The 110,010-nt window shown below is 36.1% G+C and overlaps 5 protein-coding genes across 16 annotated transcripts; 2 read left to right on the forward strand and 3 right to left on the reverse strand.

Annotated features, from left to right (window-relative positions):
• The first annotated feature begins 339 nt into the window (after positions 1-339).
• On the forward strand, positions 340-14,643 carry ovch2 (ovochymase 2). Its single transcript, XM_088935114.1, has 24 exons — positions 340-424; positions 830-927; positions 1,300-1,397; positions 1,573-1,745; positions 2,171-2,266; positions 3,118-3,269; positions 3,844-4,039; positions 4,383-4,412; positions 4,636-4,726; positions 5,156-5,289; positions 5,370-5,510; positions 6,820-6,950; positions 7,371-7,464; positions 7,813-7,944; positions 8,352-8,432; positions 9,134-9,317; positions 9,820-9,895; positions 9,994-10,186; positions 11,191-11,333; positions 11,984-12,149; positions 12,439-12,543; positions 13,481-13,580; positions 13,860-13,999; positions 14,504-14,643. Exons 1-24 carry the CDS (start codon positions 340-342, stop codon positions 14,641-14,643), a joined length of 2,979 nt encoding a protein of 992 aa, XP_088791240.1.
• A 717-nt stretch (positions 14,644-15,360) lies between these two features.
• cyb5r2 (cytochrome b5 reductase 2) lies at positions 15,361-20,943 on the forward strand. The gene is made up of 9 exons (XM_088934992.1): positions 15,361-15,375; positions 16,562-16,720; positions 16,952-17,024; positions 17,469-17,575; positions 17,720-17,849; positions 18,664-18,747; positions 19,000-19,085; positions 19,720-19,819; positions 20,669-20,943. The coding sequence occupies exons 1-9, from the start codon at positions 15,361-15,363 to the stop codon at positions 20,839-20,841; spliced, it is 927 nt and encodes a 308-aa protein (XP_088791118.1). The 3' UTR covers positions 20,842-20,943.
• A 414-nt stretch (positions 20,944-21,357) lies between these two features.
• On the reverse strand, positions 21,358-24,033 carry rep15 (RAB15 effector protein). Its single transcript, XM_088935101.1, has 2 exons — positions 23,896-24,033; positions 21,358-23,148 (listed from the first exon to the last, which is right to left on the reverse strand). Exon 2 carries the CDS (start codon positions 23,109-23,111, stop codon positions 22,347-22,349), a length of 765 nt encoding a protein of 254 aa, XP_088791227.1. The 5' UTR covers positions 23,112-23,148; positions 23,896-24,033; the 3' UTR covers positions 21,358-22,346.
• Positions 24,034-24,594: 561 nt separating this feature from the next.
• Positions 24,595-85,687, reverse strand: ppfibp2b (PPFIA binding protein 2b). 12 transcript variants are annotated; one of them, XM_088934874.1, is made up of 29 exons: positions 72,588-72,669; positions 67,100-67,305; positions 56,777-56,863; positions 55,644-55,757; positions 51,192-51,323; positions 47,068-47,259; positions 45,047-45,139; positions 44,611-44,739; positions 43,128-43,239; positions 42,378-42,410; positions 41,443-41,504; positions 39,099-39,174; positions 38,676-38,782; positions 38,501-38,568; positions 37,254-37,319; positions 36,331-36,391; positions 35,598-35,639; positions 35,103-35,247; positions 33,279-33,414; positions 32,140-32,268; positions 31,122-31,272; positions 30,643-30,754; positions 30,418-30,506; positions 30,156-30,278; positions 28,999-29,151; positions 28,317-28,505; positions 27,930-28,115; positions 25,791-25,856; positions 24,595-24,715 (listed from the first exon to the last, which is right to left on the reverse strand). In XM_088934874.1, exons 1-29 carry the CDS (start codon positions 72,649-72,651, stop codon positions 24,653-24,655), a joined length of 3,186 nt encoding a protein of 1,061 aa, XP_088791000.1. In that variant the 5' UTR covers positions 72,652-72,669; the 3' UTR covers positions 24,595-24,652. The 12 variants fall into 12 exon arrangements, with proteins under 12 accessions (XP_088791000.1, XP_088790991.1, XP_088790992.1 ...); XM_088934865.1 differs by lacking the exons at positions 24,595-24,715; positions 25,791-25,856; positions 44,611-44,739 and adding an exon at positions 85,472-85,687 and having other exon boundaries at positions 27,243-28,115; positions 72,588-72,692; XM_088934866.1 differs by lacking the exons at positions 24,595-24,715; positions 25,791-25,856; positions 44,611-44,739 and having other exon boundaries at positions 27,243-28,115; positions 28,999-29,124.
• A 2,296-nt stretch (positions 85,688-87,983) lies between these two features.
• On the reverse strand, positions 87,984-91,141 carry olfml1 (olfactomedin-like 1). Its single transcript, XM_088934918.1, has 3 exons — positions 90,649-91,141; positions 89,778-90,063; positions 87,984-89,502 (listed from the first exon to the last, which is right to left on the reverse strand). Exons 1-3 carry the CDS (start codon positions 90,772-90,774, stop codon positions 88,703-88,705), a joined length of 1,212 nt encoding a protein of 403 aa, XP_088791044.1. The 5' UTR covers positions 90,775-91,141; the 3' UTR covers positions 87,984-88,702.
• Positions 91,142-110,010: the final 18,869 nt, after the last annotated feature.

Here is a 110,010-nt window from a genome sequence, read left to right on the forward strand (position 1 = left end):
TGAATCACTATAGTGTGCATCTTAGCACTGTCCTCTGACATGCTTCATTTTCTAGAAATTCCAGATGTTTTTATAGATCCTCTGAAAATCAGCCATATCATTTCCCTCAGCTGATGACAATAGCTGAATTGGAATGCCTCATATAAGGAGCCTTGGGTGGCGTTCTGCTTGACTGAAGTTATAGCACCTCACTGTGCTCTGTTTAATGCCCCGTGTCCTGGTTAACAAATAACTTCCCCTCCTAATTAAATGATGCCTGCTCTCCTGCTGGGAGAAGTATCCTGTCTTCCCCTATAAATGCACAGCCTTTTTTCTAATTGGGTTCAGCACAGAAGCAGGATGGATGGTGCTTTAGTGATCTACTGTGTTCTTCTCTCATTGTTCTGTCCAAAGACTTTTACAGCCTTCCTGCCCTCTGAAGAAGGTAAGCTCAGGTTTAAAAACTCAGAAAAACCCTGTATCAAATTGCTTGAATTCTCAGGGTTTTATGATGGAGAAAATCAACTGTGAGATATACATATAAAAGTTTTAAAATTTTTGTACAGGCAGCACAGCAAAAATATTTGCTTTCATAAGCATATCAACTTTCATAAGCATATCAACTAATTTATACTTACAAATACTTTGAGATCTGTCTTTGACATCAAATCCAGTTTCGCATTACACGGTACTTGTATAGATCATTTTCATTCCCTCTTTTTGACCTATTGCTAATGCTAACCCTGTCTGAAGAAGGGTGGTTGTAGAATCCATGTCTTGCTCACGACTTGCTGGGTGGAAATCTAGCTGAAACTAATACCTGTGGTGGCTGGCTGTGTTGTTTTTCCAGGTTCTAAATGTGGGTTTTCTAAAGTGAACCAGCTCTTGGACCAGTCATCAAGGATTGTTGGTGGGAATCAGTCCCAGTATGGTGCACACCCATGGCTGGTATGTTTCAAACACCATGAATATCACCAACGTTTATAGACCGGTGTTACGTTACCAGCTTTGACAAATGTACAGGATGTTTAATCATTTATTGAACATGTTTAATACACATAAAACAGAATTAGGAGTCTTTTTAGATGGTTATGTCTTCTAGAATTTTAAAATTTTCTGAGTTCATTAATATTCATATATAATATGAATGCTTGCCCTTCAAAACATAATAAACAAGAAAGGTGTACACTATGAAATAATGTGTTTCATTTCTCTTACGAATTTACCAAATTGTAATCATAACAGAATCTTAAGAATGATAATGTTACAGTGGTAGGGCTGATGCAATACTAATGCTACAAATTTAGAATTTTTTCTTAGGTTTCCATGAAATATAAAGGGTCTCACTTTTGTGGGGCAACAATACTCACTGATCAATGGCTAGTGTCTGCAGCCCACTGTTTTCCCACAGCAAGAAAGTAAGTAAACGTTTGCTTGCAACCTCTATTGATATTCTCCTGGTGTTAGTAGACTGATTTAGATATGATAATAATACGACCTAAAGTTGTAATCATCTCTTACATTACATTGCCTTATATTGAATTTATGATTTGTGATTTCAAAAGTTATTCTATAAAATCATTATTTCTTTAGAGATTTTTTAAAGAATATAAGAGTTGTTGCTGGAGAACATGATCAGACATCACTGGATGCTGAAGAGCAGAGTCTAATGGTGAAGACTGCTATAATCCATGAATATTACAAGCACTCCAATCCCATGAGCTATGATATAGCTCTTGTGGAGGTAGATGGCAAGATTACATTTGGTAAGACCTTTTTTCTTTCATTGAAATGCAGGGTGCCCAAAAAGTTGTGTAGTAAGAGTCAGGGGGAAATCGACAAGAACATGATGTAATTTTCTTTCGAATTAGAATTCATTGCTATTGAGATCTTTTTAATTACATCATAATGGCGTACCAGTAATCTACCAGTAGATTGACCATGCTTTCCATTAATACCCTGTTAGAAAGTTATTGCAGTACAGCTGAAGCCTTTTTTTGGAGATAGTGTGCCTTTGACCACAAAATCACCATGATACTCAGATGATTTGAACAAAGCAAGAACAATATCGGCAGTGAGATTTCTTGAGTTATTGTGACAGACACATTTAAACCAAGAGTAATTGCAGACTGCAGAATGTTAAGTTCTATTAAAAGGACTGGAGTGTTTTGGTGACATTATCTTTTTTCAGGTGCACATGTACAGCCAATATGTCTGCCCCTTCCCAGTGAACTTTTCACACCTGGAACCAGCTGCCTTGTGAGTGGATGGGGACGACTGAGAGAACGTAAGGAATTCTACAAAACCATGTGATGTCCTTTTTATAATAACTGCTTAATAGTTTTAGAAAATAATGGTTGTTCAAGACAGTAAGCCAAAGAATATAATATCTTACATAAGAATAATGCAACACCACTGAGGAAAAAGCTTTCAACATCATTCATAAAGATGTAGATAATCTTATAAATCAATCGGCAGTTTGAGGACTGTGTTCAGAGAGGGCTTCTCAAAAACCAAGCTGCTGTTTTTCCCAAAGGACTGAATGAAGAAGGGTGAATAGTGAAACTGCTGCACTCTCTGTGACTGCAATTTAACTCCAGGTATCAAGGTTCTGAAAGTTAAGACGGTTTTACCTTGTCTTGCATTAGCGAAACCTTCCCAGTGTGCATACTTATCTTAAATTATCCATGTTTGACTGTGAAGGATGTGTCTTACAATAACAGGCTAAAGTTTTCTATACAAATGTCTTGGTTCTCTATAAACTTATAGGTTATGTGACGGTTATTTTTGTGTTGGATGTCATGTGACAGTACTTAAGTTTTTCAAAATCTGCAATTGCTGTTGTTACATACAGCTCAGAAGTTGACACACATAACGAAAAACTTTCCTGATAGTAAAATGTTATAATGGGGACACAAATACTAAATGACCAAATTTACCTTCAAATCAAATTTTTCATCTGAACTGACCTTCTGATTTGATCATTTTCAAATCAGATCATTTTCATTTGAAATAACCTTCAAATGCAAAAGAGTGTAATCTGTATTAGTGTCAACAGATTTGAATATGTATTTTACTTACATAGTAAGAACCATGTAAAAACAGAGGAATAAATATTTACCATCTTCTTTCATTCAGGTGGCCCCCTACCTACTGTAGTCCATGAGGTAGAGCTGGACCTTGTTGAGCAGGACAAATGTAGGTTTGTCATCAGAACAGTAAGGCCCAGGCAGAAGGAGTTCACGGTCATATGTGCTGGGCCAGAGAAAGGAGGCAAAGATGCATGCCAGGCAAGAAACCTTGATTCTACTGTGCTACTGCTGACAGAATCTCCAGAATGTTAGACTGTGCACTCAAAATCAATATACTTCAATTATTTTTTATTTAAATTGTGGGTATTATAGTAAAGGATTGTCATTTTTTTTTCAGATTTGTGTCACATTTATAGTTAAATATGTTTCCACACACAATCAATAAAACTTTGTGCACTTTATATGATTGTTGATATATTAAAGGTCTATACTCTGCCCTCAGTATTGTATATTAAAGCTTTTGTTGTATGACATGAAAGTATACATTAGATTAGTACTTTTCAGTTTACATGGGTTGTATTTTTTTTACATTTACCTTATATGTACTGTATTTTAGCTATGGAAATAAGATTCAATTTATGAGGAAGGCAGCTAAATGCCACAATCCAAACACTCTGTCCAGCATGTCCAGCACGTAGTCCGATTTGTGTAAGTCTACAGTATGCTTCACACCAGACACAGTATATTGAAAATGGTGATTAATTGACACAGTTTCTAATTTACCAATGCCTTTTGTCTGCATCTCTTCCTGCTTCCTCTCTCTCTGCTCCAGGGAGATTCGGGGGGTCCTCTCGTGTGCCCCAGGAATAATGGTCAGTGGGCCCTGATTGGGGTGACATCATGGGGCAGAGGCTGTGGCCGTAGTTGGGATGATAACACAATGAAACCCATGACCAAAAGAGGATCTCCTGGAGTCTTCACAGATGTAGTCCAATTTCTGCCTTGGCTAAAGAAGCAGCTAAATGAAAGTAATCAAAATATTATTTTTCATCATGTGTTATTAGACTATTATTTCTTAAGGCACTAAAATAATCTCTTACGAGAGAAGGCCTCAGCTGTCAAGTGCACCAGAAAACACAGGTTCTTGCCAGTGAAATGTTAGATGATTTTTGATAGACGTTCAAACAAACAACATAGTATCAGACACATCACAATTTTAAGAAGACTTACAATAAAGATTTACTCTGCTTTCAGCTGATAAATCCAATTATTTTTAAAAATGAAGACTAGCTAAAACTGCATTAATAAAATTTTCTAAAAGCTACACAAAAGTTTTTAGTTAAGCACTTTCTGTTTTCTTCTTCTTTTCAGGGATACAGCCAAACAAAAAATCCACAACAAGTAAGTTAATTAATGTAATTTAGCTAAAAGTGTGTTTTGTAACAATGCAGTCATGTAAACCAGTGACCATGGATGAGCACATGCAAAAATTTAAAATATTAATATCATTTGTTGCAAAAGCTTCATTTTCTGCATTATTGAAAATCTAAACTTTTAAATGTTTTTCTTTTCACCACATTAGTGGTGTTTCCTTGCTCTTTTACTGATTTCTCTTCTCTTCAAGAGCTATGCAGCTCAACAGATGGTATCCTGACAAGTGTGGAAGGTCAGATACACAATCCAGAAAAGCCCAATCGCTTCTATGAGAACAATCAGTAAGTAATGTGCGCAGCTCTATCTCTGTGTACAGTCTCCTTTTATTTAAAAATGTCTCTATTAGAAACTACATCTACTCAGAATTTCACAGCCTCAGAATGCTCCAGCATGCTCTCATTTATTTTCAGGCAAAGTGCACATCACTATTTTGCAGCTGCTTTGTGGTTAACACTGAGTTCATATGTCTTTTCAAATTAAGAAAGACAAAGTCACTCTCCATGACGTCACCGCTTGAAAATCCCATAATGAAAAGGCTGATATTCTGAGATAAATCATACTGAACCCAATGATTCTTCTGTCAGGTATTCCTCTTAGCCTGCAGATGCTTGTTTAAAAATGTAGATACTGTATATCTACAGTATATAATGTACAGTAAAATTTAAAGTATTCTAATTACATTCCTTAAATCAACATATATTCTTCTGCAGACTTTGTTTCTGGTCTGTACAAGTTCCAGCTGGGAAGTACATACTGCTGGAGTTTTCCAAGTTTGATGTGGAAAATGATACTCTTTGCAGCAGTGACCAGTTGGCAGTATTTGCTGGGACAGACAAACTTATAGGTGAGTATGAAGCAGTGCCAGCCGTTAGAATATCTCTCCTCCTCCTTCTGCTGGTTGATAATATTGTGATCTCTATTCAGGGAAATTCTGTGGTAGCGAACTGCCTACTCCCATCCTAATCAGCTCCAGCAGTGCTACACTCAAGTTCACGTCCGATTTCACCGGCTCAGCAGCAGGTTTTTCTGTGACATACAAAGCAATTGACCCGGATCCTCTTTTAGGTGAGTCTGCAACAAGAAACATGCAAACCTGTGAATTGAAGATGTCCAGACTCAGAAAATGTAAGAGAAAGCAGCTTTTGTCAAATTAACATGATACTATTGTAACAGCATGATTTAGTAGAATTCTGTTGCCTGTTAATTGTAGCACACATTGTGTGAATGCTGCACATTTACCATATTCTAAACAATAGATGGACCTCATTAGTAAGGCTTATTTTATTCCCTCACAATCCAAATGACTTAGGACCTTCTAAATAACTTTTCTGGGGTGTTGTTTTAGCTAGGGAGAATACATCAAGAGAACTCCACTTAAGCACCTGGGATCTGTCATGAACTAAATTCCTCAAGTGTATTCTCTGGAAAACATGAGCCCTTGGAGTGCTGCAGTGCGATCTCCCAGCAGAGGAAGACACTATGGTTACACATCACAGTAGAGCCCATGCACCTTTACTCTGCCTCCCTGTTGTGTTTCCTAGGAACCCATAAAACTGGAGTGCACCTGAAAGCAAAACAAATCAAAGACAAAGCTGAATAGCAATAAAATGGGCCTTCAGCTTGTACTTGAGTTTCAGTTTTATGCTACAAGGTGTCTGAGGGTATTGCTTTGCCCAAGAGTAGTATTTTAAGTATCAGTCATTTTCTTGACTATTAATATTATACAACAAATATGATCTAACAATTGAAGGGATACATGAAGTCACTGTGCAGTTCTGTGGGGTTTTGAAATATGTTTATTATAAAAGGCCCTCCAGAGAGACGATCAGGGGTACTGCATTGTTCTCTCCTTCCTCAGATGTAGAGATCAGGTGTTTCTTGGTGCTTTTCATACCTACATCCAAAATGAGCAGCCACGTGTGCTGCCATTAAAGTTGTGTTAGAAAAAGGGACTTATTTGGAGAGGTGTACGTTTAAAAGCCAGCACAGAAAGAACATTTCTGACTCCCAGAAATGCTAGCATTACACTGTGTTATGTTATCGCATACTGAATCATAATCTCAGTAGGTTCAAGCATAGACCTCTTTGCTACTGCACCACATGACAATTGTCCCGGTTTTAAACATGTCAGAAAACCTGCCTCTGCATCACCAATCAAAATTAACTTAATTTAATAGAAAATAATGCTAAGCTACCAGTGTCTGATATAGTCATTATCCATGTGTGGTACCAGAAATACTGTATACAGAATTTGTTTTTAAATGATGGTCCCATTGTCGACAATGTACTGTATGTCTGATGTTTTTAAATGCACTAGTTACAGTACATCTTATCTCGTATCATTCTTTAAAAGCTCTCCTTTGTGTAATTGTAGCCTCGGGCTGTGGAACAGTGGCAGTGCTCCAAGCGGAAGGTATTGTTCAGAGTCTGCACTACCCAGACCTCTATAACAACAATGCAGACTGCCACTGGATAATCTATGCCCCTGAGAACCATGTTGTTAAGGTAACATTACAGTAATTTAGTTTGTTCTTTGTTTGAGTTCTGTGTTAAAATTGCTGGGAATAGGTTAGCCAGCATCACCCCATCATCTTGATGGTTATTATCTTCTCTCTGAAAGTGGAGGAAAACAGATAATGCTTTGTATGTGAAGTGAATTTTAATCTTTCCTTGGACTGTGTGTGTTCTTCTCTTTAAGAAAAGCTAGTGTTTTCGTCTACTAGTACTTTAATAATCAGATTAGAATTATTGACGAACAAAATGTAAATGATTAAAGGATAGATTGTTTTACAATTTTATTAAATTAAAGTTTTTTGGCTGAATACTTACTAAAAAGGCACCCGTGTTGCTAATTTATTGGCGAAACAAGGAGAAAAAAATAATGTTAATTACTGGCTTAATGTAAATTAATGTCTTGTCTTTCAGCTGGAGTTTCAAGATTTTGAGGTGGAGCTGTCCAAAGAATGTGTGTATGATTCGCTGAGAGTGTTTGGAGATTTGGGAGGAAGAGAAGAAATAGGTACTAACATGGACTACAAAAAGCTGTGCATGCATGAATGATGAAGGACTTGGGATTTTTTAGTTTTTAAGAAAACACCAATATTTGGTAGTAATGAATAAAAATAACCCAAACAACAAAACACTTCTTGAATATCATTATACCGATACTTTTACGATATTATAAATGTACTAAAATGAAATTTGCTCCCCCGAATGAATACTTTGTTGCTCCCCCCACACACATTCTTTACAGACGTAAAAAATTATTCAGCATGGAATGTTTTCAGTGGGATGCAATTCTTACTACTTTGTATAACATGCAGATACAGTATTATACACTACAATGCTTTTAATGTTCTTTTTGAAGCAATATTGTGTGGAACAAGCATGCCGCCCCCTGTGTTAAGCTATGAAAATGTGATGGTAGTTCAGTTTGCCACTGATGACAGTAATTCCTATAGAGGGTTCCGTGCCACCTTATCCTTCATTAATGTGAAAGGTAAGTTTGACTACAAAGCTTAGTATCGATTGTTCTTATAACTGTTTATAACTACACCATGAATATTTTCGTAGCACATTGATATTGACATTTCCTTGATTCTATTTATGACTATATGATATTTATAAATAAAGGAAAATTATTTTAATTTTTAAATAAATTTCTTTTTTTTTTAATGAATACATTATCTTCTACCCTATATCTGTTTTTGTTTTTTGATTATTAAGTGTCAATAATCACCAATTACATATTATGCTATTGGGAAAAATATGCTATCATATAGAAAATGTCACGCAAATCTCACTTAATTCTGCACATATATAGCTCAAAAACATTAACATTTAAATAATAATATTTCAACGGATTCGTGAATGATTTATTTTACACCTTTTTAATAAAATCAACAGATTTGCATGGAGGAAGCCTCTCAGAATCAGAAGAGAAATTGACTGAAGACTATGACATTTCATTCCCAGATATACCCTTTGGTTTGTTCGTTTATCCTTTATATATTTCTAGATATACACTTGTACTGTATATACAGGTTTGGAAGAAGTTATCCACATTACTTTTCTTAATCGGTTTGTTGTGTGCCTTGTGGAAGCGCTGTTGTACATTTAAAAGCTATTCAGATCCTATATTCCTAGTAGCTTTTCTTGTAAATGTAGATGAAATTTGTAAAAGTAAATTTAAAAGATTCATACAGTACACAGTTAAAACAAGTATTTTGTAAAAATGCATTTGGGAATACTTTACTTGAATGTAATTTACTTATTCACCTCAAAGTATATAAAGATATATAAAATGCATCCTTCATTTTTCAGGTAAAATTTGATACATGACCTAAATTTATAAAAAGAAAGAAAAAATTCACAAAGAAGTCAAGCCCTTTTATGAAATTTCTTAAATATGAGTGTTTATAAAATGTTACTTGTACAGTCAATACTATGCTTGGCGAATTTCTTTATTTAACTCGGAGTTAATGTTTCAGTCCCGACAGGGACATTTTTCAAATCGAATGTTGGCTTTCTTACGTTGCTTGTGGGTACATACAAAGGGAGGGGTGGGAGGCAGCAGGGACCGTGCAAAAAACAGTTTTCTCTATACATAACTCTAATTTCCTTTAGTGTAAACTGTCTCAGCGCTCGGGGTGTGCCGAGCACTGGTGTAACGCTCGTGTCCTCTTCAGATGCGTGTGGAATTCCTCACGTCCCTGCCAGGTTTGTGTTCAGCCGAGTTATAGGTGGGGAAGAGGCCGTCCCTCACTCCTGGCCCTGGCAAGTCCATCTTAGCCTTCTCGATGAGCACATCTGTGGAGGAGCCATCATCCAGCCAGACTGGGTCCTCACTGCTGCCCACTGTGTGTATGGCATGTAAGCATGTGCATCTTGTCTGTTGCAGGTTGTGTGCGGGCTGATGTGTAGCGTTATTGCGTGGGAAAACAGAGTGCACTGTGACAGTTACTTCCATGAACACGTCCATTGTTTGGTTTTTTTTACTCCTAGACATAATTGACAAACTAACCTGCTATTTGGACATTTGAATATTTTAGGCGAAGCAGTGCTAAAAGGGTCTCAGTGTAATTTCTCAGATATGGCTCTATTCTTTTGAATAAAGATATGGTCAAGCTAGTTTTTTGCAACATTGGTTTCCTCCAAACAGTTCCATCAACCCTTTTGGTCTCTACAAGTAAAATTGCCTCAGTTTCAGAAGACAAACATAGCTGTACAGGGAAAGTGGCCTGCCATGGATAGCAACATTTCATATTTGTTTAGTTTTATATAAAACAACTCTGAAGGCATACATTGATTTTTTTTTGTTAAAAGCGACATCAAGCAGCCCTGGTTTTAACAATGTACTTTGTCTTTCTTTCAGTGAGAAGAAATACTCACACTTGCTTGTTGTTGTTGCTGGAGACCATGACATTTCAACTACAAATCCTGAAGAGCAGGTGAGGGGGCAATATGAATTATATATTTGACTTTTTTCTGTCTTACTGTACTTATATCTTATGCCGAATTAATTGCTGAATCGTATCTTTTTTCCCAGAAAAGACGTGTGAAAAGGATCATTCTTCACCCAAGCTACAATGACTCTTCGTTAGACTATGATGTTGCCTTGCTGCAGCTGGCCTCTTCACTTGTGTATAATAACTATGTCCGCCCAGTCTGTCTTCCAAACAAGACCCTGGAAGTAAAGCCCTCTGCCTTTTGCACTGTCTCAGGGTGGGGAGGTAAAATAGGTACAGAGCACTTCCATCCATCGTCTAACTGCTTCTTCCAGTTCAGGGTTGTATGGGGGGCAGAACTTACTCTGACAAGCAAGGCTGCAAGGCAGGCTACATCCTGCATGGGACACCAGTCCATCACAGGGTTGACACACTACAGTACTTACCGTCTGAGAGCTAGCTAAATAGCTAAATACCTGTATATGAGTATAATGACAATAAACTTGAACTTGAACACAGACACACACATAGTTATGGAGTGTGGCAGGAAACCCACATGAGGATATACAAGATTCATGCAGATAGCACCCTAGGTCTGGAACTGAACCCAGGGCCCTGCATTGCAAGGCAATGATGATAACCACTGTATCACTATGCCACTCCATTCTTAGAGTTAGGGCTAATGCTGCACAACATTTGTTTTGAAGAGATCAACAACAGAGAGTAAAACAGCTTTATTGGTGTCTATTTGATTTGCACCACTATAGAAAGTCATAGATTTATTATCTTCAGGTTTACTTTTGATGGAAATGTACAATAATGCAGTTAAAGGCACCATCTTTCAAGATAAAATGTGTAGAATATTACATTATGGGAGAACAAAAATGAAATTATTAACAAGACCCTTATTTTGAGGAACAGAGCAGGAGGGTGATTTGATTTTCTACTTTCAGCAAGGTGTTATTTTCTTGTTCAAATACAGCTGTTCAACTGGTGAATTAATTGGATATGGCCTCTTAGTTTTAAGAGCAGCAGTGAAGAACCAAGTATTAATAATTCAATAGTATGGTTATCGAGCAGTGACTATAAAGACCTTCAGAAAGAAACATAATACATAGATATTTTTCTTTAACTTACTTGGTTATGTAACGGGATATCTTTGCTCTGTTATTTAATTTATTTACCAGAATATATATTTCATTTAACCAGAATAGCAAAAACTGTAATCTGTATGAAACTAAATTTCCTATGAGGCATAATCCTATGAGACATTTACACAAGAATCTTCTCATAATGAGGTGGGCAATGGAACAGTACTCTGCAGCAGCTGGAGGTCCCACTTCTTGATGCCAGTGACTGTGAGCTCCTATACTCTGGCAGAATCACAGAGAGGATGTTCTGTGCTGGTTTTCCACATGAGGAGGGACATGACACCTGCCTTGTAAGCATGCCTCAAAATGTTGTTTTAGAAATGCATGAGAAATATTGATAGTATTTAGAAAAAATACATTTTTATTGTAGGTCTAGTTCAGGACTGGGCAAACCTCGTCCTACAGGTCCGGTGTATCTGCAGGTTTTTCTAGGTCTCTTTAAAGCAGTAGTGCAAGAGGAACAGGGAGAGTTTATTAAATGTTAATAAGAAGCTGATTCTTCTTATTAAGAGTTGGAATGAATGCCTACAGACACAAGCCCTCCAAGACCCATATTGATTCAACTGGGTTTGTTTTTAAACGTTTGTATTATGTTCTGCTTTAAAATATAGAGCCATCTGCTGTAGGCATCTGGGATTACACCTAACTAACAGGATACATACTGTAGTGTTGACTAGAGGCCCGTCCCTGTTGACATCTGTGGCGTATGAGAAGAATTTCATTTATCATTGCAATAGGGTGGCTCTGATTAGTTTGGGTTCTGCTTAAAAATATTTACTCTTCCTTTAAAATATTGGTTTTACATGAAACTGGAAACATTAAAATCTGTTATTCTTCCAAAAATGAAGATAAAACTGGAAATAAGAAGATATTACTAACAGTTTTTGACAGAAAAATGAAAATGGAAAGAATATCAAGCTTCATCAACATGCTTTGATAGGGTGATTCTGGAGGGCCACTAGTCTGCCATTCGGAGCAGTCTCTGCAACCCAGTTATTTCATTTATGGAATCACCAGCTGGGCCTTTGGTTGTGGAAAACTGCGCAAACCAGGAGTCTACACTTCAGTGCAGGTCCTCAGAGAATGGATTCTTCAACAGCTCAGTGGTGAGTTTAAAGTATCAGACACACTCTTCTTTTCTCATCTCTAAAAAAGAATACATGGTTTTTACTCAGTTTCAGTTTCCTTACGTGGTTAGTTATTGGATTAAATGCTGAGTGTATTTGTCTTATGTGGTCAATAAAATTGTATACATTTTAATGATTGTTATCTTGTTGTTGGTTTTGCCTAGAGAAAATACAGAATCTGTCATTTACTTGAGGTATCTCGTGATGCAGACAGCATGTACTGTATCAAACTGTCATCCTTACACTTTTTATTGTGTTTCTCATAAAGCCAATATGGAGTCAACAATCAGAACAGAAACTGAACCTAAGACTGAATTATCAAAGAAGAAGGCATATCTTGAAACCAATACGACACCAGAATTTTCTGGAGAAGGTATGCTTTATTTTGGTCCTGGAATTACTGTCATAAAGTCATCTCCCAATCTCTGTTATCTTTTTCATCTCTTTATAGAGTGCAGACTTTTTTGACAATGCGTTCTGTAGGATTGCCACATGTGTTAATCATGTTACTTATTCACTTAATACCAACACATCTGTCAAAAGTACATGATGAATGTGCATCATTCATACATTCACTTTTTGGACTTAGAACAAACTATACTGACACATTGTTAAAGCAGATATCATTGCATCTTTATAAGAAACAGCTGGAACAGATCGTCAAGTCCATTAGGCTACCAGCAAACTCCTGTGCTACAATACAGTAAATGGCCATATGTTTCACTTGTGTTTCTTATGTCATAAGAAATGTAATGTCCACTGCCTTCCCTGGTCATTACTGGAGTAAGCTTTACTGCTGTGATTATTATTTACAAGAAGAATGCTTCCCTATAAAGGTTCATATATTGCAGTTCTTCTTCCCTCTATCTTAAGACTGAAAATAAAAAAGACTGCTTCCAATAACTGAACTGCAAGGACTTTGTTTATTTAAAATGTACTCTGTTGTTGACCCATATATTTCATAGTCCTAATGTGCCTGTATAGAAGACTTTGACTGGAGGAATTAGCATGGACTGAGTCATCCCCCTCAATCTCACTCCCAGTCAACCTTGCACTGTTGCTTGGGGAATCTAGAGTCTCACTGACTAATAATGTGCTCCAGGAGAACAGCTGATCTGATGAGCTATAGGAATCTGCCTTTTCTCCAAATATATGATTTTTAAAATAATAAAAATCAACAAGGAACTCAAATTGTTCTCTTTTAAGAAGGGTATTTCTCATGCACCGCATAAAATCCAGTTGACCTAAATGCTGTTTTTTTATGCAGTTCAGTTACACTTGCAGCATCTTGACATTTTCAATGTTTTCAGATGTTCATTTCTCTTCAGGGTGTCAGGATATCATTTTAACAGAAAGTGAAGGAGAAATACAATCTCCAAACTACCCAAACAACTATCCCAATGACCTGAGGTAAGACACACTCACACTCAGTGCTCAGTGCAATGTTTTTTTCGTTACGCCAGCTGTTTCATTTAAATATTTTTTTTATTTTTGCAGATTTGAAAATTTAATGTTTGATTTAAATGAAGCTAAATATTTTTTAAATTTTGACAGTAATAGCATTTTTCCTTTTCCAGTTGTATTTTTTAGTTGAATGTGTTTAAAATGTTTACCTAAAGTATATATTTATTACATTTAAACTTTTTTGCAAGTCCTTCATTAAAAAATATTCTTCAATTTTCATTTTAGCTGCCAATGGCGAATACTTGTCCCCCAAAATCACTTTGTCAAAGTGGAATTCATAGAGTTTAATCTGAGTACCGATGGCAGGAGATGCGCTGATTTCATTACTGTGTATGATGGAATGGACCAAGATAAGAATTTTGAAGGTGGTGTTGAGTTTCTTCTAAAGCTTATGTGTATTTCAGCTAACCCCTTGATGAAAAATTAAGATAAATCTAGTTCAGTGTATTATTTTCTCCTGATTTCTTATTAACTGCTTTTTTAACATGCTGATGAAAAAGTGTCTTGACAAATGTTTTATTGGAATCAGAGAGGTGTAATTAAAAATAAACTATTTTACCTAATACAACTTTTATTTCAGCCAAAAGTTACTTCTCAAGAGAAAAATGTTGTAAAACAGCAGTGGAGATTATTTCATTGATAACTTCTTTGACCCTATCTCAAAGACTTAAATGCTTTCTTTTGTTGATAGAGAGGAAATATATCTAGTTTAATCAGCTTTCTGTAATATTATCTTCACACAAGTTTGCTTATCCTCCCTGTGGCGTAAGCTGTATTGAATCATTTTTTAGTCATTTTCATGCCAGTAACACATGACCTGTGACTTGAGTTTAATGCAGCTGTTTATTTACCCTTTCTTCTTCCTACAGCCAAATTCTGTGGAGGTATCATGCCACATCCAGTGCAGTCCAGTAGCACAGCTCTTACTGTGCACTTCCATACTAACTCCATTGGAACTGCAAGTGGGTTTAAACTGGAATACAGACTCTATGATTTAAGTCAGGGTTGACATTCTTTGTTTTCCTGTGAATGTTAAGTTAGAATCTGAAATACTAATTATAACCTAAAAATATATTCTCGGAACTTGATATTGATCAATATCTCCATGATAATATCTGATATGATTTAAAATAATCTTTGTTGCTCTTTTGATTGTGATTTTCTTTCCTAATAAAATAAAAAAACATGATTTTACAAACAAAACACGGATACTATAATTTAATATTCACTGTAATACCAGATACATTTATAATGCCTGTGTCATACTCTGCAAGATTCAGATTTAGACTAAATAAACCATTTTACAATGGCTTCATTATTTTCGATGTGTGTCTCCATTGTGTGTTTCTTATTAAATTATTTTTGGGAGATTGGTACAGGTACTTGAGCAGTATTCTGAAAGTGGATTGTTTTTTTCACACACAAAACTCTCTTACACTTTGTCAATGGTGTGATCTGTTGCCTTGTGAGAGGCATGCATGGTTATGGATCTCTGATACATTTGAAATGCTGAATCATGCTCTCACCATGAAAAAGGCAGGACTTCAGTCTCTGGGACAGAGCTCTTGGTGACAAATCACATATGTACGGTATGGTTTCCTACAGACACGTTTCTCTCACTGTGACCTTGTACAGATCAGGTTCACAGATTGTATAGGAAACTCTCCACCCACAACAGAATGGACTCTGACCACTGTGTACTGCAGTCTGGGACAGCTCAGGCAAGATGGAACAGAGTTTGGTAAGGCTATTGAATTTGTTTTTAGATACTGCTCCCAAAAATTAAATAGCACCCTTATTTTTGCTTTCGCACAATGATTTTGTGACATACAGTACATGGCATACATGTGGGAGTGTTCCATCAAATGTTTGCAAAATTGTTTGCATTTAATAAAACTGGAAAGTCTACATATCTCCATTTCTGCAGGATTATGCAAAATTTGCAGTTATATCCTTTCATGCATCTGAAGTAAATGCAAAGTAAATCAATCATTCTGATTCTTAATGTGCAGTAGGCTTATATGACTACAGCTCTTCTGTCTGTGTTGGGAGGAGGAATTTGCCACACATATTTTAACAATGTATGCATTTATTTCTTTGGAAGAGTAATGCGTCTGAACTTTTTATGCTCCAAAGACACGTTTGCATTTAATGACGAGCACAATAATCAGCTTTTTTCAATAAAGGTCTTGGCAACTGCATTATGCCAGGAATAACCTACTCATAATTACACAGAAGAGGAGTCTGAACTCTTTCACTGTTGAAGAGCAGTGCCAAAAAGCAAAGCACAATTCGAGAAGGTTTTGTTTGGGGGTGTTTCTGGGGTTTGAATTTCTTAAAGACATAGGCTTTAATAATTTACAGGATGTCATTATTTCTACATTGTGATAATTGCTAAGTGTATGTTACAGCTCTTCTCTTAATGAAAAATATATTTTAAATATACTTAGAACTAACGCCTTTAGTCCTATAGGGCTTGTTGTAGAGATGGTATTATTCTGAGATGCAAACTTTTTTTGAGCATGTGAGATGTCAGTTTTTATAGTACATTGGAATGTGATTTTTAGAGAATGAATGTGCAATTTCTTCTCTTCATATAAAAGAAAATTCAAATTTATAACAGGGCTGCAAGTGTTTTAAGACCTTGGGATAAATTCATTCTAATTTTGAACTGAGACAAATTTACCATCAGGGTCTGCAGCAGACCATTTCATGTTACCGGGACTCAACGGAAAGCTTACGATATGCGTTCACGGAAGACAGAATTTAGAGGTCATTTTAAAAATTAGTGGAACAAGTGTCTGGGTTTGAATATAACCAAGGATTTTACGTTATAATTTTGTTATGAGCCCTTTTTAAAATATTTTCTTTCTTACATTTTGATGGCCTATATTTTTCAAAGTACATCTGCATCCTTGTGTTTCCAGCTGTTACCGGTTGTGATTGGGGCGGCTGTTGTTGCTTTCACCGTGCTGTACTTGTTCTTCCGATCAGTGAGCTCAAACCATAAAAAGAGAGGAAAGAAATCACCCGTTACATTACAGGATCCCTCTGCAAAATATGCATTGCCTTTAATAGATAAAAAGGTAAGATTCCTTCTGGGGACCTTTGGGACATAATGTTTAATTTTGCTGTTTGCAACATGTGACTCAGTTGAGACTAGTCAGAAAAAAATGACTACTAATTAACAAAGAGAATCTCTTATGCTCAGTTATATGCATTGTAAAGATTCTTTCATGCTGCATTTAGTTTAGTAATTGTATTTTGTCTTATAAAACCGTTTATGTCAAAATGTCTCTCACTTGGTCACTTGACAGGAAATTAATCACGATACCAAGAAGTTCACATTTGGCCTCCCATCTCCAGATCATATCCTTGGCCTGCCTATAGGTAATTTAAATATACATACAGTATGGAGAAGCGCAATATTTTATGACTATTGATGTGAAGAAATTACTTCAATGTGCTTTCATACGGTATGATAACAGACAAATCTGAATAACTCATCATACCAAACACAATGTTTGCTATAATGGATACTACACAAGGGTTGTGTTAGTGAAGTTGTATTTGACCTGACCCTAGATTTTTTCACAATAGTTTGGCCATGTTTCTTTCGTTTTACTTTATTTGAATTGTTGTGCAGTGCTTTGTGAAGGTTGATTCCATTGGATTGTTATAATAAATTGATAATGATATTGCATGTAAATCCAGAAATAATGAGAAAGACCAAAAATAGATATGCATAGCATCTGTTCTCTTATATGGATGCACCTTAGTATCTCAGTATTAATCATTAATTACCTAAGAATTAACCATTTGTTTGTTTTTGAGGACAACATGTGTATCTGTCTGCTAAAGTGAATGGAAATCTGGTAGTCCGAGCCTACACACCAGTCTCAAGCGATGAAGACAAGGGTTTTGTGGATCTGGTCGTAAAGGTATTTTTATTATTGTAACACTACATTTTTGTTGATGATGGGCTTTTATGGAATCGTGATTATAAGTGCTGGAATGGTACTGTAAATACAAACTCACATATGATCTTTCCAAACTTTCACATTTGTTCTTTAACGGTCATCCAGGTGTACTACAAAAACATGCACAAAGATTACCCTCAAGGAGGAAAAATGTCCCAATATCTGGACAACATGAACATTGGAGATACAGTGGATTTCAGAGGCCCTAATGGACTACTTGTATATAAAGGAAAAGGTAATGAAAGGACTTTTCTCTGTTGAATTGAAACTGCAGCCAACCTGCGATGGATGTCACTTTCTGTTCAGTCTAAGTCTTTCTGCCCAGCAGGAATATCCTGCCATCAACTGAGAAATTGCAGCTTGCCAGTTAGTGGAAGAGCCCATGTTTTTCTTAAAACGGGCCTGGTAAGGCATTGTCTGCAAAAACCTGTAAAGATTTAAAGGACACTGTCAACGTCTCCTTACTTTGATTGGTTCAAAGCAAAATTTATATAAACCATAGATAAACCAAGATTAGAGACAGATTTCTGAAGAGGATGGTGCAATTTACTTTATTTTTAAATTCTATAAACGAAATACAAAGACCACATATGGAGCTTATTCATTTAAACAACTTTTTAAATTAATTTTATTTGTTCTGTGTACTACAGTGAGAGTTAGCAAGTCCTGTAGACGGGTTTGGTAAACCTATAAGTTTTGGCCAGTAGAGGGCAACATTTGCCAACTGTTGTAGCAAGATCTTTAAAAACGATACCTCTGCCAAAGAATTGTATTTATTAATTATGTATCCAATTTATCTTTGCTTTGAAAATTTGAGGTTTTCTTATTGGAACATAAAGTAAGTTTATAATTTTTTTATAACTAGTTAACTAGACAGAAAATGATTTAAAAAGTGGAATGTTACAGAAGTGAACAAACCGGTTTCTGGACAGTCACAATCCAGAAGATTTATAGGCCTCACCTTAACTCATCAACTTCAATACATTTGGAAGAATTTTATTTTGTTCAGTTTTGAAGTTTGGAAATCATTTATTCTTTTGTTCATTCAGGGAAGTTTGAAATCCGTCCAGACAAAAAGTCAGAGGCGAAAGTGAAGCACATTAAGAATCTTGGAATGATAGCTGGAGGAACAGGTAAGTCCCTTTATTAAATTTAATACATACTGTACCTCATTAAAACATTCCTAGACAAGAATCGTCCTGTTATTATGCATTCTACTATTTCAATAATCATTTTTTTTTAATTAATATAATCTGTCCACTGAAGGAATTGCTATCAGATATCCCAACATTGTTCAGAAGTTTTTAGAATGAGGTGGTAATATCAGTTAGAAGCCTGACAGTATAGGAATAATTTTGTATTTCTTTGCACTGTTTCCCATGCAGGAATTACTCCAATGTTGCAGCTAATCCATCAAATAACAGCTGATCCTGAAGACAAAACAAAGTGCTATCTACTTTTTGCTAATCAGGTCAGGACATAATTGAAAATCGGTGCTTTTAAAATGTAAATGTTATAACGATGGTCATATTTAACTTAACTTATGGATATATTTTGCAAGGACAAGAACTTGTTTTTTGTTTTACTTTCCTTATTGTATGTACTGTAAAATTGAGATACCTGTATACTGTAGCTGTGGACTGTATAGCAGTACACAGCAGTTTTAGAAATTCAAAAGGGGACTTTAAAAGATCTACTGTATGGTTATCCTGCATTAATTTGGCTGGCTACACCCTATAGTTCAATCACATTACAGATTGAAAAGCAAATGGAAATAATCCCTCAGTTTTCTGATTGTATTAATATTTAATGATGCAAACCTACAGCAATATGAGTAGAAAACAGTAGTAAAGTATACACAGATATGCTGATCAGAAACCATGGTAAATGTTTTAAATAAATAAACTTGGTAAAAGTATGATACAGATGTAGTAACATCTGCAAGATCATTAGCTTAAGATAGAACTCCTGATTATTGCTAATGTCATAATAATAAAATAGAATAATAATTATCATTACTCAATATCATTTTCATAAAATAAGTTAAGGAAAATATTGCTAAATTCCATTGAGATTCTAAGAACAAAGGCTTTTTATGTGCATAGAGTGAAAAGGACATCCTCCTGAGAGCAGAGCTGGAAGACGTGGCTCGGGATCACCCTGATCAGATCAAGCTGTGGTACACCCTGGACAGAGCCCCGCAGGGTAAGAGATTCAGCACACCAGACACTCACGTCAGCTGCTGCTTGGCTTTGTCATGAATGCATGATAGTCATGCTGATCAAGCTGTCTGATTTCTGTGATAAATGTAAGGCATGAAAACACTGATGATGCTGTCTGATTTTTGTGAAAAATGTAAGACGTGAAAACCCTTTTTTGCACAGCAAATATGTTGATATAGATACTTTATTGATCCCGTGAGGGAAATTGCAGTGCAACAACAGCTTAGCACAGTCAACACAGCAGAGTGTAACGAAATGATATAATAATACAAAAATACATACAATACTGTCGGTACAGACAGTGAGAAGAGCAGTAAAAAGTAAAAAATGGATTACACAGAGTTGATTGCAGTGAACCCATTTATATATGTTAATTGCAATGAAGCCAATCAGTAAACTAATAAGTTGCATACCTGAGTGCCATTAATTTGTGTGATAGCATACAGAATTAGGTTTGGTTATGGGAGCAGAATTATGCTGAATAAATGATTGAAATCAAAACTAAGTAATTGAATAGTTATATTTGAAATACTTATTGTGTATACTAGCTTATGACCAATCTTTATAGTTTAAACTCAAGCCTCTCTCTGCATATACATTTATCTTCAAGGACAATGATAATGAGGTTTTTCAACCTGTTTATTGAAAATTTAGCAAGGCTGGACCTAGTCTCATGCTTTTACTGTAGCTTTAAATGGTCAGTAACGCCCCAGGTTCTTTGGGGTGGAGCTAATGCCAATGTCCCAGAGTAGTAAAAACAGTATTCAAATAGAAGACAAATTCATGCTTCTAAATTGTAAAGCTTGAGTTAAGCTTGTGTTTTGTTTCGCAGGTTGGAACTATAGCACTGGATTCATTAATGCTGAAATGATTAAAAATCATCTGCCTCCTCCAGCAAATGATGTTCTAGTTGTAATGTGTGGTCCACTACCCATGATTCAGTGTGCATGCCAACCCAATCTGACAAAACTGGGATACAAGATGGAGGACACATTTACTTACTGAGAAGCAGCCTTGATCTCATTAAGGAAAGTGTATGACACTTATCCTATTTCACTGTGAAGCTGAGTACTTTTTATAAGACAAATTATAAGAAATGTGAAATGACTTTCCTCACTCTTGAAGACAGTTATTGCTTTCTCTTCATGGACTTATATATGTTAAAATATAGGAATCTGTGTTTGTAATAACTTTTTAAGAAAACAATACCAATAAAGCTTAATTAAAGAGTAACTGAAAACAGTTGATCCAATCTCATTTTATTACATCAAAAATATTTAATACTGTTAATGTAACATGAAAATATGCAGACACAGGAATGAAATAGCTGTTGGGAACAAATATCTGTATATTTGAAATACTTTAATATTTAATCTCCTAGTTCCCAGTTAGATACAGCATGAAAACAACAATATTAAATATGATTAAAAGAGAAAAAAAGCTCTAATAAGCATGCATTTTTTACTTTATTAAACTGAAATGTAGAATATTTAGACAAGATATTAGAAGTGCTACTTTACAAGGATTGAGCAATAATTATAGGTGTTCAAACAATGCATTTAATATAATAATGAATAGCGATTTGATAGTAAGAGCAGATTTAGAACCATTTTAGTTAAAACCCATCTGCTTTAGACCCTCCAATCTAATGTTGCATTTTATAATGATATTTTGTGTTACAGGTACAGAAATGTAGTGCGCAATATAATTTGGAAATCCTAAAAAACATGATGCCTGTTTAATAATGTTCATGGTCAATGTTTTTTTAATTACAGGAGGTGCGTAATTAACAGCTGTGTATATGAAAGTCCCACTCCCAGGTGTGCAATAGGGTGTCTCTTTTAATTCATTACCTTAAGAAATTTCACACGGTCATCACGCACTGTTTCCCTGTTACTTATTAACTCCACACATGACCTGTAGAAAATGTAGGTAAACATGATTTTATTTATCTTATTACCATAAAATTATAAATCTTTAATAGGTCACAACAAGTGTCTTCTTCAAATCTCTTCTTTTCTCTCTTTTGATGACAGTTGGCAACTCCAGAAACAATTAGCGGGTGACTTATTTTAAGTGAAGTGAGGTGAAAATTTTTCCTCTTACACCTCAGAAGGAATCTCAGGAGGGTTCAAAGGTATTAATAGTGCAGTGAATCGTCATGAGTTCTATAAAGGAAAATGTTGTTTTGGGGTAGTTTCAATGTTTTCCATGAATATTGTAAAAAGAATTGGTGTGTCTTAAAAAATGTGGACAGGCTTATGGCTTAAAAGCCTTGTAGCTGGACTGCACATGTGACTGAGGTCCTGTGTCCTGGAAGTTATATACTATAAATTACATATGGAATTGCACACAATCTTTGGACTAAAAATTCAGATAGCAGTTGGTTGAAAATCAGAAACCAGAAACAGATCAAGTTCAAACAGTACAGGGAGAGACGTGTAAAATAAGTTGGAAATCTTCGATTAGCGGGTTGTTGCTTGTTATAAAAGGGTTTCCAATCCAGGCACTTAGGTAAACTTGATGACCATCGTTAGGGGTTCGTCGTGCTTCTTTTCTTTTTGAGCAATGGTCTGCAACATCTTTGCTGGGGTTACAAAGGTTTTTGATCCTTTGAAAAAATTCTCAACGAAAGCTTGGTCGATTTTAGCACCTTTGCCAAAAGCAGCCTGGAAGTTATTGCTTAGCACACCATAAATGTTGCCTGGATCATTTTGACGACCAAAGAAAAGGAAGAGAGCATAACAGTCCTTGCCAATTGAGGAGCAGAATTCAATCATCTTCTCTGGCTTTGATTTATCAGCCGACTCCATCTTGGCGATTTCCATACTCTCAGTTAACATTTCAACCTGGTCTCCTTTAGCAGGCTTGCCCTCTTCTTCTGACAGGTGAAAGACCTGGACTGCGATCTGGACTTTGGGATTCTTGCTTGGTGCATCAATGAGCGCCCAAACCCAGTCGGCACCCAGTAGAATCTCCTGCTCTTTGGTCATTGTAGTACAATTGAAGGTTTCTGTCAGCTGAAGGTAGACACTTTGGTTGATGTATGTCATGAGAAAGACTTCATTGAGGGTAGCAGCACTGGGGTGAAATGTGTTTTCAGGATCCTGAAATAGAAGGTATTCTTTGGTTCTGTTTGAGGCATACTTGACACTCTCTCCAAAGTTTTGTGTGAAGTCGGCTTGGCTTGTTTTCTTCATGATCCCCTTGAATTCATTCGTGATGAACTCATTCATGAGGGCTTTGACTTCAGGTGTTGCCTGTGTTTGACCCATCACTGAAGAATGCTTAGATTGTTGTCTCCTTTATACACTGAAATCAAATGTTCAGATAAATATTTAATGTATTGATTTTTATCATTTGCATAATATGCCTACATCAACAATAATATGATCATACAACACAATGATATTGCTGTGAAAACTTTGGATGTAAAAACAATATAATACTTCATATGCATGGATCCATTCCTGAGACATTTGGTAGGTTAGTAGCTATTAATTGATCTTCTATGTTTTGGAATACTGCTGCTTTTCTTGATATAACCTTTAAATTATATGGGGTAACATATGGATAAGGATGAAGAAATTATTCAGTGCTTTTATACTTAAAAATATTTGCCATACTTCGTATATTTCTAATAATCATATTCCAGAATTTATTTTCATAATATTATTTTTTAGATTAGACATCTACGATCTACCATGATCATATTGAACGTCATAATAAAATACAGGAAGAAAAGTCCCACCAAAGAAGATTGATACAAGCCCTCTTAAATTACTAATCTTTCATTCGCTAATCTTCTACAGAATCTGCCATGAAATTGCAGTAACCCAGTATCCCCAGTATTGTAAACCCATTATAGAATTCTGCTTTTAAATTATAATATGTAACAATAGGTTCATCCTTTGCTTCCCAATATACATTTGATTCCATTTGGCATTACGCTGAGATTCTCCTTTATGAAATATACATTATACTCTATTCTGTGAAGAGAAAGAAAACTATTTCAAATGTTTTTTTTCCTCCTTAAAATCATTGAGAGAGGATACTTACCAATTCTCCTATACTCTGTGCGTTATCCTGAGTGAAGAGCACACAGCTAGCATCAAAGTCCTTTCTGAATACCTGGCGAAAAACGCGTTCAGGCTTGAAGCAAAGGCACAAACTGGAAACTCAGTGGGTATGTCTAATACACATCTTCACCTTGCTTTGACTTTCAAATGGTGTGCTTTTCTAATTGCGTGAATGTCCGCCCAGGGCTTGGGCATTCACTCTGCTAAAAAAGCTGAGCATTTAGTCTTTGAAGATTGCAGTTCCCTTTGCAAATACATGACAAGCCAATTTTCAATGTAAATCCCCAAATGGGAGTAAAACCTGTTTCTAGTTTCCCAGGATAAACAGACATTTAACCATCCTAGTTAATCACAGGGTGTGTCTGCTAGTAATTTTATATTGTATTCAATATCAAATAATGGGGAAAAAAATACATCTGAAATGCCTATTGTATACAATTATATTTATTTTTGTTTTATAACATAATATAAAGCTTGTGTTACAAATAAATAAGAAGGAAATACTGGAGATGCAGAACTTAACATTTGCCAAGTTCCCAAGTTTAGAACAAAACTTAACTTCAAAACTTATGTAGTAACCGTTATCCAATGTGAACTTAAATGATACAAATAAATACATGATGTCGGAAGATGTTAAAGCAGGTGATTTACAAAAGCTGCTGGTCTTAGTTTCTCAGTATAGTTGAGGTATTGATGTTTTCCCTGGTCAAGCTGCATGTTAGTCTGGCACTTTCTTCTCAGAGTGTTGCTGTTTGTCCCCATCTGCAGTCCTGCAGCAGGTCGTCGTGGCTTAGCAAATACTGAAAGCAAGAAGTGTCAGGTGTTTGTGTTAGCTTGAAGCATGGCATGATTGAATTGTCATTTATGTCTCCTGAGAACCTTAGAAACTCCTATTCACAAAATACATTTGTTCCAAAAGTTTTGTAAATTATACATTAATCATGGAATTTAAGGACCTTAAGTGCTTCATTTGGAACAAAATGATGAAAAAGTGGTTAGCCCACTTACTCAACTTACATTATAGAGACAGGTGAGCAATGCTCTAACTCTGTTTTGCAGACTTCTGCTGTCAATAACTGAATACAGACGTGGTTAGGAATGTATTTTACTCTCTAATTGTGATCTTGTTGGTTTTATAATTGTAGTTATATAGCATTGTACTGTATACTGAAGTCCAAAGCTCTCCATTTTATGTTTCACGTTAGCAGGATTAAATATGCATTTTACTTATGATAGCCATCACTTGATTACTTGGTTAATTATTAATACATTAATGACAAAACTATAATTATTTTAATATATATATACAGTGAATATATTACATACTAAGCTTCAAAAGAAACATACTGTCACATACTGTATAACTACAACAAATTCACAAAGTTAATATCTAGCTAATGGCAAAATCTATTTTGTAATGGGTACACTGACATTCATGATTCTGATTAACTCTCATCATCAAGAGGCCCACAAGAAGAGCAGAAGTGAGGTCACAGCCTTTGATCAAAGTAATACCTTCGGTTGCAATCAGTTGCTAGAATTGGATTATATAGTGACTAGACACTTCTGACTAGTCCTTCACAGTTGGACCTCCCCATCAACTGGCCTGTTATTCACATTAATTAGCATACAATTCTGCACACATGTGCCATACTCACTGACATTCATCAAGGTGGTTTAGCAATGACTACACAAATGCTTAAGTCATTGCTAAAACATACTGGGCACCACAACTGGCAAGACCACCTGAGCTAGGGGTTCCCAATGGGAGATAATTATTCAAGCTGCATACTGTACATGTTTATATAGGGTGAGTTTCTTTAGATGCTCAGTATATATATCTTTCTGTGCATATATTTGTCAGGGGGTACTTACTGTAAGGTTATTTATGCCTGCTGAGAAAGCCCCTATCTGCTGTACTGTTCCTTCTGTAACCTCCATCTGTAAAATCAGGCAGCAACTGCATCAAACCATAACCAAGTCTGTTTTTATAACTTATTTCATGCACTTGGCAGGACACTGACCTATTACACAATGAAGAATGTTTGAGGTGAGCATAACACAAAAGGATTCTAGATAGGTTGTCTTTACAGTTTTGTTTTAAAAAGACAGAAAACAGACAACACGTATATTGTAGGGCTTTTCAGTAATGGATTATCTGCATTTTGTTCCCCATGCTTACAAAACTAGTTTAGCAACGTTTTGGATTATTAATTTTATTGTTAGCACATTTCTTGCTTGTCCTAAAGAAAACCCGGAGAGCGTGCTCTTATCCTGTTCTGTTTGAGTTGAAAAAGAATACTCAGTCTGAGCTAAGGAATTGGCCCCAGATCATTTTTTGAGATATAAATCAAAACAGTACTGTTTAAGATACACAATTATCATAATAATTAAATGTGTTTATTTTACTTAATCCTGTTATTTGTTTCTGATCAGGATTTATAAGAACGTGAATATTTTTTTTATGAGCTAGCCAAAACTAGCTTCATGCTAATTGTAATCCTTTAGGTATTGGCAGGATACTACAGTGATTCACTTTTAGATCAGGGGGCAATCATAAATGTTTTGATTATATGATTGAAATTGAAGAGAGCTGTGATCAGACACCAGATGAACTCATTTCAGCACAACACTGAACAAAACACTGCAGAATGAAAAGTCAACAACATGGAACTGGTGCAAAATGTAACAAAAATTGCTATAGCTCATACCTTTCAATGAGCCCCTTTAAGATGATGGCGGTGTTTTCCTTTCCCAGCATGCACTTAGTCATCTTGCATAAAATGGGCAACTCAAGTTTGACAAAAGCAGGTTAGAAATTGATGATTTTTTGTTAATCGTGCACTTTAGAATAGGAATGTTACCCTGGTGTCCTAGATAAATTCCTCTCTGGGTTTGCACAATCTGGTCTCTCTAAATTTCTCCCTTCATCTGACTGCTTATGCACTTTCTCACTTTCCCACGTGCACAGCTGTACAGTTGGACTGTTGGTACATAACTGCTATCCCAGATCACCCGTGTAGTGGATGACGTTTGTTCACTCCTGTATGTAAAGCATTCTGGCATCCTTTGGGAAAATATAATGCAATCTATACATTACTTTTATAATCCCACATTCTTGTTAAAAACCTTATAGTAGTATTGATACAACATTTAGCAGAAGGAGCTCAAAGAAAGATGCATAAAGGTAGAATACATTTCTGCTAGATAATATAATTTTTTGGATTTTCATTTTTTAAAGCTTTGTTAATTATGCACAGAGTACAAAACTACAGTGTACTGTTGTAGGATCCATGTACGTTTTGAAAAAACAACTTTCCAACACGAACGCTCAAAGACATTCTTTTATTATTTTATTCCAATCATTTTTTAAGTAAAATATACATAGGAGACGTATGCTTAATTACCATAGCAAACCTTAGTTTGCTACAAAAATATTTTAGGTTATATATAGGATATATTGTAACAAATAAACAGAGCATAAAATAGTGACAATGTATTTTCTCTTAAAAGGTACATAGCCACAGGATGGTTTAGCGTTTATGTGCTCATATAATACAATTAACCAACATAAATAATAAATACGTTCCCCAAAGTGCAAATATTGCACAGTGTTTATTATAAAAGAACTGTTTGTGAAACAGCTGGTTTGGAATTTTAAAATTTTAAATTTTTGAAGTCTCATAATACAATTCTAATACTTTCGGACTTATGTGCGAAATAAAATATTTATCATCTTAATATGCACAAAGCAATGAGCACATCAAGTGAATTATAAACATCAATGCACTGTATTAAAGTAATAAGAAACAATTTCATACTAAAATGCTGAACACATTTTCAGACTGATTTAGGAAATGACAAAAATTCTTCCAGTGAATATCCGTTTTAGTTTGTCCTGAATAGTATACATGCCCATGGTTCAGGAGTCTAGGTGTTAAGTGATGGCACGGGGTTATTGTTGGCAAGCAATGAATCTTGACTGGATGGATGACATCAGCTTTTTTGTCCCACCTGCTCCGGTCTCTCCATGTCCCTGTCAAAGATTGGGCTCAGTCCCCTGGTTCTTCCAAAACCCCTGTGACCTCCATTTGAGGCAGGCAACTGCTGGGCTGTGTCCACTGGGCAAATATAATCTGAGGAGTCATCAAGCTTCTTTTTTCTTAAGTGCCCAAAATTTGAAAATCCAAGTTTCTTTGGCTAAAATGAAAAGGCAAAATACAGTCCGATTGATCAAACAAAAGATGTCCAAGTGTCCTCTTTTTTTCTGGTCTTTCCTGTTATTGTAATTACTTAAACTGATATATAGTGACTCACAGGCACTTTTTAATTTAAAAATATCTATTACAAATGAGATTAAACAAATCTAAATGTGATTTTCCAATGAATGAAAGTTCCTACCCTGACTTTTGCAGTGGTGGTAAGGGGCGTGTAGCTGGAGGACTCCATAAATTCTCGCTTCTCTTGCTGTGCCTCTGACCCTATCAGCATGTTGAAGTTTGTTGCCAGGTGTCTCCTCAGAAGAGTTTTTTGAGGTGGGATATTCAGCAGCATTGCTAAGGTGTCGGAATTAAATCGAGGCTCTAGAATCTACAAAAAAAGGAGGTAGAGTGGAGGTAAGGATAACTGTATAAAATTCTTTTTCACATTGACATTAATTCAAAACATCTTCTCTGGCCGAAGGCTCTCAGACTGCATTCCAGAAAAAAGAATATTACCTTTTTCCTGAAGAAATAAAGACACCATGCTACCCTCCTCATATTAGATATAATATGTAATTGTATTTGGTGATTAAAAATGATCAATTTAACAAAGAATCTGAACTAAAACTAATAATAAATTTGAGAAACTTGTCAAATGAATGGTAGATTGACTTCCATTTTCTGGTGTTTCTGAAAATTGACCTTTCTCTCTGTTATTGTAACAGGGAAAGAAATTTTAAAAAGGCACATAAAACAGCAGATTGCATTAAATCAGAAAAGGGACTGTCTTGAGAGGTGTGGGTTGCATTCACACTTGTACATGGCATTCTTGCCATGTAATGCATCTGTAATGTTTTTTAACAAAGTATTGTTATACTCACAATCAGGCCCCCGTGAACTCCACTGCCTCTCAGATTGGGCGCATACTCTGCCAGGTCCACTGAGCGCAGCCACTCCATCACCCGATGGTTTGACCACTGCATCACTTCCAAGGGAGAGCTCTTGTTCTGTGCCATACACACACACACTTTATTCTAAGGAGATAGTAAATTAACTCAATTTCAAACTGATCTTCAGCTCTTCAGCTCTTAGCATTGAGACTGACACCAATTCCCTTGGCAATGCTGCAGTGTAAAGGCTGTCTCACTGTCACTTTCACACTGTTTACATTTCTTTGTAATATGCTGTAGTTTTCATTGTTAAGGTCAGCTTGTTCTTAATCATATTATCCCATGTAAAGGAGAACTGCAGTCCCAATTTCCCAGACTGGTTATTAAATCTCCATAACAAAATTAATTGACGGTCTAGAAAAGTTTTACTAATCCCAAATTAAATGTAACATTGTGATCAACGTGAAAGTACTGAGTCACAAACTTGCCATAGGCAAGACTGAGAGTTTGCACAAATTCCGTTGTGAAGTGGCCCTTCCTGCTCACTAGTAACCATTATGACTAATGTAATGTCATGCACGAGCAAATAAGTACAGGTTGTGCAGCAGATATTTCACTGCAGAAATGTTCCTATGTGATCTGCATGCAGAGTTAACAAGTAGTATTTGTCGGTAAAACCTCTGGTTAGCAAAAAAGTGGAGAGCAATATTTCTGTTAGATTAAAGGAGATGTTTATTCACAGCCTGCCTGTTTGCAATTTAATAGGGCCTGAATGTTTTGCTGCCTCATTCTGAATCAGACAATGACAGCAATATCGTTTCAGAGATTTTACAGGTTACTGTGTACATTTTACATTTTTCTGGTTTGAAATGATAATTCTTTCTCACCCTGCCTTCTGAATCACATAATATTGCATTGCAGACACCTGTAAATGTAATCTATTTTGAGATGTACAGTACAAGTTGTTGTGTATATTTTACTTTAATTGTGGTTTGAAATGCACTCATCAATGCTAATTCTTTCTAACCCCAAATAAAAAAAACAGTGTTGCTGTTCCCCTTTAATACAGTAGATACTGTAGGGGAAATTAGAAGTCAGCCAAAAACAAGCTGCACAGAACAAGCACTGTGCAAGTCTGTTCTGCTTACCTCATCTGCAGGCCTGCGTCTCAGGCAGTTAGCGTTGAAATTGTTGACATGCAGGATGTGAATGGCACATTTGATGCTGTGATGATGGAGCTGGCTTGTGACTTTAAGAAACAGGAGGTCATTCTGTGAAATTAAAATAAAATTGTATCTTGATGTTCCACATTATTTTCTACAGAACCCAACCATGCACTCTGCACCCAGCATTGCCAGCAGGTACTGTACAGTATGTTGATTTTCTCACCAGTGAAACATGAGCACCTACCACTGTCAGGTACTGTAGCATCCTGCCATCCACCCTTGCTTCGTTGAACTGATCTTTGTACTGTGGCAAGCCTATGTCATCTAGCCAACCTGCAGACAGTAATTAGGATATGTCCATTTTTTTTTGGAAAATAAAACTTCAAAAATGTTTAGCTCATGCAATTAACAGACAGGAAGAAACACGACAGATTATTCCCATATGAAGTCAGTTTAATCTATAACTTACGTGTTACCCAGATGTGGTCCAGTTCAGATGATTTCTCGGTCTGTTTTGTGCTGAAGGATCTGAGAGCCAGTAGGCACTTCTTTCTGTGCAGGGGATGCTTTATTCCCATTTCCTGGAATTTGTTCCACACTGAATATTACCTGGAGGCTTCATGTTACATACAGTACAATTCACTCCTTTGTGGTTTTTAGATACAGTGTATTGCTCTATTATGTGCTGAAGACATGGTGTAAACAGCAGTAGTGTAAATATTAATGGTATTAATGTATTCTATTACTAGAATTACTTAACTCTTTCATATAAAGAAAACGGTTTTAAAATGCATCTAGAGAGGATTCCTTACAATTTGCTAAACAAGAGTGTGTAATTCTTTATTTCTGCTACATTCATAAATGGGAAAATTAAAATAATTGCCTGATAGGGAGTATTATGTATCAGGAGTTGCAGGCACTTATTTTTGAGCAAAAGATTCCTTGTACCTTTTCAAGCTCCTGGGGTGTTGCAGCTAAGAGGGTTTGCCCATTGTTGACCCATTGCCTGGCCAGGCTCACATACTGTCCCAGACCAAAGTCCTCCAGCCAGGTGCACACCTGCTCTGTTGTCCACTTCGAGAAGGGAGTATTCAGGTCACTACAGGACAGAGTCAATGACAAGATGTATAACCTTTTAAACTTCACCTTTGAGTGATATGTAAATAGGTCAATTGTAGCACCATTCAAACACATTATGGTTATAGAAACTGAACAGACAAAAGCAGAAGCCTCATGTACTGGACACCCATGGACTATAAATGTCATTTTCATTATCCAGTTTAAATGAAACAAATAATAAAACATTTAAGGGAAATCAGCACCCTCCCCATGATGAAAAACTCTAAGGTTTATCCAGTGTGTTACTTGCAGTTAATCATATCATAGGTTTTGTTTAACAAATTTCTTTTGTGCCACCCTTACAGCCTTGATAAACTGGAAAAACATTTGAATGGTAGGAGCCTACAAACAGCAATTCTGAGAGGTATTCTGAAATTTGAAAACAAAGGCGCTAAAGAAATGAATACATTTATGAATTAAAAATAAAGTAACACATATAAAAAAGAAGCTATTTGTATAGACTTACATCTACAGTATGTCAGAATGCTATCATTTATGACCACCTTTCCAGGATAATTCTACTGTCATTTTGGCTCACTGAGTTTCTGCTGCTGTTGGGTGTGTACAACAGTGTTATCTTCACTGCTGTTGTCTCTACATCAGTAGAAACTCTACAGCAAATTAAATTGATCTTATCTTCATCTTATTTTAACTCAGACAAACACATAACATTGATAAAAGGGATACAATTTGTATTACACATCTAGTCAGTCATCATAGTGTAAAACAATGGAAGTCTGGAAGAATGTAGGAGCCATTGGCAGCTTAGCTGTTTTAATACTTTCTTGTCAATTGGATCGATTTTGGCAGCTTTACTTTAGCTCAGTGGAGTCCCACTACAGCGTACCAGAATGCGCTGCTGGTTTCTTTAGTCCTGGCTAGCCGAGGCCCAGCTGTAGCCCGTAGCCCCCCTCTTCGGAACTCAGACGGCTCCAAGTCATCTGCCTGCAGAGTGCCAGACTGGGTTCTTCTGATCCTGGGCCATAAATGGAGATTTTAATGACAATTCAGAAGGGATGACAGCAACCAAGGTCTCCCTCATCTCTATTACTCAAACTCATAATTTTCCGTGACATAACGTTCTAAAAAAAACTATAAATACCATTGTAAGCCTCTCTTTCCCTCTTGCTTCATCTTTCTGCTTCCCTCCTCCACCCAATTTCCATCTTTGCAGCTCCCCCTTGGTTATCATCTGCCTTTTATTTGGGGGTCCTGACTTCCTCATCCTATGGCTAAGTGGTCAGCCATCAGCCGAGTGGGTTAAGGCAAAGCTTCGTACAGCCTAACTCCACGATAAACAATAAACATTCTTACACACAATTTCTTACTGGGTGAAGTTATTCTTCGCCAAGGGGAAAACAGCAAACAATTGACAGACATGCAGTTTACAACTACTGTATATATTTCTTTCAATTTCAGATGTAAAGTAAAACCATTTGGCCCCCACCATCTCCCATTATCTCTCACCCCCTCCACAGATCTCTGCTTACGAATGTGTAAAATAAGAAATAAGAAAGCCCCTGCAGTCCCCAGCAATGCCACGAGAGGGAATGTGGAGGCTCCCAGTGCTCTGCTAGCAACATTTGAGCTGCCTGCAGACCAGCCAACCAGGTTCATTTCTGCTGCTGCAAAGAGGCCCCAGTAAGAATCTACATCTAGCAAAACTACCGTGTGAGGTCAGGCAATATCCCCATTTAGAATAATGGACAAAGAAGACAAAAACATTTCTACAGCTTAACCCCTTTTAAAAAAGAAAAGGTGTTTTTTAAAAGAACAAAATGTTTGCTATACCTTTAAACTTTGGCTAACAAAATATTTGCCATAAAGTAATGTAGAACTTATTAAAAAATGTCAAAACATAGAACAGTAATCCTCTACTTAGTTGTCAAAACAAATAACAAACCTCCCACAAGTATGCACGCCTGCTGTACATTTATGTACTTGCTTAATTCATTTTGTGATGTATATGTGGTCATCCAAACTCACTTTCCCCAGAATTTCTTGATGCCTTTTGGATTTTTCTTGCTATCTGGGGAAACAGGAGACTGTTCTCCAGAGTCGACGCCAGATGACAGAGGTGAAAGATCAGACAAGGCCGTGTCCTCGGTTTTCTCTGTCTTTCCTTAGAAATAAAAAGAAATGTGTTCGTTTTCCATTTCTTTATCCAGACCACTCTACCCTTCAACACGTACACACACACACATAGGGACAATGTAGAATGCTGACCTAATCAGCACATCACTGAAAGGTGGAATCAACTGGTGAAACACATTTTGCTATCCTTTCAGTAAAATAAAAAGTACACCATTTTAAAACAAATTTACTAATCCAAAAAGGCACACACAACTTGACTATTAACCCACCACTTCCAAAAAGATCTTGTTTCCCACGAGATCCTGGACATGGGTAGGCAATGAATGAAGCATACAGAGAAAATATTCAGTTACTGTTCAGTCATGTCAATATGTTCTTAGGCACACAAAATAGGTACAATTATGCAAGAAGCAGAGCTCATTCATTAAAGGTTTTCAGCTACCTTATGATTCAGAGTTAGTTAACAAAAAACAGTCATAAGAATGCCTTCATTTGTTACAAGTTACACATTAAAAAACAGCAATTAGTGTGTTCATTTGAATTTCTTTTAAAGGCTTGGGTGGGTGAGTGCTATGCTTATGCAAATGAATCTATTATAATCCCTGCACCCTCCTTTGGCTTTCCTGTGTTGATATGAATCAGGTCTGTTTTAGAGTTACAGTAGATGTCTTAAGTCTTTAATACACAATATTGATCCTCTGTACAAAGCCATAGCTGCAAAGTACAATACCTAAAGCTGGAGCACTGGCACTCCTGCTGCGATCTTCAGCCATTCCATTAAGCAGAAAGCACCACAAAAAGCAAAGAAGAAACACTAGCAAATTAAGGAGTAATGGAAAGCAAATATTGAGAACAAAGACCCATGCAAATCCCTGGCAAGAGAAAGACTCGGAATAAAATTACAGTAGTTTATAAGACAGGTCAAAAGATTTCAGCAATTTCACGGCCTGTTTTAATTTAAATTTACACACAGTTTTGAATGTAGGTCATAATCTTTGGTTCTGTATTTAGAAGTCAAATTCTGTAATTTAGAACAATGTTTAAAATAGAAATGTGATGATGTACTGCACTTTATGTGTCAGAATTACTTACATGATGACATTTTCTAAAGGATATAAATATATAGTATATATTCACATTGTGATCACGCACAAAATAGTTTTTCTAGCAAAAAGGTGAAAAAGCTGACACACGATAATGCCATTAACACATGAAATTGGAAGAAAAGTTTAAAAGAAAATACTTGAGTCCGCATAGGACAGCAATGTGTTCTTTTAATGTAAAATCAAAGCTTAATTTGCTTTTTGAAAATGTTAATGTAGTTAAATCAGCCTTATTATTTATGGAAGCACGGCTCCTTAAATTTTATGTCCTTATAAAATACATCTGTGATTGAAGCACACACATATGATTCTGAACATTGTGCTGGACAGTGATTAAGGCTCTGGCCTCAGATAAGCCTATATTGGTACACTTTTGAGCAGGATACTTCACGCACATTGCTGCAGTAAAAGCCCCAGCTGTGCAAATGGGTAAAGATGAAAGTCGCTTAGGGTTAAAGCAACAGCCAAAAAATGAATAGTTGAACATTAAGATGTGCCTTTAAATACTGCTAAAACCTAATAATACCCAAACAAGAATTTCTGCATTTTCTTGATATCATTCATCTAAGTATTGTTCAGAGATTTCTTTTGCAAACAATTAATTTTGACATACTTAAGTTGAATTCATTGTCTGCAGCATCCTCTTCTGACTTCTGACTATCTGGTGACATATATTTCTGTTTGTCTCCATTTTGGTTGGAACGATGCAGCTTCCCTGGTAAAGTCTGGTATTTGTTACTTTCTAAATGTTGTCGATTCTGTAAAAAAATTAGATTGAAGTTAAAAGTATATAATATTTTGCATTACCTTACTGTATCATTCTCTCAGGAAATTACAACGTTCTTTACAAAAGGAGAATGAATAATTGCCAAAGTGTACAAAAAGACACCTGAAAAATTAAAATGAAAAATATACTTATACATAACATATACAGTATATGGCTGACTCTGTTGTTAGATATTTATAATAAACATCCCAATATACATGTACAACCCAGTTGCTTTCATCTATCCTTCAAGTGTTTTAAATTAATTGCAAGAAAGAGAGAGCACTCAGCAGGTGAAGGGTTAAACATTAAGCTGAAAATTACATCATTCAATTAATGTACCTCTGTTGAAACAACAGGTTCTACTGGTTCCTCAACTACATGCTATGGGTTGGAAGGGTGGGAATGAAGGAACAGTCAGTGCATGTAATGAAGAGAACAGACACATGGTTAGTAAAATAATGAGAACAAGCGTTTAAAGATACAGTTAATGTGTTCACAAATGATAATTAACACTATACATACCAGTTAGCCACTTGCCACAAAATTAAAGATTTGCTTTATTAGCCATAAATACAATATTAATTGAATTAAACTGTTAATAATTGTTGAATGCTGGAATGCATTTTTAAAACTAGGGCCCAGATCAGAAAAAAATATAATTCACCATTCAACTACAAATTGTAAACCTACTACGTGATGTTAAGATTCTTTTCAAAGCTGAAAGGCACTTTACATTTCTGCTGATTCAGTATGTTAATGCATATACCACCATTCTCCTTTCTATAGATTTCATAAAGCCTTAGACAACATGTTAGTTAGTAGATGGAGCTATCTGAGTGGAAGAAACACCAAGAATTTTCCCCAGTTAGAAGCCGTGTGCAGACAGATTATTTTAAGGGCGTGACAGGTTAACAGCAGGAAATAATGATGTGTTTCAATCTACTTCTTTTACTGCAATCCCTTCCCATTACTGGTTATTCTGCAAGATGAAAACTGAAAATGCAAATTATTGTGGTGGTTAGTTTGATGTAACATTTTCACACTTATTTGTACCATTACAAAAATGTCTAACCTTTTGTAATGATCCACTTTGCAATTCTTCTAAACTGCTGGACAACATCCTTTGTTGAGGCCTAATAATTTAAATTGCACATATAAAAGTTAAAGTTACAAAATAAAAAAATAATGAAATCATGAATATCCATTTTGATCCACGAATATACTAAATCAGGCTAATTTAAAATATATATGTGTTTATAGCCAATATTATTTTTCAGTTGGAGAGAAAGGACTTATCTTCTGAAATCCCATAATGTCTGTAATAGCGCCTGTACTGAAAATAAACATGCTTTAGGCTTAAAGCATCCATATATTTATCAATTTTAATTCCAATCAATTTCCATTCTGGTGATTTGATTTATAAGCATAATTCATAATTAAGCCTGGCTTCTCAGCCGAAACATTGTGTTTTCTCTCTTCTCTTTTCAGCATGGAATAAACCTACTGTATTACTTGTTCCTTTGCAGACTATGCATGCTGTCGCAGCTGCCCACCTGAACTAATTCACAATTAATCAGTTGTTAATTAAACAAGTTTAAAATTAAAATTAAGTAAATCTTCAAGAATTGTTGTACAGGAATAGTACACAGGATAATATGAATTTAGCAACATCTTCAGTCACTTACAGTCAAACAAAAAACCTCCATTTAGGACAAGCCCAAGGGGGAGCAATACAGCAATCTTTTTATGTAGGCTTTGGCTGCTGCTTTGTCAGATATTTCAGAGCTGCCAGCAGTAGTTACTCCGTTGATTTTACCTTACGAAGGTTTTTCATTTTAATCTGAAATGGCAGTCATTGCTCAGCATTAACCAGGGCGACTTCTGTATTCAGCCCAGAGACATTAGAATGACAGGGCCCAAGCCATTTTTTTCTTGCTATTAATTAAACCAAATCACAACAAGTCAAAAGCACTCCATCACACTTTCAGTACTTGCCACTGTCCATTTTCAAAGCTCTCTTCACTGGGGGAAAGGAATGGTTCTGGAGACAGAGTTTTGCAGCTGGAAACACAGAGACAAAACAATGCTTTACATTAACTCCAGGTATTCAGGAAGAATTGACAGAAGAGGATTCTGTGATTTAATTGCTCATTAAACCACAATGAAACATTAATATCCTAAAGACCATGAAAAGTAAAATATTTTCGGACCCCTTAAGTTCACAAAGTCTCAATATTTTTTTTTCATGAGAGTGTAACTGTTTTCAACCTTGATGAGCCTACCTGGGATATGTGAAAACAATGTTTGTGATGATTCAATTGGAATTATATACAACCTGCACAGTCACAGAAGTGAGTCTCCTACGTCTGTACTGTGGGTCTCATTACATAGGGAAAACCATAAATAACAAAGAATTTCCCTTTCAAAGTTTGTAGGACAAACAAGGCTTTAGGAAAAATATAATTCTGTGCGTTCATCTCGATAAAGTTCAGCTGGTTACTGTTAACACATGAGAAAATACAGACTGGGAAAAGCCAGTGACTGTTGCTGTACTACTCCACAAACTCCAGAGGCTTGAACATGCCAGGAAAATAATAGTTTCACCACTGCAGGCATGGAATGGCTTTGCTGGGTTAGAGGCAACAAGGTCATCTTTTAGATCATCCAGTAGCCCAATACTGATGTGAATGACAGGTCTGTCCCTGTTACTAATTTTGTCTTCCTTGACTAGAAGAGGGTAGTGTGGCTTTGAAATGCTTTTTCTTTTCACATATGAAATACTCTGTGCTGTTGAAGAGCATGTCTCATTCTTGCTGCAGTTACAGCAGGCAAGGACAGGGGACATCGTTCTTCCCACACTGCCTTTTAGAGGTGTGTGGAGTGCAACAGTATAAACATAGTTTCTAAAGTTTTTATTTTAATATGTGAGAAACTAAATGTGCATAGCCCTCACCTCATTTTTGCGACTTCTTGCAGGATTAAATATTCATCAACAGTCTATAAGCAAGAATGAATTACTGCTGTGAAACATTTCTTAAAACCTCACTGATATCATTGCACTTCTTTACTGCAGCACTCAACGCTTCCAACTCATTAGTCTCTCTGTATCCGGACTCTTAAACCAGGCTCGGTCCTTTCATGCATCTGACCCTTTCTATACTAAGAGCAAGCTAATAGGCTGCTGCTTAAGCACTGCTATCCTGTTTGTACAATTACACTCTTTACTTCAATACAGTACTTGCCTGGTGTCTGGCTCCTTTTGTGTTGATGAGGGGGAAACTAAAATCGGTGAGGAGCCCCTGGAAGACATCTGTAAAGAAAGATAATAACGACAGTAAATCACATTGACTTGGTTCACCAGACAGTTTAAATAATACTTACAGAAACAGTAATATAGGAGAGGGGTGTGGGCCTCACCTCTGATCTGGCCTTTTCTGTGTGAGTCGTATGTGCTGGGTTTCTAATTTTCATATTCCCGCTGAGTTCTTCCTCACTGCTGCCAGACAAAATTCTTTCACCCGAGCCTGCGAAAACCCACAGTTACCTAGTGGTACTAAAGTATAACCCTTCTTAGTTTAAAGTTTGTTTTTCTGATTATGCAGGTGTATTTAAGTAGGTTTCTTACTTCTTAATACTTGTGCAGATACAGAAATACGTATAACTGTTCTTAAATACAAGGTCCTGTACAATAATACAAAAATTCTTTGGAAAATAATGTATCAAGACATTTTTCATGATTTAAGACTACATATATCCAGATAAATATATTGCACTAATATTTCATCCTTTAACTGGTCAGTGTGGAGATAAACAGGTAATATTTGAATGAGATAATGATACCTTGTGTTACTGCCATGACATCCTTTCTTTTTCTATATTGGTTTAAAAGAATTGTCAACTCCTCTATACGACGGTCCTGCAAAGCAATGTGCAGATTTCATATCTCATAAAACAGGTTTAAAAATGATCAAAAATGGGTTTCAAAACTTTGCTCCATTTTTAAAAAAATCCAGCTAAAATTTCCAAACTTGAGTTATCCTGTGTACACATTTAAATTTGTACAATTGCTTTCAGGTGCATACTGCATGAAAAACCTTGAAAAATCACCATTTTAAATTGGTTACTAAATGTATTTGGTTTTACTGGAAACTGATGAAAGATTTAAAAACAATTGTTACAAGAGTGATAAAGTATTATCATCAGTTCAAGTAACTAAACGTGCTTCACAAGAAAATAATACTTCTAGCACATTTAAGTTTGCATACATGTTTTTATTCAACTGCTTTTGGAAGTCATTTTATTAAAATAAGCCAGATGTGTCACGAAGAGTGTACTAATTATTTTCAGTTCTTTAAATTACAAACAGACTGTCCAAATTTCTTTTTGGAAAACATGAACAATTCTATTTGTTGAAAACAAATGGATGTGCAGGTTTCTTTAAATTGCTTTGTGCCTTGCATTAGACAGTTTCTTGTTTCTCCTTTTTAATGACTTTTATGATTTTATGAAGTGTCCCTGAGGAAAAACAAATCGACTATTATGTCATGCATTGTGTCTTTCCTGTGCATAAAATAAATTATTGTGGCAAAGCAGTGACTGCCTATTTCCTTCATTATATATTGTCGTCAGTGTAAATCAGAATTTGAAATTTGCCAATTGTTTACATGTAATAGGTCATCCAAAAGCATGCTATGAAGCAGTATAAATTGCATACAGCTGGAGACTTGTGAAATTCATGCAAAGCCAGTTTAACGAGCACAATTTAAGCATCCATACCAATTATATTCCAATACATATACTGTGGCAAAGTTTCATGTAATAAACTATAACTATGAAACTATGGTAACATTTCCCTTGTTAAAAGAACTAAAAAGGAAAGAGGATTTCCTAAATTTAAGATTGTCAGTATATGCTTTTCGATTTGCCAGCAATTGATAAGATTTTTAATGGAAAGCAACATGATGATTGAAAACAATGGGAAAAAGCAGAGACTCCAATCTTGCAAATGACAAGCTCATAAGGATTCGCTCCCCAAACTTTCAGAAACCCCTTAATCCCTAACTGGTCCAACCACTTATTGTCTGTATAAAACCTTGAGGTGTTGCCTGGATAGGTTTAGATGCTAATGGAGGACTCTGAGGCATTAGTTTGCCTCTTTGCTTAATAACCAATATACCAATTTAATTAACACTTAAGGAAGCCACAGGTGTGTTTAATTTTGCAGTTTATGTTAGTTTTTCTCTTAGTTTACTAACCAAGGACTTAAAGTATATCTAAGATTGGTGTTTAACTTTGCAGCTGATTTTAGTTTGCTTCTGCTTAATAACCAAAAGTCTTAATGAACACTAGGTTACCACAGGTGTGTTTCTTTGTATTTGATTTTGCTCACAGTTGCCTGTGGGAGGAAGAGAGGAGCTGTTTTTATTTATTATCATTTCATTTCTTTCTAGCATTATAACATTTGACCTTAAAGAATTCACATGATCTCAAGTAAGTTCTTTAACCTGCTTTGAATGAAAGTGAATATTAGGTAAAATTTTTACCAAATAAAGATGCACAAAACAGGCCTTCAAATATAAAGAGCCCTGCAGCTGAAAAGGGAGTATTTTGTGTGTGTGCTCACCAGTGGACACAGATAATGAGAAGTGACTTTTCATGAAGCCTTGGATCTGGGGTGAAGAATTCCTGAAGTAAGTGATAGTTGTTTTTTTTTTAATTTATGGTTGGCTGGATCTTGTCCTGTATTTGTGCATATAGGTACATCCTTTGTTGGAGCAGAAACGCCCGACTTTTTTATGGTTCTTTTTTGTAATTTTAAAGTATTAATGTAAAACTGTCTTGGGATACAGTATAAGGTGTTGTTTTTTAGAAATGTCCATTCTATTTGGTGGATGCATGAAAACTAAGCTTACTCTATTTTTTTAATAGCTCAACATGGGTGATGATATTTTTCAATTCAAGTCTTTCAAACGAATATTTGTATATATATATATTATCCACATACTGTAGACCACTAGTGAAAATAATAATTTTGCAGATGCTTAAATTACTAATTCTAACTGTGTACATCGAGTTTTCTTATTGGAGTTTTAATGTCCAAACCAACACCCACAAGAAAAGCTTATCAAGGCTTAGATATGTCGCATTTCTGAGACCGGTTACAACTGTCACCAATTTAACTTACCTTTTCTTCATTTGCTGTTAGCAAGGAATCCATTCCTATTTTCAGTCGTTGTAGTTCCTGATCTAAAAGAAAATGGATCAATTAATGAATGCTTTTTTTAGTGTAGAAGGTAGATTCTAAAACTAAATCGTATGCATTGGAAATGTGTCTCTGTTGTTTAGATTACTCATGCATCTAATTATTGATTATTTTTTGGGGGGGTTGTCTAAATGCCAGGAGTTTGTATCCTGAGGGGAAGGGAAGAAGCGTTTTCAGTTATGAGGGAAAGGAGGGAGTGTTCTTTTTCTTCCTTTTACTTTAATAGATTGGAGAGTTAGGAGAGTAAGCGGCGCAGTATGATTTTTAGCAAGACATGGAGATTTCGTATTTTAAATGATATTTGAGATCTTTCATTGAACATCTCATCTCAGTCTATATTAAAATAGCTGGAGCTCAAAAGCCAACCTCACTCTTTTCATGAAGTTGCATTGTCCAGACTCTTCCCACGGGTCGTGTATTGCAATGGTTAAGAAGATCCATAATGTTGACGTGGGTCACAGCTAAGCAAACAGAGTGGAAATATATGGAAGCAAACAGATGTGGTGGGGCCATTCAGATTCATGACAACAGTTAAAAAAACGGAAGCAAATCTAAGTCTGGTCTGCATCTAAAGGTTGAGTATCTTTTGCTTTCAAACAACACAGGATTGTAGTTAAAAAAATTCCATTGGACTTAAAATATCTAGTTATTGATTAGATAACCGCGGCCCCCCCACTTCTTCTGAAAATGTCTGTTTGCTTCACGCAGGCAGAAATGTGGAAGGCAGCTGAAACAGCACTTTGGAATAGCTTGGATGCTGCAGTGAAAAGCAGGGCAGATGTTCATCGCTAACAAAGCCATTGATTTGGTGGGATGTAAGCATCATAGTAAGGCCACAAGAGAATCTAAAGGCTTACGTTTTTCTTTCAGCCTTCTCCTATACATCTCCTCTATGATGGTAGCGTTGTAGGAAGTAAAATGAAGGAGGATGGAAAAAGTCACCGTTAGGAATGATCTCAAACAAATTATATAAACATGCAAACCAGAGATGGAAAAGATGCTCCCTAAGCCTGGCTCCAGGTGACCTAATGAAAGATGTCTGTTTAGGTATACTCCTGTAAAGTGTCAGGTTCCAGCTTGTCTAGCGTAGCTGCAGGCTCTGACATTTCACAGGTCTGAGATGAATATTACTGACATGTTTATCTCTTTCATCTCTGGTAGGAGTAATTTCTTAATGTGCATCCTACTATTACAAAGAAGCAGAAAAGTATAACCTTTCTGTTCGCCAACAACAAAAAGTTGTTAATATTGAAAATGTTATATTAAGAATGATTTTCAGGTGTGATGTAATTTGTACATTACACCTGAAAAGCACAGAGAGCTCTATTTGAATTTCACTTGTGTTTTTCTTTCACAAAAGATTTAATACTGAAACTAATCTTGTTAAAAGTAGATTTGCTGTTCTGTTGGACAGAGCTATGGTTGGAGCTATTTGTATTTTATAAACAAACCGTGAAATTACAGTCATAAAACTGTGTGCTTTGTTATATAAATTTGAAATTGATTTAATTGTCTGTGGTACCTTGGTCTTTTAAAAAGTCAGATGTGATTGTTAGCAAAAAATCATTCAAGGTCATGCATTTTTAACACTTTTGCTTTATCATTACCTCTTTCTGTATTGTCATTTGACACTGGAACTCGTGACATTAGTTGACTCTGCAGGCGTTCAATTTCAGCATCTTTGGCAGCAAGTAACTGCTGAAGGTCTGCTATTTCTGCCTGTAACACAGATGAATATTATTTTACCTTCTCTACATGTAGTACAAAGTTCTGGATATTATTTAAGGCAGGAAAGAGACTTACGTTTTCCTATTATGTCCTGTAAAATTACTGTGATTGATAATTTAGTGCTTGGTGCTACGTTTCTCACTGTTTAAGTGTTACTTTAAAGGTTATGTTAGTAGAGGCATTTTAAAAAATAAGGACACTTTCTGAAAAGCATAATTTCTTCATGGCAGAACAGTGTTTTATGGGTAATTCTATGGAAATTAAAAAAACTTTACTGCATTCTATAGTTCAAGGAGGGGAGTGTGTGTGAGGGGGGAGTTGTGGGCTCTGAAGTTGGAAGGAGAATAAAAGGACATTGTAAGGTTTTGCTGTAAGTAAAAAATAATGTATTGTAACAAAAAAGAGTTCACATATGGAAGCAAAACTGGAGTTAAATTTTTTTTTAAATCCCCGCTATTGTCATGCAGAATAAATAGGAAGGTGCACAGTCCAAGCACTGCACATAAATGTAGACAAAGATTTCATCATTAAGGAATTAGGTTGCTTAATGCACAGGAGAGGAAAGGTAATTAACAAAGTACCGTTAAAATTATATACATGCATAATAAGGAACCTCACTTAACCAATTATATCTAAAATCAAATGCACACTTAAACATATTTGTAAAATCAGGAATAGGTACTGATTAATTTTGTTTCCTATGTCTATTGCTGACCACAAGGTGTTTGCTTGGAAAAATACCCAGTGGTAGTTGCCTCCCAAAAGGAGGCAGTAGGGATTCATAAACTAGCCTTGATTACTTTAGGTAGTATGTCTTTCCTTCAGCAGAAGTATCAACAAAGAACTCTTCTTTGGACTCATTTTTGTAAGGGAAACTTGCATAAAATATTTATAAGCCATGAATTCCATAAGCATGTCTATGACTTGGAGAATAATAACTGGGAGATTTCTACAATTGTTTTACAAAGACTTTTTTTTGCCAAATTTAATTCAAAGGCTTGAAGTCTCGCATTGCAAAATGGAAATTTTTAAGTGTATTTTTCTTTCTGTTTAAGGAAGAATTTTTAAAGAAACCTGTCAACTTTATATCATGATTTGAAAACCTAAACATGGCAAGTGACTAGTATATTATGTGAGGAAGTACTTTAAAAAATCACAAAGTATTCTTTACAAGCAGGAAAACAAAAACACTCTAGTTCTTGTAATAACGAAACTAATTTCCATTGTGTCTGGAATTGGATGAATGAGATTCCACTGACAAAACACTAAAATTGAAAAGAAAATGACCACAAAAAAGCCAACACAATACTTAGAGCAAAACATCAGAGTTTTCCAAGTAATCTGATGAGCAAGAAAAAGCACCTGAGCAGTTCTGCATTTGTCCTCCCAGTGTTGTTTCTCTACCTGCATGTGTTCAACTGTGAGTTTCAGGCTAGAGAGCTTGGTCATTAAGGACTGGTAACAGACATGGAGAGAATAAGAAATTGAAAGCTAGAAAGAAAGAGAGTCAGAATGATGGCATGTAAGCTAAAAGAAAGGAACATAATAACCTACAAGCAATATAGCTAAGAGCAAAGCCAATAAATATGAAGTTCTAGTTTAAAAAAAAAAAGAGATTGTGAAATTTTAATTTCAAAATGTGATTTTTTTTGTTGAGTGTTGTGGTGATTATTTAAAATGGCAGAAATCTTTAAAAATACTACCCCTTCAACTGTAAATATGCAAAATGAAAATATGAAAATTGCTATGAAAAACCTAATATACCCTCTTCGTTAGCAAATGACACATTTTTGCCCACCTTTGTTGCTTTCAGTTTTTTTTCATACTGGCATTTTTCCCCCTCCAGTTCATCCACTTTGCTCTGCAGGACTCTCAGTTCCTGCAGCAGGCCCTGAAAACATTAGGAAATCTGCTGAGGCATTCTCCTTTTGAGCTCTTACAAGGAGGAAAAACATGATTCAAACAAGGAAACCACCTCACCCATTTAGTGATCTAGATGCAACTACATTGCACTTTTAGTCTCAGTACATTTGAGGGGTGCTTATTTTGAGGAAATTGATCAACAACAGCTTTGCAATTTCTTTAAAATCAAGCAGGGCTTCTCATAATGCAGTTAGAATGTCTACTTATGAAAGGGAATTGGAGGCTATTCAAAATCACACAAACCACAGTAATATTTAGAACTTTTAGTCATCTCTTACAAGGGGTTTGCTCTCCACTTACAGTAAGACAGCACAATGTGTAAAAGAGCAGAGCAGAAGGCAGAACCTGAAATTAAACATTTTTTTTGTGGGGTGCAGGCTGAAATGAATGCAGTGAAAGAGTAAAGTTTCTGAATTAGCATCATGCCTTCCCCCCCCCCCCCCAGTCTTAATTCCAACAACTGTCTTATCTTTTATGAATGTATAGTCTGTGTGAGTTTTGCATAGCTTTTCCTAAAATGCACTTTTTTTAAACCAACTGCTTTATTCCACTACAACAAAGGACCATAAATAGTTGGATAAATGCTGATAGTGGATTTTCGGGTAATGTCCCAGATTTGTCTGCATTTAGCGAAGCTCAAGAGGTCAATGACGAGCTGCTGATGATGTTCCTGGTTTTTTACACCCCATGTAATGCATTAGATGCTTAGCCAGTTGTGCACCACTCACAATTGTTAACAGTAAAGGTTCTGTGCTTTTTGGTCACTGAGTGTCTTACTCTTGCTGGAATTCTACATGTTTTTGCCAGCTCCACGTAGAGATGAATGCAGTGTTTGAAGCCACCCTTAAATCAATCTGCGCGCAAGACCGATCTTTGAATTGCTATTGCTTGGAGAGCTAAAAAAAGGTTTGCTTTCTCTGAACCTTCTAAATAAGCAGTGGTCCTTTTAATGCCAACCTCTGGTTAAGTAAGACAGTTGTTTTTCCTCATTCTGGAGACTTTGTGGTAATAAGCATCACTTGTTTGAGTAACGAAAGTTTTGCTGAAAATGTACTTTAGTTTAATGTATGTATTCTTGTTGAAAAAAGTTGGCTATTGGCTATCAATTTCAATCCTGGCTTAGGGGGGCAACTTCAAATGCTACGTACTCCAGACTGGAGCCAGGTTGATAAAGATGTGTGGAATTCCAGCAGAAGTAGTACTTGCAGTATTTCTTGAAGATCCACTCCCAAAAGTCATCTAGGAAACGGTGTCAAATTTTTAACTTCATTAAACCCAATACCGACAAAGACAGTGAGTTATGCTGCCCATGCCCATGAGTGATGGCTCAAAATTCTCTTTTAAAAACTAGAAAACTGATGAGTGAGACTTTACGGCTGTGTCCATTCATACAGCATTTGATTTTCTAATAGTAGATTTCAGTCATGCTGTAATCATTCTCTACTTTGCTTTTATTTTTCTGAAGCAGTTTTAAAGTGTGCAAAATTAGCATTGCACGTGTTGGGTGATGTTGCTCCTCAAGGGTCAAATGTTTCATCAGTGCAGTACTTTCAGATCTTTGAGCCATCTCATTATTGAAGGAAAGCCCACAGAAAATGACCAGATTTCACATATAAGCATACAACCTACTGTACATGCAAATATCCTAAGGTTTGAGTAAGATTGCTTTGGGGGTGGGGGTGGGAATGGGATACCTAAATAATATGTCAGGTAATAATAAGTGATTGCTTTTCAATTTATTCAGAATCCTGGTGATCACATATTATTTAGGCACTCCAGATAGGCTATTAGTATGAGAACACAGATCCTCCAAAAGAGAAAAGTTATCTGAACAGGACTCTTAAGTGGTTAGGTCAAGCAGGGCGTGCATCTGTTCGTGCACAAAGATTTGCCTACATTCTCTCCTCTACAGCGACAGCAGTCTTCAGTGTTTGAGCTGCCTAAGTTTGTGTCTGTGCTGTGGTGTGGTTCCTTAGCTTTAGTATCAGGATTATTTTCCAGTGCCTTTTTCTCCTGGATTCTCGTATTGATCTCCTGCTGAAACTTACACATCTGCTCCTGTAGCTCACTAATCAGATTTACTACACACTGAAGGAGAGAGACAGACAGACGGGTAAAGATAAAAAAAAAAGTGAAACAGGGGAAAAACAGGAATCAAATGAAGCTGAAAAATTACAGTAGTTCTGATCAGTTCAACTTATATCCTGTTAACAAAGGTAAATCGGAACCATTTCGAAGTATTACGACAATCTCTAATAGTATCTGGTGGTAAAAGATCTGTTCCCAAATACTGTGAAATTGCATATAATAAACATCAAAACTAAAATTAAGATTTATTGAATAGTGTAAACTGATAAAAATGTACTGCTTAGCTGGATATAATCTTTACTTTTCTGACCAACATAGACTGTGTATCTGTGATCCCTGGAAAGAGGTGAATTTGAAGACTACTGAAACAGATCAGTAACTTTTTATTTCCATTGGAGATATGTTGGAGGGCAGCCCAAGTGACATTGTTTGTACAGTTGCCAGGTTTACTTTGGAGGGTTAATTTCAGGGCAGCAAAGATTTAGCAGAGATCTCACGGCTGGGCCCCATCGGGATGGAGCTTAATGGAATGGGATCAGCTGAAAAAAACATCTGAAGTTATGAATGCTTGGGAGTTAAAAGATCCCACAGGGGCTTTAACATCAAATGCCATACTATCACAGAAAAACAGAGATTTGCAATTGTTTTTATTGGTATGTTTAATGCTGGCCACAACACAAATTACTCTTGTCGCATTGCAACATCGTGGAGGGGAAAAAGAAAGTGGCAGCGTTTTACTATAAATATTACTAATCGCTCCAGACGGAGTTTTCGGATATTGCTTTGTAATCATTAAATGTACAACACCCACTCTCCACATTCAGGAACTAGGACAGGGGTCTTGTTCTTACTTCATGCAGGGCATAGTGTCTTTTTGTTTTTGTTCTTTAAAAGCTCTGTTACACTCCTAATCTAGTTAAATGAATTTGTATAATAGTTCTAACCAGGCTCTGGGGTGTTTTATATGTCACTCTGCCTTTTAATAAAGGGAATGCTTTGAGTAATCAATGTGTAACACATTAAAAAAAAAAAAAACTCATGTCTAAGAAAAGTAGGTTATTCAACTGACTACTTGGGATGGAATTAGAACTGGACGACACCAGGTGTGGAGGGAATTGGCTTTGAGACTCCTCAAGCAGAGCGACAAAGAAATGTGCAGAATATCCTTTTTGTTGTGAAACTTGTTCATGAACATGGCTCGCTTCTAAAAATAGAAATAAAAGCTAGCAATAACAATCCACGGCAGTTTTCCTGAGTGAAAGTGCTCTTTGGAATGTCTGAAACTCATTTTTGTCAATGCCGATCACTGACGAGGAGTACAGCTGCCACGTACAGTGCAGGGGAATAGTGATTGCAGACCAGTGCGGACTGGGCTGAGTGGAAGACCAGTTATATACTGTAGATCGCAAGAGATACAATGACCTTATTTGACAAATAAGCACTTAAGTACTTTTATGTAGCAGAAGAAAAAACAAATATCAATTATTCTGCCCTAATTAAAAATGCAGATGTTAAAACATCATTGCAGGTTGCATGGAAAGATCTCAAATTATAACCATCCCCTTAAAAAAGAGCTGACGTAACATTTTCCTCTATTCTATGATTTCATTTCTGCACACTGTTCTTGACTTTGTCCTCTCTATGGAAATTTAAAACAAAAATACAGTATGTTGGAATATAAATCTTGATTCTGTCCTTTTCTGTACGTAAAGCTTATTCTCATTTTATTTCATTTTACATGTACTGCACATTGCTCAGAAAAAAAATCACAAATCTGTTTTATTAACCTGAATATTAGTCATTGGTCTCTAAATATCCCTGGACCTTGCATTTTTATATGGTAATGAATACCATCCTATCTTAATTTCTCACTGTCATTTCAGAATTGTCACATTTCTTATTCTGGCAATTCCCACAGTTACTTATCAATCCATCTCTCTCCCCAGAGGAGATTTAGAAGATGTGATTTTTGAAGAGCTATGGTGCATTGGTGTTTACATTTAAAATATTCTCCAGTTGACCCAGCTGATTCATTTGCCTTAATGAAATAGTCCTAAATGTTTAGAAATTAAAGTAAAGTGACTTTCAAAGCCTGCTGGATGATGGGTCTTTTAGGATCTTGGTCTACCATCCTTTGATTAAATCATTCTTTAACAATTAATATTACTAAAGCAAGCCAAACTGTACGGTGTGGTTTGAGTTAATCTGCAAGATGGGCAGATAACCATTCAGCTCCTGGAAAGTGATTCATTTCTCTGCTGTGAATCCATACTCCTTTCAGAAGACACAAAAAGCTTCAAGTGACTGCTTGCTATGCTCGTAAGTGAGGCAATCCAAATGTTTCCCCTCCTACTTTCCCGGTGTAAAGAAGCAATGTAAATTTCCAAATAATTATACGAGTGCCTTTTCAAGCAGCTGAAAGTCAAACCAGTAATGGATTAGCCTTGTAAAATAAGAATTAAATGGACAATACATGAACCATCACAATATAAAGCACTTGAAAATTAATGAAAATTGTTTTAATTAGACACTTTGCCTTGCTGTAGATCTACTCTAGAATGGGATAAAGAGACCTACTTCTGCTCCTTATGAAGTAGCTAGACAACTGAACTACATACCAACCAAGCTTGGTATGTGGAAGGAAACTGAAGCACCCAGAGAAAATCCATGTAAAGTCACAGAATTGACTGTAGAGCTGAGAGGCAGCACTGTCGACCTCCATACCACTATTGCCCCCTATTTTAAACACTTTAACTATTTCTCATGACCAAGAGACAAATCAACATCATGCTCGTGTTTAGATTATGACCTAAAAAGGTCATGATTTGGACTTCTGCCCTGTGATTTCTGCAGACCTTCACGTTAAGAAGGATTGGCTAGATTACAGCCTACACTTTGTCACACAGTGTATGAATGGGACGTGATTAATGTCAGGATATTGACTTGCAGACAGCAGGGATCCTGTCTGACATGTGATGAGTCAGGAAGAATCCCTGTGTGTGGCCATGTGTACCATGAGCAGCAGTCTGGTTAGAGCCAGCAAAGTCAAGCTCTTGGACCCCTTTGAGAATGTGTTTTATGGTAGTTAACTGACCCTTGGCAGTTAGTAATTGATCTGACTGCGATTTGCAGGACATCAAAGGCCCCTGTATTGAGAGGTGGCTGTAATTTAAGAAACATCACCTTTAAAGGTTGACATGTACCTGTAACACACCCAGCCTAATTACTAAATGGCTCATAAAAATGAACTGGGACTAAAACCTTTTGTTAATGTGAAGATTAAATATTTAATGACGTAGGAAGCCTACATAGGACCATTACATTTTTTAATTCATTTGAACTTTTCATACTTGGCAACAAAGCCAGTGTTCAATTTAGATTTTTTTGCTTACTGCCAAAATGATTGAAACCGAATTTCCTTTTTAAATGTTTACTCGGTGTACAAGTAAATGTTCTGAACTAGTATTAAGCCTTGAGCTTCAACTGAAAATCAACATCTGTGCAAACTAAATTTTTGCTTGGGGTGTGGTATATGCATTTAATGTTCACACAAACAGGAGCATAATTCCAAGAAAATGAAAAACCGTCTGGTAACGTGGTCAGAATTCCCAGCTGCCTAAATGTCACCTGCTACCAACGGAATGTTATTTTTGTGAACACTCCTATCATTCCAAACTGGTTTTAACTTACAAAAGGAATCTACTATAGAGTGTAAGGGATCACAACACCACAACTTGTTTAACAGGATTTTGGACGTTTATGGAAAAACTGCAAATTTAAAAACATTCATAAATGAAATGTTAAACACTTTTTCATTGTCTTTCTTTGAAATTCTGAGATCCTTCATGTTTTTGTCTAACAGTCTAGCCACTGAGATTATAGTTTCGTTCTCATTAATCCTTTTCTCGAAGGGAATTCACTGTATAACATACCTCAGCTTTGTGCTGTTTGTCCTCACAGCCATTCTGTTCCTTCTCCATTCCAACTAGTTTCAGTTTCAGAAATGAAACTTCATCCATAAGATCCAGTTTCTGAGTTTCCAGGGACGTTCTGCTCAGCAACTCCTACCACATGAGACAAAACAGTTCAATGTCTTCCTCCGCCGAGTACAAAGTCTATCAAACAAACCTTTCATCTAGGATCCACAACTTCTAAATATAAACTGCTATGGACTCTATTTATATTTTCACTGTCGCTGTTTGACATGCAAACAACCAAGCTAGAGTGCATTTGCACACTTCCTTCTGAGGCACACAACCTTACTGAGCTAAAACAAATTGTGAGAAAGATTCAGTTATAGCAGAAGTACCATGTTCCTTTTGCTTCATAATCTTAACTTTTTTAAATAATTTAAAATATTGTGTGCATTGTACTTTATCCACAAAGTTAAAATCATAATTTAGGTGCTTGCAAAATAATTGATTCAACTGATACTGGTACTAGAAGTAGGTTAGGACTAATTGCTAAATTATCTACCAACCACTTACCATTATTTTACATGAGCATGTGACCTTTTATTTTCCATCAAGAAAGCAGAAGCTCCTACAAGAAGAGCTATTGTTTTCTCCTGTATTTTAGGTAACGTTTCTTTTTTCTTCTATGCTTGGACAAGGTCTAATCACATGTGCTTTTTCTCCATCTTTTCCCCAAAAGATCAGCACTTGTTTTTAATACAAACAACCCACACTTTTTCGCACCTTCAGGAACTTGTCCTCAGCCAAATCCTTTCAACCTCAATGGCTGGGAACTACACAAAACTAAAAGCCAAAAAAATCAATTTACGAAACTGAGAGGAAAAGCCTGAAAGATCTCCATGCCTATAACCTTTATAATCATCTCTTATAAAATGAAAATGTCCAATGTGCCATAAGTGACTTACAATGACTAAAGGGGATCTGAAACTTGGCTGTATGGCACTTCTGCAAATCCTAGCTGTTTCTTAGACCACAGCTATACAGATCCTGTTAATCATTTTATATACTAGCAATAGTTCTTTTAATTAATTAATGACTGGCCTTTTCAATCTTATGTTTTACTTAAACTGTCTCTGTAGATTGAGTCTGGAAGGTAAATCCTACTGTGTTTTCCAGTCTATGGAAAATAATGGTAATCCTTTTACTCAACTGTTGTACAAACCTGTACCCTAATTCCCATTGCTTGGAACTGTCACTGACAAAGAATCAAAGCTTTCAGGCTTGTTTTGTTTAAAGGGTAGAGAAACAAATGGAACCTTGGTTGTGTGCTCCTGTGCTTTTGGAATGGAAACCTTCACAAAGACTTGTATTTATTTACCTGTCCAGTTGGGCATGGTAGGCAGAATCTTAATGGTGCCTTTAATCAAATGCTGGACTGTGGTTATATAGGCAAAAATGTCATTGTGATCCCTTGGATATAAATCTAATGAAACTATCATTAAAATGATTTCCTAATCAAAACAACTGGAAATGTTTCCATTACATTTTCTTGCATTTCATTTATCCCAGTATAAGAATCTTCAAAGACATATTTTTAGCAAGAATTCAGAACAACAGGATCCTAATTAATCCTGAAACCAAAGAAGAAGCCTAAAGGAAGTGACATAAATAGTTTTATGCCTGACTACATTCAATGGAAAACGTTCAAAAGCTGAAATGGAAAATCTTTTTGGGGAAAAAAAGAAAACATTTTGAAAAAGGATTGTTTTTTTGTACTTCTTAAAAAATACATAGGCAAATGGAGATATATAATGAATGTCTGTGATTGTACTGTATTTGATGTATATTGTTTGAACAGTGGAAATGAGTTTGTAGATTTGTTTGTCTGTAACCAATCTCAAATTTAGAAGATGCTTTAAGAAAAAAATAACACAAATTCTACCTAACTGTAGAGTACAGGAAATTCAATAAATACCCCAGACATTGAGAAAGAGTTTAAGAATCCACATTTCAGAAATGTGAAGTTTACACTGTTGCTTGACCTGCTCGTAAAATGCTTTCAAATACAAAACATTTTTGTTCCATATTCCTTATTTTGTATTAAAAAAATGTATTTTCAAATTTGGAAAGGAAGTGTGTTATCTGGAATTTTAGACATTTTGTTGCTGCAAAGAATGGAGCTCAAACAGAATGTGCCCTACAAACATAAAAGACAACTGTACCCAATAAGAAGTTAGGCGATTTCATTAGCCTCTCTTTCACTCCTTAATCTGAGTTTGCATCTCTAATGCAGACCTACTTGGCAGCCAGTAAATGAACTGATTGAGTAAAACCATATTCGTTAGTGCTAAAACCAGAATCTCCATAGAAATGGCCTAAATTGCAGACATTTAAGCAGAGGAAAAAAATAAGATCTGATAAGCTTCTGAGAATGGAAAACTAATGAAAGAATGCAGGAAGAGAAATGTTGCCCAAGCATGATTTGTTTGCATGTAAACACTCTTTTAGGTTTATATGAGGAAACATAAGGTAAATATCACTTTAAATGGAAACCTCTTTTATCTCCTAACACAGGAACATTCTGCTTTGTTGTGGACTTAACTGGAATTGTCAGACAGGCCAGTCCAGATTCATTTCATGTGCTTTGTTTGCTTCACAAACTTAATTCTTAAGGGAACATGCAGAATGGCCACAGCATTTCATGTAAACATGAAACAAATTCCTGAGGTTAGCAGCTGCATTTAATATTAAAGTAAATATTTGACAATGTTGTATGACTTGGTCACATTAATTTCTGATAAAGCCCAAAAACACATTAATTCCCACTAATGGAGGTCTTTTAAATGATGTTTATTCAAAAAATGTTAAGCAAATGGAGGCAATAAAAATTAGACAGAACATGTTTTTAATGACAGGCTTATCCCTAGCGAAGCTTCATAAAGACAAGCTTCACTAAATCCTGCCTATCTGATCTGGGACTAGCATATTGGCACATTGCATAATGTACTGTAGGGAATGGCTTGAAGAATTTGATCAATTTATTGGCTCCTCAGATGTGGCATTAGAAGGCTACACGCCAGAAAAATGCTGATCAGACCGCAGCTTCAAGCAACATGTTGATCTTCTGAATACGATTAGAGCTACAGGGAACAGTTACTGTAGGTCCTCTAAAGGACCAAGAGTGGATATTTGCCTTGAAATGTGTGGCATCATTACTCTGGACCTTTTTGCCAATAGAAAAGCTTCACTTCCTTTATGTCCATACTGAAGCAAAACCGTTTTTCCTGAATTTCCCTTAAACTTTTACCTTACTTTCAACAACTAGAATATAATTTAACTGATGAATTCTGTTTCCTGAGCTATTGTAATTTTTGTGAATTCATATCCATGCAGCAACCCATCCTTCCATTTTCTAACCACTTTTCCCAATTCAGGAAAGTTGTTACTTTCTAGCTGTTGAAAGTAAGGTAGCCAGAGCCTATCCTGGTAATCAACAGGCAGGGTACAAGCAGGGCAGGGCAGATAGACAAACACGGACACACTCATGCTTAAGTCCAATGTTCCCAAAGGCCAATTAATCTACCAGCAGAAGAAACCAGAGCACCTGGAAGAACCCCACCATAACAAAGGGAGAACATACAAGCTCCACACACATACCACCACAGGTTCGGAATTGAACCCAGGGCCCCAGCACTGTAAGGCAGCAATGCTAGCCACTGTACCACTTTACTGCCCTTGCAGCAATCCACAATAGGCAAAACTAGGAATGGAAACCTCTTTACATAACGGACTCAAACACTATTCAGGTTATTTGAACATGGTATGCAAATATCTGAAATCCACATGATGTCACATAGAGTACTTATTCTGGATTTTACAATTCCATTTTGCATGTACTTCATATAAAAAAACACAAAAGAATGAACTGGGGATAAACTATTTTATAGTCTCTACAAAGAGACTCACAGGCAGATTGCAGGCAGATTTCTCAACACCCATGATTCAAATAAAACCTCATGTTTGTCAAAAGCTTTCATTAATATTCAATAATTGAACTCCTGTTTCTCTACGGTACATGTGTATTTCTGTCAAACCTATAATGCATTGTAAAGCTGAAATCCTCTGTAAAAGGATAACTAGTACTCTGAATAAAACCACACCCTGTTTTAGCACTGAGCACCTTTGGAAAGAGAACAAACCAACCAAAGTAAACAAAGCATACAAGCAAAAGGCTGGTTCATTCATTTCTTTGCACATACTGTATAGTATAAAAGCCACTGAGATGTACAATGTCATTTTCACACATTCTAACATTTTCAGTTTGTATTTTACACTTCCACATGAACTATAAAAATGAGCAAACTTTAGAAGTAGTACAAACAGACCTTTTCATACGAGAAATAATTCCACTTAAAGGTTATTCAGTTGTTCAGTATTGCTTTGAAGTGTTTAGGAAGATTGAGCCCCTACCTGTTGCAGCATTTCTTCAGTGGAGTTAAGCTTTTGGTGGTGTTCATCTAGTGAAGTCTCCAGGTCTCGTATCTTCTCTCCTTGAGCCTCCACCTGGTCTGTGAGCACACTAACCTGCCAGGCCAAACATGCTGCACTCTATCACTTGAGCTTGTCTCAACCTCCCCGTAACCTACCCACAGAAGCCTCTGTTGACCTCCCAGCCTTGCAAAATATGCTAATTCAACCAGCAGAGGCTGGATCTTTGTCTGCTTTCTCAGCAGTTTTTACTGATCTAACTTTGTTTTAATAGTTATTTAAAAAAACAATTTATGTATGCCTTTAACAAATAGGTACATACTTATTCACATTTTATTTTAAATGTTTTAATAAATTAGCATACTAAGCCATGACGAATAGTTCCTTTCCCTTTTAAGTTTCCAGTTCCTTTAGTCTTTGACCTATGAAAAGGCAGGTAAGAGGGAAAGCAAAGCACCTTTGAAAAAGCTCCAGCCAATCACCTTCCCCGTAACTTAACACAGGGGAAAGTTTCACCTATCATCTGTGCTTTTCAGAAGTGGTGAAAGAATGTTTGGCTGTATATAAAAGGCACGTATTGGCACTAGGCTGCTAGCATTAATCTGGAGATCTTCCAAATTCAACAAGCCGCAACATGAGTGAGGACAACTTTGTTTTTCCCCAGTACAAGTTAAGACTAAGAACATATATTATGGAGCAAAATATGTGAATCATCCCGTTTACAGGAACTATAACCTTAACTACGCCCCAAAAATATTATGAACAACAAAACATTGATATTGGACATCTCTAAAAAAACACATAGAAGTTTATATTAACTAGGTTAATTACAGCTGCTGTACTTGAATGAAGGTGTAATGTGGTATGTAAAACATTGGCTCTAACACCCATCTCATCTACTTTAGACATCTCACATACTGTATTATATTAGGTAGTTGTTTACATCTGACAGGACACTGTCATTTGAACATACAAAATATTATCCAATATCTGTGAAAAATACAAAAGGTGAACCAAAATACAACAACAAAATTTGTAACCTATTTTCAAACCTCAAACATCTATTTTACTTTTTTTTTTGTGTGGGAGGTCACATTGTGTATTGGGAAATGTACCTGGAGAACCAGTGATTCCTTATCGCCTTCTAAACGAGTCAGGCGCTCTTGATAGGTTTCATTGTTCACTGGGGAGCGAAGATTTACCTAGACAAACAAAAGAGCAGTCTTCCGTTAGTGTGTATGCATAGCGCATGAAACAAAGATCCAACATTTTAATTCCATAACGTTTTTTTTTTATACAAAAGGTATAAGATTATACAATTGACATTGAGCTTCCTTAAGCTGAATGGACACTGAAAATGTTATACTGCAAGCTCTAATCAGTCCCTACAAGCCACCTAACAAAATGGCTATGCCTGGAATTTTATAAAGGTTTATAAGGGTTTTACCTTCCTAATCTTGTTATAAAAAATCTTGTCTACAAAGCTTTTATATTTCTCAGTAAGCAATTGAGTGCTGTTGCTCTAGGACTCTTAAGATGGGATATTTTCTCCATTTCAGCAGCTTTAAATTTGAAAGGGCTGTTTGAAGTTGGTAGGAATATCCATATCCACACTTGCAAAAGAGAAGGCAGATTAGCAAACATTTAACACACATTGCCATCAAAACAAATTTTAAGTTGCCTCAGGGCATGTATGGGTTTTGATCACAGTTTTAACTAGGAGTGCAACATTCAAGGGTAAACTAAAATCCTGCTCTTACACAAGAGATTAGTGACAGAGGACAATTTGAAATAATAAATTCATTGGTGTGAATTGCAGCTGTGAAGAGGGGACATTTTATTGAGAGATTTTTACACAAAAAAAATAAATTTTATTTAATAAATAAAAATAAATTCTGTGATTTGTTTGCATAAAACCGGCATGGAGGACCAGTGTGCTAGTGGTTTCATTCTAAATTGACTAAACAAGCTAAATAAGCTTCTGGGTTAATTAGACCAATTTGAAGCAGTAACAGCAGCACACAAAGAGCTGGAAGAAGTTGTTAAAGAGCCCACTAGTCCAACTCGGTGAGGGTGGACAGCTTTGTCTTGCAGAGATCAGTACTGCTGTATTTTGTTTTTCATTGAATTACTCTATATTGCATGTGTATCCACTTTGTTGAACTTGATATTCTATGTCATACATATAAGGGTAAAGTACTGCAAATAGTTATAAACATCTTCATTACTGTATATTGTATGACATCTAAAATACTTAAAGAATTAGTTTAGTGCACGTTTCCAAGCCACATTTTCCCACAAACTAGATATAATTGTTAGTGGTGAAGCCAGCAGCTGCTTGTCTGAACATTGCAGCAAACACTGTATTAGATGCATATCAGAAGGAAAAATAATTCCTGTAAATTCTGTGATTTCAGAAGAAACTGGAAAGGTTCTTTTCAGATGAAATCAGGCATTTTGAAACTTTCATGTGAGCTGGGTTCCTTCAATATTTTGAAGTTTTGACAGGCATTTGAAGTCAAATATGACCTAATTTTGTAAAGACCACAGTTAGATACAAAACCATGCTTTTATATCCAAATTAAGATGTACTCTGTATATACTCTGCTTCACTCTGCTTATTATGTAGACCAGGACTTGAACTAAGGGCACCATTTATAACTGTTATAGATACAGATTTCCTTTCTAAAGTTCTTTCTAATGAGGACACTGTGGCAGGTAGCGATATGTTCAAGATGCCTCCGTCACCTGACCGCTGATGACAGCGCCTTGTTTTAAAATTACAACTTGAGTGCTGGTCAAAATATAAATCCCGTAGTGTGAAATTCTATCTTTCCACCACTTAAATGCAAAATTGGCAATTTTGAAGATCTAAAGTCTGCCCAAGGACTCAAGTGCAATTTATTCTTCATTATTCATAGATAATTTCCAAAATACGTAATGCCATTCATTATTATGATGTATAATTTGCTGGAAATTCTAGGGCAGAACTGAGATCATTTTCAACATTCTAATAACAGTGCTTAAGTATTACTGATCTTAGATGAAACATGTTAAGTTAAACTAAAGGGTTATCTATTAAAAGTTTTGCCTTTTTAGCAATTTTCTCTGAAAAATGTGCAGAATCCTTAATAGGTTTATACCATCCTTCCATTTTCTATATACTTCTTCAAGCTTGGAGTCGCAGGAGAGCTGGAGCCTATTCCAGCAAGCAGTGGGTGTAAGGATGGGTACACCCTGGGCAGGACACCAGTTCATCACAGGGCAGCCACACAAACACAATCTCGCACCCACATTCACACCAGGGCCAGTTTTCCCAGAAGCCAATTAACCCACCAGTATGTTTTTGGATTGTGGGAGGAAACTGGAGCACCCGGAGGAAACGTATGTGGACATACAAATTCAACACAGGTTAGCACCCAAGAATTGAACCCAGGTCCCCAGCAATACAAGGTAGCAATGCTAACCACCGCACAGCTGTGCTGCCTTTACTTTCTACTATTCCTCTTTAAAGGTGGGAAGAAAATCTATAGTAAGATGGAATGAAAAATGCAGCTGGGAGGGTTGTGTATGGCTCGCATAGTTTGGAGGCTTATGATAATTCCTCCCACACTCATGTGGTTAGGGCTATTACATGGGTATGATGGATACAATGAAGCACTTTTAAATAAGAAGGGAATTCTGGTAAAGTTATTGCTAAGGCATTATTTATTTGTTGTAAAAATCAGCCATAAGAAAATGCTATAATATTTTAGAATGGAGGTTTTCAATCTGGTATCTAGGGATATCCTATGGTTCCTTTTCCTTTTTTCCCCCCCTGTGGCTTATAACTTGGAGGGTGTACCAGTGAGGTGAAGAGAAGATGGAGGATTTTTCCCTCAAAAAAACTAAGAGTAAAAAACTGGAGGGGTCCCAGAAACAGAAGCTTACAACCCACGACCGGTATTACACAGTATTATTATGCACCCATCTTTATAGCTGGGTACAGTACCTTACTCAAGAATAAAACAGCACTGTCTTGTGTGGGATTTGAACTGACAACCTTCAAGTTAGACAGCCAGAGCCCCAACCTCTACTCCATATGCATAATGTACTCATACAGAGGATCGGCTCTTACAGGGTTTATGGTGGATCTATCATTTTTACAATTAGTAGTATGGTATATCAACTTCAATTTCCTATTTGAATGGAGTTTACTGATTGAGAACAACTTCCAGCAACCCTGAACTTTTAAAACCTCCTGGTTATCAAACAGGATTTTACATTTGTTAAAACATTTTGGATTTTAAAGTACTAGTTACTTAATCAGCACAAAAAGTATTTTGTAGGGTCCTATAATTCTCTAATTTTTTTTCTATGCTGTTTGGTTTGTGTTCATTCATGAATTCCCAATTTCATGCAAGATATTACATGTATGAAAGATGTTGAAGACCTGAAGCACTGTGACAAACATTTCTCCACATGGTGCAAGAGTGATTAGGCAGGCTTTGCAGACTGCCCAGGCTTACCATGCCAGTGTGCTTTAACGGTGCCCTGGAGGCACAGTCTAACTGTGGTTAGATAATGAGCAATTTCAAAGTACTTTTTAACCTCTCTTTCAGAGACTGCCTCTCTGAAGTTTGAATCCAGTAATGTCAAACTGTGGTTTTATGACCTAGAATATTTATAGGAGAGAAAACCCGATTAGCATATTGGGGAAGGATCAATTCTACATTCTTGGTTCCCTCTAAAAACCAATTTAAAATACAAAATTTCCCCCAAAAGAACCTTCTGGTCAAGGTAGAGGGAAATGAATATTTTGATGGCCACCTATAGGACAAACAGAAAAGCTGAGGGGGCTTTAACAATAACTCTTAATATTTTCCGTTGAGGTATTTATCAAACAGAATAATTTAGAATATCAATAACCATTACATAGCTGCCTGGAGACGTGCAACATTTTTATGGTTTCTGTCCCTCAATGAAAACCGTACACACAATTAAATATGGCAGATTTCTTCTCTGTACACTGGGCTGATCCTGGACTGTGTTAAAAATGGTTCAGGAAATGAAATGCTCGGGCAAAGAGTCTCGGAAAGCTCAAGTGGCTTCATGAAATCATAACTAGTAAAAAAATCACTGCTGTATGAACTTGAAATACTAAAGTTATTTGCTAAAAAACATATGGTAGAAATTAGGCAATCGCTTCTCTCTCTGTACATTCCACGTTCTCCAAATGTCTGATGAAATGGAAATTTGGAGAGGCCAGTTAATGGGATTTCTATATAAACTTCATTTTTAAGGTCTGAAAAGCCACCTCATCCTTTTGTGAATTATTTTTCAGGCTGTTAAATCTTTTAGAAGGCACTGTGAATCTTTACAACTAAAACAATTTACAGAAGACATTGAGGCCCCTCTTTCTGATGCAAAGCAACCCACAAGTACTGGAATTTCCCTTAACCCCTAAAGTGCCAAATATCTACCCACTAAAAGCAGATAGTGTGGATTTTCATCACAGCATATTTAGGTTATTTGATTGTTTTGAAACCTTACTGAAGGAAGCTGAAACTGTATTTAGATCTATCACTTATGCAAATGTATGACACTGGCATTCATTTAAGACCAGGCATCACAGAAAATTATTATGGTAATATTTCAGAAAACATATACAGCTCCACTCATTTTTTTATTTTTCATTGCACTTTTTCTTTGGAAGCTGAAATAAACTTGGCTTGCCATGAACTTAGTACCTGTCACATTCTCTCATTACTAACCATTATTTTTTCATCTGACTTAAGCCTGCAGTTAGTAGAAAACTTCTCTGCAAACCTGTATGTACATATACAGTATGATCAATACTCAGATTTTGGATGTTACATCTAATCCTGAAACATAAACCCTTCCAGCAACTTCAAAATGTTTTTGTTTTCAAACAGCATTAGTTTTTAAATAAAAAAGGTGTATCTAAATCTAATTTATTATTTAAGAGGATTTAATCTTGTTCTACATAGAACAATAGATGCCATTTAAAAAATAACCCAGATTGTAGATCAAGCTGGCACAGAACAGTACAGCAAATTGTTTTGTTACGGTGGTCACAAGCCTTCTAGTGTAATGTGACTTACACCTCCCTACACCCAGAACAAAAAAAAAAACAGCAGTTGGCATACCTTCTTACTTCCTTATTCATCTTCATCAGCAAAAAAAAACAACAACAAAAAGATAGATGTTGTGTATCCCTGGTAGCAGTCTGGATTAGAGTAGACTACAAACTGTTCTACGTGCAAGCTTTATGGGGATTTTGGAGTTTTCAAACAAAAAAAAATCTCACGAGAAAGACAGATGATCTTTGTCCTCATGTGCTCTGCACAAAATTAGATTCTCATGAAATTCTTGGCAGTGCATTGCATTTCATAGTCATGTTTTCTGTCCAAAAAAAAGCTAGCTGTCAAAAACAATACCTGTAGAACTTTTGCAAAAGTGAGAAAAAGAAAAGATAGATAAGACTGCACTTACCTTTTTAAGCCACGTAAAATGTTTGTAAAAATCAATATCACTGTCCATGCTTCAGGCCCATTGTTGCCTTAGCCTGTGCTTAAGTCTAGAGTAGCTTGTCTTGGCAGAGGATAAAGCAGTGGTCTGAAGTGCTCAGTTTCTTTGTAGTACTGCTTGGAAGGAGATACTCGGCTCAATTTATTCTGTGGATTCTTTCCTCTTCAGCCAAGCTCGCGCTATGCTCCCTCCTGACACGAAGGAGCAACTGTAAAAACTCAGAACTGAAAGTGTCGTCTGGTTCAAGCCACTGAGCATCTGGTTTTCAGAGCAAAATGCAGAGCTAAGTGACAAGCTCTAATATCATGCTGCAGACTTTGCAAATAAATCATGCCAGCTGGCTTCGTTCGTGGGGCTGTGTCTAATAAACATAAGTCTCAATACATGTACATGTCTAAACTCAGCTGTATTCTATGCATTTTTTTTGGGGTGGAAAAGAAAGCAAAAAAATTCCAACATGTATGCTCTTCACAAATAAATCCATTAATCACGACTAGTACTACAGCTCTGTTTAAACACTGGCTGGAAGTCATTACCCAAAGACCTTATTTCCTGTTGAAGGTTTAGTTATTCTCCTTAGCAGACACTACCCCCACCGTTTGCCTCACTCAGTTGAGGATGCCTAAGAATTTGCTTTATTCATATTTCAAAAGAAACAAAAGGGTCTCGCACAAAAACACAATAACTAGAGTGGCTTATGAGTGGAATCAGAAGCAGACTTTCTTTTACGGCACTGAGTATACAATGATGAATCCAGAATGTTCATTTTAAAATGTGCCAGGCTCCTGCTGGTCGTCTTGATGTCAACTGCAAATTGTGAAGAGTGGAACAAAAGTGAAAGCTCTGCTATAGACGGGCATGACGATGACACGCATGTCGACATTTCTTGGACTTTCCTGTCAATAAATTTATGCAGCAGTTCCCAGATCACCATTACATTCTCAAATTCCCCTTTGTATTAATCCTACTCTTAGCAGCATTTCCTACTTTGCTGTCGAAGCAAATTCAAAAGCAGAATCTCGATTACTTGAACTCAGGCTTGGTGAAACTGTTTTATGTGCTATGTAGATGGGGAAAAAAGGAATGTTGTCTTCACTGTAGAGAATAAGTTGAACCTACCAAAAAGCAAAGATAATACTGTGATTACAAGATTTCAGATCTTATTGTTGTTTGTAGAACAGCACATTTCAATTTAATTGTGCTACCTCGATACCCTAAAAGTGCTGCTGCCTCACAGCTTCGGGTTGCTGAGTTCAACCTGGATGATTCTCTGTGTGGATTTTCCAAATTCTCCCTGTGTTTATGTGAGCTTCTGCCAGGTCCTCTGGTTTCCTCCCAGTGATGAAGGCTAGGTTTTACTGGTTATTCTAAGCTTTCTCTCCATGACCCTGCAATGAACTGGTGTTATGTCTCAAAGTGCATCCTGGGATAAGCTGCAGCTTTTCACTTGTCAGATGTATTATTTTCTCCTTTTTTCATGCACATTTAGCATACTGTAGACTTCATACCATAAATATATGCTGGGTGATTTGGATACGAGACTATCAAGCAAATGCAAGTATCATCCTCTTAGGAGTGGATCTGTAGCTATGGTTTGATTGTATATGACAGGCATCAGACTAATGTCAAACTTAGTTTTTATCAATGAATCAACTCCACAGGATCCACATATACAGAACTGTTCTGTCCTGCTGAGGTTATGTTTTTCACATTGTCTTCAATTTATGTTCTGTACCTCCTGCATTAACATTAAGACTTTATAGTAACTTTTATAAGCAAGATCTGCAAGTTTCACAATTTACATAGTGTAAAACAATTACATAGGAGTTGTACAGAGTTGTATAGTTGTAGAAGATTTTAGCATTATTTTGGGTATTAATCACTTTTTAATAATATTGAGGGTAGGCCTGAGAGACTGTTAAAAGATATAGACTTTTTCATGGCATGTTAAGTTTCTGATATACAAAAAAAGAAACCTGCAAGTAATGTGAAACCTTTTTAAACAAGTTCCTTCGTCATAAAATCTAATTTTAAAGCAATATGGTAGTAATGAAGTTGTTATACAACATGGTAGTAACAATGACTATCTGATTCTTTTGTACTTTTAATCAAATTGAGTTCTGCTACAGAAATGATTTACAAGATTTTGTAGAGCAAAACATAAATGCCAAAGATATCAGCTGAGCCCTTACCAAAATAAGATGCAGTATTACGCCTGTGTATAACTGCAGTAGTATTCTAGCATTAATCACAATGATATGAGATATTGCAGATGTAAGGAGTTGCAGCATCTATAAAACATTTTGCACTAAGTATGTAATGATAATTAATAAATATGAAAAACTTTTCAATATTCAGAATAAAGCATCACAAATGACAAACTGGAGAGGTGGCTGTAATTATTCACACAGGAATATTATAGAGTATTTTCAGGTTAACCAGATTAATACCAGTCACGTTTGTATTTACTGTAACAGGGTATATAGTTTTTGAGCAATTGCAGTTTGTGGGACCATTTTTGTTTCAACTTGAATTGAATGACCTGTTGCAGATGTACTGAAATAACATACAAATTTTGGGAGGGAACAGTATACATCTGAGTGTGAGTGTTGACTTGCCATGTTCACATTCTATTGATTCCAGATTTTTCATGATAATTCCAGAATAGGGTTTTTCGAAATGCATTGGTTAAGCCATCATCCAAGTTGACGTAAGATCAAGGTTGTTGTCGCGTATCAATCAAGTATGAACTTGTTAGTGTTCAGCCAGGGGAACTTTTTTTCTTCTCAAATCCTATTGCTATGGGCTGCTGCTCTTGGATGAATGAAAAATCTTTTTAACAGAATGTGAAGAAGAAAATGAAAGTTTAGCACTTAAGATGGCAACATCCATACCAGTAGACAGAAACCTCATTATGTAAACTGTATAAGACAGGTTCTAAATGAGAGGAGGCAATTTGTCCCATCTGGCTATAAAATTAATCCTAGTGTATTTCTGCCTCATGATTACACAGTCATTACACCTGCTTGTTCCTGTGACTTGGGCAGCTGCAAGGCTGAGTACTACTTATTAGGCTTTTCCCACAAAACGGATAAGAACACATGCCAAATGCTGAATCTATCTTTGTTGTTACATTTTAGAAGTCATAAATATAGCTGACACTTCATTACAGCAACTTGCAGTACAATATGTACATAGGCAGCTAAGGACCTCCGAGTAACTAGTCAAAATGGCGAGTATTAGAAGTCTTTTGTAGATGGTATTGATCACAAGCTTTCAGACCCAAAGCTTTTTTTTTTAACTCGCACTTTCATTTGAAAGAAAAAAAAAAAGAACTTCCCCTTCACAGCCCTCTCCATTTTCAACACAAACAGCTCCAGCATTAATCAAGGCTCACGTGCTTTTGCTTTGTTTCTAGGCTACAAGGAGCTTTCGTTCTGCTAAAGGGCTGTGGTGAGTGAGACCTCTGGTGCATGGAATGTGGTAGAACGCCACAGAGCACTCGGTCTATATGTGGAAACAGCCTCCCTTTCATCAGTTACTTAGCTCCAGCAACAGGTTGTTTACAGCCTGGAAAAGTTAACGCAGCTGTTCACTCTCGAAAACCTCGACTTACTGCGCTGCTGTGCTCAACCATAATTTTCCCTTCTCATTTCTGGGAAAACGTGGTAAACCACACGCTGATTTTTTTTTTATACCATTTAAAAATTTTAAAAGACTATGTATTTTGTGGACAATGGCATCTTTACATCTATAAATTTATAATATACAATTTTAGTGAACTATTCGGTTTCCTTACAAAAATTATACAAAGTAGACAACAATTATAAAAAGAATCCATTAGTATCAAAATATTTGTCTTCTTTTGAATGTATTTATTAAAACTTTAATAGGCTAGAGTGGTACACTATATAGACATACTGTAGCTATATTGTATGTAAATGAAAGTCAAACGAACTGACTGTGTCAATTTTGATTCTGAGTATGAATTGAGTATAATTAATGCATTTTAATGCTTTTGGTTGCTTAAAATGTACCTGAAATGTAAAAGTGTTTTAAGATCCCTGAACTTCAAACCATTTAACATTAAATGTGTGTTTACTATGTAAAGACATTTGAGCCAAAATGATTAATTGGGGAAACATAATAAACATTTGTTAATTTAAATAAGTAGATTTGGATTTGATAATGGTAAGATTATATAAAACATTTTGCAGAAAAGAGAAGGAGATATACTGTAGCCTGTTACTGCAGTTCATTATTAAATATTCAGGTAATTTTCATGTGAATGTGCCAAACATCCCACTTTTGAGTCATATTTTCAGAATATTATAGGGTTGAAGCTCAGTGCACGTCATGCACATCTCTAATCCTGGACATCAAAGGATAGCAAAAATAAACTGGCACAGTCGCTGAAGAACCTTAAACTGTAACAGCTGCATACAAAAAGGCTGGCCTTATTGCATTAAGACTTCATGTAGTCAAAGCTGCTCTTCATTAGCAATAAGTCAATCCTACCTAATAACCCATTAAACATCTTCTCTGAATTAATTTCTTTTGGGTAGCAGAAGGGTAGTCTAGATCCCACATTGTTTTGAGAGAATCAGGTAAAAAGACTTAAACAGGAGGGAAAAGTTCTTATTCGGCAGGAGTATAAATGGGCAACCCTGACAACTTCATACAGTACATCCAGGTATCCTCTCACAAATCTACATTGACTCCCATTTACTGTACATTTACTTTTCACATAGAGCATAAGAAAGCTTATCCTTCTCTCAAACGACACCCTAATAGGTTTACATGGCAAGTAGTTCAGAACACAGTAAACGTATAACCTTTGTGTTTTAAAAAACTGTAAAATGCCTCAAATAAAGAACATGGGTCAGGATCTGCATCTAGATACTTACCACACCTTTCTCCAGCCATTCCATAAGATACTGTGCAGTTGCTGCTGGGATTTGATTTCTTATAGTCTCTTTCTCCTCTTCATTCGCCTGTATTTCCAAAGCTATTTTCAGCTCTTCCACCAGTTGTAAAATCTGCAATGATCCCAGATACCCTGGCGAGCCCATATCGAAGATGCCATTGTTGTACTCTGCCGCAGCCTTGGAACCTAAATGAAAAACAAAATTATTTTTATAATTATTTTTAATTATTTTAATTATTTTTATATATTTTGGACTTTTCTTTTCTTGAAAGCATCACAAAGCATCCAGTGACCGTTGCTGAAATGGCTAATTTATAGTGCGACGGCAAACTAATACAGCCAGCGAGTCATTACTTTTAACTGCCTAAGTGTATCTTGCAACTGAAGCTCATCAGTGCTGGAAAGAAAATAACTGCTAGATGACAACCAAAAAAAAACATCTGGAGAATATTAAACCATCACAGTGTTGCACGTCAAACAGAATCTGTGACTAAGTGTTTCGGACCTAGTCAAAATCAATATACTGACACCCCCTCTTTGTCAAAATTGTTGGAAAATGAAATGGTCATCGGGTGAATAGTTGGAATTCTATTAAAAGGTTATAGTTTGGCCATCAGACAAGAAGGAACACCTTATTTTGTGGTGTAGTAGTGGGAAGGAATTGTCAGGAATTTCCTCTTCCTTTGTTTTACAACAGTGGCCAACTGAGTGATGCTGCAAGAGTATTCCCAGGATGCGGTAAGTCTTTCAAAAGGATCACCAACATATTCAGTGGAATCTGATCTGGTGGCCTAGCAGTTGGATCCAGTGTTGGTGGTTACAAGTTGGTTTGATTAAGCATCTTCTCATTTCTAACTCTTTACACATTTTGGCTTATCACTGAAGACATTGATCAGCCTGACACACAAGGGCAAGGGTGCCACCTGACTGTGAGGAAGACTGCTCTTGACATTTTTCACATCGTCTCAAGAATGCTGTCAAAGTCACAGGAATTTCTGTTGCCCACTGTGCACATCCACACATCTGAGAATAGCCTACATTCATCAGATACCACATGGCACCCAGACATCACCAGGCTACTTCCTGACATGGAAAATGCTGGTTTACTATAAGAGGTCTTCATACGCCAACTCTTTTCAATGAGCTCTTATGTACCCAAAGAAACATCCTCAACCAACCTGGTCAGCATCTGTTACCAAGGTTGTGCAAATGCATACTGTACATTGTTAGCCGTTTCAATTTTTGGGGTTTAGCATTTTTTCTTTTGCATTTGCAAAAACATAAAGACTGTTTTTCTATACTTCTGTGCCTCTGGAGTAGCAAGGTGATGAAAGGGATGAATGATTGTCTATGTGGCATATCAATTTATATCAAATTATATTTCAATGATGTTTCCATTAATTGGTATTCACATCACTGTGGTTTCACTGTGAAAGCAACATGCTCGTATTTGCTCTGCTTGTTCTTGTTCTGCTACTTGGTACTGAGTTTCGTATACCAGGACTTATTTGTGCACAATTCTAGCTACTATTTCTTTTAACTTTTACAAGTTTAACAAATTTCTAGAAAAGATTTAATTTATCCTCTCTATACATCCTGGGTTTAACTTTACTTTTAACTTTAACTTTTAATCTTCTAACATTCACTGGGTTTTTAGCCACTACTTTCTGGACTGTAGTGTTATGGAGCTTTGCTCCCTTTATTCTGATTCTTTCAATTAATGTAATAAATACACATTAATACCATAATGAAGTGAGGGCTGTACAGTACGTTTGGAAAAACTTTGAGAACTTTTATCAACATTGACTGCTCAGCTAGTACCTAAACCGACCAGAAGAGGGCCCTTTAAATATGCTTGATGGCATTGAATCTGTGGGCTCGGGTGACTGTTGTCTCATTTGTTTCTTTCGATGTACCCTGGGCTGGGTTGTGTACTGTCCAGGAATGGCTCCGAGATGTTGAGACCCGTACCAGGAAAATAATAAAGGAACATTCTTTAGAAAAGATGTGGCCTGAAACACAAGAACTGGGGCTGATCTTTCAGAAAAGCTTCATACAGAGGGAACGTCATTAAGGTTTTTTATTCGATTCTTTTTTGGTCATTATTCAAAATAATGTTTAGTTTTAAAACTAAAATTGTTATTCTAATTCTTTGCTACAAAGTTCCTCTGATTGATGATTTTTAATCTAAATATTTCAAATTGCTAGCTGTTAAGCTAACTTTGTACCCAACAGTACCAATATTCGTATCCAATTTACTATTATTTTGTCTTTTTCCAAATTATTAAACCACAAACTATTTTCAAAAAGTGAAAAAACAACTTATTTTGGTTTCTGTTAACTAGAGACTGTGCTTCAGAACAGATATATAGAACAATATGTCCTTGATGCATTCATTTAAACAAGATGTAGCGTGTGTTTGGAAGTAAAAAAATCTTGGGATATGCATAATTATAATCAATCATCTTTTTTTGCTCACTCTACCTCTCTGTGTATTCTAATCTTGAATAAATTGTCACATACAAGGAGAATGCACAGCTAAAGGACAATGTACTTCTTCATCCCTCTGTACAACAGTAGTATTGGGATTTCAAATAATGTTTAAATTGCCTCTTAACTAAACGTTTTATCAGATCAAGGATATTGGTCAGCATCTACAACATATTAACATCAACATAATGAGACTGAAATTGTTCCAATCCAACTTCTTGGTTAAAAAAACGGTAAATGATTAAATCTTGCATTAGGCATCTTTATATACTCAAGAAATAAGTACTCAAAAATACCAAGTGTTTACTATCCTAGTTATTACATTTATACATTCAGAGAACCTGTAAGATGGATAATGTGCAAATAGAGAAATTACATTCTTGTTCAACCAGCCATATCTTCATGTGAAGGCATGTTTGTTTCACATTAACTCTGTTCAGGTTGAAAGTTAGAAATTAGTTAGAAATTAAGTGCAACAGGACTTGACATATCAGACTTGGATGAATGATTTTTCTTTGGGCTCTCACAATGACTGCTGAAATCCTCTGCAGCAATTGTTTTTTTGGGAAGGTACTGTATCCCATCAGCAAACCCAGAAGACTAGGGAAAGTAGTAGCATAGCTGGATGCTGCTCTGGCAGGGACACTGTTTTGGATTATGGGATCATGGTCAGTGTCGCTTGTCTACTTGTAGAGGTTATTACTGGTTAAAGTTGGATTTAAGAATGAGAAATGGAGAAGGCTGTTTTTTTCTTTCCTTGTCAATAATACTGCAGGTACTGGGTGCTTAAAGAGGAAGGAATACTAGGAGTTGTTTCTCCATTTGACTTAAACAATTTCCATGTTCCATGTTTCCAAACATCTAAGTACTTTGACAGAAATTAAAACCCAAAACAAATACACTGCAATTCTCATCAATTTCTTTTTTGTTCTTCCGGTACCATTTATATAAATTTCTGTAATCACCTGAGTGACTGAAGATGGCTCTTTCAGAAGATGCACATCCAGCAATGGATGTTAACAATGTGCAATTAGATAAGCATTCATATAAAGTGCTCTTCCAGACCCTGTGAGACTGGATTAGTAGTGCTATTATCAGTACATTGCTGTCAAATGTTTGGGGTCATTAAGCCTTTGCTATTTATAGTTATTTTTAAATTAGGTTCTTCTCTACAATGCTATTTGATATCCTTGTGGTGGCTGATAATCAGTACTGTCTGAAATGTATCGCTTAAACATGAAATTGAGCCATCAGAGGTACAAGAAGAGGCTAAACTAGTGTTTCCAAATCCTCAGTTGATACATATTAAGTGAAAAGCTTAAAGGCACTATGTAAATATACTAGGCCAAACCTACACAGGGTAGGATGCATTTTTACAGAAATCTGTCTGAAGCTATTGCACGCATCATTGATGACAACAGAATTAGATGTAAAAACAATTCAGGGACAATGGGAGCAGTGTAACGTAACCAGTGAGTCTCTGGTCTCATAACTAGTGGATTGTGAGTCCCTAATGCAGAGACTGCTGTTGTACTTTGAGCAAGGCACATTACCCCGAGTGCTCCAGACCCAGGTGTATGAATGGGGATAGACTGAGGGAAGGCACCAGAGGTGGTTACATTTAGTACACCTGTTATGGGATTTTGATAATCATGCAAAATAGTGTTTTGGGTTTTATGACATATTGCTATTTTTAAAATAAGATGTGAATATGGGGTCTGTAGTTTTTCTATTTAAACAGTTGATTCGTTTGAGCTTTTATCTTTCTTTAACTGTAAAATATTTAATGTTTTCTTGCATATTATCCTGATATTGACAAATTTATAGCATACGAAAATTCTAATTATGCAGTTTTATTCTAATTTGAATAATTTGATTAAGTACAATTATTGGTTCTCTCAAGGTGTTCAGGTGAATAACTGAGAATAACCAGGTGGCATGAAATTCAGAGGCACAGGAGTTACAAAGACCTGGACAAGATGCTATTGGATACAGTCTGATCTGTCACTCTGTTTCAAAATTGTACATTTCTAAGCATCTTATTCCTTATTCAGTTAATGTCAAATCATCAGTTATTCAGGTTATTTAAACTGAAAGCAGATGGATTAAAAATCTGAATTGGAAATCCAGTTGAATGTTTTCCTTTAGAGGTTAAATTGCATAAATCTGATTTTCACATTTCCCAGGAAGACCTACTTTTCATATAATCACCCTTTTGAATCTTGGAGATGTCTGGCATTTTCAGAGAAGAACAGAAAATGCAGACGGTTACCCCCACTACATCAATTACAGCAGGAAGACCTAACAACGAATGACATAGAATACACCTTAAATGTCTTCCACTCCACCTACACTTTTGAGGGTTATACAATTTTTCTATTATCTAGATCCGAGTGGAACTGATGAATCATTCCCTTGTTTGCAAGTAAAATATTTTTTTACTTTGAAAAGTCGTTCTTTGAGATGGAATAGCCTAGGAGGTTATTTATACAGTGCTCTTAATAAAGTCACTCATACAGTATGTTTGATCTCCTCTGAAAGCATTTCGTTTACACGCTTTGAAGATCATGTTAATGATACATTTCCCCCCCTATAAAAACCAAAAGCTCCTGATTGCACTGCATTCTGCAATTATAAGGTCTTTAGATAAATGGGAATATTTTACATGTGAGACACAGATCACTGCCACAAAGATGGTAGCAGGGTGTTAAGAATCACACTTTCAAAGAGGGCTTTCATAAAATTGTAATTCCATCCCAGTCCTCACAGTTTATCAAATTCCATGTCAGAGCAGGTGTGTGGCACAGCCCTTGAAATTCAGAAATTTGTTACATAAATCATTTATATAATTGGGTTTTAAAATGACTAACTGTACTGTGTTTGTGGCTTGTTTGTTAACACTTTAGTAAATCTCCCCATGGTTTGTGAAAGAAACATGATCTTGCAAAAAATATTCCATGTGAAAACACAAGTTTTACCTGCAATAATGTCATCCATTTGCTCCAAGGCTGCTTCAAGCATATGGCTAGCATCTGATGCCATGGTGATAAACTACAGCATCTGTTGTTCTGGATTAGTTCAACCTGCAAAACAAAAAAACAAGACTGCAATCATAATTAATCTGCAACTACAGCACAGATACGTGTAGTCAAAATAATTTTGCAGCAGTTGGATTAAAATACTCAGATTAAAACCTAGGTTTACTAGCAGAAAAAGTAACTTACTAAATCATACCTTTCTATTACTGTACTGTACATGCAATCCATGAATTTAAAAGGGCTACTCAATAATGGATTGTAAGTAAGTTTAGTCTGGTCAATATTATTAACCCTGTGTTTTATCACATGCTGAAGCTAATTGCAATGAATTAGAAACAACTGATGCCTGTAATGGGTCTTACAGGCATCAGGCATCAGGGACCCTATATTCAAGTGATGGCACTGTATTCTCACCTCCTGCAGCAACCTCCTTTACACCCCTATACAATCCTCTCCTACTATTCGCATTATTATAATTGCCTTTTCTGACACTAGAAGTGTATGTGATATACTTTGTGTGTCCAGACACAAAAAGGCAGTTTCTTGGGGGGTAAGAGCACTCAAAAGCTATATGCAGCACACCCAGAATGATGTCACTCAGGCGATCTGTGGAATCCTGTCACAAACTTGAATGAACCCTCTACCATGTACACTTTTTACAGTATTTGATATTAGCAGATGAGCTCCAGAATACGATAAAGCAAATGTCACCTGATATTTGTATGAATAAATAAAACGAGTGTTAATATTAACACTTTTTCATCACATGTGGTGCTTAGGCTTAAGTAGTTTAGGTTTTTCAAGCATATTTTTCCCCAACAGCTTCCTTTTGAACAACGTCAGCTCTGAATATTATTTCTTTCTTTATAATAATTTGTACAGCACAGCTTATGTAAAGACAATATCCAAAATCCTCAAACTGACAACACAGACCTTATATTGCAAACTTTCACTGATTTTTACATATTCTATATCTAGAGATACAAAATATACAGACATCATAGGTATCTTTGCGTGACGATCTGAGATTTGGCTACTTTAAATGTCCCGAGAGAATAAATTGGTTTGGTTCCTTTTAGTTTAGAAGAAATGAAAGGTTAATTAGGCCTTGGAGGAAAGTCTGGTTTTAGTCTTGTAAGAGAGGTTGGAGATGACTTATCCAGTCATGATGCCTAGCAGTGATTTGAATCTAATCTCAAAATAGAAAGTGCTGTGCATATTTTTTTTCAGACAGTCCTCCTACAATGTCAATAGCTTTGCCTTTGCCTCAGCTTTATGTGCTCCCAGAGTTGAGGCTGGTGCTGTGTAAGGAAGGAGGAGGACGTTGTCAAAATGAATTCTGTTACAGAAAGTACAACAATCCTAAATTGTGAATGAATGGCTTATGCTCTGTGATCCTAGATTTGGAAACTGATTACTTTGATTCTTTTTTTTATTGCTTTTCGATTTTGGTGGTACTGTATGAATCAATTTGGAGGATGCTGTAAGAGCTTAAGTTCAAATCTGTCAATTCCTTCTAGATCTTAAGACAATATGTCAGTTAATTTTCAGAAGTTGCGTCTAAAGCCATTATTTGTCCAAATGCAGCAATGTTAGTATGTTCAGGTTAAATAAAAAGTGAAGCTAACTTACAAATGAGTGTATTTGTGATCAAAGGAAATGCATATCACAATTAACTGACTAATGGCAATGTAGTACACATGCAATACAAAAGACAACTGTAGCGAAACAGAAAGCTGAAAAGATCTTGTGCGTCAATGGTGTTAATTATATGGCCACATTTAGTTTGACACCAGTGAGAGTAATGGTTCCATTCATAGTTACTGACAGTCATTCCATTTAACATTTCTGGAAAACTGGCTATTAACAAAGGCAACAGTAAAATGATAATAGCTGGGCTGATAATAGAAACTGAATTAAAGCCATAAAAATTCTATGTTGAGGTCAGTACCACCTAGTGCTGAGAAAGAAAACAAAAAGATTACTATAGTTCACTCAAGTAAGAAGATTGCAAGGCTCAAGCTGTTTTTTTTAAAGCTAGTAAATCAACTAAATTTAAAGTATCCTCCTATGTCTCTCCACCCCTTCTTAAACAATCCTTTTTAACTGAACAGGAAATTCATGTCTTTTGAAAGCAGTAGAACTATAAACGTGCAGCATTCGATAAGTACTTGTTGTTATGAAACTTTTGTACCAAACAAGTACAAAAGTACAAGTAAGATGCTACTGCCATAGGGTGCTATGAATACTATTTGAGGTGGCTGTAAAACTAGTTTCCACGCCTTGTTTGACTGTCTACACATTAAACCATCGGTGCATAGGCAAAAACACCATCTCCGTTTTCTCCATAAACCAAGACTGACAAGGTAGTTTTTCAAAACTCACTCCCTTCAGTCACTTCTCTGTGTTGCGTATACCCCTGTTCATTACTGCAATGTTTCTACTTTCTGGATCTTGAAAGTTTATTTGGTACTACTGTAGGTCACAGACGGATTTTGGATTTTGTAATGCTGATAAACTTCTCAATGATAAAGCCAAAAATTCAATGGATAAAGAATGATTAACAGAAAAAACATGACAGTACACAGAATGCAGATGCCACAGATGGAAAAACAGAAATGCCTTCAAACTAAACGGTAACTTACTTTGCTAAAAAGGTTTAAGATAGATCTGCTCAGAAAAACAAGGATTAACTGGTTGCATAAGATAATACCAAGCACTGCCCAGACATCATTCATTCTTATTCAATGTCACTGGATTCCATTTATTCAGCAGATTGATTTTTAGTCTTGCTTTAAACAAAAATACACATAGAAAAGCTACATGGATTAATCTAAGATACATAAATGTATTCACCATCTGGTACCTGTTGGGGTCTAAAACTCTTCTGGTCTTCTCTAGGTAGTCTTAGTCTCCTTTAGCTGTTAATCTCTTTGCGTAGATTTAACACGGAGCCTTTGTCATGCAAGGAAAGCAGCAAAAACATTTGCTGTCTTCAGCAGTTTTAGATTTGCATAGTGAATTCCACAGACCACACCAACACCGCATATTCTAAATTGTTTCCAGAATTCCACAAAATGAATCCAAATCTACTTCCAATACATATCTGTGGTAAACTGAAGTCTTTGAGGACTAAAACCACAAACCAAACTCTGCCCCTCATTTATAGCTTGCATTCACTACAAACATGTTTGTGGTAAACTAGTTTAAGCTCCAGTGTTAGAGCCCATGTGAGTATGTACTTTCTATTTGTCTTTTATGCATAATCATGTGATGTTTTGTATTTTTTCTATCCAAGATGGAGTAACCACAGGATTTGAAAAAAAAGTAGACTGAAAAAATTCTGTTGTTGTTAAAATTACATGGGGGGGGGGGGGAAAAACATTTGAAGTTTCAAGAAAAATTGTGTACTTTCAAGCTTTCTAATTAAGTCTGTTACCCAAATCAGTACTGAAGGTGCCACTACCAACTTAGCTAATGATTAAGTTAATCATAAAAATACAGTTTTGCCTCTAAAACAGCATTGAAAAGTATAACATTAACCATTTACCACTTGCAAAACAACAGCATTTCTCAGCAGTTTTTTTCTATCTACTTTTAAGCCAGAGTTCCAAATCTAATTTGATATAGGAATAGTTTTAGATATTTTAATGAAAGTCTATTTTTCATTTAAAGTGTGACCATGAGATAATTCCTCATTAATTACAAATCCCTTCCAGCAAGATTAATTTTGCAGAAACCAGCATTACAAAGTTAGTGAAATATCACCAGGCTACTGTGAGGTTTTTATGCTATCAGGACAAGAAGATTAGCAAGGACATTGTCACAAGTCTGAGAGTGTTGTAAATGCTGTACATGACAAAGCCCCAACTTGTATCTCAGTATCTTGTTTCTGGATATCATCAACCTGGACATCGCTGATAAGGTCTGAGAAAAGGACCTTTTAAAAAAGGAAAACAATTAACAAAGAAGGACACCGACTATTTGTTGGCTATGCAAACAGGGTCATTTCTTTTTCAAATACCAGCATTTTTTTATAATGTACATAACTTATATACATTTCTTTACAACCCCCTGCATCTTAAATACAGTTAAATGTATTTGTTGCCTAAATTCACCTCAAAGTCTACACTGTCCAAATATGGACTATAAAAGGTCCAAAAATCTATGTATACTGATGGGAATAAAAATGCAACATTTTCTGAGTGAGAATACTATAGTTATAGCTTATGTACTTTCACAAAAAGTTGTCAATTTGTTTTAAGCCCTCTGACCAGCAATACAGCTTGTGTAGTGAGGCATTGCAACTTGCCAATCACATGAAAGCTCGTTAGGTGCACTTTTACCCAACGAGGTCCAGGTGGAACCATGCCTGATCACATCACCTTTAAAAAGGCCTTAATTCAAAGCTTAGATCACTGCAAGAAAAAGGCCACAGTTAGTTTTCTGTGCATTCCATAATGCCTCGAATGTCACCAGAAGCAAGGGAGAGGGCCACTGGCATGCTGCAGGCGGGCATGACATGTGCCGGTGTTGCCAGACACTATGGAGTAAGCTGCTCCACTGTGTCCCATCTGCAGAGAAGGTTTCAGCAGACTGGCAGGACAGATGACCATTCAAGATTCGGTTGCCCTCGAGTGACCACACCAGAGCAGGACCGACACATCAGACTGGTCTATCTGAGAGATTGTTTCAGATCTGCCACCTGTACTGCTGCTGAAACTGCTGGCAGACACAATGCCTGCTTCAGTGACAGGACAGTGAGGCTCCATGTTGCTGGCCTTTGAGCAAGGCGACCTGTCAGAGGCCCCCTGCTCACACCTCCTAGACGTCACACCCGACTGGCTTGGGCCAGACGAGGCTGTGATGGACTCATCAGCAGTGTCATCAGGTCCTCTTCGCGGATGAGTCACCCTTCAGCCTGTTCCATAGAGACAAGAGGGCCAGAGTGTGGAGGAGGAGGTGTTGCGTTTCTTTTTTCCATTAGTATATATCAAAAAATATCGATATATCTCTTAATATATGTCTTATATGTCAGGAAAACAGCATGATTCTATGTGATCCCTAGAGTTTGTCTGGTCCATGTTTCCCCAAAAGCTTTACTTTAAACACATAGGGCCAGAAAACACTACTTCACTCTGTCAGGAGGCACTATGGGTAGATTTCCGTACATTTTGGGAGTGTCCAGAGGTTATCTTCAGGAAAGTGGTCTCTTTCCATTATACATTTTCCTAAACAGAGATTAGTTTATTTACTGTGCATTTAGTGCACCTGCTGGGTGATGACTCTAATCTGGGCTTCAAATGGTAACAGAAACAGATCTAGCTGCCCAGTATGACTGCAGGTAAAAAGGCTCTTGGCCCAGAATTCGGAGCCCCCACATTTCTGCTCTTGACATCGCTGGATCCTTGACCATCTTGATATTATTTGAATGAATCCTTCGGCTGCAGGGATTCAAGATGCTAGCAGGGAATATTGGAAGCTTGGAGTGCTGCTGCTGCAGGGGGTCTGTTGTCACAGTTGGGGTAGATGTGCGGAGGGGAGTACAGTCGAGGAGCACAGGTGAGGAAGGCTTGTGTGGGGTGCTCAATATTAAATGGAAACGTGGGAAATTTAGCAATATCTGTTCTCAGGCAGATGACGGTAAATAAATGGAATTTGACTTTTCAACTTTTTTTTTCCCCAAATGTAAAAATGACCTTTGCATGCTGGTCATTAGTGGACATTTATTCATTAACAGCAAAACAAAACTTTAGGACAAAGTCCAAACGGGGAAAAATATTGACAGATCATGGTAGCGGGTCACTTCCAGTGTGCACCATTGCAGAACACTTGCAGATTCGTCTTTGTCTAGAAGTTTAATTTAATCCCTTGAATATTTTATCTTTTTCTTTTGAGTATGTATAAATTGTTAAGGCTCTGGACTTGGTGGTTTTTGTGGGTGCTGTTATGCTCTTAAGGTACCTTATCTCATTAAGATTGTTTTTTAGTGAAATGTATAAAATTTAAAATCACCCATTATATATAAAAATAAAGAAAAACACAGACAGCAAATGAAGAAGTGTTCCTTTGCAGCATGACGCAGCTACCTACTAGATAATATACATCTACAGTATGTGTCAAAACATGTTTAGCCATTTTGTTCTGCTTATAGCATAGCTTTATTTGTTTTTTCTACTCTTTTGGATGATAAGTCCTGTAAGTCACCTGTTGAGTTTGCAGGGTGGAGCTGATTAAGACAGACTTCTTATATGTAACATGCAAATAAATCCATTTGAATCAGTAGAAATACTTGTTAATCACCTTAAACCATCATAACAATACCTTCAGTGTTTTAAACTTTGTAACATCGCAATTAGTAACTAAGACCTATGACTATGAAAAGAATCCATTCCTGGGCATAAACCTATCCTTGCATAAGGAAGAATTGATACACAGTGGACATTTGATTTTTTTTTTCTAATCAAACTCCATTTTAGATCGAACTAAAATTCAGCGAGGCAAGCAAAACATGTAGAGGCTTGTTAAAGCATGAATAAAGCCACTTAAACATGACAGTTCTGTTCTAAGGTTTAAACTTCTTTGACTGCTGACATTTTGCATTTTGGTTTTCTCTTTGATAACGGTTATATAATTATTCTCTTTGATTTTATATGTCAGCATATTTGCTTGCTTTGTTTTTGTTAATGTCTTTACTTCCATTTCAGGAACAACCTTTGACTACCCTAAATCTTTTTTCTAGAAATGAAGACTTAATAGTGTAAAGATTATTCTAAATCCTGTACATACCAGCTGTGGTTTTGGAAAACCTAGCACTAACCAAGTATCTTTTGTATTTCCTATGTATTTCTCCCCGTTTTTAGAACGGGATGTACCAACGTCCTTCTGCCTCTTGTTAAAACATGAACTTACATAATCGTATCAGGAAACAAAATCTGAAAAAAACAAAGTGACACCCGTGCTATAACCAGGGTGACAGGGTTGGTTGTGTTTTTAAAGTCTAAATGGAACACAGAACAGCTAGACTTGATGGTTGTGCTTGCACAATAGAAATCTAAAATATATACTTGGCTTTCATACTTCAAATATGATTTGTGATTAATGGAGGATTTCAAGGATGGTTACATTCAGAAATAATTTGTGAAGAGGTGCGCTAATTAAAGAACAGTATTATACCATGATTTGTTTTGCTCTTATCCAGGCTCATTGGCATAAATTACACTTAATTAAGTTGTGGTTTGACTATTACTTTCTAATGTAACTTGTGTTAATGACCTATTACACGAGGGCATGGTTTTAAATGACTTGTTGTGTGAATCACTTTGGTAGCCTTCAATAGCACTGAAATGGGGAATTCCTTTCAATCTTGCCATTACAACAGCTCAGACATCCTCAAACTCTAATTACTCAAAAGTGAAACATGATGGAAACCCAATATGTGATCTGAAATACCGTGACAATGAGCTTGCTTTTTCTGGCAGCTCCACAGCTATGATGTGAAAATCACAATGTAACCTTGTGTTTGCCATTTGCTGTCAAGCCTTTTTATCTCTTCAGCTTGCCGCTAGAATATTATTTAGTTATCTGAAATGTCAGAATCAGCTTCGCCAAGTATAATGGTAGTGACAGGAGATGTTATGTTGCGGATATGAATATGAGTATGCAATCAAGTCAGATACTGTTTGAAAATATACTGAGTAAGCATGAGTTTTTGTAAGCCATGCAATATTGATATTCTACTAAATCATATAAGTATGTAATATAATTAAAATTATGCTACGAATTTGATGATTTATCTTGAAAGCCCCTTTTCCATTTTGATTAAAATATATTTATATAAATAAATATGATAATACCCTGATACTAAATTTTAAAATGTTTCTCTAGTGGATATTGATTTTTTTTCTTTTTGATCATATAGTACAGTGAGTGCAGTTATTTCAAGTATAGTACACGGTTTATTTCTCTTTTTCCCACAGCAATTTATTTTGCTTAATACTTGGGCAAAGACTAAATGACCAGCTCTTTATCCAAGTTTGAATGACTTATTTTTAAAATGGAATATTGTTCTGAACATTCAGAAAGCTTTTTTTTTTCCCAGGAAAGACACTTCAAAATATCTAACCCTGTGAAAACGAAGTAAAGCGCTTTTTTATGCAAAACCACCTTTCATCAAGCCCAAAAAAGTATCAAGAAGGCTGTCATAAAGCTTCTTAGGTGCTTCTGTGCATCAAAATAAATCTTAATGTGTAATAAAGCATTTAATACTGTAATTCAAATGAACATTTCAGAATGTTTTATTGAAAAGTTTGATCAGTTAACAAAAAAGTTAATTGTGAATTTCGTCCACAGCATGGAACATGCTTATGGAAAAGCTTGCATTTGCAGGGAACTCAGAGGAGAATAGTTACATGTGACAGAGCCGTAAAACAAACATGTCAACACGACTTAATATTACAACATCAAGCAGAATGCATCAGCTCTTGCAAGACCATACAAAGTAAAACAGAATTAAACTATTACAGGGGACTCTGAAAACAGTGCATTATTCAGGAAACACATATTACACAAACTCATGTGTGCAGAGTAGGTATTATGTACTGCCAGCTTAATTTAAATGTACAGTTCTCTTGCACCTACACTGACAAGATTTTGTCGGTTACGTTGTAATAAGTAGAGCATCAACAAGGAAGTCAATGGGTGAAGAGCTTGCAGCTGTTATTTTTTGTTTGACGTTCAATGTAGCAGCACTTCCACTAACATAATACAACATCACTTAACACTGCCAAAAAGACCACAAGGCAGTTTATTTTGCATGAATATTTTATCGCTCTGAACATGCTACAGATAAAGTACTACTTCATACATGTTTTTAAGGACTGAGGTTTCACAGCTGTGCTTTTCATAAACATAATATTCCTGAAAATACTCCAATGGAAGTATTCTATTTGAATCATGTTTAAGTTTATGGTCTACAGTGAAGTCTTTCTCTTAAAGAGGCTTCCAGAGCTTCTGCAGTGAGCTCAGCAGATTCCACCCACGGGCCCAGAGCTCTGCATGCTTACCTGCCACAATCTGAGCTGGCAGTTGTGACGCACAATGGGATGTGTCTGGAAGGGCATGAAAATATCATCTGAGAAGGGGGCACTGAAGTGGAAGTCTTTCGCCAGAGCAAATGTCAGAAAACATTTAAAGAAAAACGAAATTCTGTATTCTATTCTGAGTAACTCTAGAAAAATACTAATCCCAGTGATGCTTTTCCATTTACATTCTTTTTACAAACTAATAAGGACTTTTGTATGAGATGTTATAGATCACACATCAGGAAGACTACAGTACTGGTACTATACTTGTATAAAAAGATGATAGGCCCAATAGCATTCTTTTCAAAATGGAACTTGATTATACATTCTTTGAGAGTATTGCAATTATGAAATTCATAAGACATTGCCATCAAGACAGTTTTGAGTATTTGACAATAGAGATTTTCTCAGTGGGCTAAGGAGACTGAAGACACAGAAACAGAGGTGTATACTGTACAGTAGCTTTGACTGTATAGCTAAAGTGGAATTCTAGGTCTTGGGTCACTTAAAACAATCCTCTGGAAAAACAATACCAAAAAATGCCACGACTGAGAAGGGAGACTATTTTCACTGTCAGTAGTGTCTCCATATCTAAATAATTCGTAGTATCTTAATGACCGGGATACTTGCTCAAGGAGGTTCCATTCTCTCTCTCTACCTCAAATAACAGGAGAACCAGAGAGGAGAAAAATGCAGTCAACTGACTCAAATGGGGAAATAAATCTCTTTTGGAAAGTTGTTCTTTGCCCTGTTGTAACTAAGGAAGCCAAAGTAACTTTTTTGATATGTGGAACTATAATAGTTTTGGTTTATACTTGTATTTTAAATAACTTTGAACCATTTTATCAGTTGCATGTTTACATGGTGAAAGCTATATGTAAAAAATATCAATGATCCCATTTAAGGTATAGTGTCTTTTTTGTGAAAGGGCCTTGACAGAAATGTCAGGAATTTCCTCTTCCACATTCATATTTGAAAACGTTGAATAGTGTTTGATTATGCTTTGGCTATTTTAAATACACAAATTTGCTGCAGATTTCCATTATGATTTGACTATGGATAGTGGCAACTGATGCGTATTAAATATCACTTTGTATAGAACTGTCAGCCTCCAGGGTTTTTTCTAACGCCATAATTATAACAAAAGAAAATCCATTCCCTCAAATTTGCCATCAACACAGGTTTAGTTTCTTTGACATGACTATTTTGCTTTCCTGAAGAAACAACTGTCCTCTACAGAACTGGTCTTGTGGAACTGGTCCAGTGAGTCATTCATTTACTCACAGGTACTGCTTACTTAGTAATGAAAAGAGAAACAATACAAACCTGTCATAACCCATCAAGTATGACTAATACTGTATATATTAAAAAAAAAAACCAAAATGCTCCTATTTCTTTACTGGAGCGTATTGTTTCTGCAGTTGCTCTTAAAATTTGCTTTCAAATCATACCATACTATCTGAGACTGATATTGGTACACTTAATTATTCTCTGTTAAACTTCATAACTGAGAATTTGGCAGAAACTTTAAGAAACATGGAATCAATCAATACTAAAATCTGACAAGTACAGTTTGTCAAGAGACAGACAAATAGTATAGATTTTAGGCAATGCATTTAAAATAAGACTAAAGATTGGTAGCCAAGATACTTAACAATTACAATATTTGTATTGTGTGTTTGGCTGAGATACTGGGATGCTATGTCATTGTGAAGACATACAATTGTGTTCTGTTTGCCATGAAAGCAGAGGATGACTAATGAATAGGCTTTTATAAACTTTATACTGTAGTCATTTGCAAAGGAAAAAGTGCTTAAATTTCTCAGGGACATGTGAATACTTTTGTAAATTCTTGAGGAGTACCCCACAAACATTCTACATGCTTATCTGTAGATGTTTTTCTTCATCTTTGTGAAATGACACAGGCAAGCAATAAGCAAAAATGAATCCTTGTTAGCGGACTGTAAAACCTTCAGTAACCTGTTCATTACATTTACACAGTGCTGAACATACCTCAGTTCCCACCTAGTCAAGTGTGTCTTATTGCCGCTTTTATTGTGCACAACGTATTTGATCCAAGGTGATGTTAAATGATGTACTTTCTGTGGGCTAACAAGGTGACCTAAAGGAGTCCACTTACAGGATTACTATTTTGTACATGCCATTATATATTCCCAAGGATCAAAATTGTTTAATATGAGGTAATACTTTCCATTAAGAATACACTTACAGTGCATTGAAACTTTTAACTCTATTCTGTGGAATTCTCCATGAAAAGCCATAGTCCAAAAAGACATACCCTGTAGAACATTCAATACCCTAAAGATGCTAATGCCATTATATGGCATAAAGTCACTGTACAAAATAGACATTTCTATACATTGATTAACCTAGCTGCTATGTCTGAGAGATGTGAGAAACGCATGAGGCCATTGGGGAAGAACATGCACAATGCACACAGAATTCTCTCCAGTTCAAAGTTGAATCCATTACTTACTAGCTGTGGGGCTGAAGACCTAACTGCCACACCTCTGTTGTACCCAAACCATTGCAAGGATATTTTAGGTAGTACATTTCTGCCACACCCAGTGTACTGAATCCTGACAGTTCTCTTTATGTGAAGTGTCCTCACAATCAGAAAGCATCTCTGTAAGCAACAGCCAGCTGAGTAAACTGCAAGGACTGATAGTGTATAATTTACAGCGTGGTGCATTTGCTCAGGCAGTTTGTCTTGTGTTTCCTTAATGACATTTTAAAATTAAACTATTTCCTGCCGCTGCAAGCATGAGACGATGCTCTATCATTTATAGCATACGGCAAGAGAAAGCTACCCGAAAAGAAAGCTGAAGACATTAGGGGTGTGGGAGTGTGAGGAAATATCAGACAAGACTTTTCTTTTAGGACATTGAGAGGTGGTCTCAACCTTTCTTTACCTGAAAGTTAATTTAGTTCCCTTACTTTAGAAGGCTGAGGGTCACAACCTGAAATATGTAGGACAAACATGGGAAGAAATAAATACATTTATGAGTCCATTGTTAAAATTCACTCCATGGTATATAAAAGCTCCTATTTATATACTATATTATATTCTTACTCAAAGGTACTACTTATCTGAATGCAATGTATTTTACTGAACAGCATAACATGTTATAATACAACGTGTTTTACAAACTTTCCTGAATACTAACGTTATTTTCTAACAGGTCTGAAAACCTGTAACCATCAAGTTTAATGTCAAATTAAAATATATTGCTGTTAATTCATGGTGGTTTCATTTAGTACTGCACTATGATATTAATGTTGCAAAGTGTGAATGTTGTTTGTGAGGATGTATAAAAAAGTAGTCAAAGGGCAAGGACACTGCATACCGTATACTCCCATCATGCAAAAATATCCAAGTTAGAATTTAATTTCTCATACTAAATTATTGTATAACCGTTCGAGAGCGCAACACCTGGAGTCCTTAAGTCCTGAAAACTGACAAGAACATCCGACGCCTATGCTATATATAGGCTAACCTATAAACATCTCAAACCATTAACCATATGCCTAGTTGCTATAAATTACTTTTAAAGAGATGTATTGCCTACGGGTGACATTGTACATTGACAAAAACAAACGCTTATTAACACAGGTATCACGGTAAACGTGCATTTACTTAAGCATTTCCAGTATACCTGATCATAAGATAAAAAAAACACTACAACCAAGAAGACAATACATAAATTTTAAATTACCAACCTTTTCCTTATAGATCGTCTACTTTTCTTCACTTTGACTTAGCGCACCGATAATAAAAGTCACAGCTGATGAATCGCATGCAGCAGGCGTTTCAAGAACTTCAAAACTGTGTTTGTACTCTTATTGTAACAGATCGTCTAGCGTCCGGACACTTCTTAATTCTAGTCCCAGAGTGAGTTGCTGTCGCCATAGTTCAATACTCAAGTCTTTCTTCCAATCACCTGTCATGTGATTACAGAGGCGTGCCAGGGCCAGCACAGTACAATACACATGCTGCTACAATGGAGCGTTACCGCACTTGTGTGGTCCGGGGTTAAAGACTTCGCGCTTGCTGCTGTTTACTGCGCTCCAGAAAGAAAGCACTGACAAACCGTACTATAAGGCAAACCCATTTAATAAGTCTTCCTCAGTTTCTTACACTGTAAAAATTTTTTTTTGCTGATTTGCAAAACATTTTTTGTCGTTTTCATCATCATTGGCATTTACGCTTCACCCAGCACTGCGAAAAGTGTATTGAGCATGGATTTCTTGAAAATGTTGAGTTTTACATCGGGATAATTCAAATGGGTCTGAAATGGGGAAAAAAAGGTCTACATTGTCTAAATACCACGAAGAGAAATATTTGTGGGAACACGACGGTGCCACCTGGTGATTAAACCACTTGATAATATGATTATAATTGAACACATGGATTACAATAGCATTTCGGGCTAATTATGTAATCGAAAAGTAAATATAAAGAATGATATTATTGTTGTTCAATATATACAGAAAAAGTCTCAACAGTCACGCAAGTAATGCAAAATGTCCCATTGAAGACCTTCGTATACTGTACAGTATGTGCGTTTTTAGTAATGATGCAGAAAATTCTTAAAGAAACGTTAAAAGTTACCGTTTAAAGTATTAAAAAAGCTTTATTTGGCGTAGTAGTGAATTTGTATTCTTTTAATTAGTTTTATGGTGTTAGTTATATGGCAAGAAACAACGATTCAATAAGATTGTAGTAGTGAGGAATTTTACAGGAATGTTCCTAATGCTTTGATTCAAATAAAGAGCTACAGTACAGTACATATGGAGTTAGTTCAGGGCATTCCTTCACTCAACGTAGTTGGACACGAGTAGCAGCTGGGAATAGGAAACGCTTTTTTACGCGTAGATGCGAATATCTAAGCAACCTTCCTAATCGTGTTGCCGAAGCTCAAACTCTGGGCGCGTTTTAAAAATCGATTGACGAAGTTATAAATTCAGATCATAACCTAGGAAACGAACACGATCAGCTGGACTTAAACTGAATGTCAAACAAATAAGTGAGATCTGTTCTAATTAGACTTTTTTTCTGAAGTTCCCAACAAAAAAGGAGCAACACCTTCAGCATCTTTCTTGTTGATGGTCGCATTGTCGTTAAAGTCAAATGTTTCTATGCAGGATATGAACATCGATAATACTCTTTTCCCTCTTCTTGATTCCTGGTTTTAGTCTTGGTCCAAGTGGTCTATTATGTGGTGTCTGTTGATTTATTTTTTGAAACATGGGATAAACCGTGGGCAGCTGATGTTTTATAACCGTCCTGCTCCCTCCAGTGGTAGAAATAGTTTTGGCTAGTAACCCGAGCTCAAGGATGCAATAGTACAGTAGGTCACATTCCTGCGCAGTTTTCTACTGTGGAGGTAACTATTACCGTAACTACATGAAAATAAACTTTTCAACCATGATAAACAGTACAAAACAATAACCAAAACTCCTTAAATAAAATAGCCGTGTTAGATTGTTTCTAGATAATTTTTTAAAACTCAAAATTAACTATTCAGTGAATCGTAGATTAGAGTCATAGCCATGTGTGAAACATAATGTCTGAATCTTTGTTTCTTTGTTGAAAAGAAGTCACTTAGTGATTCTTAGCACCAGAGTATATTTCACCTCTATGGAAAAGTCAGTATTTATTAATCGTTTATTGTTATTTTATATAACTATTCATTAGTGGGCTCTTTTGAGACATAACGCACCGTAAACTTGTTCCTTGCGCATTTAATTGATAACGTTCTTCTGATCGTAGCATGCTTGAACATTTCCTGGTGTTTTATTGACAATTAGATGCTTTTAAACTTCAATACCTGTTGTGAAACAGATGGAAGCCACTTGCGCAAACAGTAGCTGTGGAACATTAATGAAATCTTCAGGCTCTTTAAGTGGCAATTTTCAAACATTTCTAAACATTTTCTGAAACACTGGCACTGTAATATATAGTGCTGCCCGGATTACTGTATGTACAACTAACAACAGGGGCTTAATAATTTTGCTGCTACCATAGCCTAGCAATATCCTCGTAATGAGCTCGATATGGTATCAAAATGACCATCGGTAACAGCCACCTGCATGTGCAGAATATTGCGCCGTTTCACCTGGTTGGTGCTGCGCTTCGATAGCGTTGGAAATAAGTTCTCTCCTGTGTATGAAGTGCTTTGAGAAACCATTGGAATAAAAAAACGCTTTACAAATGCAATGTACTAGTATTGTTATTGATCAAAAACGTCTTTATTAAGCTTTATGATTTTCAGTCATCTTAAGTACAGTACACATTTAAAGAGCAATTAGCATAGCTCGAAAAATACAGCGTTATACTTTGCTGCATGTTCCTACACCTGCAATTCGCAATTAGAAAGTAGCCTTAATACGTGTAGAACTTACTTTTTCACTCCCAATTTGCTTGACATGAAAGCATGGCTGTGTTTTCGATGTCCTATGGCTTCACTTGTCGCAGCTGGATAACTGCAAAGTGGCGCCGCTACTTTACTGGAGTCTGAAGAACTGCATTTGTTACGGATATGCTGTACATGATTACTTAAAACTTCATGCAGTGCTTTGACAATTTTCAGATGTGAACCACGATAAAAAAAGATTTACAGTTATGTTTCTTAAACCGCTGTGACAACCTGTGGGGTTGTATACAGTAGATCTTATTTTTGGCAGTTCCCCATTTGCTCGTTCAAGTTTACAATACTAGTACATGCTAAAAATAAGTTTGTCATGTTAATATTCAACTTTCTCCGCCTCGTATCAAGACTTGAAATACATAATAGAAGCAAAGCCTGCTTTGCTTTTTAATTAGTGCCTCTTGTAACTGCAATTGCATATTTGCTAAATGGAATTAGATTTGAAGATTTGAATTTGAAGAGAGCATGCAGCATAACTTGCAAAGCTTGCAAATATCTGCCTGCAAATCCGTGCTTTGAGTTATATCGATCCTAAAGATGCTTCGTTTTTTTGCTTCGTAACTAATCTGTAAATGGTCTGGTATCCATCATCCCACGAGTAAATCTGCTTTTCCTTTGGGTTGTAGTGCATAACAGAGTGACTTCCATAACGCTTAGGGAAATATAAGATCTGGGCCTCCTCATTGCTTACCATATCGTGAATATCGTACAAACACTGTATTCTCGATCTTCCCCCATAACGCGAATTGTAGACTACATACAAGGTACCGCATATTAAGAAAGCTGCTTCAGCGTCTTCGCTGCTACAGCTGGTATCCCAGCTATGTTCTACAGAAAGACTTCCTCTGTCTATTTTAGTGATCACTATTTTACGACCAGTGTCTGGATCAGCATGAATAGACCACAATCCCAGCTCATCAATAGCCAAATCGATAAATGTGAATGGGGAAAGCTGATAAACTGGCACTCTGCCTGCCCCCGGCAATAACATGCTGTCGGTAACAGTTCTGTTGCGTATGTGGAATTTTATGATCTCATTTAAACTGCCACTCTTGTGAAAATACAGGAAACCATTGTACACTACATGCCCAGTTCCCTGCCAAGGGAATGGCAGAGTTACATTCCTTGCTACGTGGGTGAAGTTGCTTTCAGTAAATTCTTTCATGGAGGGAAATTCTAATAGAGTAGTATTTTTGGTCCCGCTGAAAAAATAAATTTTCGGCGAAGATTTGCTCGGGTCTTTCATCCATGAACCATGAAGGTCTCCTGCTTTTTTCACAATCTTTATAGACTTTATACTTGTTAGCATGGCATCACAATCTGTAAAGATAAAATAGGCTTATTAATTTATTGTTTTGTAACCCAGCGAGCTGTATTTTAAAAAAAAAACACACCCATTTATCATTGATACAACAGACTGTTTTACATAATTTTATTCAGTACACAAAACTGATAAAGAACAGGGGGACTTGTTACTGGTCATTTGTATGAATATAAAATATTTTGTGTTTTTCCTTCATTGATGCAACTTAAACAAAAAGGCCTAAAGCTTATAGTACTTAAGGTGGTCATGTTTCTCTGCTGTTTTTCCTTACCTGTTCCCAGCTTGAGCTTGTCTGCCTTCTTGCCTTGTGCCTTTTTTACCTGCTGCTCCAGCAACCTGTCGTCTATCTCGACACATGGCTGCATGGGGCTCTGATTCTCCAGGTAATCGATGTCATGCTCGATTCTCTCCACTCTGGACACCACACTCTCCACTTCGCTCTTGAACTCTGTTCTGTAAACACCCAGGCCATCCAAACGAGCCCGCATTTCTTTCGAGAAGGCGTACAGCTCTTGCACATACCTCAAGATGTCTTGATCACATTTTATCAGCCTGTCCTGTTAAAGGTACATAAACACAGGGCTCTCAAAGACCCAGTAATGTATCATGTTTGCAGACAAACCCAGACACAAACACATGAATAAATGTCTTATATTCAATACACTAAGTTTAGAATGATTCTAAAAGCTCTGCAAAGCAAGAAAGATATGTGTGAGAATGTATTTAAAAAAAAATTGATTCAAGATGAAAAGATGAATCATTTAAATAAAACTTGAAAGCCTGCCACAGACATTGTGAAAAACAAAATCTATGTTTCCAGGGAGAGCATTCCCAGAAAACAACCCTGAATATGCTGAAGTTGTTGCAGCTCGTAACTTGTGCAGAGAGAAAACCTTTTCTAAACAAACTATTTTAAACGTGCGTGTCATTATAAACATATGGCTGGTAACACTTTATGTTAAGCACCGCATATTAAGACTTTCTGAGGTTTTCGATTTTTTCCTCCTAACCAGCATATAGTAAAAATGTTAAGGGCTATGCATCACTCAAAAAGCATATCTAATTTTCTTCATCTAGTTAATTAATATCAATCCATCTATTTCATTGAAATACATATTTCACAAGTTAAATTATATCCTTACCTCAAGCATTGCAATTCTGTTTTCAAAGTACTGCATAATGATGATATCTTGAGTGATCCTCTGTGCATTTCCAATCACCTGAATCAAAAGTACAACTATGAAAACTTTTAAATAGCAATAATGCATGACTGAGGTTTAATCCAAGCAAAAAAAAAACCCTTCAAGTTAAAGATGGTTTGATTCACAAGTCGCCTAAAACATGCTTGAAGTTTCACATTAAATGTGATTTTGTTGGTGACTACTTCACTCGCATAAATCTGTAAACAGCAGGCAACTTATTTACTCCATAACCCTTCCCTTTTGCAGTACATTTAAATAATCCACGTGAAAGGCATTTTTCCACAGGCTGAAGTATCGTTCCAGATGGTAATCTAGTCCAGATGTGTTGTGTCATCTAAACTTGCAAACCCTTTCACAAAAAGGAATATTTTCTGTTTGATTATTTGTATGCACAGAAACATTTTGGAGAAATACGAGGTTGCAAATATGTAGAAAGACAAAATGGCTGCACAAAATATTCATTTAGCCCCAGGTTAGCTGACTGGTGAGCTATTCAGCATTTTCAAACTGACCACAAGTTGATTTTGGAGAAGGATGAGAACTTTTTGAACATTTTTTCATAACTTCTACAAACAACTTGCAGAATGAGCTGACTATTTAGTCTTTTTTCCTAACTGCACAAAAAATTGTACTGTTATGGTGCTCTTACCATTCCATAAATTGACTTGCCAAGATAATTAAAATATGTATCTTCATGCTGAAAGAAAACAATACAAAATGTTGTTCACCTTGTTAGGAGTCACAGACTTCAGTTAATGCTTTTGGAAAATGTGCACAATTTGTAAATACGTGTAGATGCGTTTGCATGCTAAAGGATTCTAAATGGTTTTATTGCTTGCTCTGTGGATGAGATATAGAAACAAAGTGTTCTTTACTGTGGCATTATTTGAAAAATGGTTGGAAATTGTTCCATGGCTAACTGTCAGGTTTTTAATCCTGCTCCCTTGACAGTTAATGAACTTCAGTTGACTTATTGTGAGTATTACTATATAACTATCAAATAATGGTATTAGATTAGAATTTGACTGTTCTAGGGTTCTCACTGTCCCTAAAAACATAAGAGCGTAATAAGCCCATTCCACATTGAATCTCACATTTGTTTTTTTCTATAGCCAAAGTTTTTATGGTGAAGTCTCTGTTCCTTGAGGATGACAGACTACATCAACAGCTTGGGGTCTGGCAGAATAATAAAAATTGTTGTAAAAATTAAGCAAATCATCCTTTTAGAGTGGCTGTGAAGTTCTCTGGTAGAACAAAAAGTAGGATACCTTTCTTCTCTAGAAGACTTCAGCTGTGCACACTGTATTTAAATCGAAGAAGCCGCTAGTCCTTCAGCACATGGAGTATGTAACAGAGTTCACTTAACAGTAGTTTGAAATGTGAAGTGGCTAATGGAAAAAAAATTGTACAGATAATGGTGAAACCTATGACAAAGCAAAACCTAATTCTTTGAGTTCCAGAATGTACTGTAAGTGTGCATCATTTCTTAATATTTTTTGGAAAAGAGCAGAGGTTAATTCCATGTAAAAAATCAAAAGTAAAAAAAGTTTTGACTGTAGAACCCTCTACAGGTTTGTGTAATCATTTGTGTTATCAAGTTTTTTTTACCATAAATTTAAGAGTTTTCTACGAAAAAACGAGAAGCGTTAAATGTTATCTGCTTCTGTGATTACTGTATGTGCATTTATGCGTGTGATTGTATGCATTTGGATTCAATTATTTTTCTTTGAGCAGCTAATTTTATTATTTTGACCCTGGTAGTGTGTTATTGCCACTTAAAGAGTGTCTGTTTTTTCAAAATATTTCTAAATCTTTTCGGCTTAACTCACCAGCTGGTTCATAGTCAATAATGAAAATGTTAAGTGTGTAAATTAAGGGTTGTATTGAAATCTGTAAGGCTTTTTATCAGGTTCACAAAGTTTCTGTGCCAGTGAATGATGGTCTGTTTTCCTAGAAACAAATAAGCAAAAAGATTTTCTCATCCAGGGTTTTAAGGCTTCCTGCTTGAATGGTTTTAGAGCAGATGCATTTCTTAATCTAAATAATATTTGTAGACATTTTAAGATAGAATATAACTGTTTTTTAAGGTCAAGTTTACTTTTATTGCTGTTTTTATTGCCCAGGCATTGCAACACAGGCTAACAACACTTCACTTACTGTAGACTGATTTTGATTTTTAATTTTGAATAATCATTGAAGGCAGTTTTATGCTGACTGAACTAATCAGTACTGCAATGAAAATCAGAATCAGCTGTATTAGTAACTAAAACGGATAACCTCCAATTGAATTTACTCTGTAGCAGTGCTGTAGTTTTAAATAAACCACAGTCTACTGATTTGTCTTAAGGCAGTAACTTCTCTTCATGTTCAGAAAAATAATTTATTTTTAAACCTTTGGGAAGCAAGAATATTATTGCTGCCTCTTGTATACTGTTGTTCATTCTAATTGCAACACTGATTTGTGTATTATAGAGAACAAATGGAAAATTATGTAAGAAGCTGAAAATTATATGCTTAACTGTTTCTAATTAAATTATTTTCATTCCTATTTCTAATTCAGATCAATTATGTATATTGATGTATTATGTAATTGGGAGAAAATTCAATATAAATTGAATAATATACATGTAAGTCTGCTTGTTCATGTGGGATTCATAACGGATTTAAAACCCTGAGGTTCACGGAAGGTTTAAAATTAAATATTATAACAGAGCACAGGCAGGAGCAAACTTTTCTGTGGGAAAAAAACAGAAACAACACTTCCTTTCAGTTGTCTGAGTGAAGGTTGCTCACTAAAAAAAAAAAAAACACTAAGCCATTTAAATAATAATAAATTATAAATTATTTTTTGTCTGTGGCCAAATTAAGTAGTTCTGCAGTGATATACTGTACAGTACCAAAATGGTTGATACAGGATAGTAACACTTCACCTGATGGCCTCAGAGGGGCAGTATAGGAAAGTATAGAGACACCAGTCAGAGCTAAGACAGAATACCAATGTTAGTAGCCTTCCAATATTACAGACAAGTAGTACAGAAACCTAAAACCGCTATAGCTGGGTCTCAGAGAACTCGCATCCAGTTAGTCTTACACTGTAGGTCACCTGTAATTGGTAAATAAAGCAAGGAGTCAGTTCAATTAAGCAGATATCTGGTCCTTGTGGGAGTTTATATGGATTTTGGGTTCCATATGATGCCTAAATTAATTTAACCTATAGAACCTGTTTGATAGGACCTATCCAGGACCAGGGTTGGAATCCCTTGATCTCTAGTATCCTTAGAATATGAATTCCTTTGTGTTAGAGCTAAAATAAATTTACTTGACTTAAATTGCAGTTAATCCCGAATTATCTAATGCTAATTGTTTATCATGGTCAATAAAACCATCCCCATAATGTGGATGCTCGCCAACATTTTCTGAAACATATTGTAAAAAAAGTTATTTCTAATCCTCTAATACTCTTTCCTCCAGTACTGATACTATAGATTGTTGATGGACACGTCCTCTGTATCTGTTATTGCTCTTTTCTAAGAGTTGTATTTTTTCACTTAAAAAGTTATAGTCTTAATAGTTGATATTCTAAATAAAAACACTATACCAAAAAGCTACATAAATCCTTAATTTAAACAGTTATTTGGAATTTAGGGTTATAAATATTTAAACTACACTTATTAATGTGTGTTACGTTTTCACTCTAGTGAGTTGGAGTGTGGTTTCCAGAGTTAACGAAGTTCAGGCAAATGGATGCCAATACTTAAAGATGCTGCATTATGACGTGGTATTCAATCAGTCTAACATGCTGCATCATCGTGTAATCTAAATCAACAAACTAATGGATAAGAGTGTTGTAAATTAATGAAATCCTATTGAAGGGTCCAGTTACGTTTTGGAACTTGCCTACATGGAAACTGCTGTTCAATACAGCATGTGCTATATTGTGGATAATTATGGAAACAAATGGAAAAACTAGGCATTTAATGCAAACTATTAGTAGCAAGGAACTTTCAATGTATATTGCATATACAATGAGTTGTCATAGGAAATATCCAAAGACTAATTTATTGCTTATAAAACTGCTATTTGGAAGGAACCCTTTACTGTATACTAAGTGAACATCTTCCCAAGCCCCTCTATCAAAGAAGGCCTTTGGAATGATGTTCCTAATACACTAGAAAACTTCACCCATGTTGCTTGGCTGTTGTTACTGAATCCATGTAAATCCATATGGTCTCAAATATTTGTGAGGACTTTGTGCAGATGGAGACTTCTTTGCTAGTGTTCCATTACAATCCAAAAACTTTTTTTCACCACTGAACATTCGAAGTTATCGTCATGGGGAAGGTTGAATCTCTGCACTACATACTGTAGTTATTTCTGCATTTTTCTTATTTCTTACTTTGGTACATCATTTGTACATGATGCATAACAAGACTGTATATTGCAGGTTTCTATGTTTTTTATTCTAATGTAAGAGAACTGTGTGTACCGAAGTATAAACCTTTTCAACCAAAAACATCAATAAAATAATAAAAGACTCAGACAATAAAAGTCTGAGTGCAGATCTCCAGAAAAGAGAACACTTTAGCTTTTGCCAGAAGAGCACAAAGGAGAGATGTAGCTATGGGAATTTAAACAGATCTTTTGAGCATGTTCATGAAAGTAAGAGGAGCTACAAATGTAATATGTGATTGGGCTGAAACAGAAATATAAAAGTAAAATGGCCATACTCAGTGTTCAAGTTGATCTCTAAGACTGTAATGCCTAGTTACACCTTCTGTGCTCAGTGGTTTATACATATGATTTTGGCTTGGCTCAAGTGTAATTATGTTTGATCTAATAAGTTATATAGGGTACTCCTTAAAAGTGTTATCTAGAAAGCAATGCCCTATGTTTTTTAAGAAGTTAATTCCCACAGGAAAACCATGAAACTTTCTGTGGTGAAAGATTTTGCCTTCCATTTTTTTGTTTCAAGAGTTCAGCAATTTATATCCTGTGCATTTCACAAGTACATACAGCTGCAAATACAAATTCCCAATACATTTTTAACATAAAATACATTTGGCAATACTTTTTGGGTGATACTTTTACATGTAGTCTTGATGCCTGAGCTTTTTGGGGAAGATGGGATTTTAGATTTTAGAACATACATGAAAAAAAGTAATCTAAACCCGTTGACAGATTCCCTGCTGGGCTTTATGAAGATCAGTATAAAACAAAGATACGGACATGGTTTCTTACTCCTGTGTCATTGATTTATTGCGGTTTTATACATTTAATTAGAATTTTACAGCAAGCTGGAATGGCTGAAACAGTTGGCCTTTGAGTTGTTCTGCTTTGGACTTTGTGCAGTCATAAAAATGTTGTAATAAGTCTCAAAACTCTAAATAATAAAGGAAGGTTTAAATTCAGAGTGCTTTTTTTTTATAAACCGACTGAGCGATCCATTGTAATGTACTGAAGGCTTTCTGTACATGGCATATTTGAATGGCATGCTGTATATCTTTCCACTTCATCCAGAATCCCTTGAAAACTAGTAATTTTTTTTTCACAAAAAGACTTTTTTACACCTGTTGCCATATTCCAATGTTACATGCTTAGTATGAATTGTAGGCCATCTCATTTTTCTCTGTATCATTCCCTATTTGGATCCCATACTACATGGCAGATGGTGGAATTGAATATGAGCCAAGGTATCCCTGTTGCTGAGAGTTTCTGGTTGCAAGATGAACTTTTAACATGCAACACACTATACAGTATAGGCGCATTTGAGCCAACAGCAACACACAGTAGACGTGACGGTGACTCCTCAAGGAAGCTACAGATTTATCACCCTTTGTCTGAATCTCTATGCAAAAGAAAAGCAGAAGGTTTATCTCTCAGCTGCTGGAATAAGAACTACAGCAAATCCCAGCAAGGCCCTCTGAACCTTTGTAAGCTTTCTGTGTTGCATTGCCACAATTTTTTGTATTTCTTATCCCACATCTTTCCTTCTGTTGTCCTGGGTTATATTACCTTTTTATCACATATGAATGTGATATGAATGAATGAATGGATGAATATTGAAGGACAAATTATTGTTTAATAATGTGGTTGTCTAATTGTACTTTTACAATCACTTATGGAAATCATGTACAGCCTCTCTGTAATTTTGCACAAAAAATAGAATGTATGAATGAAACCATACACTGCTTACCATATAATCAAAATTGTCCATGAATTTAATTTACTTAGGTTTTTATCTTGTTCGATACTACTTTTTGTCTTACTTTCTTTGAAGTACTTTAGGTAATACAATTGTGTCAAGAGAGGACAGCACAGGCCTGCTTCACATTTGCAGTGCTTTTTCTTGAAAGCCTTCAAAGCCTGCATTTGTCTAATTGGTTTGTCTGAGAATGAATGTTAATGTAACTGAATAAGGAATTTCAAATTCTGTCATTAAAAATGGATCAATGTTGAGTTGATTTTATTCCTCAGCTAATGATAGTCAAGTATTATCATGCATGCCTTTCCATTTTCTAAACATTTCTGAAAGGGAAAATAGAATAAAACAATATTGAAACTGAATTTCTGCAGGTGATGCGTTACAAAGTACTAAACTAGGACGGTGTGATGAGTTAAAAAAAATTGTTGTCAGACCTTTGTATGTATAGATTTTCAAGGTAAGTATACATTTGCAGTAAACGATAGATTAATGGAACTACGCTGTAAAACGTGGTCTTATCCTATTCATAATTCTCCTTATTTTTTAGTAGTTTTTTGGAGTGCATACAGTAAATATCACGAGTAAAACAATTCTCCTTACTTCAGGACCTTGTTAGTTTCTTTAAACTGCCTTTAAATGATTATTTCAGAGACTTGCTCAGTCATTGTATTAATAATGTCTCTGCCATCCTTTTTTGTCTTGGTGATGAGGCACAGATTTGTTAGTCTCATACCAATGGAGCAATCCTTTTTTTCCCCTTAGTTTTTCTGTTTGGGGAAACCAAAGTACAAATGTGCTGCTGTGTGAAGAGAATGGGAAATGTTTTTTTCTTTCTGTAGTACAAAAATCAAGTTATTCTGGATTTTCATTGCATATATGTTTGAAGGCAGTATACTGTAAACAATGGCAAATGCATTATTACTGTAAGTTCAGCCAACCTAAACACAATACAAAGACAGTTTTTGGCTTCAATTATTTTTTTTCTCCCGTGAGCTTCAGGAAAAATCAGTTCATTGGTGCATTTGAAGTTGTCTCGCTTAGCTTCCCAGATGCAGAATTATAAATTATGCACAGAAAACACATGAGACCCAAGCCCACTTCCGATTATGATTTTGCTGGGTCAAATCAATATTTAATTGGAAAGCCAAGTGGATGCTAGTTTTGTGGCATGTCAGATCTTTTTCATTAATGGAGTCTGTGATATCTAACAGTAAGTCATGTTTGTTAGCTCTATCGGATGATTGCACAAATAGTTAATAGAAGACAAAGGGAAAAGATGACTGCAGCTGATAATGGAAAATAACCCTGTTATGTAATTCCAGGAATGAAACCCACTAATAGCAGCAGGCTCAGCTGGAATCCTTTGAAATCAGCTTTTAATTAATAAAAAACAGATTACCGTTACATAAATGACTTTAAAGTGTCCATTTCTGCAGCTATGTAATGGCCTCGGGATACAACTGTCGTTTTCGGTCAGGGGCACATTCATTTCAGAAATTGTCTGGTCCATTTGTTCAATCTAAAACCTGACAAATTTAACACCTAGGTCAGTCAAAATTGTGGATGTGAAATCTCTCCCAATTACAAAAATAAAATCTAATTTTCTCAAAATTTCTTATTCTTTTAATGGCGTAAATAATGCAAGTATCTCACACTTTTGTATGTACAGTACGGGATAGTTATTGCCCTGTATATTAAACCCTATGTCTTTTAAATGTGTAGCAGTATATACACAACAGAAGAATGGATATCCAGTTATGTACAGCATACTGTATGCTGTTTTTAATTTTTTTTAATACTGTACCTCTTGTAACACCCAGAGTTTTGAGAAATGAGACATTGGTGACTGCTCAAGGTGTGTTCTTGTCTAAGCTTGTCCACTCTGACTGGATAGAGATTCTTATTCATCCTGCAGAATTTCTTTTGTTTTTTATTTTTCTCCTACTTCAAACGTCATCTACATCATATATGTTGTATGTATCATTTCCATAGATAAAGCTTAAAAAAAATGAACAGTACATGGTTAAACTGATAAACAGCTGTGCCACAGTCTGTGGGTCTCCATTAAACTCGGTGTGTAGAACCTTTGTCTCCAGCATTCTTCAGTGCACTCTGGGAGAACGTGAAGATTTAACATTAGAAATGTACATGTGTTTTGAAAATGTGGTATTATTTTGTATGCTGCATCTGAACTAAGGCCTTTGATCATTGTTGAGAAGCCACGTAAACTATTGTACTTCTATTGGACTCCAGAGTCCTTCATTCAGGTCTCACCATCTGTACCCATAGCCCACAGAATGTGTACTGGATGTTTGTCTCTCAGTATAAAACCTAGAAATACATGAATAATTCACGTTTGCCTTTCGCCCCCATTATCATGTTGCTGAGCAGCTTCAGGATAACCTAATTTAAACGCTTATTATAAATATGCTAAAAATATTTCTGATAGTCTTGCAGGAAATTAACAAGGAGACCAAGAAAGAACATTATGTTTTACACTGTGCTGTAGCTCACTTCCTTGGATACATCTCTTTTTTAAAATCAAACAGGCCTGCTTTCTACACAAAAGTTAAAAGTGAGATTATTGCAGGCATTTTTGTGATTTTTTTTTATACTTATCTGTGTAACAGCAATGTTAGTATTGTCACTTACCAAAATATCGTAGGGTATGTATTGGGAAAGAAAAAAAAAGCAAATATAAATTCCTCTCTTCATGAATGAGAAGGAAGAAAGCCTCAAACTAGAAACAATAAGGTTGACGCCAGTATCTGTGAAGTTGAGTATTGCTTCTATTTGGTTTCAGGTATAATCTTAACAGAAAGCCTCAATAATATCTTGGATCCTAATGATTGCTATTGTAGCACTTTGAAGTTGTTAGCCTTTGGTCTGTAGAATTTAAATATGCAATGCCTAATAGTTAAACAAATTCAACACAGAAGACCACTTACTGCACCTACTTGTTGCAAAAGAGAGTTCATTTAAAAGTTAACATTCTCCTTTAGAGAGAACTTACCTGTTCTGTCACTGCAGTAGTGATTCTAAATGGATTATTTAGAAACAAAACTGAAAAAGCCAAGAACCATGTCTCATTAAACAAAATCCCATTTTAGGTTTTATTTGTTTTTACTGTAGATGTACTGTAATAGTGATTTATTTGATACAATAGTTATTCTTGATGTAAATGGGTGATTAACATGATTCCCTTGATGAATAAAACCTTAAATCCTTTTCTTTTTCTTGGTGAATTAGTTTCAACTCCGCTTAATGATTTTTTATGCTAATTTTCCATCCAGTCATTAGTAAAACCTTCTACTCATAATGCACAGTAAATGTGCTCAGGGAGACTCCTGGGAGTTACTGCTGTTTGGTTTGATGGACATTATCACCCCCTTGGTACTGCATTTCCAGTTTGCTGGGTTTTTGTAATACCTATGTATAAAACCAGATCATCATTCAGGTGATTGCAAGTTGACAGTTTGAAAAGTGTATTCAATAAGACAGTATTTTTGGTCCTCTTAAGGGATTACTGTAGATAAAGCAGTGGATTTCTTTCCTTTACCTTTATCTTTCTGTGTGATGAGGCCTCTGCTCTGTTTTTATTTTTGGTATTTTGAGTTTCTTGAAAAGCACTCATAATTAAAATTGAATTATTTATACATTACTTTTCTTAACTGGGTTGTCATTTGTTGATTGAAGGCAAATAAAAATTAATGTTCTTTAGACATGAATAGACTCTGATAGTTGTTTATACAGTACAGCACAGGGGATCCTTTTAAAGGACTTTTTAAATTTAGAACATAAAATCTGCTGTGAACTGTGGCTCTGTAATTGGCTATCACCTTTCTTGAATCAAAACTGCATTTGCATGCAAGCAGTAACATGAAGTGTCATTGTCATAGCCCTTTACACCAAACCCTTTTAGAATCATTAACTTTGCTTTCAGTTTAAGATTTGATATCCATCCTGTTAGGTGCAATGTTATGAAAATACCCGGATACAGTACACTAAGGGAAGAGTAGCTGGTAACTTGGAGAAGGTGACAAGTGATGATTGTGCCTCTAGGAGAGAACACTCAGTCAGAACCTTGCTGCAGCCTATGTGTGGTTGAAATGAGAACCATGAGAGATGTGCCCGTCACCTTACATGGTACAAAGCCTTGTAGCTGACCTTTTGGTAGATTTATCTTCTGTATTCTAATTTTGTAATTACATTTCTACATATCAAAAGATAAGTTCCAGAACTGCATTTCAGAACGTATATATTTCTGAAATAATTTCTTGCTGAAGTTTTCTAAACAGTTATTTCTCTACTGACTGTAGGGCTCTATGAGGCCTCAGGAAGAGCTGTCCTATTATTTCTAGAAGAGTTGTCTTTTTTTTCCAAGTCTCTTCACGTGGATCATATTAAGTCTCCTTTTCACATCAATGGTACAGTACATCATATTCCATTGCTTTAAAGTCCTGTGGAATTCCATGTCATTTATTAGAAAGCTGTGCTGTTCTAAACTCATCTCAAAATCAAAATGTGTGCAATTAATTGCATTTTTGTAGTCCATATGGGGTTCTGCGGTTCTTTTTAACACATGGATCATTGCAAGGAACTGTCATCTTAAACATACTGTACATAGGTAATTTACAAAAACAGTAAAACTTCCAGTGATAAAAGTCACTTTAGTCACTCTCGATGTCAGGAAGAGGGAACCTTTAAGCATTGCATTTGAGATTTAGATACAGACAGGGAAAAAGAATGCATTCAGGACCAAGTATAGAGTTTAGAATGAAAGCATTGTGAATGTGAATTCAGTGAAAAATATTTCTGTATACAAATCTCTAACTCTAACATTTTTAACATATGTTCTCAATAATCTTTTACAAGGGGCAGAACGCAACAGGAACTGAAAAAAAGCTGTTCTGAGTGCAGGGTTCTTGCTGTAGAGAAGACAGATGTTTCAGATGGAATCATTATAGTACTCTCAATGAATAAGCTTTCTGAACCTTATAACAATTAAACAGCAGGAAAGACAGTGGTAGGTATTGAGAAAAAAATATGCTGATTTTGGAAGACTGATCATGAGTCTGCTCTTAATCTTTTTTCTCACTTTTTCTGCAAGACTGCCCATTAGTAACCCATTAGAAATGAATGTATTTGTTACTTTATAGAAGTACTTTGCATGGTATTCAAATACAGTAATTGAATTGTGCTAATGAATTTGATTGGCCAACATTGACTAATGAATGTGTTTAGAAGTTGTGTGTTTGAAATCCTTAGCACCTAAGGTGAACTTTCTAATACCAATGTGTCTCCTTGAACATGTTTGAAGTACATACTGTACAGTACCTGTACAGTAAGCAGGTTTCCTGTTTGAACACGGTAGCACATTCTACAGTATATCTGTAGTGTACTACAGTATCTTGAAATTTTTTACATTTAACATTTTCTTTCTTTTTTAAAATTCACTAGGTACTGATTTAGGTCTTATGTGCATTAGGATCTCAAATTCACTCAGTGTTTCTGCAAAAACAGAAAGTATTCCATTAATTCTTTATGATTATTCCTCCTTCTTTACACACCAGCGATGATATCGAAACTGCTTCTTGAAATACAGTATGATAAGAATAGAAATCCAATACAAGGTTCTGTACACAGTGAAGACTACACACAGCAATGAAAAAGGACGACATAACCTCAATGGGAAATTCTTCTGTGGTAAATAATTAATGTCTGTTTCTTACTGTATATTCCTCATGGTTCTCTCATGTTGTCCTAATACAGGCATTTCTTGCTTAAAATATTGTTTCTCATAAAATGCATGCCTTACTTGTAGGCAGTGTACATTTGCATACAAAATGGGAGGACTGCAGATTTTCTATAATTTTGTATTTAAATTGTAATTCAATTTTTTTTTGTCACACGATAATCTTACAACTGATATCCTCCATTTACTCATTGATGGGAGATGTTTTGAGCACATAAATATACATTGTGTAAGTGATTGTGTCTCAGATGTTTAAGACTTTTGCAGAGAAGCATACTGTATATCACCATTCTTTTCATCCTGTTGCATTTAGATGTGGAAGTACTGTGACTTTCTATATGCATATAACCTTATTCATAAAATCTTGGTTTCCTAGCAACATTTTAATAAAATTGAGTTTATTGAAGGATAAAAAAATCAATCATTCTGATTATATTGTGATTTAATATATTAAACGGAGACCAATATTCAATTCTAATCGGGGAAAAAAAGTAATGTTGCTATAATTGGTGCCCTGATACAAGCCATTACACAGAATTCCTAGATGAGAGACATGGGTTAAGCAGCTATCATTTGTTATATTGTAAAATAAGTGCTCTATCATGGTTCGATAATTGCAATATTCTTATTGCCCATTGGGTTGATAAATCCTGACTGCTTAGATATGCCCCCAAGAGTTTCTTCTCCTCATTGGAATGCTGCTCATTTAGTCGAAAGCACTGCATGGCTCTTCATTTTCTTTCCAGTCCCTAATGAGCTGCAAGACTGCGGAAATGTAAATGCTGGAAAAGTTCCATTGCGATGAGATGGTAGATAAATGTGGCTAACCAGACAAGTGTGACTGTAGTTATTAGAGACCATCAAAGAACAACATAGCATGGAAATTTTGATGAGCACTCTGTACTAATCTATTTGAGACCAAGAGTGATGCCATTTATTTTGAAAACGGATAATGACTACTTTGAAGGCTAGATTTTGATTGCTGTACCTTAGCTGTTGTACAACACGTCTTTATCTTTTGATGTTAATGCATGAAGTTAAAAATACATTTGATACAAAATAGTTTTCATCATGTGCTAAATTAATTTTTCTGGAGCATTCTGGAGACTGCAAAATAATAAAGCACAACTTTTCCTTCTACCACTGAAGTGCAGTATTCATCTTAGTAAGGAAAGTAGCTATGTATTCCAGACTTCTGCTCGCTAGACAGCAGATGAGATGGAGCAGAGAGAAAATTACTTCAAGTCAACTGAGGAGGAAATGTAGGTAGATTAGTCCGAGCAAGTCTAAAGTGGAATTTATTCAGAACACTGTTCTGAGTGTTCACACTAGCATGTCTGTGACTGTTCCTCCTACAGCATTGTGTCCCCTGGCATTATACTGGGACAATAGTTTGTAACCACTACTTCCAGTAACAGGAGCAGCAGCAGCATAGCTCCTTAGAGGACAATTGTACGGACTCGGTGAAAATTAGAAGTCGATGAGCCAGAGAGATGCGGCAAGTGGAGAGTTTATTAAATAATCACAGTGCTGATGAGGACAAACAGGTCTGGGACTGAGGAAACAGCTGAGGCAGCAGCTGCGCAGCTGAAGCAGGCAGAGCAGAGACTGAGGTCTGAGGAATGATGCGATGATTAGTGGCAATGATGACTGAGAACCCAGACCCGTAAAACACTGAGAAATCCTTCTGAGAACCTGAAACTGAAACAAACACAAGATGAGGTTAGTGACTCAGTGTCTGAGCCTGAGAAATGTTTCCTCAGGGCTGAAATACTGCACGAGGTCCCCTGATTGGGCTGATAAGCCCAGCCTGATCTCGTTTGTGATAGCCCCGATGAGCCTCTGGCACGTGTGGAATGCACGTTGGTAATTGATGAAGTTGATGTAGCGGTGCTGGAGCTCATCGTGGCGTTTCAAATATACTGTAACTGACCAGACCAAGTCTCTTGGTTTCAGAGATAGCAAGTGTTACTGCTATCGAATATCATCAATTTAAAATCTTCAAAATTTGGCAGTTTATCTTTTGTGATTTCATTGTACAAATCCATGTTAGAATGAAGTGGAATGCAATTGCATTCCATTTTTCTATACCTGAAGGTTCTTGTTGACGTACAGAGTAAGAAAGCATGGCTGAGATACTTGGGATGGAACATGCAAGTTTAGAACAATGTTTAGAGTGCCGTTCCGGCATTTGTAAAGCCAGTGTTTACTGTTACCTGAAGGTAAAATGTTACGCTGTGACATTTACCCATCTTTCCTCATCAGAAATGATATTTTGTTAAAGCAGTTTTTCAAAATTAAAAAAACATTATCCTGATTTACAGTCATAATAAGCCGATACGCCTGCCACAATTCTACATCTTGAAGTTAATGAGTCAGATTACTTGTTCATTGCTTACATAATAAAGCTCTGATTTATCGATTTTCATCCTGTACAACATCAGGATGATCTACCCATACTGTACCTGACCACCTGCTCAACTCTACTCCTCATTCAGACTTTGATCTCCCAGCTGAAGGTGCATGCACACGTGCAGTTTATCAAATCACTCCAGTTCAAACAGAAAGGTGCAGCCCACCTAGTCTTCAACCTTCCAAATCCTGCCCTCTACATTGCCTTCCATTTGTGGCCTGCGTCAGACTCAAAACCTCAGACACAGCCCACAGGGCTTCCAGGAGTATTGCAGCAGTATATCCTTGTCAGTTTGTATGTTCCCCTCAGGGTACTGAGATCTGCTTTCTTAGGTTGAATGGCAGGGGCATGGCTACGAGGCTGCATGTTCCCAGCCCAACTGGTCCCTGTGCTGCGCCCCACAGAGAACAGTGGAACCACCTACCTGTCACTGTCAGAATCTGCTTTCGGAATAAACTAAAATCACATCTGTTCAGGATCTTCCAAACCTCAGAGGCCAGTGACTAGCCTTCACTTCCTTTGCTCTTACAGGTATGTCTCTCAGGCAGCATTGAAATTCCTTAGCACTGTGCAACATATATTATTATTGAATAAATAAATCTCATTCTTTTGCTTTTACGTAAATAATGCAAAATGTTTTATTGTAATTGCACCACACACTGCTTTGTCAGGAACTGGATTTTGCTTTATAGATAATCTCAAAGACATGTTTTGTGATACAAAACAACATTGTTCACAAGTTAGGAATTTAATTGTATTGTAAACATGCTTCATATTCATTGCATACCAAAAATTCAATGAGTGTACAAGGATAAAAGGACTGTCTTCTAAAAGTAAATAAGACTCTCATTATCACATAGATAAGCTAATAGCTAGCTAAAGCTACCTAAAGCTAATGTTGCTTCTTCTTACTGATGTTTCAACACACCCAGCTGTACATGTGCCAGTATATATCCATATGTAATAATTTGAGTTAACCGTAGTATTTAAACATGAAATAAACAGATTTTGTGCAAATTGACAGTAGACAAAGTGTCCCAACCTCATAAGGTATGTCTTCATTTACTTGGTAATTGATTTAAAAAAGCATGACATGTAAATGGTTGTTTAATTTTAACCAGCCTTAGTTGTATGAGCTTCATTTGGCAAGAGAAAAATAGGAAAAATGTTATTAACATTAGTATGACCATTAGAGATGACCAAGCCCATGGTAGCATCCTATATGAAACACCTGGGATACCAAGTTTTTAAGTCCAGTCTTTAATTCCAGTTTAAGAAACTTGTTTGCTTAAGGTGGCTTTTTTTGGCAGATTTTCAGAAATAGCCTTCAGGGATTTTCACAGTTCTGCTTATACCATCTTATTTATTAATGTATAAACCATATTGCTGTAGTCTATGTCATAAAAGATTGAAGTAACCCGTGGTGGCTGATTTTGGTTTTCCCATTGTTCTAAATCTAACATTGCTTAGTTGTCTAATGTCCACCGACTTTGTGGAAATTGAAGTGATTTGTAAGATGTTTAACTTACTCACCACGCTGTAGGTTTGTGACAGTGATCAGGCAGAACCATCACACATAATGAGCTCCATCAGATCAACTGCATGTTGGCATAATGCATGTAATTTAAACTTGTCACCTGCTGAATGTGTGAAAACATCTATGAATGTCATAAACATACAGTATTACAACAGACTACTCCAATAACCTGGGTAGCATTTTAAAGAGACTCGCCCTTCCACTCTGTTATGTGCAGCCGTTGAATAAACAGGCTCCTTTAATAGCTGATGTGTACAGGTAGATGATGTGCTGACGTGTGAAAAGTTTGTCCAAAGAATGCTCTATAATGAGACAGCAAAAGCCACACAACTTCAAAGCAAATGCCAAAAGTCTTATTATATGAGGTTATACAGTACTTTCCTTCAACTTGATTACATTTTAGAGGTTCTTATTTGCTGCCTATTAATTAAGCAGTGTCCCTTTAATGAAAGTGTAGAGAGGTCTTTCAGTTGTTTCTTTGTTCATTCTGTGAGCATGTCACCTGTATGAGTACAAGTCGTGGGTGGTTTTTAACAAAAGCCATTCTGTCATGTGTTGGTGTTATTGCTATACTGTATGCTTTATTAGTGAAAGAATGAAATCTCGCTCTCTTTCTTCTTATTATTAATTTGGTCACGACTTCAAATACCACATCTGTTCCAGGATGGAGTTGGAATGAAAATGTTACAAGGAATTCTGACAGGTGTAGTTCATATAGGCCACGCATGGCAGTGGTATTGGCTGTCATGGAGTGAAAAGGTTTATTAAAAGGCATATAACAATTCAGTGGAGGGACAGCCCAGAGGCCATATACAGTAGGTGAGTTTTAAATTCCATATCAATCAAAGGAAGCTGTCAAAGATCACCATAGAGCTATAAAAAGAACAAAAGGGTGTCCAGTCATTTTATTAAGCTATGTGTGAGGCAAGTAAGTTACATTAGGCATACAAAAACATTGCAATGAAAATGGCCAGTGTGATATCTCTGGTTAGTATTAGACAACTTTAATTTGTAGGAAAGAAAAGCTTGAAAAGCCACATGAGGATAGTGTGACAATGCTCATATTGTAGGCTCACTTTCTGTAGGTCTTGCAGAGCTTGAAGGTTCCACACAGCAAGACAGGGCCTAACAGAGCCTCACGCCAAATGCAAGCGTTTCTGCCAAATGAAACACTTGAGCTGCAGCTGTGCTTTCATTTGTGCAATAAATCAATTGTAAATACAATTTAAGCCTGTGGGTGCTTTGGAATTGTGTATATTCTGAGACATTTACCTTTCTGAATAATAAATGGGAGTTCGGGGAGGATGTAATTGTGGGGCATGGCTACCACATAGTCTAGACAAAAAATCATTCAGATTATTAAATAGATTTGCTGCTGACTCCAGTCATGGAAAGAATGACCTGAAATGTCTGGCCATCATCTTTTTATCCGTTATCCTCTTTTTCACAGTAAAGAAGTAATGAAAATGTTTTATTTGGGTGTTGAGATGCCAATGACATACTTAAGCACCTGTATAGCATTAGATAGTAATGATTTAATTGGCAGTTGAGTGCCTAGCTGAAATGTACATTGGCTGTATTTTCAGTAATTACATCTTCTATCAGGCCCCTTGGGCAACAGTAATTACTGTTTGGAACATAAATTATTAAACAGCATGATCCTTCTGAAGTGCAAAGCAGAGACATACTGTGTGCTCTTTGAACATTTTCTATAACTTAGTCACAAAAGAGCAGTAAACCTCCTTTTTGTCCTGAAAGACACATTTTGTGCAAAAAGAACAACCTCCTATGGATTTGTTTTTCCATTTAAATCTGCTCCTTGAAAAAAAAGTAGCATTTTTTTTATTCTGTGGTCTTTATCTTGTCCATTCCCATCTGTGTTTGTGTAACCATTTTATTTTCATGAAAATGGCCTACTGCTTGTTTGTGTTGGTTAAACAAATAAATTCAGGCCAAGCACTGGGTTATAAGTGTACAAAAACTGTCCTTAGGTAAAGTTCCTCAGATTTCCTTTCTGGAAAGAAAATTACCTACCTCCTTTGGTAAAAAAAAAAAAAAAATAGTTGTTACATTTCAAGTTTTAGGATTCAGTCAAGATTTATTCGTGCATTTATTATGCATTCTTGTCATTCATTGGAAATTGCTGCACCAAAATGTAAGCTCTTGTTGTAAATTTTGGGGAGCTGTACCAGGGAAAATGGATATACATTACACCTACAGTATAATTAATGTAGGTACTTTTATAATCTTGTCTATCAACTTCTTGAATACTCCCGAATGTGCTCTTAACTGAAATATCCCAGAAAATTCTATCATCTCTAAACAAATGCCTCTAATTTACTGCTGTTAGTCACTCAACCCAGAGTTTTTTGTAGCGCTGTTGCCATATCTACCTGTGAAGCAAATATAATTTTGTGATTTGTTTTTTGTACTAAAAAACTAAAATAGACACATTCACATAATTATTTTTATTGGAATGTATCTAGTATAAAAAGCAGATGTCATGGTGGCACAGTGATTAGCATTGCTGCCTTGTGGTACTGGAGCCCTAGGTTCAGTTCCTGGGGTGATATTTCTGTGGAGTTTGTATGCTGATGCTGCGCTTGTGTGGGTTTCCTCCCACAGTCCAAAGACATACTGGTGGGTTAATTAGCTTCTGGGAAAAATTGTCCCTGGTGTGAATGTGTCATATTTGTGTCTGTGTGCTGAACTTAATTTGCTTTTATTCTGAAACAGAAAAATGTATGCAATTTATTGAACAATTGAACAAGCTGCCAAATAATCCATTCCTATTTCAGTGTTCTCCTTTTAGTTTTAGTAGAGCTGTTTGTTTTATTAATCTAATCCATACAGACTACTGGTTATAATTGTTTTTCTGAAAAAGAACAAAGAAACAATGTTTTCTGCTTTACCATGGAAATCCCTAGGTGATCACATAGTATAATGTAATAGTTACTGTGACTGCTGAATAAAAAGAGCATGTACTCATGCTGTGTGTTTTGCACACATCAAACAACAAAAATGGTGCCTTTTATTGGTGTAAGTATGATATGGGTCTAATAAGGAATACATTGTTTCAGAACTTTACCATCCAATGTACATTACTGCTAAAACCAAATAGCTTTATTAGATCCATGCGAGTTCTATATTAAGAAGATATTTATTCTATTAATATATTCTTAATAGAAGAATATTCTTCCAGTAGCCCTTTGGGGATTGCAATTACCTAAAAGGAATGTGACTCCACAAGTCACCTGTGGTTATTGATATTTATACTGAATTTGTATTCCTTTAGAATCCTTAGGTTTAGTCTTCTTCAGTGGAATAACTTTCTCATTTTGTTTTTTAATCACTCACTATTTATTTTTAAAAAAACAGCTCTGTGGTTGCCTCTG

This window comes from Atractosteus spatula, chromosome 16 (assembly GCF_055471065.1).
Source record: "Atractosteus spatula isolate fAtrSpa1 chromosome 16, fAtrSpa1.hap1, whole genome shotgun sequence".
In the NCBI taxonomy this organism is placed as follows: Eukaryota; Metazoa; Chordata; class Actinopteri; order Semionotiformes; family Lepisosteidae; genus Atractosteus; species Atractosteus spatula.

What these genes read in the sequence shown, in the direction of transcription:
- ovch2 (XM_088935114.1), top strand. Translation starts at nt 340, where the DNA reads ATGGATGGTGCTTTAGTGATCTACTGTGTTCTTCTCTCATTGTTCTGT. An exon ending in AAAGAAGCAGCTAAATGAAA is followed by an intron (nt 4,040 to 4,382) that starts GTAATCAAAATA and finishes TCTTCTTTTCAG; the next exon opens with GGATACAGCCAAACAAAAAA. An exon ending in CTGAGAACCATGTTGTTAAG is followed by an intron (nt 6,951 to 7,370) that starts GTAACATTACAG and finishes CTTGTCTTTCAG; the next exon opens with CTGGAGTTTCAAGATTTTGA.
- cyb5r2 (XM_088934992.1), top strand. An exon ending in AATGATAGCTGGAGGAACAG is followed by an intron (nt 18,748 to 18,999) that starts GTAAGTCCCTTT and finishes TTTCCCATGCAG; the next exon opens with GAATTACTCCAATGTTGCAG. An exon ending in CCTGGACAGAGCCCCGCAGG is followed by an intron (nt 19,820 to 20,668) that starts GTAAGAGATTCA and finishes TTTGTTTCGCAG; the next exon opens with GTTGGAACTATAGCACTGGA.
- rep15 (XM_088935101.1), bottom strand. Translation starts at nt 23,111, where the DNA reads ATGGGTCAAACACAGGCAACACCTGAAGTCAAAGCCCTCATGAATGAG.
- ppfibp2b (XM_088934874.1), bottom strand. Translation starts at nt 72,651, where the DNA reads ATGGCATCAGATGCTAGCCATATGCTTGAAGCAGCCTTGGAGCAAATG. An exon ending in CTGAAGAAATGCTGCAACAG is followed by an intron (nt 51,324 to 55,643) that starts GTAGGGGCTCAA and finishes CTCATGTGGTAG; the next exon opens with GAGTTGCTGAGCAGAACGTC. An exon ending in AGCTTTGAAAATGGACAGTG is followed by an intron (nt 36,392 to 37,253) that starts GCAAGTACTGAA and finishes TTAAATTATTAG; the next exon opens with GCCTCAACAAAGGATGTTGT.
- olfml1 (XM_088934918.1), bottom strand. Translation starts at nt 90,774, where the DNA reads ATGCATTATTGCTATTTAAAAGTTTTCATAGTTGTACTTTTGATTCAG. An exon ending in ACAGAATTGCAATGCTTGAG is followed by an intron (nt 90,064 to 90,648) that starts GTAAGGATATAA and finishes TACCTTTAACAG; the next exon opens with GACAGGCTGATAAAATGTGA. An exon ending in CAAGCTCAAGCTGGGAACAG is followed by an intron (nt 89,503 to 89,777) that starts GTAAGGAAAAAC and finishes TTATCTTTACAG; the next exon opens with ATTGTGATGCCATGCTAACA.